The sequence below is a fragment of the Oreochromis niloticus genome, linkage group LG22 (genome assembly GCF_001858045.2).
Source record: "Oreochromis niloticus isolate F11D_XX linkage group LG22, O_niloticus_UMD_NMBU, whole genome shotgun sequence".
NCBI lineage: Eukaryota > Metazoa > Chordata > Actinopteri > Cichliformes > Cichlidae > Oreochromis > Oreochromis niloticus.
In genome coordinates, this window is record NC_031985.2 from 21529097 (window position 1) to 21673275 (window position 144179).

Below are 144179 nucleotides of genomic sequence, written 5' to 3' on the forward strand. Positions count from 1 at the left end.
AGAGGTCATGACTGGAGAATGTTACTGTTCAAAAGTCTCCATGAAAAAGGCCCTTTGGAGAGCCGGATTGAGGGGGTGGAGGAGATCAGTGGACGCTTACAGAAAAGAGAGTGACGCAAGGGCAAAGAGGCGACAAACAGTTTTGCAAGCATGGATTTTGTGTATCTTCCTGAACTATATCTGGCACTGGGAGATGCAGGCATTTAGATGTGTGTGTGTGTGTGTGTGTGTAGGTGTGTGTGTGTGGGCGCAGGTTCAAAGCATACTACTTCATGGATGTAAGTGAATGAAATTTTTCTGGACACGCCAGTTATCCTGCAGCATTGCTATGATGTAATTTATTAATAAATGATGAGTAATAAATGCATTCTAAGATATAGACCACAGAAGGTATGATTTTCTCATTCAGCAGCCTCGTCTCGCAGCTCTGCCAAACTGCCACCCACCACATTCACACATGCTTGCCTGTGCACGCGCACGCACACACACACACAAGCATGCAAAACAAACACACAACACTGCATACAAAGAGACACATCGAGAGTGAAATAGGGAGACAGACAGAGAGGGCGAAAATCTGGGAAGCTAAGCAGTCTGCCTCCACAAGTACAGAACCTCCTACTCTATCTGTGCCCACATTGATATCTGCACACATGGCCTGTGCGTGTATCAGCTGCTGCTGTCTTCACTCTGTGTCTTCACTGGCATGTACCACTACACTACACGTTTGAGAGCATTCAAATAAATCTGTATAGCTGAGATCGGTGTTAAGGACTGAGAGCAATTCGAGACTCGTGACAGGTGAATCTGATGCTGCAGTAGGACTTTAAATCCTCACCTTTTGTCATCAGCGAAGACAAACTTGCGTAATTTCAGGTCACCCAGCACAATGCCTGCCTGGTGGCAGTGGGCTACGGCCAGGGCCACCTGACGGAAGAGCCTGCAGGCATGTCCCTCGTCCAGTCGGCGACAGCTCTTTACCAAAGTGTGCATGTCCCCAAAGTCTTTATCCAGGAACACGTAGGCCTTGCGCTCACCGAGGATGATGTCCCTGATGCCGGCCACATTCTTGTGTGCTGGTAGAATACCATAGGCTCTGATCTTTTCCTGGTATACCCCCATATCAAAGACCTGGAAGAAAGATGGGAGGAAAAGGAGGGATGCATGATGGAAATTAGAAAGATGGTTAAGGAGAAGAGAGAGAGTGAGTGTGAGGAGGAGGAGGAGGAGGAAGAGGCAATAGGTCAGTATGTTCTTAATGATCATCTAAGTAAACAACCATGAAAATTTGGCAGCGACATAAAAAAGGCTTGGGATATGCTTTGATTCCAGCTCAATACATTGCTTTTGCAAGCGCATGACAAATGAATCATCAAAGCGTGAAGCGATTAACTTTATTAATCAACAAAGCCAAACGCCTGCAGGTCTATGATGCAAAATAAACAGGGATATGGAACAGTGGAGGACCCTGTCCTTATCGGGAAAGATCCTTATCACGAGAGCCTTTTTTGCCTCACATGTTTGCATTTTTGTGTGTCACAGCGTGGCGTACTGCGATGACGTGTATGCAAATGAGCCCAGTTGACAGACACAGTGCGAAGCACCGGTGCCAAGGATTGGTGGGCTTCAGTATGATAGGCTGAATTTCCACAATACAAAACAGGCAACATAGGGTTTGCCTGCTGTTCCACGTCGTGTAAAAATGAAAGGAGCCTTATCAGGTTCAGACATTTGAAAAAAATTAAAAATATGTATATAATGAAGTAAGACTTTTATTACGCAAATCGTGACACATTTCGCGTGAGAATGACATCTGGTGAAAAAGTCAGCCAAATACGGATGACATGTCAGACAGGGTATTGGGCAACGGGATGTCTTGAAACATCATTCATTCAAAGAAATTGCACAATGACTGGATTGCGCATACCTTACACAGTAGCTCATCACCAGTATCGGTGTTCATCGCGCTGTGCATGCACTCCCGGTCCGCCAGAGGTAGAAGTAGATACGATCCTATGCTGGATGGTCCCTGGTGAGTCGGTGGGACAGAGGTTAAGCCGGGGCTGACCGGGGATCCGGGAGAGGTGCCAAGGAGTCCCTGCGTGTCCCCCGCCTCGGCGCTCAGCCGGGCGCATTTGGCCGGCGGCTGATCGTCTGAGTCCAGCCGCTTGTGCGCGAGTCTCCCCGCGCGGATGCAAGGTGCCCGGCTGCTCCACTGCAAGTTCATCCTGATAGGCCGATTCACCATGAAAGCAAAAAAAAGAAGAAGCGAGGTCCGTCTGCTTTTAGATGCTCCCTTTGACGGTTAAAATAAGCTACAAACTGTGCTCTCCATTTCTCCGTAGAAGACTCAGGACTGGTGACACATAAAAGAAACTTCAGCGGATTTTGGTAATAATCCAAATCGACGTCCTTCTGTAGAGTGAGCGCTCGTGGCTTCTGAGGTCTGTGTACTTTTGGTGAGAGGAAAAAAATCCGATCCCTCAGAGCCCAGAGTCAGTGTTTGTTAGAGAGAGAGGGAGAAGAGAGAGAGAGGAAAAAAGAGAGAGGACACAGAGAGAAAGAGAGACCGCCTCACACTCAAAGAGTGGCTGAGAGTGAGCGAGCTCCAGTGATGTTGAGCTCTGAGCTCAAACACTCCGCCCGACCAGTCCAGCCTCCTGGTGACACAACCATTGAGCAATCCTGCTCAGCGCGGCTCTGATGACACTACCCACTGTATTAGCTTTCTCAGACGACTGCGTGAGCATATGCTTCAAACATTATTTATTTATTTTTCCTAACCAGTGTGTCATGAATCTTCAAATTCCCCCATAAGAGTTTTTTGCTGATATCAAGGAACTTGAGGAACTGATGAGAGGAGTGAAGAAATCATCTGTTACTTATCAGCTGCCTCATCAAGCATGCACATGTTTTAGGCAATAATTAACAATCCTTGAAGCACCTTGTCTGACTCAGTTGTTCCTTAGTGTTCGGCTCTTATTGCCCTTTATTGCCAGTTGTAACATTTTCTCCACAGACCTCTGCGTGGCACCGGAACTGTTTGCTCTCTAAACGCTGGGCTTCAGGTGTGAACCAGCCCATACAAAAAGCTTCAGTGTGCTAGCTTGAACTCTGGCTTTAACAACACCATGATATTTTCCCATGCTGGGCCTGTGGATATGACTCACCCCCATAAAGCTGTAGTTTTGTTGGGCTATAAGAACTCACAGAAAAATATGCCAGCTTGGCTCTGTAAACAACATCATAGCAGCCAGGCTAAGGTGAAACCACTTGTACATCAAGCACCCCTACCAAAGGAGCCAAATGCTGTGCAATTCTTTATGAGAATTATGCAATGATATTGAAAAAAAAATAATAATCAAGTGAACGATGGACCGTTAAGAATTCAAGGGTGAAGTGCAGGATATAGTCAGTTTGAAAAACATTCCTGTGATGAGCGCTGAGACGAGTCGTGTTGGGCAATTATAAATGTGCATGTTTGTGTGCGTTTGTTGGGGTGTGTACACACGCGTGACCATGCGCGTGTTGCGCAAGAGTTCTCTTTTTCCACTGCTTTATGTTGAACGAGCACAGTGGCTGCAGCAGAGGCTCACTGAGCATTCACTGAAAACACAGAGCACCAGCTGGCCTGTGTGCGCGTGTGCACCGTCAAAACTCTTTAGTGCGGCCAATCCTGCCAATCAGAAGCAGGCCGTTCCCAGTCGTTTCTTTTCACATCTCTAACACGGTTCCTTCCACAACATGTCACACACTTAACCGGGTCACAGCGGTTGGGCACAGCTTGACTCAAAAAGGTCATGCAAACCTGTTTCTGCAGGCTGTCCAAACATGGATGAGCTGCAGATTCCATAGGAATGATGGCTGTTATTTTTAGGCCTTGCATTCTTTCTTTGCGCGGTGGTCGTCCTACGAAAAAGGTGACTCACTCAACTGATTGATGCATGCGTGTCTCTATGAGCAAGTGTCTTTGTCATGCTGCTGAGCAGGCAAGGGAACAGGTTTCCTCTCTTTCTGCCTTCCCTCTTTCTCTTTTTAAGAAGTTGAACAAACAGGATGAGCAGTCACTGTGGGAATGGGAGGCAGAGGTACTGAAGGTTTATTGTTATGTGACATCAAAGTGATTATGTGTGTTTGGAGTCTGTTTGTGCGTGACACGGTGTTTAGGAGGATACTGGAAAAGCTGACTTATTTGTGTTGGCTGTGATTAAAAAAAGCTTGTGTGTGCATGTAATGTCACATTTTGTATCAGTGTAACTGAGAGTTCACGCTGGAATCACATCACGCAAAGTCACATCAAGATATGTGGGCTGTGGATTACACAATATAGATTTTATTGCCGAACAGCAGGTTGTAGCAGTATATATAGCCGGTCAGCCAGTGTGTGCCTCATGGTGTGTGTGGGTATGTGTATGTATACGGTGCCTGAGTAGGAGTGTTACTGAGTAGCCAGTGAGCTAGAAGTGAAAACAGTATTCAGGGCATGATCTTCCTTGTTATAATTAGCTGAGTCACTCACCACTGGCAGCAATAAAGAGAGACTGGGAATTGATCTGCTCTGAGAATAGTTCAAGTCTGATCTGGCTGACATCCAGCCATCACTGTGGGTTACTTTTCATTCATGCTCATTTTTACCAACGTACACAGACACATGCAATTAACGGAGCTGCAGATGTGAGACAGTAACTCAAGTTAGATGTATAGTCACCTGAATCACTCCTGACTGCCTGCTTTAAACTACCTCTTTCTGTTGATACTTTAGATGCTTCATAATAATTTAAAAAAACAGTTAAATCTTCCGTATGTTATCAGTGTTAAACATGACGAGTAAACAGTCAGCATGTTTCTTTCATGTGTGTTTTAAATTTATTTTACTAGCAAAACTGTTACTGGTTAGTTTACTGTTTTGTAATATGTTAAAAAAAAGATTTCTTTTTATTTAGAACGGTATTATTTTTCTTATTTTGACCCAAAAAAGCAACATCGATGAAATGACTGAGAGGATAAATAACTGTCAAACTGAGCCATACATACTGCACTTTACTCGCATCTATAGCCAAATTAGAATCACCAGTTGACCTAACATGTATTTCTCTGGACTGTGGGAGGAAGCCAGAATACCCGGAGGTAACCTATTCTAACACAAGGACAGCATGCAAACTCCACACAGAAAGGCCCCGCAGCCAGGATCTGAATGAAGAACCTCTGCGCTTGTGTTACCCACTGCACCAATGAATGCTAGCGTCTATTGACATAACCTGACTTCATGCAATTGAAGGAGAAACATCTGTTAGCTATCTTGATGGTGACACCACAGAAATGGTCCCGTTATCGCACGTTTGTTGAGTTCAGTTAAGTAATTTAGCATTAATCTTTTTCTATTAGTTGTTTTGGAGACAGACGCGAGCATGTTTGGTCATGTCTGACAAGCAAACACATACTTGGTTAGCCAGGTGCACCCGTAGAGTCCATTCATGCATTGCAGAGAAACAAACAAACTTTGACTGAACATTGACCGAAGCACTGTTACTAAACTTGACACAAAACTATTCATATCCTTTTCAGTTAATTGCATGAAAACTGCTCCAAAAGCATCCCGACAGTGAAAAAAACGGAGATCCAGATCAGTCACGCTAGCAGGCTAGCAAACAGCTAGTGACTGGATAAGCACCCACTTAAAAGGGGATACACCACTTTTTGCAAAGCTTTACGATTTAAAATATTTTGAATCTTCTATACATATTTACCTGATGTAAAGCCCCAAACCTTTTTTTCCCAGCATGTTTATTTCAACTGTAAAGTCTGACATTTTGAGACAGGAACTGACCCAAACGTGCCACTTTCACTTTCATTTTTAATTTTAATTTTTTCGTTTACATCTATTGTTTGTAGTATGCACGTATTTGCTAACATTGTTAAAATTATTATCATTGATTTTAGTGACTGCACCGCAAATCTTAAACCCCTCCCCCAGAAAACTCCTCTGCAGCAAAGAAAAGCTGATCTGTATTTCTCTGACAAAGTAACAGCTTCACAAAGTTCATGATATCAGGTAAGTATAATTACAGCTGAACTTGGATCCTATTCTTGTAAATCTGGAAGAAGCAGAAGGAAGTAGGGACATTATATGAGTCTTTTCACAAGCCAATCATTTCCACTGTTGGTATCATGCAGCTTGTTTTCTTTTATGACATTTGTAAAGTAGAATTTGTTTTCTCCAAATGTCTGGTTGTCTGCCATTACCATTGTTTCTCTGGCCGGCTGACAGTTTGCTATGAATGCTGAATTAGAGTGTGGGAGATAGAAGTGGGCCAGTGGATTTTAAACTGCATGCTTACAATAAAAAATTATTGCCTTTCTATTCTGTCAAGATAAAAATTCTGCCTCTAAAACAAAAAAAATGGTCTAAAAGCATTCAGTACTCCTCTTTTCTAGTGTCTATTCTCACATAAGCTCCCAGATTGTGAACTGCGTGAACTCAAGTGTTGAGGTCCCAACCAAAATTAGCCATCAATCCGCAACAATCATTTCTACTGAATATGCTCTATATTTTTACAACCTAGACTGACCTCAAGGACAATCAATCAAACCAGGAGCTGAGATGGAGATTGTTTCATGTGGAAGGACTCCAGACTGTAGTCTGGCCAAAAATTTCTGCCGTCCTTGTTAGTTATCCCAATCTGTCCATCACGTTTTCTTTCATCTTTTGGGTTGAGACACGGTTGGTTAGCTTAGACTCACCGGCTCCTTGGCAGCACAGATATTTGTGCTATTCAATCCCAGGTTAGGTTTCATGCATCCTTTTAATTTTTACAATATGCTCAGCTCAGGTTTTATAGCATTAATTGTTTTTACACTGGAACACACCCCGACACATTGTTCCCCTGTGATTGAAAACATTTGTTCTCACACAGGGGAGTTGTCATATTTGCACATACTCAGCACAAAGCCTTCCCCAAATGTCTTCTGAGAAGCTGTAAAGTTAAGCTGAAAAATTAAATTCTTCATCTGCTGTCCACAGAGTGTTCACATGAAGTGCTATGTAATGTTAATATGTCTTTTGTGGCTGACAGTTCTTGTAAATGAATGATTGGCAAAGCAAACCTACATGCTTTGTCATCTTTTTTGTGGTTCAGAAGGCAGGAAGTTCCTTTAAATGTTTTTTCTTTGTATATTTTGTCATATTAAGAGCCTGAGTTGAAGGCATCTGGGTTTTGTTTATAGGTTTTTGAAGACCTTGCAATGAAGGCGCTTCTTCAGTTTTACCAGCTGATAGGGAGTCCCAGGATTTAACCCTGTGTTCTGAGAGTCGCCAACCATGTCCTCATCTGAGTTGTTAGGGTTGCAAGAGCCAAGGTGTGACTTCTTTGTGAAACTTTGATAGTCTGATAAAAAGACCACCTCCAAGGTGACAGATCCATGAGAGATCCATGTAGGTATTCCCTATCAGTCTTCAGAACTAAAGAAGCCTCTCAGATGAGAAAGCAAACATCTTCAAGTCAAGCACTCAAGACTGCCATGATCTTCCTGACTGAGAACCTATAATATTTTTCTTCTTCAAATTTCCGACCAAATAGTACTGATATGTTGTCACAAAGCACTCATAACCTGCACAAACTAAGGGGATCAAGGCATTGTTTTAGTTTAACATTTATTTTACATTCACAGGAGTTAATTGCAGTAGGTGCAAGACCTGTTATCAAGATGGACGCGTAACCCTCCTGAACAAAAGCTATAAACATATTTAGAAGAATCAAGTAGGCGTTAGCTTTCGTCTAGAAGTGCAGTGCAAAAGGCATGTTTAGAGGTGGAGGCAATAACCTGTCAGCAGTTTCGTGGGGCGTGGAGTTATCTCCAACAGTGTAAATCCACAAATGACTTTTAGGGCAGTGTGTTGTCCAGAGCACAGGTGTAGTATTTGACCATAGTTGGGAACGGCTTCTTCAGACCTTTCAGTGTAGTAAACATAACCTGAGGTTATTGATATGAGTTCTGCTTTGAGCAAAGAAAGTTTTTTGGTTATTACATGATGGGTAGATACACTAGCTATAACATGGTTGGTCTACAGTTTTTTCTGGTTTAACCAGTTTGAGATCTGGTGATCATGTAGGCCATCACTACTCAACCTATGGCCTGTGGACCGAATCATGGCCCACTATAGGCTCTTGTCTTGGCTGCTGATCAATTTGTAATTGTAAAGATGTTTTTGACGTGACTGAGGATGTATGAAGTCTTTTGGACCAAAAAACCCCAACTTTGTAGCTTTTGAATGCAGTGAAATATATTATTCTATATATACACTGACCTGCCACTTAATTAGGTACACCTCGGCAGCTGCTCATTGATGCAAATATCTAATCAGCCAATCACATGGCAGTAATCTAAGTATAAGTATTCAGACACGGTCAAGACACCCTGCTGAAGTTCAAGCTGAGCACCAGAATGAGGAAGAAAGTGAGTATAAGTGAGTTTGCTGGTGCCTGAGTATTTCAAAAACTGCTAATCTACTGGGATTTTCCCACACAGCCAACTCTAGGGTTTACAGGGAATGGTACACCAAGCAGCTGTTCTCTGAATTAAAATTTCTTGTTAATATCAGAGGTCAGAAGAAAATGACCAGCCTATAATTCACACAGGCTCACCTAAAGTGGACAACAGAAGACTGGAAAAAGCATTACCTGGTCCAATGCAACATGCAGATGGTAGAGTCAGAACTAGGAGTGAACAACCTGAAACATTAATCCATTCTGCCTTGTATGGTTCAGGCACTGAGTGATTTTCTTTGATTATTTTTAATTAATTTTTGTTTATTAACCAGCTACTTGGCCTCTGAGCCTTTTCCATTAACTAGTTCACCTGGTTGAGAAGATAACTCATGCATTGGTGTTTAAAAATCCTTATGAGTAACTCTGTAACCCAGACTCTACTAACACAATAAACTCATGCTTGTAGTTGAAAGCAGGCTGGTGTAACTAGCTGATTATTTTTTTTGTGACTATATAAGCAGCACTAATAATCACACAAGACAAACACAAAATAGCTTAAAGATCCTACGATCTTACACATAAGAGGCTAAAATGACTTTGAAGATGAAAGAAGTGCACTGTGTGAGAAAATGGGAATTACGTTCACCCACTGTAACCCACCAAACTCAAAGCGAAACAGCGCAGTTATCCTTTCTTGGTGCAATAACGCAATTTAACTGGAAAACTCACATGTATCAGGCAACCCCCCTTAAGCCCTACATCAGCAGAATTTCATCTGAAAAGCTCAGCTCACTTCCCTTCAGGTCCCAAGAACAAAAATTTCACAACTCTGTGTTTATCAGTCACTCTTCGACACATGATTTCACTGAAATAGCTCGTCTTACTCTCAGAGTTCCACTCCAGGATGACTCAAGGGGTTTCCTGTTGTTAATGGGAAGTGAATGACAATTGTGTATGCATGTGTGTGTGTGTGCTGTAGCCACAAAACACACACGTCACCACCATACTGTCTCCGGCCTATCATTGAGGTTGCACAAGCAGCCTTTGCTCAGACAGGCCGAGTCCGTGATGTCACTGTCAGTGGAATGAGAAAACACAGCGAAAGGAAACAAGAAGTGCATCGCGTCATTTGTCCGCTCAGTTGAGGAAAAAGTGTCGAGGTAGGGAAGTAGAGGAGACCGATTACAGACCAGTCAAAATTATCAGTCCAGTTGATTTGACGGCCTCTGTGTTACCATAAAGTCACAGCGGCTTTACACTGATTGGCTGAGGTGAGAAAAGTTAAGGGGATCAGCAGAGCCATTAAGATTCTTTTTATGGTTGCATCAACGATAGAGGTGGCCTGCCCCACTGGTAGACCATAGAGACTGTAGCTAAAAATATGTAAATGCCTCTGATTTTCTTCACTTGTCCTTTCTCTTCTTAGTGTTGCCACTCGTACCCTTTCCCCCTGGTGTCACTCGCTTTGATTTATTTTATCGGCCGTGTTAAAAATATTCTTTTACAAACACCACCTCAGAAGATGGCACATGAAAGTGTCATCCATCATTAATCTCCTCTGTGCGGCGTGATGAAAGATAAGCCGTGGCTTTTGTTCAAAAATGGAGCTCGCTTTTAACATACCTGCACAAAATTATATTCATAAGCGAGCAAATCCTCAAGTCTCTTTTCATTTCAATAACCGAGGGTGCAAAGCCCATCCTCCAGCCAAAACATAAGAGGCTGGATCATCATTAATGACACTTCAAGTGAACGAGTGAGACAGATTTACAGAAAAAAAAAAAGATTCGTATTTGTTAGCAATCCCCTCTACAAGTCCCTTAACCCCCAACCTCTTTCCAGAGTGAGTCAACCAGTGGTGAATTTATCAAAGTGTGTGAACACGAGGGGGAGAGAGGAGCTTAGCGTTTGGAAAAAGCAATTAATTGCAGGATAATACCCCATGTAACAGGATTTCAATGACTGTTAGCACTTCTCTGCTCCAAAAGGAGATTTATTCTCATAATCCTATGATGAAAGGGATGGCCAATTATTTCCCATGCATTGGAACACACTGCTTGTACGAGGGCCAGGCCAACGGGAGAAAGAGGAAGCGAGGAGCAAGAGGGAGAGACAAAAGTGTTTGTGTGTATGCATTCGCACTTACCATTCAGGAGGAAAAGACAAAAGTGTCTGGGAGTATACATACGCACTTACCATTCAGCAGGCTACAACAACCTGTCACTCCACAAATTACCTAACGCAGAGCCTTTAATGATATGATTGCGCTACAACTCACGGGAGAGAGATGAAAGCCGAGCATTGCTCCATTAACTGCAGACTGTGTGGCTGCTGAAAATTAGGCCCCGCGTTTCTTGGCATTTCATCAGTTTTAAAGGATGTTGAAAATGTGGGTTAACATTCATGAAGTTTGTATTTGAGTTTCAATGGCAGAATGTCATCATAAAGGAGTACACATGATGTTAGTGAAACTGGCACTCGAATCTTTCAAAGGAATGGATCCATAGGCGTTCGTCCCCGGTGAATTGTGGCGGTACAGCTTGCTAATTAAGGGGAGATTGTAGAGTCAACTGGGGCAAATTAAATCTCAAGAAACATCCGGAACAAAGCCTGAAACAGTTATTTCAGAACTTGCACAAGACCTGATCTGTGAGATCTGCTCACTCAAATAACCAAATGTGGAAGCGCCAAAATGTTATTACTTAATATTGTTGTTACAATAAATTATAAAATGTCTTTTAAAGTCTTTTTTTTAACTTGCATGTGCATGCTGCAAATTAGGCCTTTATTACAGAGGTGGAAGAAGAGGTGTAGACATTATTCTTCGTATGTGTACAGCAAAATTCTGCTGATATATAACACACGTACACATATTCATATATATATGTACTCAAAAATTAAAAGTGACCACTGGACAGTAGTCTGCAACAGTTTACATTAGCATGTGTTTCCTTTTCTTGGCAGCACTACCGGTTACATATCAGATAAGGTAGACAGTATACTTAAGGAGTGCACCATGTAGTCAGCCAGGCTAAAATATTATCATGAGTATCTGAGGCTCCTCAGTGATTTCTGGATTTCACGGTCAGTCGTTCATCTATGCTACATTTATAAATAACACGATGAATGAAAGCATTCCCTTTTTATGTTTCTTCTCCATATTGAACGCATGATTCAAACAGTCATAAAGGAGCAGAAGGAGGAGGAAGAGGAGCAGGAAAAAAAGCCTGGCTACAGTCAGAGATTTTCATCTAGCCAGCGACACAGGATTGGAGGTATCGGTTATGTTTGATTCATAAAAAACACAGACAGAAAATGGACATTTGGAGTTTGCTATTCCTGATGTGAACCATGGCTCTCAAAAATAGACTCTGCTGACTTGCATAAAGTTGTAAATAGTCTGAAATAATCTCCGCTTTAGATATCCATCAGCCCGCACACTTTAGCAATGTGGATAACCTCCCTAGAAATTTGCACTCTAGTGAGATGACTCCAAACTTACAACACTTTGGATTTTGTTAAGTCCAGAATCAAGTTTGAAATCCTTGTCCTCACATAATGGTCTTAAATAAGGCCCCATCTTATCTTAAAGACCTCATAGTACCACATCATCCCAGTGGAGCACTTTGCTCACCCGCAGCTGGTTTGCCTGCCTGTAGGGCATTTAAAAGTAAAATGGGAGGCAGAGCCTTCAGCTTTCAGGCCTCTCTTCTGTGGAACCAGCTCCCTGTTTGGATTACATAGACAGGCACTCTTGCTATTTTTAGGATTAGGCTTAAAACTAACCAAAGCTTATAGTTAAGGCTGGGCCAGGTGACCCTGAATGCTCCCTTAGTTATACTGCACCTCTCTGCATTTATTCATTAGTTACTATTAATCTCTGGCTCTCTTCCAAAGTGTGCTTTGTCCTGTCTCCCTGCCCTCACCCCCAACCAGTCACAGCAGACGTCTGGTGTGACCGGTTGGAGATGCTGGCTCTGGGATTTCCCTCCCAGGACCTGGTTCTGCTTGTTTCTTCCTGGGAGTTTTTCCTTCCCACTGTCGCCAAGTGCTTGTTCATATGATGTTTTTTTTTTCTGTATTATTGTATGGTCTTTGCTTTACAATATAAAGCACCTTGAGGTGAATTTTTTTCTATCTATCTATCTATCTATCTATCTATCTATCTATCTATCTATCTATCTATCTATCTATCTATCTATCTATCTATCTATCTATCTATCTATCTATCTATCTATCTATCTATCTATCTATCTATGGCAAAAACACGAAAACAGGCAAAAGGCCTCAGTTACACATGGCGAGAGACCTGTTGGCGAACCCCTAGCAACATTTGGTTGCTAGGGAATAGTATATATGCCCTCACTGGTTGCCCAGTGGTTGCTGGCTGTTGTTAGCAGATGGCTGACAGTGTTCACAGTTTCACTACTGGTCCAACATTAGTTAGTGGGTCTTTGCAAACAAGTCAGCATACCAAAGATGGACCATGGGTTACAGGCACAATCTGACAGACACCACAGCTTTCTCTTTGCGAACAGTTTTTACCTAGCAACTGAAAGCAGCCTCCTGCCAACTAATGGAGAAATACTCAACCAGTGAGTAACTGGTCTCCAGGACAAAACCATGATTTGACGCTGAGGAAGTGAAGGCTACTAAATTGTTGAAGGATGACAGCACAATCCAGTCTGATATGATCGCCTCTCAGGCTGATGGCTCTTCATATTTTCATGATGTAAAACCAAGTCTAACAGCCTACAGTAAAACCCAGACGGCAAAAGATAGGTCATAATTATCTGGTGCAGGAACAATAAAGACTCAACCTTAGTACAGAGCTCCAGAAGCTGAGTCATCACTACAATTTTAAATGCAATTAATGCAGAATTAACAAAGTTTTCTTTCAACTCTCTAAACTGAAGCGTGTCAGCCTGGGTAAATGCCACCATTGTACACATCGCCATGACATGGCCTTTTTCTACAGATCTCAGCCTCTAGGTCAAGAGGCCCCATTGAGATTATAGTCATACAAATTCTGTTGAATGGTGATTCACTGCACCAAATTTAACCCAGTCAGTTAGACCTGCAGGAAACAGGTTTTGTCTTCATTGCACTGAGCACTGAGTCAGTGTGATGGGATCACTATGGATGCGTGACAGCCGAGTGAACAGCATGTCCTGCAGTGTGTGTCCAGGGACAGACAGCTGCAGATACTTCAGGCAGCTCATCCACTGTTCATCATGGGTGCTGCTGATGTGCTCCCTTCACAGGGAAAGAGCGTGCGCGTTAATGTTAACAGAGCTCGTGCTGACTGAAGGTTGGCCTGTGCGTGTGTGTGTGTGTGTGTGTGTGTGTGTATAGGGTGTGGGCGGAGGTAATTAAGGTGTCAGGAAACATGCATTATTAATCGTAACACGACGTAATAATGGAGAGGCAGCGTGATCTGTCATGCCTTGCCGCTTTAACAGCCCCGGGATTTGTGCGTGTCGTGCGAGCTGGTTTCTCTGAGTTAGAAAGAATACTACAGGAATACACCGTATGTTGTGAATGGGGTCTGCAACTACTTTGCACTGCAGTCTGAAAGCGTGCTTCAGTCTGTGCATCAGTGAGAGTGCAAAACCAATTTTGGGCTTTAGTGCTTCGAACAGCAAGTGTCCCATTTCTGATACTGGTTTTTGGTTCACGAGTTCATTTTTGCCTTTCAAGCTTGCAGCAAAAACAGGCTGCATGGGGCACTCGGTGAATGTAGTCGTGACAGGGCCATCGCGCAAATTAGGACAGAAATGTTCTATTCGTGGCTCAGCGAGCTGAAGAGGAGCTGTGCTTGTTTGCGCCGCAGTGTTGAGACAGGGCTTAGGTGTTAGGCAAGTTACCAGGCTGTGACTCAGTGTTTAGTGTTGATTTTCCCTCAGTGTTTAGTGTTATGTCATTTTCCCTCAGGGTGAATTCTGAAGGGGTTAGGTTGATCTGGTCCTTTTAAATCCTGGTTGAGCAGCGGTGTAACAAACTGAACAAGAGATTTGTGAGGGTTTAGCAAAAGTTATTTTAACAGATCACAAAGTAAGCCAACAGCTGCAAGAAAAGAAGGGGTACAAGAATCTTGTCTTAAAATTTAATTTAAAATAAAACCAAAAGCTCTTTTTAAGATCACTGTACCTACTTTATATAATTACTTCAGGTAAGTGAAGGTATTTACTGGCAATAAGCAGCTACCGCATTCCTGTGATGCATTTGCAAATTGACATGCACATAACTTCAAGACTAAATCCTGGTCCTGCAGCACCACTGTAATCCCTGTAGTACACCAAGCAATAGATTAAAGCCATATTAGTTCTGCTGGGATGGAAAATCCTGGGAATTGATTTTCTAATCAAGATCAGCACAAACAACTGTGTGATTTTCCATGTGTGCAAATCTTTCTTTTTACTGTCCATGTCCCAGGAGATTCATCAGGAACAAAAAAACCAACAAAAAAACCTACAAATGCAATTTAAGTTTTTACATCGGTGGTCTCAAGCAGCCATGGGATATATTTCGTAGTAGCTGAAATAACAAAACTGTACTGTTATCTTCTAGCAAGGTCAACATGAAAATAGTGTCTCAGTGCTGTTTTCTTTCTCTCCTCTTTTTGTCCTCTGATCCTGAGCAGTAGGCAGGGGGTTTGGGGCACTTATTAAATTCAAGAGAAGTGCGAGAAATCTTGAAGCGTTTATCCACCCTGAGGCGTGTTCCATTTTCTGTGGTCTGTGGTGGTGTGAGCGTCTTTGACATGTTATTATTCTTTACCGCGCCTGGCTGTATATCTAAGAGAACAGCTCAAACCTGCATGGAGGTTTGCCTGGAAATAAAGGGTGAAGTGTTCATGGCGTGGAGAGAAGGAGGAGGGAAAGAAAGCTGCTCTTCGGAAATCTCTTCACCTAACTGCTCAAATTCTGCTGAAAACTATCGCTCAAGCTAACCATTTAATCAAAGAAAATCAAAAAGCTCAAACAAGATTATGAAACAAATCATTTCACATCTGCGATGAATATTTATCAATGCTAATTACTCCTTACAAATCCAGAGGGTAGACAGTGTTAGCAGTCCTTCAGGGCTGACAAGCTGAAGCAGCAATGAACAGCAGATTTCTTTGGTGGGCTGACGTTCATCATGCTGTCTGAGCTTCTTCACAATGATAGTTTTTTAGAAGCAGTGGCTATGACAGGTTTCCGTGCCATCACTGAAAAAAGAACAAGAGATGATTACACACATGCACAAAAAAACAACAACAAAAAAAACCAAAGCGAAAAATGCTGGAATGAAATCAATATTTTTTTTCAGCTTGTAAATGAATGTTCACTTGAACTGTGTTCTAAGGAATCTTTCATGATGCTTAAAACAACATTGTGGCATCTCTGGAAACAGGTTTAGTCATCTATTCGCCCGGGAGTTATCTGTGTAAAATAACATACCATTGTCGTGTTTGTGCAGTAAATATGAAGGTGTCCCCAGCAGCTGGTCAACTTAAAGCACATAGCAGAGAAAAAAGATAAAAAAAACCCCTCCCTTATCCCCCCCCCCCTTTTTTTTAAATGAATTAACCTGCTAGCTCCTGTAATTTCTAGTATTGTAAAAGCTTGGGAGCCTAGTGGCTAAAGTGCTGTTTTAGTCTTTGTGGCAGGGGTCTATATTTTAGGGCTACTTCAGGAGATATTTGGTTGAGGACTTCCTGCTCCAGAGTAGGTACCTACTGGAACATCACCGATTGACTAGTAAAGCCCCACTGAGCTCAGCATTTTTACCATTACCATCTTGGTGTTTTGCAACAGCCAGATAGATGACAGGTGGATCTGACTGAAAAAAACCTGCATACTCACATATATGCAACTTGTTAATTAAAAAGCAGGCCCATCCTAAAAGTTTTCCCACTTTTTCCTGCTTTTGGACCTTAATTTAAAAAATGAACATCATCTTATCATGAATAAGACTTGACACCTTCAACTGGTAACATAAACTCCTCAGGGAAGTGTTTACCAAGGTCACAGATCAAGGAAATCAAAAGATCATTTTCTCATAGACTTCCATACAATCAAACTTTTTTTTGTGCCTGTGCTGTTGCCTCCTACTGGCCATTAAATAGAACGCAGGCTTCAAGCACTTAGGTTCATTTTTCTCCCATTTAGAGACGCAAACACATTTGAAAAAGCTAGTAGGCATCTAAAACTTCAACTTAGTTTGACTAGTACACATCCTGTCATGGACTGATTGCGTGTAGCCAATGCTTGCACAAAATAATTGTGTCAATACTACCAAACATACCACAAACAAAACCCAGAAAGCTCCTTTCATACAGATTCTGCGTATTCACATGCAACATTATGCCATTTTCAAGGTCTTATTATGACCTTAGAAATGTAACCTTGATTTGTTGCTTTTTTATAGTCAGACGTCAATGAAAATATCACTTGCTACAGAAGGCAGTTAAAAACACGTCATGTGAATCCTTAGAGAAGACGTTCAGGTCAGCAGCATCGCTGAACTTTCTGTTTGTTTGAATGATATCAACAAGAATACTTACTCACCCATAAATGTGATACTATGAGGTGACTCATAGTCAGTGCTTGGATTTAAAACACAAAAGGTTCACTGACCCGATGAGGGGAAGATCAGGGCCAACTTCCTGGTACAAGCAGGAGAAATATACACATTCACACAGACTGTAGTGGTATGCTGCATGCACATTTTCCACTGAATGCTCCATGTGTGTGTGGTTGTGCATATGAATTCATGAAAAAAGAGGAAGCACAACAAGAATCTCCTTCCTACACGTACAGTACACAGACTGGGGAGGTCCATTGTGTGTGTAAATGTGGTGTTTCTCTGCTATTTTGGTTGGGATAGTTTGTGGTTTGTATGCATGTGCAACTCACTGCAGCTGACTTCCCCTGTGGGAGAACGCAGACAGTGAAACAATACACTTCTCTTAGGATTATCATTCTCGACACACACACACACACATGCACACACACTGAAGCTCCTCTAACACAAGCCAGATGCTCCTGGAACATTGTCGGAGATGGAAAGTTATCCTCGTCTTTTTCAGGCGTAAATATTATTCACCGGTTGAAAGGTAACTGGAAACAGCCGGACTGAGGAGAAGGAACAAAACACTAAAAGACAAACTACATTCTTCTTGTAATTTCCAGGTGCTTCAGACATAAATATACGAGAAAAGATATGTAACGCCTTCTTGCCTGCTCAAAACTTGTGATAAAAGAATGACACCGATTGTAAAATGGACCACCATGATCGGCTGATCTTACCTCCACAGGCACAGCTCATGTAACGCTCACCTCATTCTCTCAAGTTTTACAAGCACTTTGACGTGTCCAGTCCTGTGCAAGTCAACTCAGACTCAAACAACAGTCATATAGCGAAGCTCCCTCGACAACGTTATGGATTTATGTAACGCACACAATAAATTCTTTTCACAATAAAAGAAATAAACAAAGAACTGCGATGGTGCCTGGAGGGTTTTAAACTATATATCCAGTTGTCTACGTTTTGTATCTTATTTGATTTCAACAACGTTGTTATGATGACATCCAGCTGTCATTGCAACAATGTTACTGTGTTTTGTGTTTCGCCATTCTAAAATTAGTCAACGTAAAGAGTTAGGATGTTTGCAACCTGTGCGATGTGAGTGTAAACAAGCCCTTGTTTTTTAAACCAGTTTTAGAGGTCAAAAGAGATCAGCACACCTGAATTTGAACTATGTGAATTACATTCTTTACTTGGTTGCCAGTATGGAATGCTAATCATAGACTGTATATAAAAAATGGACTTAACAACTTTGACATATCCATTAGTTTGTGAAGCCGCATTTTGAAGCTTCATTGTTGGCTACCTCAAGTCATTTATTTATATATATTTTTTTCTCTTGGGAATCACCTGTTCATTAGTGCTTAGCAACAGATGAATAAAACGCTAGCGCATCACTGAGCTGTATTACAAATTTAATTAAAATGCTACAAAAAGCAGGAAGAGCACTAACAAGATCAGGAGGCCGGGTCCAAGGTGAGGTCTGGCAGACAACGCCCGGCTACAGCTGCTGCGTTCACACACAGAATTGGCTTTAAGCCTCAATAAAATGAAAATGCCTGGAGTATAAAAACATTTACCCTCTGTACAGTTGTTATGAAGGATACAATTAACTAAAGAGACCAAAACCTTTGTTTTGTACCAGTCAGTGAATCTATTAATATGGCAGCTGAGGTTGGGTCTTGAAGTTACTGGGGACTCACTCGCCAGCATCAAGTTGAAAGGTAAATCCGCACCTACAAGTGGTCAAAAAATGCCTGTAACACAGGTCTGAATGTTGATAGCACAACGTCACAAATAATAATGAAATACAAGTAATTACATAAGTAATAGCTGTTATAGGGTAAAAGGATGTAGGGTTACATCCTGGACAGGTCATCAGTCTTTCAGTGGTCACATTATACAGTTATAAAAGCTCAATAAAGCTCAATATTAGACCATTAAACTTACAAAAATAACAATTTTGTGAATCAGTTCATTTTACTAGGCTACACTTGTAACACTTTCAATAATCACTTAATAAACAGAAAACCAAATGTAGGCCTCAAGCGTATCACTGTTATGGACAGTTTGGTGATATAGTCCTCACTATGACTATGTATAACCTGCATGATTGTTTTACTGCTGACACTGTGTTTGAGCAGATAAGAGTAATTAATTTACTGAGCTCAATTATATTACTAATGACTATTAGGATGCTCAAGTTTTTACACGCTTAGAAAATCACAAATCAGCTTATACATTTACAGGCACATACAGTGACTCATGATGAAGTTCGGAAATCAACTGTCCCTAAAGGAAATGACCCACAATCCCACACAACACGGGAAGTGAGATCTGAGCTGAATCTGTCCAGATGTACCCCCATGTATCCTGTCCAGCCCAAACAAATCCTCTCACGGGGAGAGCAGGATACTCGGCAAATCCCTGTATACTCCTCAGTCAGGATATTTAATTCTGACTCAGTGTCTCTCTCTTTTTCACTCTGTCTCTTGACCGTCCTCTGGTTATCATCTGTCTTCTCTCTTCCTCCTGCATTTATTCTCTCTTGTCTCTCCTCCTTCCGTTAGCTCGTTCTGTAAAGGGCATTTGGAAACGTGTTATGCTCAGGGGATGTTTACATCACTAAATGATTGATGGGATGTAATGTAACAATCTAACCTTGAGCAGACAGAACATATTCCATGCAGCCACAGATCAGACGCACACATCTGCCTTCAGAGTCAGCAGCGCAGCAGTGTTATGTTACAATAAATATGTACAGCAATTTTTCACTCAATTTATTAAAACTGGATGGTCAGTGATATGTTACTAATCTGACAGTTGTTTTAAAGTGCCAGAAAAAAGAGAAGATGCTGCGCAACTCATAAGTTCTGTAACTCCAGCCACAAAAAGCATAAACTAAATGTTAAATGTTAATTAAATTTGGTCCCTAAGCCCTCCAAGGTCATCTCTGGACACAAAGGTCACGGTCCGGTTCCATATAATCTGCTCTTTTAGGTCACTTCCTGGAAGTGCTGGCATTGCGTTTTTACCACAGACCTCAAACTTCCACACAGAGCAAACACTGACGTCTGTGTCAAACTTACCCAACGTTCATGCCACAAATCGTCACCGGTGTCAAGAAGTGAAGTGTTCAGCTACGACCGGGAGACCAAACAGCAGCTTCGAGTAGAAAAGTTGAAACTGTTCAATAATGACAGATTATGTCTGGAATGTGACCGGAGCACACAGGTTCATTATGCCACTGTGGGGTTCCACTACAGTTTCCTGTATAATAAGTCTGAGGGAATACATTTTCAGGGAATTTCAGGGAGCTACAAACAGCAGGAGCAGCGTAAGTGATGCAAAGATACAAAAAGAGATCAAATTTAAATGGTGTAAGGTTTTTTGGGGGTGAAGTTAGAGACCTTTGTATAGGAAATATATTATATACAGACATTAAAATCAACTACAGATGGTATATTTGATTATATTATTATATAAGCAAATATGTTGTCCTATACTTTACAATGGGAAAAACAACTGGTGATGATTATGATCATTGCAGCTGTTCCTCGTTTTAATTATTCATCTCTGGTGTTTCTTTATTTGTACATGAGGAATGCCAATTAGAGACCAAAGCAGATGGTTTCATTTTATTATTTTGACACATGTTGGTGCACTGGAAAGTCTTCTGACTTCAGAAGATTTTACCTATATGTACATGATAGCACCTAACAAAGGAGGGTGACTGTGACGTGTCATGATATAGAGCAGGTCGCCTACTCTTTGCCTGAAACCTGTTCATACAGAAAAGTACTGGGTCAACACACATTACACCCATGGGAGCTGCTCAACCACGGAAACCCATGTCGTGAAGCTCCAGTGAAAAGTTTTTGTCCTTGTGTCAATGCCAGAGGAGGTCCAGAAGTCCGCAGTTATTGGTTATTAAGCAATGGTGACTTTTACACACTCTGCGCCTCAGATCTGCAAATTAGCTGTGGCTAGAAGCCCCATGCATATTTCATCAGGTGTACTTTTTTTAAAATGTTACTGTGTATCATCCCTGCTGTATAAACAAATAAAATACAAAAAAAATGGAGCAGAGGTGACCCTGTTCTGTAACTTTGTGTAGTCTGCCACTTCGTGGGCGACTTGCTGTGGTTCCTAAACACTTCCACTTTGCAACACCACCACTTACAGCTGATTGCGGATTCTAAAGGAGGGAAGAAATTTCACAAACTGAATTGCTGAAATGGTGGCATCGTCTTACAGCACCACTCTCCATTTACATCATTTACAGCATTGTTTGTAAAGTCAGACTGCACGGCTAGATGATTGAATTTACTCACCTGTGGCAATATGACTGAAAACAGCTGAATTTAAAGATTAAGTATTAGTGTATGTTAAGACACAGGGGACCCAAATTTGTCTCTCACTCTATATATTCTTCCTCAGTTCCTGACTGGTGTTATCTAATGTAACATCAACACAGAACTCTACAAATAACCGAGAGAAACATTTTGACAAGAGTTATACTGCTACTCAAAAAGTGAAAAATACAGTTTATCAAAAAACAGCAGGGATTGCGGTGAGAATGAGACAAATATTACATCTAGGAAAGCTTTAACATGTGGATTCTGTACAAGTCCTGAAGCTCCTGCAGAGTTAACTCAGCAGTTCTGTGGGTCATCTGTGATAATCTGTTGTTTAATGTGGCGTACCAGGTATTTAAGATTGGTGTCTTTGTCTCATCTGCTGTATACAGGACAGCATTCAATGCCTAATATAGGCTTGAGCAGTCAGAAACACGTTTGTAAAGACATTTGTCAAGATAAGATATCTCAAAGTGAAAGTGGAATGTGTAATACGGAGCAGGAGCATACTTTCCAGTGCTTCCTTTATTGTCCAAGAGTCACGGCAGAAGCATTGCTGGAGAAAGATAAAAAACGTTCTCTGTATGGCGTGTCTCAGTCTCTGCGCACAGCAGATGCTTTTATTGTTGAAATGCATGAATTTATGACTAAACCTTGTTTTATTCATGGGGAAGTTTTAACTCAGCTACGCGGACAATGAAGTGTCTGTTCGTAACTCTGAAAAAGTTTCGAGCTACAGATTTGTTTGAACTGTGCATAAAAAACCCAAAAGGAATGATTTCACACTGCAGTGTAATGAAGAACTGGAAAACCGAAAGCTTGTTAGAGTCAGATAATGAATATAATTTTCAGTGATTTTCTGTTGGGAAGTAAATGACATTCACTTTGAAGTAACCATCCACACACATTTGCCTTGTGATGTGCTATGATGATTCAGACATGCCTGTTTTCACAGACACTGCAACATGAATATGTATGAAAGGAAAACAGCCTGTTTTGACCTGAAACGTGCTTATTAAGGAAAAAAAAAAATTCCACAGCTCCCCCACACAGTGTGTGGTCTGCGGCATTAATCAAACACAAAAAAAGGGAACATTTTTACATTTCAAATTTGCAGCATTTCAAAAGCTCTGCTGTCTGTTGGTTATGCCTTGTACAGGCTAGCAGACAAAGGATTGCACAGGGCGCGATGACTCAAGTGACAAGAGGGTGGTTACAAATTCGCTCAGCTCGGAAACCCATCATTACTGGGAATATGAGAGTATCAGAGCTACACTGCAGCCAATTAAAATGCGACCTTGGGTTTTGGTGTTGGAATGGGGTACATATGAAACATGTTGCATCATATGTTGATAAACTGAAAATGTGGTGGGCAACGCGGAGTTGAGATGAGCTACTTGCAATTAGCATACCATGAAAGTGGAGGCAGTTTATTAAAGTCAAGAAAAGGTCATATTGTAAACAATTAGAGGCATACAGATACGTGCCCAAATATGCACAACCCCCCGCCTCTTCGCTGCGTTGCTACAAAACATGACTGAATAATGGCATTGTTGAGCAGGCTTAACATTTTTTTTTTTTTTACATAATAATGATTTAGATGCTTGTAGATTCTTAAAATTACTGGGGAAAAGTTTTGAGTCACCCCTTATTTCTTTGTATTTTATATTTTGCTAATAGGAAAGATGCACAGTGCGATCTAGCAAAGAAGGCAAAAACAGTTTGTAGACTCCTGATGAGGTTGAAATAACCAACCTTTTCTTGCAACACAGCATGAACTCTATTAGACATGCTTTCTTGCAGTTTCTTCAGCACAGGATTTAGGAATAGTTCCCCAGGCTTCCTGAAGGACATCCAAAGCTCTTCTTTGGATGTTGGTTGTCTTTTGTTCTGTTTTCTATCAGCATGATCTCACACTTCTTCAGTGTTGAAATTGGAAGAAATTGGTGACATGTCCAGGTCTGTGAAAGTTAGGACAGCTAGGATAGGCTCCAGCCCCCTGGATGGAAATTTGGATTCATCACTCCTGAAAAGACGTGTTGTCCACGGAGTCCAATTCTTAACTAATTTGGCATACCTTAGTCTTTTCTCCATATTTCACTTCCATAAGAATGGATTCTTGACAGTAAGTGTCCCACTGAGACCAATTCTGATGAGGTTTCAGTATACAGTAGCTGGATCAGTCGAAGAGCCACATACATCTCTAAAATGTGGTGTCAGGTCTTTGCTGGAATTTTTTTTCTATTTCTTAAGGACATGACTTCCAGATAATGTTCATCTGCTATAGATAGTTTTTTAGGTTTACTGCTTCTTCTTTTATCCTCAGTTTCCTCCCTTTTTTGAAGAACTCACTACACATCAGGTTTTCAGCAAATATCACATGGGGAATCCCCTTATCTGTGCAAAAATAGAATCTAATGGCTGTCAGACTGTGTGATCATTTCCATTTTTCACAGATTCAACTAAAGAAATGGAAAGTTTTTGCAACATGCATCTAGTAGCAAAGTGCCTGAATACAGACAACAGCTATTCAGCCCTTTGAGTTAGGTGTTATTTTTTGTTATGAACAATTCATAGGTCAGTGTTAGGTGGCTTAATAAACCAAAACATAAGATTCTTCTGAAAATGGTCAGGAATAAGGACTGGGCTGAAAAGCAGCCAATGTCCAAAGATAAACTTTGAAAGACCTTCAAAATACCCGGAGAACTATTGCTCAATAACACTTAACTCAAAAACTACAGGAAAGTCTGACCTCTTGAAAACAAAAAATATAAAAAACCAAGGGGTGGCTCAAGACTTTTGCACAACAGTGTGTGATATCTGCAGCTGGGTAGATAAAAGAAACATAAAGGGACTTCCTCATAAAATACTGTTCACGAGTCTTATCTCGTGCAAGGCGCTCAGAACAAACAGCAGTCAGATTCTATAATTACACTGCCAAACCACCATTTCTCATTTCTGCACTCATTCCCCCTTGAAGCTGCCCATATTTGTTGCCACAGGACAGCAATTAAGAACATGTGACAGTAAAACAGGATGATTTTCCACCAGCATTAGACTGGGCTTAGGAGAACCACTGAACAGATGACTGACTTAACATCCTGATATTGGGAGGAGCAGACATCCGTATGCCACCACATGGGGAAGTGCACTGACTAATAGGCTGACATATGTATGCTTAGTGACTGTAAGCAATCTTGGTACCAGGCACTGAGTGCTGTTTGTGTGGTCAGTAAACACAGGATTCCCATTGGCGAAACGACTCAGTTACAGTGGCACAGGGCAAAAAAACGTCACTTCTCGAACTAAATAAACTTGCCTGCAGTATGGTGTTTTTTTACATCAGGAGTGGAAATCGAAAAAGTGATCTGAAATCAGAGCCTCAGTAGTTCCCCTACTGGTGATCCCATTTGTGCACCTCCTCCTGTGGCTTTAGACTTCTGGTAAAATCGCTCTGACTGCGGAGCTGTCAGTAAACACAGGTTTACCAGGAAGCCAGAGCGGATATTACCCCTCCACAAGGGCACACAAACACACATGTATACACAAATGGTATTGGTTAGTTCAGTGTTGACAGGGTTACCTCGTTGCTGAAACATCTGTTTCATCATCCTTCATATTTGTCTTTCAACACAGGTGTTCCGCTTTCCTGTTGTTTTGAGGTCCAGTTTTACTGACGGATAAAGCCAATCTCATTTAGATTCATACCTACATTTAGATGGACTGCTTGAAGATTCCTTTTTATAGAGTCAAGTTCATTTCATTTTCAGTGCAATACCTATTATTTTGTATACGTCAATATTTTGCACAATATTTTATCAAATGGCATTTGGATTAGTTTCCATTCAGTGAGTACACCACATTAAGCTTTCACCAGCAAACCGTGGTTATGCAGGAATGCAAGCAGACTTACAGGCTCTTACAAGTTGAGCCAACACCTATTTAGCAATGCATTTGTGCAAACCAGATGACCTCTTCAAAAATCTTGAGAACCGCCGTTAGACTGTCACTGTACACTATGATTAAAACACTATTAAAAAGGTACTACGCATGATTCAGATCCAGGCCCTTGCACATTTCAGGGAGGTGTTTTTGAAAGGAGTACCACAACTGTTTGTGATCTCTATCAATGTGTTGCTCAACATCAAGTGAAACAGAAAATTGTGCAAACCCTGCAGATTAAACGCAAATGACATTGGTGGAAAATGGAAAGGAAAAACATGCAAAAAAAAAAAAGAACCTTTGCAATGCACAACCCCCCTTTCCTCTTTCTTAGAATGTTGCTATTTGCTTTGGGCAAATGGGCCGCAGTTGCACAACTGTGCAGCAACCAGCGCTTTAAAACTTCACACACACTCTCGCACAGAGAAAAATGCAGTAAACAGTTTTTGGAAATCCATGCAAGGCAATTCACTGCATTTCAGAATTGCTTTTCCATTAAGTTCAATTTAACAGCCCTCAAATTAGAAACACCTCATTTTACTGCAGCGAGGCTGCTCGCACATATTCCAATGCTTTTAGCATATAAACTGCAGTTCATCCTGAAATGTGCATTGGTAAAAATCTGGTGAATTTTTTCATTTTAGTACCGTGGCTTTATGATGGGTGGTCTGCTGTTACATATTTTATTTCCAGGCTTCAGATTCACTGAGCCACTCCTACTTCTTGCTTCCACTGATATACCCTCAATGACCTAGGATTACTAAGCAAGAAATAAAAAGTTTATTTTCACCACAGCTTTGGGAAAGTCCAGACACAAATCATGGAGTCTAGCATGTCTACATCATCTAGGTTCCATGTAATGGCATTATTTGTGGTTATGATATAAACTCGGCTGTGGGGTTATTGCGCCATTCTGCAAACACTTTCAAAGACCAAGCCCAGGAAAAGGAGAAATTCATTTCACTGGAAATCCCCTGGAGACAATTACCCGATTAAGATCATAGTGTGTTATGTTCAGGAAAGAAAGACTCTTCTCACTTCATTCAGATAAAATTAGCAAAAAAACCCTAAACAAACAAGCAAACAAACATAAAAAAAACAACATAATGTGTAGTACTAAGACAGGTAAAGAATTTAATTTAGCTACTGCCTTTAATTTCACACATTTTTAAGGTCCAAAAAAAGAAAACAAAATCAGTGCTTTCTCTAGTAATTACAAGTGCATCCTCGTATCCATCCTTTCACCTCTCACACAGTCCTGTCCTTGGCCAGAGTAGGCAGTTTCCCACCCCACGGCTCGGCCATAGCGCGGTGAAGCTCAGTGAAGGTCGGCCCTGATGGGCCATGTGAGCACAAGATTGCCACCTCTGGGGTTGTGAGGCTGGGTAATTGACTGAAACCAGCCTGTGTGACAGACATTCATCATGACACAGTGACTGAACCACTGAGGGACAATAACCAAACAAAGGGATGTGGTCACCTTTTAGAGCTTCCTCAGCATGAAACTCTGGATATAGTGACTGCCTTTCAGAGGAATTTGAATCATATCTACAAGGGGACAAAACTATAACGACAAATCCTCAGTAATTCAACATCTGTATGTGCAGTTTAGTGTAAGGTTTTAATTGTGAATGTACAATAGCAGGTCTGTAGTTTGGTTGATGACAAGAAGGTCAAATTAGCAGCAAGCCAGCCACCCTTCCCAAAAACAAACAAACCAAAAAAACAAAAACAATTTTTTTTTTTAATAAAAGAATTTATTTTTATCTGCAAAATCAGATTAAAATTGAAGTCAATATGTGGTTCGTAACCACTTGCACCGTCACAAACAAAGTAATCATCAGAGTAATCAACAGTAATCACTTAACAAAGCTCAGAATCAAAATATGTCTTAAACAGTAAACCTCAGTTTTGCTAAATACTCAAATTATCCTTATTGCCCTACCTCCCCTCCACTTCCTGTGCTCCTTTCATCGCTGTTAGGCCATGTAAGGGCAAATCACTGCGGGTAGGTGACTGAATAAACGGTGGTTATTGTGGTGTTCAACAAGATGTCCGGGGCTGCCCGCTGACGGAGATGAGCCAGGGCAAAGCGTTGTGCAATCAATGGGCTCGGTTAATTACAAAAGATCAAACACAGGCTCCATGGCAACCTCTGCCACATTTTCCAAAACAAAGACCTGGAAGGCATTCAGGATGCATGGGGGCTGTGACATGGCATTACGCATGGCTGACACATGGACGATTAGCAGTGGCCCAGTGTTTATTTCAGGGGATGTGTACACATTAGTAAAATGCAGTCATTTCTAGGGTAGTGTCAGCACACGAACCATGCTATATAGCATTAATGAAACCTGTAATAATTAACAATAACCAGACCATTGCACTGAACAGACACACACTCATAATGCAACTCTACAGCTCAGTAATAAAGTTGGTCTCATTGGCCACAGCTTGAATTTTCACTAAGATTTCTCAATAGCTGTTGCATTTTAATTCCATTTAAAAAGGAAATTATGGCGACTACAGAATGAATCCATTAGTGACTTTGTTGAGATCCTTTTGGTGTAGTGAACATAATGTTTGCTTTTGAAAAAATATTTGAACAGTTATCAGAGAGCCTTTTCTCAAGAAATATAACTTCCACAGTAAAACATATCTGTTGGATGTATTGCCACTGTGGAGACAGCTCATGAGCCCATGATGAATCATAATGACTTTGGTCATTCCTTTGAAATATCCCCTAGAGGCACTGCAAGATTAACATTTGTGGTTGTAAGTGAAATTTGTGAAGTATTAAAAGGATTTTCATGACATTAAACATAGTCAAGTTTCTTTCATGGTGATTATAAACTCTTCCATCCCTAAACATTGTTATCAGGTCGAAATCTGGCAAAATACCCACAAAATTCAGGTCACTGCTATGCAGCAAGTACTTTATCTTTAGGATTAAATAGAAAACGTTGTCTGTCACAACATGTGGAACTAAGAAGATGTACATAATAAAAAATAGGAAACTATGTTTTCTGCATATTACTATTGCTATTTAATATTTTATCATCAGTGCTTGGGTCTTTACTCAATAAATGTAATGTTTCACACAATGTATTACAAAGTATGTATCAAAAAGAAACATCCACTTTCAAAAAGCTATATTTCTTTAAAGTAACAGACATACAAACTTGTGGTAAATTTTAAAACATGTGGCTCAATATATGTTTCCCCTTCTGGACGCACAACACATATCCCATACTTTGCGAGCATGTTCAGAGTCACTGCAGCCACTAGTGTAATTATGCTACCTACCAGGACCCTGTGAAACGAACAAATCCCCTCTTTCTAACAGTTTGGACTTTCACCGTTTTGCCTGAATGGCTGAGGAATAAAAGCACTTTGAAATTGGATGATTCTTTTTGTTGTGCCCTGTAAATTGCATCATACTCCTTAATTATTCCCTGGAGAAAGTAATTTGTTACCCTAGTCATTAGGCTACATTACTTGTGCATTACTCTGTAACATGGCCAGAAATGGATTGTTACATAATCACCAGTTAACAGCTTAAATTTACACACTAACACAAATCTTAATGAGGACACACATGACTGATCATCATTGCCTTTGTTACCTCTTGAAGATCCAGTTCTGGCTGTTGGACTGGGTTCTGCATACCTTCAGCTTTAACATCACTCTGGCTTCTTGGCTAATTTTGTTAGCCTGCTGACTGCGCAGATGCTTACAAAGATAATGTTGTGGTAGCAGTAAACTGCAGTTCTTTCTGTCCTGGACACAGCTTTCATATCTATCTTTTCTTTCTTCTTCAGTCGTGATTCTGTATTTAAGCCAGACGTCAAAGATGCAGTTCATTCATACTTAAGTGTTTTTTAATGTTTCAGGGGGAGGTGTTACATAAGCTGTAGCTTCAACCTACAACATTTTGATTTGTCATTTGATTTCTTCTTTTTTAATAATTTAATTTCTTGTGATATAAATGAGCTAAGTTAACTAATTAACTGCAGATCACAGTTCACTGATAACCAACCAATGACCATTCCACTCCTCAAATGTTGTTGACCGCTCCAGCATTTTTCTCCTCCCTGCTCAAGAACTGAAATCAGCCAATTGCAGCACACGTGCAGGAAGACAAATGTGTTTTCTTGCCTTTCTATCCACCCATAAAGCAGATAATCTAAGAATTTCGTAATGCAAGCAAGGACATAATTGTAAATCTAATGTGATTGTTGAATGTGGGACAGTAATGCGTTACATTACTCCATTACTGAAAAATGTGATCTGATTACAGTAACACATTACTGTAACTATATGATTTTGAAAGTCAGAAGTAAAGGATAGAATATATATAAAAAGGAAATACAAGTTGAAATGTATTCTCAAGATCTTTTACTATTGTTTAACAAGCTCACAAAAATATCCGCATTAATAGTTGAAGTGTAAACAATGAACAAATGAGCGATAAGTGTTGGGAGAACAAAACTTTCTCATCCCATTCGTCATCATCGCAACAAACATGGGCCAGGAAGGTGTGAAAAGACATATCTTATCATGTGAGAATAAACAAAGGCACAGGCTACATATTTGAACCTAAAAATAATGCCTGTGCTGATTATCACTAGTAGTTATCATGAAATGCTCAAATTATCATAAATTATGGGGAGCAGCTCATTGTTTATTGTAAGCAAATTATTTTATAGTGTGGTGCAAACATCTTAAATCCATTAAAGCCGATCTTAGCTTCTCAGATGAATGTTTTTATTTAATTTTTTTTATCAGAGCACCAGAGCTTCTTCAGCATAATATGAACACAGTAGAGATTGTGTGCTTTTATGCCACACGGTTCATATACTGTAACGCTTGTTCAAAACAAACTTAGTTTATAAAGTTATTTATCTCAAAGTTGTACTTCCACTAGTGGAGAACACATTGGTTTGTTATGTGAGAGAGTTCTGACGGAGATGGACACCCATGCTGTCTGTCTCTCAACTAGCAGCAGGCATCGTCAGCGGGCCACCAGTGATGGGGGTCTGTCTGCTTCAGACACCAGATCTGTTCTAGTAAACTCACTCATTTTGGCTCTCACATCCACATCGCGAGCCAGTCCTGAGAACAAATGTTAAGTGCAAATAAAACTCTGAGATTCATATCCTCATAACTCAGTGTCCCTCTCTCTGTGTCTCTCTGACCCGTCTGTGCCCTTGTTTATTTATTCTCTCTTCTCATTCTGTTTTCTTAGCCCGTTCCCCCCTTTTTTCCCTGCCCGCGCTGCTCTCGTCTCAAATTAGTGTCAAATTCCCCAGTGTGCTTGTTATGTTTGTTTCCAGTGCACTACCAACCAAATTATAAGTACCCTAGTCTTGGATACCTTCTACCACTTCTCATTCATGTGTAAGAGGGTAGCTCTCGGACAGTAAAGTTCCTCCGTCTGTGTGTGTGTGTGTGTGTGTGTGTGTGTGTGTGTGTGTGTGTGTGTGTGTGTGTGACAGGGCAGGTCAGTCATGAGAGCAAAGAGCCTGCATTCCTCTGTGCAGTACTAAATCCTCATGGGATAGACCTCATTAGTGGACTAGCTGTTCCCAGGCTGTTTCATAGCCACTTTTGTGTCTCTTTTTATGTGTGTGTGTAGGTGAAAGCATTTGTTTATATGTTCACACATTTTTTTTCTTCTATAAATGTCGTCTTGGGTCTGAGAGTCTGTGCATGACTTCTCCTCTCCTTCTTATTGTGTGATGCTGCTGCTGCAGGTTGCACTGCTGTAGCTGGCTTCCTGTCTCTGTTTTGACATGTTGTGTAATAATCAGTGAAGGATTGTGAGGAGGTCAGTAAAGTCTACACGAGGACGGACTAGCTTGCCTGATGGACTCTTCTCACCCTTGTAAAAATTGTAAATGTATGCGCAAACATGCAAACAGCTCATCCTCCCTTTTCACCATGATGTCATGTAACAAAGTGTCCCTGAGAGACGCTTAACACTTCTCTCAACGACTCTGTAGCTTTGACCCCCTGCTGTTGACCCGAGCTAGGCCTGACAGCTTCTCATGTCACATTCTGTCTTTAGTTTCACTTTATTTTTCTACTTAGGGAGAGTGAGAGGGCGGGGGCATGAGCAGCACGAGCATTAAGGGGAAACGCTGTGTTCAGATTTTTCAAAATGCAGAAGGAGAAAGCTGTCTTTGTTGAGCAAGAATGCAGACTAATATTTTTCCGCTCCTTATGACGCTCTGCGCACGTTTAGCCACTTCACACATTCTTGTAAATTATACCGTACGTGACGCTTGAAAAGTGTGCCAGCTTCAAACCCATATATGTATATATATATATATATATATATATATATATATACATATATATGTCGTTTGGAGTTTCTGTAGTGCTTTGTATTCTTTGTTTCTCTTTCAGAAGCTGGTCTGATATACAGAAACCAGCCATCTACAGAGAGTCTATTAATCCCACTATATTAAAATTGCAATTGGTCAATTAGAATTAACCTACAGGAAGCTTGCAAGATAGTTCCACCTGCTTCTAGACACAAATAGCAACACTTTATTTTAGTCGCGCAAATATAGTATTGATTATACTATATGGAAAAAAGTATTGGGCTAAGCCACATACATGTAACTAGGTAACATTTTGAGCTAAATCTAAAATAATCATTTGGGACTTTATCCAGGTGCGACTGAAATCAATGCGGAAGCTTTGAGGGAATTGTCTGACTTAGAAATTGTTTGACAGAAACATTTTGGCAAGTCAGCCTTGTGAACTGTTTGGGTATGGGCTTTCAAAAAAAAAAATCAGATTTTTTGAATAAACCATCTGTCTATCACCATCTACCATGGGCTAATTTCATGTAACCAGTGAACCATAGCACACTAAACAAGCATGAAAGATGGATAACTAATTTCAAAGCTGTAAGCAGCCAGTGTAGCTAGCTATACAGTTTATAAAAAATCTGATGCTGGATGGACCATGTGTCATATACACACCTGCAGTTCTTCACTTGGACAGTTTGGCTGCTTAAAGCCTGTAAAGATGGATTCTGTCATGATTTTCATCTTGACACTTTGGCATATTTGTATCAGGTTTGGTTCTTGATGTAAATGCAAAATACAACTATGACATAGAAACAGTAAAATGGTTAAATTATTTAGTAACTAAGATTCAGAAACTGTTTGTAGTGTGATGCACTGCAGAACTAATAAGGCTGATGTACTGCAGGTTAAATGTAGCACTGTAACAGGAAGTGGTTGGTTGACTATAGAGACATTTGCTGCTCACCTGACATGAAGCTGAGATTGGCCACCACCTAAAATGGCTTACAATGATCCACAGATATGAGGCTGCTGGCTGATGATAGGCACGGGACAGAACAACAAGGCACACACACGCCGAGGCTAAAGCTCTTATGCAGACCCATGTCAAGGTCTGCCTCGCTGCTGTGCCTGGAAAAGCACCTTGTGCAATGCATAAACTGTAGAAAAAGAAGTTGCTCACTTCTGTCATTGTAAGTCAAAGTAACATCCATCACTTCGGATAATTCACTCTTTACTAAATGTCTTATCTGTCCTACAAGATATATACCAATAATCCACATTTTTTATTTAATGTAACAAAGTTTATCCATAGGTGACAGTTTTTGCTACTAGGCAAAATAAGCCTGATAACTGTTCATATTTATGACCCATATGAGTCCCATGGCTTATATAAGGAGGGTGCAGGAAGTGTCATCGTGGTTTGTATCTTTCAAATTTTGATTGTTGACAAAATTCTTCATTATTCTGGGGAATTTTAGACCTTGGTGCAAAATGAGAAACAAATAACAATAATGACCATAAACAAAGACCACCATTGGCTACCACGGTGGTCTTTTAGTCTGACCTCTAAAAGACCCGTTGAAGTGCCATGTGGTATTTGGCACCAAGATGTTAGCAGCAGTTCCTGAGCTGGAGTCCCAATAACACACCAGCATAGAATGCAGTTTTTCTACATTGTGTACAGTGTGCTTATTAATTTCCCGTCTTTTCTCTTCCTTTAAAAGCGGACGATTTCGACATCTACACAGCTACAGGGTTAAATAGATTAGTAGGTAGAGTAAGAAGCCAAACCTGGATATCAGGTCCAGCAGATACATGCGAGTATCTGAAGCCGTTTAGCAAACATGACTTAACAACTGTGTTATGCACTCGTATCTAAGGCACTTCGTTTCACCACGTCTTTCTATTGTTGCACTGTATATCAAAGAATATTTATTATTAGACTTAAATAATTCCATGTCTAATATTTACTTGGAAAGTGACCTTAAACCTTCTAATCTCAGTTTAAATCAAACTCTTAACAGGTTAAGTAATCCTTTCCGCTAGCATGGTTGGCCTTTTTCATACATATTACTTTTTGTTTGGTCTGTAGAAAAAGCACACCCACATCGACATAAATACCAGGTTTCCCACTTCCCCCTTATTCTTTTGCAAACAATGCATAGCGGGAATAACCAAATGACGCTGCTATCAGGCATCTGAAAGCAAACGAGAAGTCACGCTGACTTTATTGCCGTCAAATAATATTCTGTTCCAGAGTTGACACACACCAACAGAAGCTTACATTACTATACCCCTCGTGTAGAGCACAGTGATTTAGAGTTTTACCTGCAATCCTGGAATACGCGGCAGATACTGTACAATAACTGTTATGAGTTACTGCCCTTGACAACAAGTTCACTGCCTTTCATGTTGGTGCATAAATCAGGGAAATAGGAGGATGAGCTCCTTCTGTATACATGTAAACAAGACATTTGGGAGCACCTTGAAGTCTGGTCTCACAGTGGAAACACGACATGACTGAAAGCACGCATACAGTGCTCCTGTTTCCCATGAAAACTTGCTTAGATACATAAAAAGGCACAACACATGTATATAGCTGCGGGGGGAGGGGGATTCAGTAAGCACAAAAAGTTCCCTTAAATTACATTTTTAAAAAGTTTTTCAAACACAAGCGGTGCATTACAGTCGAAAAATAACTGGAAGGACTTTTCAAGGTTTTCTGGTCTCAGCAGGAGCCTTTTTAGGGGGGTCGACTACACTTGTAAGCATATTCAGTCAGTGTGCACTAATAGCAACGAGTCTATTTCCTTATTTAAGAGAAATCCATGTGCTTTGCTTTTTTTATCTGATGAACAAAAATGCCTGTCACGTTTGAGTCAGTGGAACCCTAATTAACACAACTGAGAATAATACTCATTGCTGCTTGTGCAATTTTTCACTGCAAACAAGTCTTAAAACCTATCATGACAGCCTTTTCATAAACATGAGCTTCCTCCTGTATTAATGTAGATAAATTATTCATCTCTTGGCATTTATCCGCTTTTTTAGTTCTTCAGTAAGGGCATGATTTATCCCCTTTGTCCCCAGGTGTGTACCTGGATCTATTACACTGGGTTATCTAACTCATCTCTGATTGGGCCTAAATGAGAATAAACAAATTATAAATGTTGTGGATCATAAACACTTCATTGAGTTTACCTCTCTCTTCATGGCTGTTTTCAGTGAATTAACTCACAATGCCTGTGTGAAGGCTGAATTTACTGGTACTCAGTATAGTTTGTGGATCCTCTGACTTTTCTACATATATTCTCTTATAGAAAAACCAAAACAAATATAGACACACAGCATTGCATGCTGGTGTGAGATCCAGCAAATGTGGCAAGATTTAGACTTCTTCGAACACCAGCAACACACAGCAGGTCTGCCAGAGAAACCACATAGTGTGAGACGCACTCTTTCTCACACATACACACACATGCACTGAGACATACACACGCCATGGCAGTGCTGTCAGTGAGTCAGTGTGTGAGTCACACTCCGGCTATGCTGCCTCTTGATTTTATAGCAGCCGCCAGCACGGCACTGTATTTAATATTCTAAACAACTGTACTGTAGGGCTGTGCAGCACACATTCATGTACGTTTACATGCACTTCTATAGATGTTCGCACACACGCGGAGACGCAGGCACAGACATGTAAATTACCTGCTCTATTAAAATATTGCGACACAATTGAGATCTAGGAGCTATGTTGCCACATACACAAATAAAGCACTCACTTTTGTGGCTTTTCCACTTCAAATACACTCGAGCACTGACAGAGCGAGGCACACTCATCATTGGGGATGACTGCAGATGAGTCAGAAGGAGAGAGGAGGGAATCCTTAGCTCTTTGTGCGCTTGATCTATAGGAGGCGCAGCCCTAGACTTCTGCACCATAAATACTGACTCTATTAGATTTGACCCATGAATCTTTCCCCTATACACTGTGTACATTTGCACATTCCTGAACGTGCGAAGCTTCAGGAAAAGGAAAATTCAGAACGGGTTGCAGCTCAGCTGTCAAACTGCGTCAGCCTTCTGAGGTGAAAAAAGTGAATTCCCACCTGTTCTGCAGTTGTTTTTAATGTCGGTGCATGCCAGAAGGACTAAATCACTTTACGTATAAATGCACTGCTAGACTCCATCGAGGCCTTTTAGCCTTTTCAGCCTTTTATTATTTTTTGCAAAACCTGTTAATCCCAAACAAGGTGGAGGCCAGAATGATTGAGTCATTGACAGTGTTGGGACACGGTTAAGAAATACATGCTGTAAAATGTTGTATGAAGGCTAAAAGCTAGGTTTTGCAGGCTAAAAAATGCATATGTGATGCCTGAAGCTAAATCCATGCACCACAGCTACAGACAAGCTTAAAAAGAACACAGTGTCTCCATATCAGTTTTCTGAGGTGAACAGCGCAGGTAACAAAACTTAAACATCACCCTCTAGTGGTGTTTAGGAGCGGATCAGCTTTTCAAAAATTGGAAGAAGCAGGGTTTTTTAAATACAGTTTTTCTTTGATTGACCTTTTTTGTGTACACTGAAAGAATGAAATTAATGTTGAGTATGGCAAACATCTGCAGAATGTGTAACAATTTGATGCTGAAACAAGAAATACCTGTGGAACATGAGAAGGTTTCTGGGAACTTTGACATGAAGCTTAAATGAAAGACACAGAATGTGAAAGTAACTGCAATGAGCCGTGCAGCAATTGACATGTGATGTGGGTGTTAAATTTGATAGCTGTGGCTCGGTGCTGAGGGGCAATGAGTCAGAGTCAATAAGGACCAGGAGGTGTGACTGACCTCTTTCAACTGTCCTTCTTTCACCCCACAGCCCTCCTCCTTTCTCTTTGCATCTTGTTGTTTGAATTGCTCGCCGTGTTTGTTATTCAACCTTTGTTTTAAGATAGTGACTCATAAGCAACTCTTGCCTACTTGTGTACCTTTGACTCTAGACCGAAAAAAGGCCGGACCCTGTTTTTCTGCTTAAAGCGCATGACTCTTCATGTTCCTTTCAGGCTCTTTTCTCGCACAAATCCTTGTCCCTTCTTTTGCTGCGATCAGGGAGTGGAGCCTTTAGGTTTATCTGCGATTGGAAAAGCTTTCTGACTCACTCCCTCACACAAACACACATTTTATAGGCGATGACTCATTGCAACGCAGGCCATTCAGATCCACAGTACACCAAAGTTGAACTGGTACGTGAGTGCGTTGTTAGCGTGGCCATGTTTGCAATGCCACACACATTAACCTTTATATGCATTAGGGTGCTGTTACGCGGAGGGCTCATGACACGCCACCTACGCAGCTTTTATCTCCGTCGCCGAGAAAATAAGTGTTGCTGTAAGGCAGGTTTTGGTCGCCCTTGTACTTATAAAAAAAAGTGTCACATATCATGTGTGTTGAACAGATATTGGTACAGATGTGCGATACGTGTTTGTGTGCATAAGACCAAAGGCAGAAAAGAATTCATCATGACACTGGCAGATAAGGAATATAAAATGTGTTGAGTGACTCATGCAGGACGGCCATCAGCCGACACAGTGGCAGACAACACATAATGTAACCCACATGCACATAATTGGCTTCATGAAGTGCCATATACAGAGAGGCACATCTCAAATTACACATAATGCACACATACACGGAGGGTTTTTTTTTTTTCAGATGAACACAGACAGTGCAGTGCAAAATGTTCCCGAACTCATTTGTACCATTTTTGCATGTCTGTGGAAGAGATGAGTCACTTTTAACTGCAGTCGTCACGTAACTACTGTCACTTAGACTGATTCACTCGCCAAACAATTTCTAAAATAACAATCAACCTCTCTGTCGACGTTTTTATGCAAAGGGAGAGAGGGTACGCCGCGCTCTTATTATAGAAAAACTGATTCACTGAAACAATGCAAAGCATAAAAATATATTTTTATTCTTAAATGCAAGCGACCAATAATGCACATTTTATTGTGTGTTATATAAAAGTCTAGCTAAGACAATAGGAGCCTGGATTACAAATTGTAGATCTTTTACAAAGCATCACGGGGCTACAACACTACCACTGCAATACTGCTCAGAGCAGATGTGTGATGTGGTTTTGGCAATGAGTCTGCTTTTGTTTTATAAATTGCCTTTTAATCTTTCTGTTATCATAAAATCAAAACCAAACAATTTGAGTGTTTAATTTTCATCATCTGTGTCGTCTTCATCCTCGTCAACATCCTCTTCAGATTCATCTTCATCCTCCTCCTCTTCCTCCTCCTCCTCTTTTCTCGTCTGACGACTACCAGCTCTTTGTTGCTGTGACAACAAATAAACAGTCAATGCAACTAAAACACTTGGCAGGTAATCATTAAGCTCAACTTCCAAGGAATCTGTTTTTTTGTTTTGTTTTTTTCAGTTGCGGTTATTAGTAGAAACAATGAAGGGTAGGTGTAAACACACCGCAAAGTGAGCTGAGACCACATTCCTCACATTAACTTCTCATGAGAATTGACTTATGTATTTATACAGTACTGTGTAAGTTTTGGGTTACCAAGTATTTCTTTGTAATTTGCTTACATAGATGAAACATAAGCAAACATAGATATATGAATGTTTGAACACACACATTTCCATATATGTGCAAATATACGTGGAAATGATTGTTTTTAAACGTGCAAACATATCCCTGTGTTTTTACCTTTTACATAAATCAAAAACAGAATTTGTACAGTTTTAACAAGCTTGAAAGTCAATATCTGGCATCTTTATTCTTCAGCACAGTGTGAACTCTCCAAGGTAACTTTCTTGTAATGCCTTTAAGTAGTTTTCAGGAATAGTTCTTCAGGCTTCTTGAAGGACATTCAAATCTCTTTTCTTAATGTTGGATGCCTTTAAAAAAAATCCACATTGCACTGCAAATGAGTGAAAAAGTAGCCAATGTCCAAATAAAAAACATTGAGAAACCATAAAGCCTGGAGAACTACTGCAAAACCACTGTAAAAATTATAAGAAAGTCTGGCTCCAGGAAACAAAAGTACCTTTCGTATTGTGTGAACGGTATTCCTGTAAGAATGAGGACACTTTCTCCATGTGCACTAACATGCTCTACTTTCAACTTTTCATTTTGGCTTCATCCTTAATTCAAACAGGGTCATAAATCCTCTCTTTTTCCTGACTGCAAATGTCTTTTCTGTTTAGCAGTGATTGCAATTTCTCTCAGATAAAAATCAAACCTAATCAGCGAAGCCAAAGTATGATCTCAAGATGTGACGCACCACATATCTGAGGCATATTCTAGTGACAGCTGTGTACAGCAATCTGTATCTGCAAGTTCCAATATGGGCATCTGTAGATACTGTAGACACTACATTTCAACAGACTCCATGAGACCCACGGAAAACAGTTAATTAAAAATATCAAATTCTCATTTGCCAATTAGTGAGAAATTGTATTCTAGAATGCAACTATATAAAAAAAATAATCACAAAACAGTGCGGTGTCACTGTTAAGATCCAGCAGTAAAACTGAATGCAGGCGGAAATGCGTGATGTTCCTTGGATGCAATGTCATGGGTAACAAAAAAACAACACCGATTGATGGCCAGGGTGATTCCACGCATAATCATTGCAACTACTGATAAGACTCACTGTTATCAAGCACCAGCCTCTACTGGTATGAGGAAGACTTCTGAGCTCACAAAAGGAAGAAGGGAATTTTAAATTTTATCATCGCAATGAAACTTGTGCAACACTCAAAGCCAAAGGTGAAAAGGAATGCCATTACAGATACTTGTCGGGGAATTCTTGTCTCTGTATTGGAGCTTTTAATCACTGACTGTATCTTACCTGTAATGTCCCTGATGAGTTCAGGAAGGACCCGGTCCGATCAAGGGAAGTTTTGGAATTAGCTCGCACTATGTCTAAGCGTGACTGGTAGTCAGGGGGGTGCAGAGAACTCCTGAACACCTGCCAGAGACAGTAAGAGGTGCTGTACTTTTCTATAGAGACAAAAGTGAATGGAAGCAGCACCTGTACACAAGCCCACAGGGCATAGCAAACAGTACAATAAGGTCATATAGGTTAAATTCAGGGTATTTTATTTAGAGATGCATTAAAAGCAGGGATAAAAACACACAAACATATAGAGAAAGTAAAAATACTCTCCAACAAAAGTCACCGACAGCGATGACAGTCTGTTAATGTCACACATACCCTTAAACCAGCTCCAAAAGTATTATTTTCATAGCAAGCATAACAAACTACTGCTGAAACCACACCAGTGGCTTTCACTGTGTAGAAAACAAATTCAGCCATGGTTCTCGATCAGGATTATCTACATGCCTGTCATTGTGCCCGTTTCAGATGATTCAATCTCCCATGCTTTGTACTATGAGTCACTGAAAAACAGCCTTGTCTCGATGAGGAGTTTTGCTTCCATATGAATGGAAGGCAAATGATTCAGTGCAAAAACACAAAGATGAGATAGCGAGGGGTGGAGGAAAATAACACAAGGGCAACTGCAGGAGGAACCTTGCTCGACGAACATCATTGATCCTTTGTTTTTTCAGGACGTGCTTTCTCTCTTAAAAATAGTACACCAAACCTCTCATTAAATTGTAAACACAAGCAACCCAGTTAGCATGACTGAATGAATTGTGTAGTATTCAATGCAGGTTACTTCAAACGTTGACGTAAATTAAAGGGTGTGTGCATGTACGAGCAATGACTCAAAGAAAGATGGGTGCATAAGACCGTGTTATTTTGGATGTATTAAAATAACCTGAGGATGTACATAAATTTATGTACATTTTTAACCTCAGTAAGTCCATTTGGCTAAGGCCAAGGTCACTCTTGAGCAGAGCATCAACTTACCTCCAAGTCCTCCTCCTCATCCACACTTTGAATGCTTTGGTAGGCCAGGGTGTACACCTCCAAAGCCTTGGCGTGGAACGACATTTCCACTGTCACAAACTCACAAAAGATCTTCTACAGTGAGAGAAGACAGGGATATCAAATACTAAATATTTCAATATGGAACAGACTCTGAGCCAATTCAGCTGAACCACAAGTGCACTGTGACAGCAGACGGAGCACAGGATCAGTCTAGACAGTCCACAAAATCAGCTGATATCTTTCTACATATCACAGTAAATCCTACTTAGGGCTGTTTGGTTATCCACAGTTGCCGCACATGTGCAAGACATATTGCAAAAGGCCCTGCATTACTGTTACTTCTGCTTTTCCCCACCTTTGACATTGTTCATGTGCATGTTGGGATGTATGCACATGTTAGGTCATATAGGCGTGGTTACCAAGTCAAAGCAAATCTATCAAATATAAATTACTGCAGACAGCAATAATTATACTAATCTTCCTTTCACCAGAGTTATCCAAACCGAACTGTTATCATCATCATCATCATATCATAATGATACAAGACTAGTTCAATATTAATTAAACCAAGATTTGTACTATATATATGGTCATTGATTAAAATATTTACTTTAAATAAAATGTGCACTTTTTCTGTGCACTCAAATATAAAAATACACAAAAATATATTAAAAAATGATATATAAAAACGTAATGATCGAGATCGGTTCATGAACGTACGTCAGTTTTTAATGCTCGTAAATCAAATGCAATGATTGCTTGTTCATATGTATGTTACACGTACACATAAATACACACCAGTGGGTTATGGTTTTAACAACTGGCAAATTTTGATTTCCTGTCTGGCACGCCTTTACAATTCTACACCATTAACTGAGGGTGAAAGACGGTCACAACAGGGAAATATTTCCAGATATTTCCATGCTACGTCCAAAGAACCACGATCGACATAAAAGTCTGCAAGTAGTTGCTGTGAACAGCAGATGTGGCCATTTGTTACTCTGTAGTCAAGTACTGCTTGCCTGTTCAATCATTCCCGTCTTAATTTCCATGTTTACAATTAAAAGCTATCATAATTGAATTTAATATGAGGATTTAAGTATCTGACCTGTAACAAAATGTTGAATGTAGCGTCCTTTCCTCTTTTAGTGACCGTGTTAAACACTGCTCAAAATCACATTTTTTGGTAATTCAGTTTAAACTGTATAATTATGTATTTAGGCTTATTATTTATAGGCAGATCAATGTTTAAAATAACATTAGCTGTACCACATACAGATCGGGTCCGTTGCCATTCGGTCTTTCTTGTAAGTTACTCATTCCTATTGCATTTTACTGGTTTCAAATTTTTACTAATTAAATATGTTTTCTTTAAAATTCTCAACTATAAATGCTTTAATGCAAGTTTGAAGCCAGTACTTATTAATCTGAGGTGCATAGAAAGTAAACCTTGATGTCTTGGATCTTCTGCCTCTCAAACTCATCTATGGTCTCCTCCAGCTGCTTCGTGGTCCGTGTGGCATCCATGGTGGCTCTCTGGAGTTCACTCTCAGCCTAACAGCAAAAATAATATATATACATATAAAACTCAACACAAAACATACTGGACTAAAATAAGTCAGGTGCTGTGTCCAACTGGTTTGAGCTCTTGTAAAGAATTTACACTGTGCTTGCGAGTTTGTTTCTAAGTTTAATTCTGGAATGTTTTTTATATTTCTACTCATACATTACCACTGATGAAAACACATATTACACGGGACGCACCTGAGACTGAAAGCTCAGTCAAGGAAACTTAAGAAATATAAGCTTGTCTGTTCATTCTAATTCTGCAGGTGGCTCCTGTACAGCACTTGTTACCACATCACAGGAATTTGCCATTTGCAGGTAAAACTCTCCAAAGTTGACACGACAAACATTTCAAACAGCTCCAAGCTGATGTCTATAACTAACGAAGAATTGAATTGATATTAGCAGGCATCCATTTGATTATACATACAGATGGCTGTTGTAACACTGAAGCCTTTTTGTCAATCTGGTATCAGAGAGAGATTTAAAGAACTGAAGAGAAACAAGTCAAGGATACAATGATCTGCCTGTCTGAGGGGTTTCTCTGCCTGGTCCTCTCGAGCTGAGCCATCTGTTTGGCTTCTCTGTCTCTGGCACTCTGAGTAGTCTTCAGATCCTCCTGCACAGATACACAAATACGCAGAAGTTATCAAAATAATTAATAATGGTAGCGTGTAATGCACAATTTGCTAAACATGACTTAACATATAGGAATTTGGTGTGAATCAGTGAGGATCAGGATCTCCAGTAGATCCTGTTGTGCAAGTTTTTGGTTTATCTTCAACTGTACTGTCAACCATAGCTTTTTAATTGCTCTGTGACTTTAGTCGTTGAATATATTGAAGGAAAGGGCACATTTTTAAAAAAATTAAAATGAATGAATGCATGCAAGAGCAGAATACAAGTAAACACACACACACACACACACACACACACACACACACACAAAGACTAAAAGCCAAACAAGGCAAACATTTACTTAAGTCAATTTGGACAGTAGTGTCCAAATTGTCTGTGAAGTACCACAGGATGTCCTCTTGATATACTTTAAAAAAATAGTGGTTAGCAGAGTGCTGGCAATGGGTCAAAGTGGCTTGAAGAGGTAGCGATATGTTATCATTAAGACAATACTGCCCTCATGTGCCTTTGCCATAGTAATGACACCAACAGCAAATTGATCTGCGTCCCTCACTGCCCCCTAGGCTCCTTTATCCAGGCTTACTTGTTGTTCCTAGAGTATTTAAAAGTAGAATGGGAGGGAGAGCCTTCAGTTTTCAGGCCCCTCTTCTGTAGAACCAGCTTCCCATTTGGATTCGGGAGACAGACACTATCTCTCTTTTAAGATTAGGCTTAAAACTTTCCTTTTTGCTAAAGCATATAGTTAGGGCTGGACCAGGTGACCCTGAATCCTCCCTTAGTAATGCTGCAATAGACGTAGGTTGCCGGGGGATTCCCATGATGCATTGAGTTTTTCCTTTCCAGTCACCTTTCTCACTCACTATGTGTTAATAGATCTCTCTGCATTGAATCATACCTGTTATTAATCTCTGTCTCTCTTCCACAGCATGTCTTTATCCTGCCTCCTTCTCTCACCCCAACCGGTCGCAGCAGATGGCCCCGCCCCTCCCTGAGCCTGGTTCTGCTGGAGGTTTCTTCTTGTTAAAAGGGAGTTTTTCCTTCCCACTGTCGCCAAAGTGCTTGCTCATAGGGGGTCATATGATTGTTGGGTTTTTCTCTGTATCTATTATTGTAGGATCTACTGTACAATATAAAGCACCTTGAGGCAACTGTTGTTGTGATTTGGCGCTATATAAAATTGAATCGAATTATTCATTTAGCGACACTATTGCTAAATTTGACAAATTTACTTATGAATTTGTGTGTAAAACTTTGGATTTTAACATGCAAATATGTGACAGAAAAAGTCACAAAAAGGCACTGAAAAAATTCACTAAAATCCCCGTTGGCCCTGTGACAACCTGGTTACCTGTCCAGCTTGTACCCCAAATCCTGCTTTATGACAGCTGGGATAGGCTCCAGCCCACCTGACTGGATGGATGTGTGGTTCAAATCAGTGTCAACATGACAGCAGGCTGCAGTAAAACTTACCCTTTTCCGTTTCACTACAGCTCCATAGCTTTTTAATGGCTCTATGATTTTAGATTCAAGTCGTTCCACCTGCAAGACCAGCTCTGCATTAGTTTCTCTTCTACCCATTATTTAAATTATGGATATGAACATGAAATAATGATTGAAGGTAAGGATTCAAGGAGGTCCACCTGAGCTTGACGATAATCTTGAATCTTGGCCAGATGGTCGGCATACTGCTTCATCCCCCTCTTAAGGCTTGGTGTTTCGGTGTCTGCATACAAGCCAATTTCCTGGACCAGAAGGTCTGCCTTGTCTCGTACCTTGGCTGTCTTACGGACATAGGCAGCAAAGAGTTGGCACATCTGTCCAAAATGTTTCTCCACATTGGTGATGTTCTCTTGGATCCTCCTTGTCTGGTTATCCCTGGAAAGGATAAAGGAGAACATCAACAGCAGTAATCAAACATAATTTTATAAAGGGTTTCATATATTTGAGTAGGGAAAACGATAAACGTCTATTTTGCACAAGGCCTGTGAAAATTACTTTTTGCTGTTTCATCTAAATGCAAGTAGCAATCCATAAAAACATCCTGTAAATGCGATGCATCCTTGCTTGTTATCCTTCGCTCCATTACTCTTGGTTATACGGTCACTCAACCAGCTACATGCAATAAAACAGCTAAACTAGTAAATGCGCTGTTTTAGTATTATAAACACATCCCCGTTTAGTGAATAGTGACTCTATAGCTATATAGCATCACTAACTATGACTTAACCGACGAACAAATAACTCGTTATGAGTGCAGTTTATCAATGAGAAGCGTGACGACACAGGTTAACTAGTTAACTGCTAGCCTACCTTTATGCATACACAGTATGTCCGTTTATTTTTTTGCTAACGTTAACTCTCCCCACCAAATAACACGGGATGTGTTTTGGCGGGTGGGATCTTTCTTACCTCGCTCTCGCGTCAGGCGTACGGCTCATCATTGCAAGCACACAGTGTGAAATATGTTCGAATAGATCCGCGTTGACAGAATCTCTGATTTTACGTTAGCTAGCTATCTATGAACGCTCTTTTCTATCAGGCAAGCACGCCAGCTGGCCGTTTCCATGGAGTCCCTGGAGCGTTTCCGCTTTAGGAGTGCAAAAAGGAATCCTGGGAGATGGAGTCGTTATAGCTGTAAGCTCTCCATCTTTGTCTCTCTTTTTTATTTCTGTCCTTTTCTTTGAAGTCACTGAAAAAGTTGCTTTTTCTTTACAGCTACAGCTTCTTAAGATGACGGAAGATGGACAGGTATGCAATAATGTCTAATGTAATTATCTACTCTATCTATCACAGGGATGACCTATAGATAGATAGACAGACAAACAGACAAACAGAGGCAACACTGTTAAAAGTACCGCAGACCCACACGATTATAATGTGAGATGGCGCAAAATTTTATATACAAAACTGATAAAATGATGAAAAAAAGTTAATGAAAAATAATATTGTACAAATTTTTTTTTTTAGTAAACAGTAGTGCAAATAACATTAACAAATTACACTATTACACTAGGTTAAGAAACAACAGCACAAAGGAATAACACGGAAATGTGTGCTGCATCCTGACATGTGTGTTCGCCTGTCATAAAAAAGGGAGTTGATGTAGGGTTTTATAAAGAACAGTAGGAAAGGATTTCCTTAAGTGTTCTCAGTGTCAGTCTTTTTTGAACCAGATATCAAAGGGTATTTATTTATTTATTTATTTATTATAATGCACCTTTCTTACACAGCCTAAATTCTGCTGTCTCTGAATCATAAGGTTTGAATGCTTCAAGACTGTATAATGCATATCTGTATAATGCAGTGTCTAACTGAGACAAATGCCTCTTATTAAAACAACAATGATGCATTTTTGTATGAATACCTTGTCATCATAACCATGAAATTTTTAAATATCCATCTGTTTCACTTTAGGATTTCTAACATAGTTTTGATGAACTTGAAAACCTAATGTTTGTGCATGCTTGGTAATTTGTTCCCCGCTTTCTCCTACAGCAACATGGGCTGGTACTAACAAAAAGCAGCTTTTTAATCTCATTAATATATGTAATATTGTGCTGTACTATTACAAATATTAATAGTATTGCAATAATAGTATTTCTTTTCTTTGTGTTAACAGTGCCAAATTCCTTCCTCTAAAATCCAAATATTTGGCTGCTCTCCATCGGTTTCCCAAATAGATTAAGGTACATTGCAACAAAAAGGGCCACAAATAGTCATTTTCAACAACAGCTTGACTATTTTTGAACTGGTGCCAAGAGCAGACTTTGTGATCACTGAAATGAATGGAGGCCTCATTGTAATTCCCTCCTCTGTGTTTGGGAATGCATGAATGTCACCAGCTGCCACGTCTGCTCCTCTGTGGAAAATGTCCAAAAACCTTAATTATCACGCTTAATCATCCATGGGATTGAAGCAGGGGAGATCCCACTGTAACAGATTGGAGATGTAAAACACGGTCATTGCATTGAGCTGTGTGCCTGGAATCCCAAGAGAACCCAGTTTATCCTCTCCAATACAGCTGATGTTGGTATAGATTAATTTTTTTTGTTAAATGCATCTCATAGAACCTTCTCATTCTAAGATTGATGGTTTCTAGCATCTGGATTTTTTTTTTTTATCGGTCTAATGAACATTTAAACCCATTTCTTTTCTGCAGTAAAAAGAAAAGCATTAGTATTGCTTTTATTCCCACATATAAGGATTATTTTTGATTGAACAGCATCAATCAATCATTTTCTATCCATTCCTGTAATTCCAACTGTTGTGTGTGAGAGTGATTAGTGTGAATCAGTGTGATTGTTACTGGGTGTGTGGATGTGGACATTAAGGGGAGCTGGGGAGTTTTTTGGCTTGTTCAGCAATAATCTTTTTAATTCCATTGGAAGAAAAATTGTGACTCACTAGGATTTATTTCTCATATAATGTGGTCTGAATGTCATGTAAGGTCACAGTCATCAATAAACACAACCAGGTTAAACCACACATAGACAACTGTACCTTTTCTGTACACTGTTTTGGGTATGAAGATGAGATTGGAAAAGCTGCACTCAATCAACTCAGCAAAATTCCTAGGATGTCAGATGAAGTAGAAATTCTGGACTGCTGTTATTCTCCCACATCATGCATGTCGTCAAGATTGCGTCATGTAAAAAGAACCAGAGATTAAAAGGAAACACCTTCAGAAATACCAGTAACGTGCTAAAATCTCTATTTAAATATTTAGCCAAAATTGCAAAGCAGCATTAAAATCTGAGTGATAGTGGAAGGAGCACTATGATTTGGATCAGGGTCTGAACAAAAAATTCAAAACTGTGTCAAGAAGTCCTTGAAAGGGCAGCTGATGCACTGCTGTGACCTAAAGAAGACTGTTCAGTTCAGACTTGATTGTAGGATTAATTCCTGTACAAGTCTATAAACTGCTAATTGCTGCTGCAAAAGGAGGATCTGGACTTCTTAATTTGAAGAGGTATTTATTTTCACCATGAGCACTGTGTGAAACAAAGGCATAAAAAGTATAGGTGATTATTTCATCAGCTTAAGCTTGATTTAGACTTCTGGGGGAAAACATGTCTGAACTTACGTCGTAACCAGAAACTCCTTTTACGCCCACACTACAACCTTCCACTTCATTCAAGTCACTCCGGCGTCGAGATGTGTAGTTACAGTTCTCAAAAGGTGCACATCAGGTTATGTAGAAGGTTATGGTGTAGGGTTAAAAGAAGTTTCAGTTAACGTCATACGTTAAGATGTAGATTTCTTGCTGAAGCATAATTCAAGCATTAGCCCATCACTATATTCAGATGAAAGTCACATCTCATTTTATGAATATTAATTCTGAAATGTTGGTAGTCTACATCTACGGCCACATTTTCTCTCTCTTTATTATTTGATAATTAAGTGGTACACGTAAAGCAGCATTTCTTCTCCTTCTTTTAAGTGTGATTGCATTATTCATCCACATGATGGCACCCCACTTCCATTTGTGCCTTTTCCTAGGATGTAAATGGCAATCGGCATGGTTACAGGTGGACTCTGAATTATTCCTTCTCCTTTCCTACTTCATACATAAAAAATATTCTGCAGACCTCTTCTCGATCCATCTCCACCATCATATATTTACATTATTCAGCACTCCCTGGCAGGAACCCAGGACTAGATTTAACATCCCTAAACATTATAACAAATATAACAGATGCCTGTCTAGCTGGTGTCCTACAGGATCCTTGTGTTGAAAGAAGCCTGGGGCTGTTGAGTTATTTGCCTTGGCTGCTTGTAAATGTATTCAGGAGTGGTGGCATATTTTTATATTGTGCATCTGACTTTCTTAAAGAACAGATGGTGTTGTTTCCAGACTACCAATTAGCACGGAAAGGGTGGCAACCACTAGCAGCAGCTCTCTCTGCCTCTTTCATGCTCTCTTCTCACTCTCTTGCTGTCTCCGTCCCCCTGTGCCCTCTTGTTCAGTCTTCAGCTCTTTCTGTTTTTCCCTCTGCCCAGCCTTTTCCCTCTGCAGCCCTCTGTGCCGCTGTGCCAGTACCCCACTAGAGAGATGTGTGGCCTGCTGAACAGATTGGGAGTGACATATGTCAGACGTGGGGGGACTTCGTAGGGCAACTAAGTATATATCCCCCAGTGTTTTTGTGCATGTGTGTGTGCATGTTCGCGCTTTCCCTTCAGGTGTGAGTCCTGGTGTGAAGACTGCAGACTCGAGGCTCTCCTCCCACACTGGAGGAAGACATACGGCTTTAGATTCCCCTTTAATAACAAGAAGGAGTCAGTGGGAGGCACGCGTGTGTGTTCAGGGACGCTGAGGATTATGAACAGTGTGATATCTTGTATGCCACTTGGTGCATAAAATGAAATTACAAGCCAAGAGTCAATAACTCATCATGCTGATTTTGGCTAACCTCTCTCTCCTTCCTCTAACTGCCACGTTCCTCCGATTTGGCAAAGGGACACCGCGCTGCTCTCTTGCAGAAATTAACTCTGAAATATCCAGTGGGAAATATAGTCATCCTTTCTCCATATACCTTGGTGTCAGTTATTTATTGTTTAACTTTGAGATAGTCCTTAAATTAAGAATTGATTTATTCTCCGATGCAATTAAAAGCTCCCTTTGAGTGAGTCTAAATTTTAAAAAAACAGACGTTCTATATTTATCAATATATGATTGCCTTGTTTGATTGAGATTTTGCATCTAACTAAACTTTATTACAGCAGAACCATAGCTTTGAATTAAAATCTAGTGACATAGTGACTGTAACACATCCCCTGTGCGCTTTGGTTTCCCTCAAACAAGATGTCGCAGATCTTTCTGCACACAATAGACTATGATCAACACTCTCTGCAATTTTCAGATATGAAATTCAGTGATACTCCCTTTAACTCCAGCAACCTTGAACAAAAGTCTCCCTCAGTAGTTAAGCGGGTGCTTGAAGGGCAAGCCAACGCAGACACGGTCCAGTGCTTTTATTGACCCAATGAAAAACCTCTCTGTGTCTCCAGGGGCTTGGAGCTCAGGTTAGGGTCTTTGTTGTCTGTGTTCATTAGTGTCTCCTTCGCCATCACTCTCTCGCTCTCTCCCCCTCTTTATCTCTCTCTTACTCTCTCTCCAAGCACCTCCTTTTCTAACTCCCTCACTCTGTCTCTGCTGCTCTTTTCCCCCTGAGGAGCTGGAGAAGAAAATGTCACCAGATCAAATTAGTGGGAGCCTCCAACACTGCCTGTCTGCCTCTGCCTATTCCACAGAGTGATAGCATCACTCATGGAAGTTTCAGTTATTTGTCAGCCCAAAACTTTATCTTCCTCAGGTATAATAGTCCACGACTCTGTTAATAAAGTGTTTTTATTTCTTTTCTTGAAGTAGATTGAAAATAAATATCCACTATTTTTTATTACTGGATGTAATTTAGTCACATCTCCTGAGCACTTATGTTCAGAGTTCCCACAGTACAGGACTATGTTGACTGGCTGCTAAAGGAAGGTCATCATGAACTTTCGTTTGTGGGTTGGCTGACCAATTTTAAACCTGATTTATAGTTAAAACGCTGGCTCTCTTCCACAGCATGTCTCACGTCCAGTCTCCCTCCATTCACCTCCAACAGGTCGCGGGTGATGGCTAGCTCTTCCTGAGCCTGGCTATGCTGGAGGTTTCTTCCTGTTAAAAGGCAGTTTTTCCTTCCCACTGTTGCCAAGTGCTTCCTTAAAGGGATAGTTTGATTGTTGTGGTTTTCTCTACCCTTAAGGGGAATGTTGAAATGGAACTGAACTGGTTATTAGTTTGAACTGTAATATAAACATATTATATTATAAATATAAAGTATAATATAAACTGTAACATGAACATAACTATTTATACTTGCACTTGACTCACTGCACTGTTCTCCTGTGTCATAGCTGTAAAGCTGAAAGAGCATCAAAGCCCACTCTAAGCCAGCAATCAAGATGTTGTTTTTGGAAGATGACAACAGTAAGCTTAAACTGCCTCTAATGCAACGCAAAAAGCATTTTAAAAGATGTGCTTTTTTGCTTTCTTGCTCAATGTTAGATGGAAAAATATTACATGAAGCTTTAGTGGGGAAAATGTTCACTTAGTTTGTATGATGTGAATTAACACAACATGTACTCCTTTATTTAAACCATGTAAAAACTAAAGAGTTGCAATGACAAGTTGTGAGGGTTGTACTTTGATACTAGTTTTTAAATTAGGACTTTTTTTAATGAGAAATTTATTGTGTACATCAGCCACATTTTGAAGCTTTTCAGGAGCTATAGGAAAAAAACATCCATACTAGGCTGTTTAACAAACACATGAGAATGGTACGGCGCTTGTCATCTCCAATTCTTGGCTAAAAATGAATAAGAGAATTTGGCAATTGCAAACTATTCCTTTAAACGTGTCAGTTAATTAACAGCTCACTTTCGTTATCTCAGTGAATAAGGAAGCCAACACTTCTGCATATTGAAAAAGCCTTAATTTCACAACCAGTCCTTTTTTGCTGGGTCAGCGCAACCGCATGACTTATTCATAACACATTTCATATTCATTGCCTTCTTTACTCGACTGAGACGCATCAGACATAGTGATTTCGCTCATGGTCCGGCGTTATTTACCTTAATGCATTTTAGTGGAGTGAGAGAGAGTATAGCCAGATGTCTATCTTTGCAAACAGATGACTTAATGCATGTTAAACTACTGTATACAGTGTCTATCAGGGTCCACTGGGGCGAAACTGGAGCACTTCCAGGACTCATCAGTGACTGACCACAAAATGGCCCTAATTGAAAATGACTTCAGACTACTGAAAAAGAGGAGAGAGGCTTGGTTGAGAGCACAGTTGTGTATTTTGTGTATTTCCGTGTTGTGGGAGAAACGATTGTGTAGTCCTAAACCATTTTTATTAAAGAGAGCAAACGGTCAGAGAAAAGAGAACCAAGGAAGAGTAAAGGGAACACACGCAGAAGTCCATTTCAGCAGTCCTTCATCAGAGCCGGATGAAAGTGGCCACTGTCCTTCTGCCATCAATATGCAAATGGGAAAAAATGGCCCTTGAGTGCGGGAGCAGTTCCCTCAAGTGCATTCATTAGCCACCATTAGCATAATTGATTCCCAGTCCTGCCATAAAACTGGTCACTCCCTGTGCCTCTCGCTCTGGGGGATCCTCTGGGGAGTTGACGGGCTAAGTTCAATCATAAATCATTAAAGGACACTACTAGCCAATGGACTGTGCCAAGGCCCCAGAGACGTGCAGGCTACAGTAATACTGTCACTGATGTCTAAATCATCAATGTGAAGTATAAAGGTGCCTACAGGCTGATATATTCTACACTCTACCTCCCTATCCTTATTTCTTAACTGGGTGTGCTAAAAATGTACGTGCCCAATTAGTACCAAAAACAGTGTTGGGTTAGCATTTAAAAATGCAAGGTACTGCATTGGTATGTCAGTTATCGCTGCTCCTAGTAATCACAGTACACTTGTAACCACTATATTATTTACATTTTTACAGATTAAGAAACAATAATAAAACATGCTTCTTTATAGGCACTTGTGTCTATAAAGAATACCCATCTGTAGGATAAGACAAACACAGCAAAGACCTCCTTAAACACTCAAAGAAAGATGTTGGGTAGTTCTCGTAGTTAGGACAGTGGTTTGTGGTGATATGTTTACATTGACAGCCATTGTCAGTACTATGGAGAAAAAGGCTAAAGTAATGTTAAGGGCAGTTTAACAAATCGGTTATTATAAGGAGTTACAAGAGTAATAAGCCAGAAAGGGACCTAAAATAGCCTATGTCCCAGAAGTATTCAGTAATTTCAATATTTTACTGCCATCAAACCCACAGCCTTCAAAATCTGAGAAAGTTTTGAAAGAAACTTTGCTTGTGTGCACAACCAAACAGAAATCCTAATAAAGACAATGAGTATTCAGTGAGGTGTATCTCAGTCATAACTTACTTTGGTAATTAAATGAACATCAGGAGTGCAGACTAGTTATTGCAGAAGTCATGATAGCTATTACCTTCAACCGTATTTCTCTCTCCAGCATCACCATTCAGAGCAGGTGTGTGGCTTATTAAGGCTCCGATTAGAGAAAGAGAGAGAGAGAGGGAGTCTGTGCAGTAAAAGATATTTTTTTTCGCTCCCTCCATCCAGCCTTTCCTCCATCTGTCCAGCAATCCATCCATCCATCCCTCCTCTTTACAGTCTAATTAAACTCATCAAGTTGAGCAGTGAAGGTTCCCAGCACCTCAGAGAGGCAGAGAATGAGCAAGAGGGACAGAGAGAGAGCAGGCAAAGATAACGGCATGCTCATGATGTATCGCCACCTCGCAAAATAAAACATATTCATAAAGAATATTCATTACCTCCACCAGCCATCCCACAGATGGCCAGAAAATTGGCTTTGTGTTGAGATGTGGATTCAGGCATGCATATTAATGGAAGACAGATGTAAACGCATATTCATATTCTTTGGCTCCTCTTTTTTTTTTTTTTGCGACAGACAAAATGATAATGCATCCACTTAGGAGAGGGGAAAAGGGGCTGCATACGGGAAGCAATTCGCCTCTAATGTGCTGGTGCGTTATTGGCTTTTTGTGAGACTGGCAGTGTGTGTCCCTATTTGCCTGGTGTGTATTTGTGTAGCGTTGTCCCATCTCTAGTTTAAGTGCTCTCTCACTCTCTCTGGCTCTTAAACACTATCGTACACACACACACACACACACACACACACACACACAGCTCAGTGTGTAATTTTGTGTCTTTTACTGGATCATCCAAGAAGGACATTATTCCATCATTTTTGCTTGGGTTGAACGAAATAATCAGAACACATGTTAACAGCACCAAACACAGCATTCTCCAAAATACCCCATACCAGCTGAATGACTTACTTTGATGAAACAGTTTCAAGTTAAATTAAGCAGTTCAGCCTTCAGGATTTAGAGTAGCGCTGTTATATTGGGGAGCATTATTTTTAGGATCGGTGTATGTAATAAACTAGCTTGTGCTCATTTGAACACTCACACACAGGCTACAACAATCTCAGATGGAATGTGTGGATGGCATTCCAGTGTTGTTCTGCCTCAAACTCGAGTGCTGCCTCCGCAAACTAATCAGATGTTAGCAGGATTCCCATCATCGCCACCATGACAGTTTTTGACCAACACTACTCCCAAGTATCATTTTCCACACTTTTTTTAAAACCCTACCTGCCTGTAGATGCTGACAATTTGACATCAGCTTTACAAAGTTCACATTGTTGCCACAAGGGGACAGTAGCGCTCTCTCTGCTTCCTCCATTAAAAGCCAACCAAATCCAACCAAATTCTTCATCTATCTATCTATCTATCTATCTATCTATCTATCTATCTATCTATCTATCTGAATTTGAGCTTAGGCTTTGACCTTTGTCATACATTTAAAGTGATAATTGGGTGGATAAGGTAGTACTAAACTAAAACCTTTTCTTTCTGGCACAAACAAATTATCAAAAAGGCACATTTTCCAGTATTTTACATAATGATTGGCTATGTTATTTAAAGTATAATATCAAATCAACTCAGCAAATGTTTTCACCAAACCCCTGTGGATTTGGGTCCCTTGATACCATTCATTAGAGAAAAAAAAGCTAATATTGTATATATATGAGTGCTAGTATTAGCTGGTGTTTTTTTTTTAACTGCACAATGAAACTGATAATTTATGGCTTATGAATAATAATTTTATTATGCACCATAATCCTGCCGTTGTTTATGTAAAACACTTTGTCACAATATAATAATTGAACTGTTCCACTGAAATCTGTGAGCTTTACAGCTACTGTCCCACTTCCTATACATATAAGATCTCATCTCCATGTTACAGCTTATATATGTCACAGTAAGAATAGGGGAGGTTTTTTAATAGAAATGGCCCCATAAAGCTTCGCTCCTGTAACAGTGCACCGCTCAACTGGAATAAAACCTTCTTTGTGTGAGTGTGTGCCAATATGGAAAATTAAAGCCAGTTAATAAAAAGCAGCGTTAAATCAATGGAAGCCATAAAAGTTACAGGATGATATTAAAATGTGGAGGGTGAGGAGGGGGGTCAATAGTGGCATTAACACGTTGGGCCTGAATTATCATGTTAATTTAATATCCAGTCTTCAAATGAAGCAGAAATCCCAATAAAGGTCAATTAAGCAACTAGCCTCCCATCTCCATTTAGAATTTTTATGGGCTCATCTAAATCACAGAGCTGGTGCCAGACCCACAGTGCCCCCCACTCGCTGCTGAGACCTTTGGGACATAGTGAGGGTAGAGGCTTTTAAGTTCACAATAGTTTGGAATGGGACAGTGCTGCGATTTAAACCCTACCATGCCCCCAATAACTATTTTAAATTATAGATGTTATTCTTGCCGCTGTACTCAACAGCAAGGTTAACATATCTAGGTCCCATTTTAACCAACCTAAATCCAGCTGTTAGTCAAGTTAAATCAAGCACAAGCTTTGCTTCTATCATTGAACTTTGTGAAAACTGGTGCTTCCAAGTTATCAGGTTCCTCCTGATAGAATAAGAATTTCTTCCTTTTCCAGTATTAAAAGACCAAAGGAACAATAAAAAGCATTTCAAAGAAGATGTTGTAAATAAGTACTCTCCCAGATCGTAATCCCTGCACCCATGTTTTGTAATACGTTTTTAATATTAGACACCTGATTGATCAGGCTTCCATTCGCGTAAATGATGAACTATAATTTGCGAATCCCTGAGGTGTGTTACATTAAATGACATCTCGACTGATATTTGAACTTAAATATGAATGTGATTTCCTTTGTACAGACCCCTCTATGTTCCCATAGGACAGAGTTATTGATTTACCCAACCTTGTGACCAGAAAAACCTGCTAATGTATCAAATAACTACCAAAATAATGACAACTCACATATCGTCTTCACTGCAATAAGAATGGTAACTTAAGTCTAGTATTGATGTCCACTGACATAATGGTGGATGAACAGTCAAAAGAATGATGAATAATCCCCCTATAAGCACAATACTCATCGACCACTTATCGACCTCTTCAAGCTCGACTGCTACACAGACATGACTTTATGCAGATCCATAGGCTTATGAATAAATCATACAGAGCTGTAGATAGAACGACTGTTAAGGTTTGCAGTTAATAAACAGAAGAAGGATTTGGCAGTTGTGTGACCTGAAAAACAACACTGTTTTAATTGCCTCGGAAGTCTGTGATAAGGTGTAGATAAAGACTCCTCTGAACAAATAAACTTCTAATGAACAACTGTGACTTCAGCAGTATCTGAGCTTGTGCAATGATACTTCATTGCTGTACTGTTTTTATTCGGTTAATAATTACACTACAACAGCCAACGTCCTTAAAATAATGTCCAGTAGTCATGACGCAAGAGTAGAAAAAATTCAAGCTATTTTTAAAAATGGCAAGGAAAAAAACTAAAAAAAACCCCAAAATAAACAACAACAACAATGTCCCCCCCCCCAAAAAGAAAATAAAAAATTATTATTTTAAAAAAATATATGTGCATGAAATTATGAGTAAAAAAGAAAGTGTTATCAATTTGAGCTGGTTCCCGTTAACAAGCAATCTAAAACTGAAATCTGGGGTTCCTCAAGGATCTGTGTTAGGACCATTGTTGTTCACTTTGTATATTATTGACATGTGTGTAATTTTGAGAACACTACAAACAATATTATTTGCAGATGACATCAGCCTACTGTGCTGCAGTAATGACTTGGGACAACTTTGGAATGTACTGCAAAATTAATTACGCAAGTTAAATATCTGGTTTGATTATAATAAATTAATATTAACTACAGCAAACTAACTAATTAACTACATGATATTTGGAAATCAATCAACCCACACAAACAAACAAAAAAAATTATGATAACAGGTAGGACTGTATATAGAGTGGTTCGTTTAAAGGGTGTCTTCCTGTCTTGTCAGTTAGAAAGCAGAGCAGCCCACCAAAATGCATTCTGAGAATTTATTCATGCTCCAGAATAGTACAGCACCATAACAACAGTAGGAATGAGACTGTGAGAGTATCGTCTGGAAGTGAATGAACGAGGAAGTAAAACTTACATTAACAAAAATAATATACAGATAAATATGACTATATCAGATCCTAAGTTACTTAAACAGCTGTCAACAGTTCTTAAATCAGTACTTTTCTACAGGATTATCTTTAAACCAAACTGCCCGGCCCTATAATAATTAGGGCATTTGTATTCAAATATAATCCAACAGTCTAGTGGCTACACAGGCCAATAGCAGGATTGACATGCCACTACATGCTCCCTCCAAAACGGGTCATCGAGCTAGCTACTAGTTTTACACACAATATAGAACTGATAAGTGGCATGCACCCTTGACATCTGACCTCACTACTAAGCTGTTGTGGCATGCCTGGAGCATGCTCAGAAGGTCGGTCTTTCCAACACAGCTGTGCCCAAATACGGTTCCAAATTTGCTCATTAGAAAGGCCGACTCACGAGATCTCCTGCTCATCATGATCTGTCATCTCTGGGAGCACTATTAAGCGGGTGATCGGTCGTGTATACATGCGGTTGTTTATCTGTACCTCAGTTGTTCTGACCTGTCCATCAGGCCCTGGAAATATCTCGGTCACTTTCCCAATCTGCCATAAAGACCGAGGTAACTGAGGGTCAACCAGTATCACTGCCTTTGATGTCTGGTAAGGAATTCTTCCACTTTCCTCTGGTTTGCAGTCCAAGCAAGTAGATTTTTATAAAGGCTGCCCAGAATCTGTCAGCAAGCACCTGTAATTGTCTCCATCTTCTTTTGCTCAGGAGATTTGGGATGCACAACTTGGGGTAGTGAGCCATCTGGCTGCCCTATCAACAAGCAATTGGGTGTCACAGGATCAAGGTCTGCAAAGTCTGCTGAGACACATCCTAGTGGTTTGGAATTCAGGATGGCCTCAGTTTCAATGAGGACAGTCCTTAGGACTTTTTCTGTGACTGTCCCTGAGTCAAGGGTGGTATAAAGCACCGTCTTAACTGAACGGCTCTCACACTCCGATACTCTGCCAAAATGTAGTGCTGCAGGGGGGCCATAATGGAAGCTGATCTGTTGCTGGGCTAGGCACTATTGGTCCAGAGTGATAAAGCCAGAAGTCATAGTCCTTTATGAGGAGTCTAGTGTTCTGGTGGTTGGGATCCAGTACAATAGCGTGCAATGTATCAAGGTCAGGATCTTCACTGTGTCTTAACCTCCAACGTGGACAAGCATACTGGACTTGTCAAACTCAGGTACAGTAATTGGCTTGCACACTGAACTGGTTGGCCAGTCTTAAGATGCTAATAAACCTCTTGAAAACTATCCATCTGGACCCTCTTCATTGCCTCAAATCTGCCTTTTTATAGGTACCAGCTCGAGGCTGACCAGTCAGACCTTCCGCCTCATGAAGTTCCTTAGCTATTGCCTCTTCTAACTCCTGCCAACTGTTGTACTTGCTTATGTTTGTGCCAGGAGCTACTGATGTTATCCTTCCACAAAAGGTGGATTTCTTTAGCTCTACCTCATAATTGCAGACTGGCTCAGATGGGTTAGATGGCTATTCATGCTGTAGGAGAAAATGTGGACCCTGTGTCCAGTGGCTGGCTCCAAGTAAATCTTTCAGAGTCTTTCCTTGTGTGAGCTCATCAGCAGGGTTTCTGGTGGAATCAACATATCACCATGCGTTCAGGTTTGTCAGTTTCTGAATCTCTGCCACTTTGGTACCCACAAATACATCGAAGTGGCAGAGTTCAAGGCATGTTGTTTCCATGGGGCAACTCAGGATCTTGCTAGGAACATGGCCTGGGTGCAGGTACGCTACAGACCCTTAAGCTTTCTCTGAGGCATCCGAGAAGACGTGGAACTCAAGGATTACCTCAGGATGATCCATTGTAGGTGGTGTCTGATTATACTGGTGGAATCTCAGATTATACAGGTGGAGATGATGACTCATTTTTAGGAACTTTATTTTCAGCAGAACCGAAAGCTTTGAAACACAACAACAGAGTAAAGTGTCATCATTAATTATCACGTCGAACCGTGAAGTCTGTATCAAACTACAAACACCATAGAATGCTTAAATATTCATAAGAAAGGCCCTTGACTAGGAACAATATAGGCAAATGAATAACTTAAATCTGCAGCAATGATCCAAACTACATAAACAATATCTCCCTGCAGTCCACTTCAGCTTCCTCTTCGGTATGTGCCCTCGGTCTCCGACCTCACTACTAAGGTCTTGCTGCGTGCCTCGAGCATGCTCAGAAGGTCAGCCTTTCCAAAAGGTCTCGGGGTGATAATAAATAATAAAATAAAATAAAATGTCTAAATCAGTTGCGATAGTATAGAAAGCGAAAGATTTCATAAGCCAAAAATAATTATAAATGCTATTCATGCTTCCATATATGGCGTGTTATGTGGAAGTATGGTGAAATGCATAGAAAATATTTAACCAACATATATATTAAAAAAGAGGAGAAGAAGAATTAATAACATTAGCTTCAATGAGCTCACTCATCAAATTAAAAACACTTTAATTTAATGACCTGATTAAGTTCTAATACCATTTGTATATTGTGCATCTTTTGCAATGTAAATGTAGGCAATCTGTATAAAGTTTAATTTGTAGTTGTGTGAGGGGGTTGCCTTGATAAGTGTGAATCTTCTTTCTTTTCCCTCTTGGACTTAAAACATTTATTTACACCATCATTAGTTTATGTATGTCTGATATAAATCTCATTGGTTTATGTTGTTTTTGTAGTTTATTTTTATTTATTTGTTTAAAAAACTATCTATTTTAGTTACTTACATCTGTAAGACAAAGCAAGAAATTTTGAATTGCAACTTTTAGTGTTAGCATCAGCAACAAAATCATTTAAGATGATTGACAGATTAATCACCCAATTAAAACCATAACAAATTTGTCATAACAAATTGCAAATAAATGTGGCTAATTACTTAGCAAATTACATAAACAAGGGTATTCTATTATTTATTGTGATTGAAAAATGTTAAAAAATAAATATAGATAACTGTTATTAATTCCCACTTGGTTAGAAACAATAATGACACATATTTTAATCATTATAATTATTAAAAAAAAACTAAACAAATTCATATTTTGCAAATCTTATGTCTTGACTCAGATATCCAATTTTGACAGTGAAGATCAGAATTTGAGAATTTGCCAGAGCTGCCAGTGTTTTGAGGAAAGGTTAAGTCCAAAGAACGAAGTCCACCGTAACACTGACACTGCACATGAAACAGCAGTAAAGATGCATCTGTCTCTGCCTCCCCATACAAAATGCATAATATGCAACAATTCAGCTAAACATTATAGGAGAAAGTAAGCATCCCTGTTTCCTTCCACATGCTACGCATCTGGATAGTGTCTGGGCGCATTACATGAGTGAATGGGTTAGTGACCCAGATTCTCTAATGGGATTTTAGGTGTCTAAAAAAACAGAATTCCTTTTTTTCCCAACTCTGACAGATGTTCGCTGTTGATAATTCAGTAAACATTTTAGATACTAATAGGAATGACATGCAAAGAAATACCTGCACATGTGCATTATTATAGAAATTTGTGGAGGATGCTTACATTTGATGATATTTTCTTCAACTTCCGTGGCATATTAAACATTAATCTATTATGGAGCCATAGCTCCTCCCTGGATGGTTAAAGTTTCTGTGCTAAGCAAATGGACTTAAGCCTTTGTTTATCAGACAAAATAAGATATTCCAGTGCATCAAGTGTACATACATAAGTGTGCGCGCACACACAGACACACACACAGTCTGTGCTGCCTAAACCTGCCTGTGAAGCCACGCTGTGCTGAAGGCAATCTGTCTTCCCCACCCATAACGACCATCTGTCATTATTGTAGATCAATGGAGATGATAGATGGGGAGTACTTGCTGTGCTGACAGAGGCATAGAGACAGGAGTCCAGGAACGACCACAGATTTTGTGCGTGGTCTTGACCCAGCAGGCAAAAGCCCCAGTGTTAATTCTGCATCCGTGCTAAGCTGTGTTGATATTAGTTTGGACTGATGAAAAAAAAAGCTACAAACTGGCTTTTTAAAAAATGCAAATCCATTCTCGTCAGTTTTCTGTTGCATATGTTTCGAGCACTCCCACATGTCTTTACTCCCGTGCCAGAAGTGTTATAAATTCTGTCTGAATAATCCATTTTTCTAAGCACTTGGTGGGTTATTCAAAGCATGTCATATGGAGTTGATGTAAAACAAGGCAATAAAACAGGGAGAGAATGGACTGTGCCACGTCTGCCTTTACACATCTCAAAGCATGACATCCCAATAACCAGCCCAAACAAGTTTGGATCCACTGGGTGAAATCAAGAGGACTGGACATGATTTGATGTAGGCCATTTCACACTTGCTGAGAGATGGATGGTCCAAGGCCGGTTAAAATCCCCGGGGCTTGGCACAAGAGCATTAGAGGATTTTCAGCACAAGTCATTCTTAACACAGAGGAGTAGACAAAATGAAGGGCTTTTCTCCAATTTTACCCGCCAAAATTGAATTCTGAGGTAACGCAGGCTCCCTTGTGGGATTTATCCCCTCCTTTGTATTCTCTCACCGCTCTCTCACATAAATTCAGTTTCTTTTGTCATCTTTTACCTTTTTGTGCATTTGGAGCTCTGTCTTTTCATTCAGTCTGTTTTTGATATTCTGAAGTGTGAAACGTGTGATGTCAGATATAAAAGTAGGGGCAACCTCAGTGCAGACGAAATAGATAAATGGAACAATGCACATATTGTACCAATTGTGATCGCTCTCTCTCTCCTATTACTCTAATAAAAAAAATAGTCATAATGACACAAAACCCCACACAATTACCTGGATACAGTCTTTCTGGTGCACATGTACCGACACGCTCGAACACACAACCAAGACCGCACACGCTCTCCTCTCTTATACACGCGGGCAGTGGGGATTGCTTCGGAAAAACAGCACCTGCTCCTCCATTTGAAAACTATTTAGGGAGGCATCAAACTCTATCAGGGCAGGTCTGATTGCGGTCGCCTCTTCACAGTCCCCCAATCACTCAGTGAGTCAATTAGCCCCCCGCCCCTTTGTACACACTGAGATACACACTCACATACACACACACACACACACATGCGGTTTGCACAACAGACTCCCATTCCCTTCCGTCCGCTGGTGGTTCCACCAGGGAATGAGAGTCCATCGGCAGCCTCCCAGCAACACCTGAGGCTCCCCACCACCCAGCAGCCCTAGCCCCCCCCCCCCTCCACCCATAGTCAGCTAATAGCGGTGCTCCAAGGGCACCCGAACCACAATGGCATTCAATTCACCCCCATTGTACCCCTTTTACCAAGCCTCATACCAGCGACTCAACAGCTATTTAGCGGAATAAGAAAGGGAGCGGGGAGGAGAGCGAGCGAAGTAGGAAATGAGCGATGCAACAACAGGGGTGACGCGTCCCCCTCACCTCTGTGATCATTTACTTTGTTCAGCGGAGGCAAATTTGATTGTGCTGTTTGCTGTGCATGTGCTGGTGTCGGCCGTTTGCATTTGCACGTGTGTTTGCGTGCTCGCAGGCATATTTCTCGTTGCATCCGCTTGCACCTACGTGTGTGTGGAGACTACGTTCGGTCGACTCTTTGGGTTAGCAGGCGGCGCTCTCTCACAATCGCTTATTTATTCAGGGCCTTTTGAAATAATCGAGTTGACACATCTGTCAGATGGTGAGAGGAGGAATGCTAAAAGGTCACCGGGCGAGGTACCAGCTGCTCCCACACCAAACCTTTCCTGCCTCCAAATAGCACAGTCATTACACCACAACAGATGGGACTCCTGCCTTTCATTTCTGCCTCACATTCACACACATACACGCACAGGCACGGAGGACCGTACACACAAACGCGGCAAGTACCCATCACACATATACACAGAGGTACAGTCATACCAGACGCTTGTCACAGACAAGACAGGCAAACAGGCACCTACTGTACACATCTGCAGACACACAAACAAACGCAAACACACACACACACACACATATTTATTCCCTTCTTCTGTCACTGTCTCTCTTTCGTTCACCTGCGCTCTCTGTGCTCTCTCTCTCCAGGTCTGATTTCCTTGTACAAGGTCAGTATCAGTTGTCTACAGGGAACATCACTCCCTCATACCCACAGGATGACAAAAGAACAAATGCAGTCACACTGAGGACAAATGGTGTGGGAGACATTCTTTCTGCAGCCCTCCTCTTTATTTCCCGTTCATCTTCTTTTATTTCAGAGCTTTTTTGTTTGATGATATCAGACTCAAAGACGGAACTGAACCTTTTGGCCATCAAGAAAATCATGTATAATTCAAACCCAGTGAGATGTGATATAACACAATATTTAACGGACTTTATCTCAGAGCAGCTTCTGTTGAATGGAAAAGTGCTGGGTGTTGTGAAACTGACAGAATAGCCTTAAGCCTTGCTCCAAGTGCTATCTTTGATGGAGCTCTTAGATTCAAGTTTGGTTGAATAGAAAAAGTTGGTCTTTTTTTTCTGATGAGTGTGTAAAATGATGTGCTTGCTGCAGGAAGAAGTTTAAAAATATGGCAAGCTCATTCACCTTGTAGGAAAACCAGACTGAAGATCATTGATTGATTTCCCCGCATAGATCATCAGATCTTAGTGAGGGCTATGATACTGTGTTCATGTTCAAGTTCAACTTAGACACAAGATGTGAGTCTTTGCTTTACAAGGGGTATGTTGCTTCAGAATATTTAATTGTTTCACAGTAAATCCTGCAGTCATTTGTTGTATTCGCCAGCATGGCTATTGTTCCAGTTAATGAGCTTGAAGGCACACGCGACTACGCTCGACAAAGCACGGCTAGGAAACAGTGTGCCTGCAATGCATGGCTTGCTGTATGCAAATGTGCTGTAGCAAGGAGTTAGTGTAGCTGTGCACAGTTCATTAGTTATTAATGGAAAAGCTGAGTTTAGTGTGCAAAAACAGCACCAAAAGATATATCAAGGATACGTTTGTGCAGCTTTATTAGGTAGCACGTGAGACTGAAACGGGTTTTACGTTAATTGAATTCTGTTTTTAGACGAGATTGCAACATACTATTACAACATATGCACTGTAGGCAGTTTTTCTTCTCAGCAACAAAGCAATGCAGCAATTGAGAACGTGCAGCCATCTATAGAGTATAAACTAATAATGCACAAATCGTGTGAGCACGCTTTTAAGATATAGCCACTGGGTTTTATAGCTCACGGTACGGGGAACATTATTCAGATGTGCTACAGCACTGAAACACTGCACTTCCAACTCTACTTTCTTTGTTCACACCTTAGTGTTGTAAAATACTTAAACCTCCCAGGCTGGACATTACATCAACCACGCAGTCAACTGGATCAATTGTGTATTTTATCCGTGACATTTATGAGCTCATGCTTATGAGCTTATGAGAGCTGAAGTACCAGATGAACAAGAAATGCTTCTTTTTTATATACCGAGTGGCAAAACGTATAGAAAAGAATGGACTTTTATTGCTGTACACAAACCATTTGCTTTTATATTGAAAGACCATTTTTTTGAAATGTTTAATGTTAATATTTCAGTCTAGAAATTAGTTGGAGCCAGCTGCTTCCTTGTTAGAGATAATGTACAACAGTGACGCAAACACATACAATGACAGATATGCTATCAGTTATGATGACGGTCTACACCTCCACCATCATCCGTGTTATCATTTGTTTGTGTCACTTCAAAGTTCATTTGTCACACGCATATGTGACCCATTAACATACCTATCAGAAACAGTTGGGGTGGAAGACTTCACAGTACACTCCGTGATGCCTTTGAGCTCCTCTCTGTCGGTGCACACCAAGTTGCAGATGTCAACAACGTGAAAGTGTGTATGTGTGTGTGTGACACGATAATCAAATGTGATTTGACAGATGACAGGGTGCTACATGTATGTATTTGTACGTACTAGTGTTTGTGTTGCATGTGTGTACACGAGTTGCTTTACTGTCCTAATGGGCAGCTGCCATTATTAATAATCATTACTTCTCCGGCTTGAAGCTTCCCATTTTCCTCCCTCCAGGCTGTGTGTATATGTGTACAGTCACATGTGTGTATGCTGATGTGATTGATGCTCCGGCTTCATTTTGTTCCAGCACCATGCCAGATTTAGTGCCCCTAAAATCCCTTTGGGCTTGGCCCTCCTGAGCACAGTGAGCATAGCTGATTAACTTCAAGAAGCTAGACCTTTAGTAGATTTACTTTTTATGTATTAGCTGCTCCTGGAATGTGATGGCGATAATGACGTACGGGCAGCTGGTCATGAAGGAAGAGAAGTGCTTTGCTGGCAACTTTAAGACAATCATCAGAACAGTAAACGGGATTCAATTAAAACTTGTTCTTCTTAGGGTTTCACCGCAATCGATCGAACTATATGGCTACATTAAAGACTATTTCAAGGATGATAGATTTTTCAAATTAGGTCGTGTAATTGGCTCCACTTGCGCAGTTTTGCATCGTTGATGAAATTGAAGGAAAGATTCACGTAACCTATCTAATATATGTAAATCGTTAAGCACTCCTTAACATGCAGCGCTCCCCTTTTATTTCTCCTCAAGGAGCTTCAAGGTTGAAAAAATAATATCTTAGTTCACACTGATGTAACAGCAGTGCATGCAGGCCTGTGTTTTGCATCAATAATCCTTACATTCATAGGTACCAATTTAACATCATTTAAAAACTACAGCCTACATGAGCACTGCTGCTGACCATGTCCTTCCCTTTATGACCAGAGTGTAACCATCTTCTGATATTGGAATAGATAGGAGGATAATGTGTCATGTCACAGATTATCTCAAACTGGTTTCTTGAACATGACATTGAGTTGTCTGTACCCATATGACCTCTACGGCACCTTGGGGATGTCGCAGAACAGGAGATTAACATCCTGGATGTGCATTAGGGTTGGGCGATATGAATTACATCACAATATTTCAAGGACATTTGCATTAATAATATCTATGTTATACTATTATGATATTATGATGAGATTTATATTAAAAAAATACTAAACAGAGTTGTAGGTGGTAGAATTTATTTTTGCAAATGAAATGGAGGCAGATTCCTATCCTTCTTTTCCAATGAACTACTATTGATGACAGACTGCTTAATTCAAAGTGTCAATCTATTGCTACATGGCGCCAGCAGCAGCACTGTAGTGCAATAGTGGTGACACAACAATATTACACAGCATAAATCAAATCTAAGCACAAAAGTAGCATAGGTAGTGGTTTCCCTGGAAATTTTAAGTAAAGGTATAACCAATTGAAAATGATATATTCTATCTTTGAAGGAGCATCGGGGCACATTAAGAAAAGAAATATTCATTGATCATTTTGAGAATAAAATCGAAATTTCAAGAAAAAAGTTGAAATGTGGAGCTTAAAGTTGTTGTACCCTCACTAAGATGCCTTGTGTTGATGATTTAATTGATCAAATTGATCGGCCGTCTTGTGATACAACATAAATTCTCTTTATTGCACGAGACTGGAACCACTGATAACCTTGTCCATCTGTCCAGTAACAGCCATTTCATTTTGTAAAATTAAACTCGTGTGACTGAGGTACGATTTCACAAACTCAGAGGGTAAAGCAACCGTGGCAGTTTGTCTTGAAAAAACAATTGTAACCTCCACATTTCAAATTTTTTCTCAAATTAGATTTTCAACTTCATTGAGGGCTGAGACTAGTTGGAGGCCATTAGGACTTAAGGATCTTGTTACCAGCAATCACTCAGTCTCGGTCTGATAGACTATGACAGTTATTAAGAGCGCAGTGCCTTCAGCCATGAGTGCTGATCACTGCAGTTTAAAGTTTATGTGCTGCAGTCTTCAGCCTGTCACCACTTGGGTTGCATGAAACTTCCTCATTGTTTAGACATTTTGAATGTCTGAAGGACATCTAGACATCAAAAATGTCTTTTGCTCTCCACTCTTTGACTATTTTGCTGTCAGGAGGACCTTTTGTGTGCTCTCCATCATGCTCTCCCATCATTTCTTTGCTATCCTTTCCTTTCACCGGGTCCTTCTTGGAGTCAAGACGGTGGCAATAATCCACTCTAATAGCAGATGACAGCTCAACATAATGTTTGACATTAGCTTTTAGCAATCACATTTTTACAGCCCCTAGTCTTGATGGCAGATCTGTTGGCCAGCAGTACTGACACTGGCAGTCCTTGTTGCTCTTCGTCTGTCTCTTTCTCTGTCCTATAACCATGTGAGAGATCAGAAAGACCCTGTCACAGTGTTTATTATGGTGTGGGCTATGGGATTCCATCACAGTTTGATTTTCCATCTCACACAGAGACATTCACACACAGCTCCCTGTGAAAACGAGTCCCAAAGAGGCCCAACAAGTCCTAAAGAGGGTGATACTAGCACCAGACAACAGAGGATATTCTTCGGTCAATGTTCCTGGTAGCTTTAGTTAATCTAGTATCGTTCAGCTCTTATTCAGTATTTGTCATTATCTACAAAACAGTGACCGAAATCTTGATTTAATATATGTTTAGCAGCAGAATATTAAAGAAGAAAACCTCTGGATCATCTGTAAACGTGAACAAACTGAATGCTTTCAGCGGTTATAGTGTTGTTCCTGCTTTGTAAGTCCAATGATCTTGAGGGTGAGTGGTGCATTTAGAGCTGTCAGTGAAGATCCAACAGGGGGATGAGGCATGGGGAAGGAGTCTAGGGGATCACACAGAGGGGCGAGGGGGGTAGCCATATGGCCGCTGACAAGGAGAGGGGCAAAGCTGACAGGGCAGAGGGAACAGAGATGGCAGGCGGGAGGGAAAAGGAGGAAATCACACTGGAAGGACAACATGCTCCCCTTCTGCCAAGGCGGAAAGCAGCCGCTGCCTGAGTGTGTATGTTAGCGTGCGTGTGTCTTTGTGTCTGTGTGTGCGTGTGTGCACAAGTGCCATTGACTGACAATGCTGCTGATTGAATCCAACGTGGAGGCCTGTGTCCTGACAGCACTGATGCCACAAGTCTGGACAGGGCCTGGAGTGTATGAGTGACTGAGAGCCAGAGAGAGATAGACAGAAGAAAGAAGTATGTGCATTTCTGTCTGTGCTGTGTGTATTATCTGTCTATATGTGTGTATGTGTTTGTGTGTGTGGCTCAGCGTGGGTGTCAGCCAGCCAGCCAGCCAGCGGGCCAGCCAGCCAGGGTCTTCTGTATGCCTAAAGAGCCTCTCTACCAGCTGGGTGAGCCAGGTGCTCGGTCGCCCCCTCACACCCTCTGGCCCTCCCATTACTGCTCGCCCCCCAGGCCTGCTCAGTCAACTGCCACTTGCTACCAGATCAATATTATCTCACACCAAGGACAACATGTCATTCCACCACTGAGGGGTCAGACAACCCACGTTGTTAGGCGACATCAGGTCCAAACTGTAGGAAGACAAAGCTGCATCAGCTTTTGCTCGCTGCATGTGAGACTTTTGCACATATACTAAACAAACAAGCACTTTTAATGAATAACCTAATCATACATAAAAGGTAACAAAATTATAAATGGAAAGCATGTCTTATGTATCAGACTAAGTAGATTAAACACAAGTACAGCTTCACTGTTTTTGTAGCCTTTGAGGGAGACAGAGCTTCAAACATGCCTCACCTATTTGTGTGTAATATCCTTTAATAGCAGGCACAGGATGGCAGTTTGTCAATATTTCACACATGTGAAGATACTGACAAGAATGTTCATTTTTAACCAGCAGCGTTTGCATTAATTGATTAGCAACGCACGCAGCCAAATATGCATTTTCCGTAATAATAACTATAGGATCTTGCTGAGAACGTCTTGGCTGCAGGAACGCTTCTGCTGACAAAGCTCCAAGGACGCAGATGAGCTCGGTGCTGAATGTGCACGACGCCAGTTTTGCACATGAACGCCAATTTCCAGCTCCAAGATTGTTTTCATTCCTGCTTAAGTAGTGGCACAAAAGTGATAAGTAGGTAATGACTTCTAATTAGCAATGTCCCAAAAACATATCAACAATAATCAACGACATTCCATAATGTTTCTGAACATCTGCGTGAAGCTGAGCATTTCATCAGTGCACATTGAATGATGGCCTGTTTTAATGCGGCATCAAACTCTTAATAGCTGCTTTGTACCTTTTCACGTGCGGGTTCACTTTAGAGCCATCTAATTCAAAACAGGGATTCTCAATTATGCAACGTCCCATTTACATATGCTAATTAGGATCATATTAATTATCTTGAAATTGGGTAATTAGCCAATCTCAATTAAGGCATTGTTCATTACACTAAATGCACAGGAAAGGTGTTTGAAGTTTTTCCCTCTGCCTTTATTCATTTCTGTGTGTTTGTGTGAGTGTGTGTGTAGGAGAGAACTGGGCTGCCTGCCACATCTGAATCAAGCCTCGGCGGTGTATTTAATAATTTAAGCATCCCAGCTCATACAAGGGATGCACCCACAGCTTTCATCGTTACCAAGCATATGGTTCTGTAATGAGCCTACTTGCTTGTAAAATAGTAATGCCAGTGCAGAGCAGAATAGAAGAGACAACAGCCAGCTTTTTCTCTTTTTAGCTGCTCAAGCTAGCCACGGTGCCAGCGGTGGCCAATGCATTATACAAGCTTGTTTGGGTTCCCGTGTTGCTAAACTGACACTGTGAAGGCCAATTTGCACTAACAATAAAAGGAAAAGGAAAAAAAAAAAAACACTTGAAGGAGTAATGGCAGCAAGAGGATGTGTCAAATGCTGCTTTCTACACCCAAAACAAAGATTTTTACCTGGGTGGAAAAAGGCTTTAATACCTGCTTTTAAAGTGACCCATAGGTTTTAGTGGCACGCACTGACAAGATAAACATATTTTCACACTGAATGACTGCTTGGCATCTTTTAGATAGGATTTAAATACACTTACCTTAAATTTACGATGCTCTTTGATTCTAGTTGATTTTATTCCAAATGAACTGAGCAAAGGGGAAGAAATTAGTCACTTGTGTGTAATTCAGTTGCCACAGTTCATTTGTTTGTGTTTGCAACAGCCTTGTTTTGGGTACCGAGTGCCCAGAAGCACAGCAGGATCCAGCCAGAGGTCTGGAAATGCTCACTTCTTGGTACAGAGCCTGAGGCATTTTGGGACATGAGGTATCTTTTCGGCTTTTCTGGGACACATTGTTTCTCTCGTCCTCTGTGGGAGACCGGTGGTAGTTTGTAGATGTGTATACATGTATGCATGCTTACACGCGTTTGTGCGTGCATGCATATACACGTATGTATGAGTCTTAGTCTCAGGCACTGTCGGGGATATCATTTTCTGGGTATTGTGGAAAGATGATGAATGGCGTTTTGCCCTTCAACTGTTCTTGAATCTTAAACTTCCTTTCTAACAGCTTATGATGGAAGGAGAAGTCTGTATCCTTTAGACCTTTAGTGACTCTGAAAACATGTGCTACACAAGGTCAAAGGTTTAAAAATACAACGACCTTAAATTCTTGCATATATATATATATATATATATATATATGTGTGTGTGTGTGTGTGTGTGTGTATGAAAGCACAATAAGTCATACACTGCAGTCAAGATGCCATCACACAAACATTTCCCCATAACAGTAGACACACACACAGAAAATATATATATATATATATATATATATATACTTATGCTGTGTGTGTAACAGTAATGTGTGTAGTAGACTCTATGTGTCACTTTTGGCACAAATCATCAGAGTGTCTATATCTATTTTCAAAATGTTTATTAAAACTAAAAATGACTGTGCCCTGCTGCTACTCTTTGATATAATAATTGCCCCCATGTCACAGTGGAAGGGCTGGCTGAGTGTCACAGGGAGACTCCTCTCTCTCTGGTTATCCATCCCTCTTGCCCCTGTTTATCCAAGTGTCCCTCTGATCAGTTGAAGTGCCCTTCTGCTTGTCCCAAAAGTCCCCGTGTTTAGCTCAAGCACCACTTTGGTGTCACCCCTCAGGGCAAAACTGAACCATGTGCAAAGAAGAGGTGCCCTTTTTGGATTTTCCACTCTGGCCCTTGAAAAGCTTGTGTACACCACTTTGTAAGTGAAGGGTACTGCTGTTAACACTGTCACAGTCAAAGCTGAGAAGCGTGGATAGCACTCATGAGCATGCTCGTAAAAGTCAACTGTTTTGTAATCACAAACCCTCATGATCCATGTTGTTTGCAGCTAAGTTTTACAACTTTTTGAAACATATAATATTGAAATTATTATTGAATTAAAACAAAAGGAAAACAAAAAGAAAATCAATTATACAATTACAGGACTGCTGATTCACACAAAAAATAAAGGTGATCAACATTATTACAGTCAGTTGTTGGGTAACTCAGGAAAAGAGCCAGTCTTCTTCATGGATGACTGGATCTGTCCCTTCCACTAGGGGGAGCTGTGGTATACTATTAGAGGGTTCACATGATAAATTGGCAGAGTGATAAAGAATGCCAAAAAATGCATAACATAACATAACATAACATAACATAACATAACATGCAAGCAGGTGAGGTGCATATTAAAAGAATTTAAAGACAAAATATTTTACATTAATTTCAAAATGTAAAGATGCTCTGGAGGACACGATTAAAGCAGGTCAAACCTTAGTGCTCTGTGGAAATGGACTTTATTTTCTTTCTGTAATTGCCATTTCTGCTCATCTATCCAGTTGAGATAGCTGGATAGCAGTGTTCGCGTCTTGATCTGTGGGTTTAACAATGGCAGAGGGGAAAAGACAGAGAAACAGAACTCTGAGGCAACATTTGTCAGTGGCAGTCTGTCGTTCGCCTGATTGACTTCATGGAGAAAAATGGCGAGACTCCACCAGGGTGATGCTTGAGTGCCTCTGATCTTCATTTTCCACCGCCCCTGTTATTTTTTCCTTTTCTCCCTCTCTCCCTCTCTCTCCCCTCAGTCTGTCTCTCTGTCTGTATTGTCCCTCTCATTTCATTGGACTCAGATCTCTGTGCAGCTCTAACCTTTCATTATGACAAGACAAAGCTTTAATCTCTCACAAGCCATTTCCCCCCACGGTGACAGGCAGAGTGAGCGGTGACAGCCGTGACGCACGCACAAACACGCAGGAAGTGTGTACATCTGATGCAGGTATGCCCACAAATGATTCAAGGCAAAGTGACACACAGTGACAAAAGAAGAAATGGAGAGGAGGAGGAAGTGATAAAGAGAAGGTCGAAGAAAGAAAGACGCTGCAGCTCCTTTTTTCTTATATAGTAAAGAAAAGGGTGTATTCGAGCATGTTCATGCATATGAATGGAATTTAAGAAGGTGCTTCATTCAAGGTAAACAATAACGCATTTAAATGATGCATGCTTTTCAAGAGACTTTAAAGCAAAGACAAATCTTCAAATTGGTTAAGTTCAAAGCATGTACATAGGTTGCATCAGTCATCATACAAAGATTACACATGCACGCTCATCTCTGATGTGAACCCCCAAACAATGAGCGGTCATCCAAACAGTGTGTAAGCCTGTCTCTGGCTCGCCCCTGTCCTTTATTTTGCATAGCAGCCCAAGAGCCACACTTCATAGGGACTTCATAATCACACCCCCTGCTGAGATGACAGCCTGATTGGATATCTGAGGGAGGCACCCGCATGAATTTGCATACTAATTGACAAATATGTCCCCCCACCACCCACCCACTTTAGACACACATCCTTATCCTTTTGTCTCGTTCTCTACCACTCAGTAAGTTAATGTCATGGCTGTGAGGCGCGCAGTGATTCGGCTCTTTGGTATTGGCAAATTGAACATCCTTCAGCGAGTCAATTTCCACTTCAGAGTATTTATTTGACTTTAATAAAAAAAAACAAACCTGTACTGTATGAAGAAGAAATAATTAGTTCAGCTGGACCTCTAAGCAAAACATGGAAATAATGAAGATCATTGTGATGCAGAGAATAGATGCATCAGGCTATAATGAGGCCAGGTGAAATGGGAATGAAAGAAAAGGACAAACAGAGACATGCAAATGAAAAGTGTTAGAGAAAAAGTGTATTTCAATACTTTCTTGTGCCGTTATAAGAGATGGAAGAAGATACTGATATAAAATCCGTCCATAAAAGCCATCCTGAGACTTGACACCGGACAGATCTGCTGCAGCCTGAGCAAACATCTCTACCGCAATCTTTCTGCACCAGTGAGATCCAGTAATGTACTGGAACTCACATTAAATCTTCACACACATACATATTCATAGACATACGCTATTCTCTCCCCATCCAGAACCACCGCTGCAGAGTCACAGGTTTGACAAGTCACGTAGAAGTCAGCAGATGATGCACGCATTCGCCACAGAACACACATGCAAGGACTCAACAAACATCCAAAGCACATGCAAACCCGGCGCACGATTAAATGAATCCTCTCCACCACCTCTCCCAGAGCTGGCCTGTGCAGTTTGCACTTTTTAATGACACATCGTGAGTGGCCTGCAAGAGCGTCTCCCTGAGCTGAGTAAAGACCACTCAGCATCAAACCGCGTGACTGTTTATACGAGTGCCAGCATGGCACGCAAATCGCCCGCAGTATGAGGTGAGCAGCATGCAGCAGTGTGTTTTTGGGCTCGTTGCCAATGTCTTTTTAGTTGTATTACGAAACAAAGCTGCAGAAAGGTGTGGAGGGGAAAGAAGCAAAGAGAGAGAGCATCAGAGCGCAACTTAGGGGAGATTTAATTATTTTTAACCAGAGGCAGTTGGATAAAAAAGGCCACAGACTTAATGACTTAATTTAGATGTTTAATTAGTTGAGCACGTATCTCTTTGGCTTCTGCCCCGCGTAACGTGCGATGAAGTTTCTTTTGAATGGTGTCAGACCTGTCTGTCTGCTTCTTTCTCTCTTTCTCCCCCTTTTCCTTTATCTCCCTCTCTTCTTGGACCACATAAATAATTCCCATTGCCTCTCTGAGCATGCACAGAGCAATAGAGATGAAATATGTATGGATACACGCTATGGTGCTTTTGAAAAGAACTATTTCAAAGGTACAGAGGTCTGCTGAAATCTTCATGAGTGCCTCCTCTCCCTCCTTTTTTCCTGCCAGACAGAATGAATTCTTTGCAATGCTGCATCTGCTCGGCACCCTCGATAAATAGCTGCGCAGAGATATGAATGTGTGTTTACTAAGAATCAAACACATTTCCAGTTATGGGCAGAAATAAATATACTAAAGAGAGTGAAATCTACACCTGCACATACACGTGTATGTAAAGAAACTGTCAAGAAGAACAAGGTGTCAAGGTGTCAGTGGGTGCATGGATTGGGCCAGAGGTTGTCGTGAATACTGAGATGGATTGAGCAGACATCCAAATAAAGTTAAAAAAAGAAAAATAATCTAAATATGGAGCAAAATTTACCATTTTTTTCTAGAAATAAACACACACACAGGAAAGCTGTGAGAAACCCATCTTCTCTGATACATTGAGCTACATCTGTGTCCCTTATGTAAGGATATTTTACAGGTATTTCCTGTTAGCAGAAAAAACACAAGGCAAATAAACTGTAGTGATTTATTCGTGTAACATTTTTTTTCCATCACCAAGGTCATTGATTTCTCACATAATAGCCCTTCAAATGTTCTATTTCTTTGCTGGTAAATGGACATTAAGTTCCTTAATTGTTTGCAGCAGGGAGTTATCTCGGTGTGTTCTCTCCTCCACTATGGATTTTCCTTTGTTACCTACGCACTTATTCCTCTTACTTCCTTCTCAATTCTGCCCTACCACAGATGTGTTTTAATAATTTTTACATGCCGGAAATAATTACAGTACCTTAACATGATTAAAATGCACAACTTCTTTTTGTGATTTGTGACTTTCAAGAATTTTATGACCACTTTACAGATTTTTAGTTTCATTATTCCATCTGCGGTAATTTTATATTTGGCTGCATGACTGTCCTGGGACCCACCCATCGTTCCACACAAAGGCAAAACACAAGAGGAGCAGCCACACGTTGGGGAAGTGACCCTCGAAGGTCAGAGCAAGCTTTGTTGTCAAAAAACATGAAACTTTGAGTCAGAAATGCAACAAAACAGATGAGACTGGGTTGCAAAGCAGTTTGCATATTTGCAGGAACTGTATGCAGTTTGAAGCAGCTTCAATAAAATGTCCCAAAAGATGTTTGCTAACAGGATGACCAGAGGAAAATCAGCTGAGTAAACACAAAGCTCAATTTTTGGTTGTTTTATAACAGTGAGCTGTAAAATTGTTACCTAAAGTCTGTCTTTTAAACACCTGAGTTAACATTGGCCTTGTGTAATGGTAACCACAGTTTCTTCAATGTCCAGGAGGTTAAAATTCAGAGTCAGGAAGCTAATCTGGCCAAGCTGTCTAATCACATAAACAGTTAGCACCTGGCTTAGCTGGGCTGGGATTACTACATAAAATCAAAGTTATCCATTGAGTATTTTTTTTTTTTTTAAATCAGTTTTTCCTAAACCCTGTTTCCTAAACAACAAAACAGCCTTTACATTTTTGTGGTTTATTCATATTTTTTCTGTATTAACATCATTTAAATTTAAATCAAACGCATTCACATAATCAGCTCAAGCCCCCTTGCACTCTGTACGCCGCCTGGTTTGGCTAACCCGTCTCTCCTCAGCTCTGTCCTGCTCGTTCTCTAGCTCCAGTGTTTTCTTCTTCTTCCTTCAGTCTCTGGGGAATCACAACAATTGCTGTAAACCTTTGTGTCACTTCCCCCCACATGCTTTTCCTGCCTTGTTATTTATTTCCCTCACTTCATTGCAGAAGGTAGAGAAATGTTTTATGAAATAGGACACTTAATAATAGGAGAAAAAAAATGTTGAGGCATGGCGTGGTAGTTTTTCCTCTGTGCTGTCACGGAGTGCAACGTCCTTGAACCTTAGAAAGAAAAGATGAGAAAGAGACAGATGTAAACAGAAAGATTTTTTTTCCTTCGCACAATACAAATTCCTTTAGCTAACAGCAGAATATCTCTTTTTATATTAAACAAATGCACTTAGACTGGAATTCACAATATTTTTCTGTTCAGAGAGCAAGCTTGAAGATGTGGAGGGTTTGTGTGAGCTCTAGCTGTTGGTGTTTGGTGTGTGAGCAGAATGCTAAACATTTCCTGGGTCATGGGGGGCTCGCGAAAGCATGTTGAATTTTAATGGTGCCCTCTGACTTGGCTGCAGGTAATGCTACAGGGGGCCAACTTCCTATCCATACTACTGAGAGGGAACATGAAGTGTGTGTCTGTAAGTATGTGTGTTTGTTTGTTTTCACATCCTGCTTGAGAGTGAGTCTGTGTGTTCCTGTCTTTGGGTGTGTTGTTGGCACTCCGATTTCAGTATTTTCGGTTCTGGGATTGCTGCAACCCTCTAAAAATGTGCACGTAGACGCAAACATGTACACTTGTTTTGGTTGGATGAGGGATATAAACAAGAGTACAGCTTGATGTCTCATAAGAAAACTAACTTGGCTGCACCTCAACGCAGGTGAAAAATTGAGCAGTATATACTTTTTGAGGTAGGTGAAATGCTTTTGTTCACACAACACCACATGTATAATTAACTACCAAGAATCTCTGTGAAGTTTTACTTTATATCTGTGATACCAGAGGCTTTTCGGTTTACATATGCAATCTATTTGTAGTCTGAGTTCTACTGACCAAACACATCTGACCAGGTTTGGTTGCATATTGACAGGAGACAAAAAGAGGGGCTGTATTTGTTGAAATACAGTCTTTAAGCGATTGTAATTTTATTTTTGTATGCTTTGAAAAAAAATAACTAATGAGTTTCCTTTAGGTACTCCTACTACATACTAGTATGTCAGTTAATGACTGTATGTAGCTGTTTGTTACCAAATAACCCATCGGCTGACCAATCTACCCTCACATACTATTCAATTTTCTTATGTCTACACTATGTTATTGGGTCAGTTTTGACCTGGGCCAGGGATTCCCTCATAATAAGTATTTATATGAAATTTTGAATTGCAGATCTATTTAGAATGCATAAGTAGTCTTTATTCTGTCCACTTCAAACACTCTGTCTACCTCACATACATCTCTGTCAAGGGGGCCAGAGGTCTGTACCAGAACCGGACTCAAGTGTGGGATAGAAGTGAGGAGGCAGAACAGTTGAACTAAAGAAGCTTTTATTTACAACGACACAGGACTGACAAGGAGAAACAAAACCTAGAACCTTGGCGTATCTTGATACACAATATAATACTAGGTAGAGAATTGTAGCGCGGTAGCCCGAGGTACATGACATAAGCGGCGACTGGTGCACTAGAGAAAGAGAGAGAGGTGGTGTTAGTTGGTGCATGGATTGGGCCAGAGGTTGTCGTGGATACTGAGATGGAGTGGCTTACTTGGGCAGGAGGCTGCTGAGGCTTGGAGGGGGAGGCAGAGGTCCGGATGACTGGCAGAGGAGTGTTAAGAAGGTCTGACCTGAGTATTCCAGGACTCGCGTGGGTGGTGATGGAAGGAGGGCAGGCAGGTCAGTGCGGTTGGTGATACTCCCTGGAGTGTGGCTGAAAATCCTGTGAGGGTTTGTGACCAGAATCCAAAACGTGAATCTTAGTGGTGGTGTCGTGGCATAGTGGGCCAGTGGATCTGTGGAGGAAAGAAGACAAGGTAAGCATACAAGAACTTGGATGTCGAGCCAGAGTGTGAGCCTGTTACCAACTTAGGTGGGTTGACGAACTGGCGTTAAGGCGACGGTGAAGCTGGCCATATATACCCTCTGTTGATTGCTATGAATTAACTCCAGGTGCGCTGCCCGGGTGAGAGGATGGTAGGCTCGGCCCGAGGCAGGTACAGGAGGCAGGGATCCATACAGGCCACACCCAGCTGCTCACACAGACCATGACACATCTCATGTCTTTGTAAAGTCATCTATTAAGCTCTGTATAACATTTGTTCCTCATGTGCACCAAAGAAGATCATGCTTATGCTATTTTACTATTTCGGTATTTCGAGATTGCCCCACGACCCTTCAAAGACCAGCAGGTGCATGTCTCTGCACTTAGGAACCTGAACAAGTGCTGTAGGAACACAGAAGGTCCTCCTGAACTTTTTCACTAGTATCTCATAAAAAATACACACAGACGTGTCACGTACAGTTTCACAGTTTCAAGAATCTGAGCGAGTCCAAGTGAGACTGACACTTGATGGATCTAAAAACCATCCGAATACATACAAGTTAAATAAAACCGAGAACAACCACAGTGACATTTAGCACATGTACAAGAGTATAATACATAAAAAAAGAATCAATCATTTTTTTGTGTATTTTAGGTCATTTTAACAAGAGTCCTCATATTTCAGACTAATAAAATAAAATTTAAGGCTTTTTATTTTTACTGTTGTCAAATAGCAAAATGGTGAAATTTGATCTGAACAGCATGTGAGGGCAAGTGCTAGCAATTTTGATTTAATAACATCCACTTCTGTTACTGATTTCTGCAAACGCAATCAAATGAAGTGTTTCAACACACTAAGCAGTTAGTGAGAATCCTTTAGGTCTTTGCCTCACTTGACCTTTTTCGTTGTGTGAAAGTAAAATAATCAAAACTGATGGACTCAAAAAAGACAGAGCGATACAAAAAACAGATGTTCCAGTGGTCGAGTTAGTGGTTCTGAGGTTTTGTCCATTAACAGTTTCAACAGTCCCTACAATCACCATTTGATCTGACTGAGACTTGGTGGATCTAAAAGCCATCTGAATAGATAAGAACCAAATCTGATCTAGAACAGCCACAGTTAACACAAACTGGAACCTTTACCCAGTTACAGTTTAGCTGGGGTGTAGGCAAAGGAGATTAGGCCTTCCTTGCCTGTTAAGCATCTATATATGAAAGCATCCAGGGCTCAGTGTTTCTGTTTACAACCCAAAGTCTTAAGCCGAGCCCGAGGCAGCATAACAATGCTAATCATAACACAAGGGCTATTTTGCCATATTTAAGAAAGCTTCCTTCAAAGAAAAAGAAAGAAGCATTAGTGTGATTCCTTAAAAAGATTTGAAAGAATGATTCCATATCACACCAATATAATATTAGCATCATTGTGTCATATTGTTCTGTAATATTGAGGATTTTCACCACATTTTCCCATTGGATCTATCAGATCATCAGCTCTGGCTGGGCGGGCCAGTGCGTTTCCCTTATACTGTGCAAGCACAGCAAACAATCACAAAGTCTAATACAGTTTTCATTAGCCACCTTGGTTTTGAATGCAACCCAGAGACTGCAATAGTAGAAAGAATTCGAAGAAGACACTTGAACTTTTATTGCCTGGAGCCCCACACGACGACAATCTGAAGAAAATAAAAAAATAATACAATCAGAAATAACAGCAATGATTCTTTGAAAATCAGGGTCCTCACCCAGAAGAGGGATTTTTGTTTTAATGGTTACCCATTTAACAGGTCTGCTGGTGTTTCATGAGATAAACTGTTCTCCTTGGTCTTTGTTATAGATCAAATCTTTCTAACTAAAGCTTCTGAGTTTTATGAACTCGGGATATTTAGGACATTTCCTGCCTTAAATGACTTTTACTGCAGCACAGTTCTACAAGGCGCACTACAGACAGATAATAAAAAGTTTCCCCTCTCTGAAGCCATGTGTTCAATCGATATGAGTTACCCAACTTTTCAAACTGTATTTCTGACTCTCCTATCGTTCCTCCCTATGGACAAAATCTTTCTCAACTCTCTTTCAATCCACTCTTTACCTGCCTCCCTGCACACAAACCTGAATTAATCTCCAAGTCTTCTCCTCATCTCTTTCCGTGTGTTTCTGTGTGTGCGTGTGTCTTTTAGGTAGGTGTGTGTACTTTAATGCTTGTGTTCTGGTGTTCGCGAGGGTGTGTGTACGTGCACATGTCTCCTCCTTTCTGCATTAGAAATTCACCGGCTCGACGTGATATTGTTCCCCTGCCTGGAGCTCCGGGGCTTTGGGAGGGGGATGGGGGGGGGGGTGCTGTGTTTGCATAGCAGAGGCTGTACTCTCACTCATGTAGGCCCCACGGGGATTTTCTTTGACTCTGCCAGCCCTTTGAACTCCCAGTGACATCAAGCATCAGGTCACTTGTGTACAACCTCTACACAAAGAGAACTCACACTAATTGGCCCGTGTGCACCTGAGAGACAGTTGGGACATCAAAGTGCCTCCCAGCTCGGCTGATAACAGCTTTGATAGGGTGACTTTGAGACTGAAGATTTGTGGTTTGTACACTAAAGAACTGCTGCACATTAGGGGTTAGCTACGCGTTGCGGTGCGTGTGATCCTGGGAAGGAATTAGTTATGTATGCTGCTGTGAGCTTTTAATCAGCCTCAATGAAAGTTTACAGCTCTCGACATAGCTGCATCCTGTCACTGCTCTCGTTCGGCTCTGTGTCATTTCTGTCATGCAAAAAACAAAGAAAGAAAGAAATAAAACAAAACAAAACAATGCAAATCATAATTTACATACAGACCATAAAAAACAGCTGATCTCTAGCTTGTAAAGAAGGAAAAAATGGTGTGAAAAATCAATTTAGCTCGGCGCTCAGAGCAGCCTCTTAGGGTCTTATTTTCCCTTCCAGACTTATGGATGTCTGCTGTGTCTTTGTCTGACCTTTCATCTTCTGGAAGCTGGACAGGTGGCGACTACTGGTGAGCCTGGAGGGTCCTGTCAACCCCATACAGTCCAGCAGCTGACCGCAGAGAAAGAGAAGGCAGGGGGAGAAGTCAGGAAACAAAAGAGCTTTGAAATTAGAAAGGAAATAGAGGAGAGGTGAAGGACGCAGAGTGAACTAAACCAATGTCCGAGAGAGAGCGAGAGAGAGAGAAAGCTCTGCCCAGTGCCATAGTTTCAACAGGAGGCGACGTTCCCTCTTGACTCCAACAGGCGTGGTAAAGCGATTGGATTCGCTTGAGTATAATGGCCGGCTATGAATACTGAGTGTGGCTGTGGGGGACCATTAGGGCCACAATGCTTGACAAGACACTAAGCACTCCCTGGAGGACTGAGGGGCCCTTTCATGCTTGTCCTGGGGCTGGGAGGGCCACTGGGAGCTGGTGGCCAGCTGGTCATGGCCCCAGTAGTCTAATGTCATCAGCGCTCTCTGCCGTCTTTGAGCTAGCGGTGGTAGAAAGGCACAAGGGCACAAAGCCAGCGGGACATATGTCCGCATCACCTGTTTTTAGCATTAACCAGAGCTGTGCTGGATTGCCTGGATGCTGAAGCAGAGGTTAAAATGAGAGATTCTGCACCAGTGAGGCAACAATATCAGAGCGTCAGAGTGTTATAAACTCCACAACACTGCTAGTGAATAAGTAAACTAGCACTAAATTAAAGCATTTGAATCGAAACACAAGTTTAACATTTCGGTGGCACAGCAATGGCAAGTGATGTAATCATCTGGTTGATTAGAAAGAAAACTTATCAGTGTGACTTCTGCAGATGGAAGTAGGTTCATGGGTTATCTTCAGAGCACCATATGGGAAAAAGACGCATTGATGCAAATGCTGCCACGCTTAATTCAAGCTGTTTCAGAAAGATGCTGCAACTGCTGTGTCTTCCTCCCTCTCAGGTCCCAAATAGCTCACTACTGCAGGCAGAAAACTTGTTTTGTCGACAGCCTGTTTGAAAGGCAAGCGTAATAAAAGGCTTTTCTTTTTGTGCCGGGTGGTGGCAATTTCATAGCCTTTTCAGAGCTGAAAGAGGGCAAGAGAAAGAAAAGTTTTACTAATTGATGTGGTAGCAGAAATTTAGCCGTCATTTCAGTCAGCCCCGTCGAAAAGCCTATTAAGAACCGTTTTGTCAATTGCTTCTGCTCACTTCTATACGCCGTGGCTCTTTTTAGAGGAACTCATTTGTGTCTTATTTATTTCCTTGGCTGGCATGTTTTGCTGGCACTGCACACAATGACAAATTAAAGCTTTAGTTTCATGGCAATGACATGGAAGGTCTCGGGCTTTATTGTGGGCTGTGAAAGAATGCCAGGCGAGTCAGTAGTTGATAGCGTGTCCTCGCTCTGCTGGCTCGTTTTTGTTTCAATTCATTAAAACATTTAGTGAGTTCCAGCTCCAGTCAAAGTTTTCGCATGAGCTCACGCTTAAGTTACATCTTTAATGAATTATAGGCAAAAAGAAAATGATTCAACTCAAGGTGACAGTCAGTGCAATTAATCTTGTTTACCATTGTGTCTAAATGAAACTAGTAATCTGGGTTAATAAATAAATAAATTTGACTTTTAAGGCAAATAAAAGCATTCGTGCATCAACAAAAATAGAGTGACAGAAATACACAAGAAAAAAAATGTAATAAAATCTTTCATACATACTGTACAACTGTAGCTGAGGTGCTTTAGCTTCACTTAGTTAATACTTTTGGTAGGAAGTGTCAAAAATGTGCCCCGACTAAGCACTGCAGAGATCAGAAATCAGCACTTTATCTGAAATAGTATCTCATTCCATCGTGTTCAGCGTCGTCAGCATCGATTCGATGATATATCTTCGTTTTCTACTCTTGCTCAATACTGACAAGTATTATTTAACCCCGCCATTCTTTTGGAAATGCTTTTCAAAGCTTTTATAGTGTCTCCGTTTTCTTTTTTTTGACTGCCTCTTTGCCTCCATCTACATTGTGAAATCCATCCACTTTGAAAACACCTCCATACAGATTTTCCTGCTATGAAATTGATGCCTTACTCCCCTTAAACATATGATCAGTTACCTCTGAAAAATTCTTGAATGCACAAAATGGGTTCTCATTGCGGCGCATTCTGGGGAGACTTTAATTGAACTGCATTAGCGATGATGTTAGATCCCCCCCCCCCCCAAAAAAAATCAGTTGAGCTGGAGGAAACTCGCTGCATGTATCAGAGAAAGCATCAGCAGACAGAACAATCTGACAAAGGTCAGCTGATGTTGAGGTACATCAATTTTATGAACCTTCACCCCCTCGCGAGCTCGCTGCCACTCATGTGTTAAATGGGTCTTGTAGACAGAAGAAAATGTCTTTGTGCTGAAATAAATGGCGGGGAGAGAATGGGGTTAAGACGAGTCCTTTGAGGTGCATCAACCTACATCTGCTCATCCAGTCTTTTTCCTTCACTTCTATCTCTGGCTTCTCTCGCACAACATGGGAAAGGTGTTTGGTTTTCTCCTGATAAGAAACCCAAATCTAAAAGGAGATATGGAAGTTTTTCACTTTCTTTGAAAAGCACCTATTTATTAAAAAACAAACAAACTGAGGAATGTTCATGTCACGCTGACTCGATTGCAAAAACGGAAGAAATTCATGTCCTCGAACCTTTAAACAAGTGTACGCTGCATATGTAAAATATCATTTTACAGCAGATTTGCTGAAAAGGAGAATATTTCTATTTTCCTTTCAGAAGAGCAGGATTGGCTTGAGACCAGACTGTTGTGACAGCTGTTCAGCTCAGCTAAACAGAGGCTGTAATAATAACACACACTTACAAACACATATACTGTATAGGTGCATATGTATTTCAGTGTGTCTTTCAAAACATGCACAGATATTGCACAAAAGAACACAACCCCATGAGAACACAAACGCAAACACAACAGTCTGAGCAAACCCCCTAATTTACTCTCTCTTCTCACCCTACACATACACAGCAGCCTCGAACACACACACACACACACACACACACACACACTGAGAAGAAATTACTTTGAACTTGGTGTCAGGCGGCGTGAATGCAGCTGGGAGCAACAGGGTCACAAAGCTCTTTGAGAGGTGAGATGAGGTCCAGCATTTCCACTGTCCACTGTCTGCCTCTGCTCTGATGTGCTGATGGCCGACAGGGGTCAGCTTGGAGGGTGGGGGGTGCTGTATGTTAGATCAGGGCTAGCCATAAGGCTCTCTTTGTTACGGGTGGCACTTTGCCACCGCAGAAGGCTTTGATGCAGTTCATATGCACTGTCAGTTTCCAGACTTGGACTTCCAGCAGACAGCAGTAGTTTTGGCAACGTCATGATTCGAGATTTATTTCTTTTTAATTTCCTTTTCTAAAATTGATTGGTATGATTCAGATTTGAAGAGGTGTATATTTGTAATTAAGCTCTTTAAATGATTTTGAAAATATCGCCTTATCCTAATATTTATTTTGAATGACTTCTTGTGCAGCATTTTTTTCTTACCATTTAACAATGAAAGACGCTACTGCCATGTGCAGTGACAACTACAATACGAGACTTGGCTATTTTGGGGCTTTCTATAAATTAACAAAGACTTTTAATTAAAGATCTGTAACAAACAAGAAAAACCACAATCAAACTGATGACTTAATTGATTCAAACTGTATGAAGTTTCATTCCAGGGTTGGTTAGCAGAGCTGGAACTGCTGCCAAGATGTGTAATCATGTTTAATAAATTGCAGCAGACAAGACTGTATCTAATCTATTAATAGGCCCACATCATTACATTGTGATTTGCATCTGGTGAGGGTCCAACTGCGGACACGCTGCGACTGAACTGAGCTGAAAATTTGATGTGAACACAAACAGACTTATCTCGTACAGTAGTGGTATGTTACTCCACCAGGGTCGGGAGGGGGATGGAAATGCGATTAAAAATAGCAGACTTTCCCTAATGCATTATCTATTGTAAGAATGGCATTTAAAATAAACCCACACTGCCTCTTTTTATGTGTATGCAAAACTGTGAGCATGTACATTTTACAGAACAATGTTGTCAAATAAAAACACGGGGCTGAAGATTAGCAGGGCCAAACCAAAGGGAGCATCAGTAATATGTTCATCGGCAACCCCCTAAACACACACACACACACACACACACACACTGATTAATTGTATTCTTCATTCATTGTGAGGGAGCCTGCTGCTAATTAGCTTAGGCATGGTTTTGCATATTGTATTTATTTAATTTCTTTATGGGCTGCACCCAAAGAAGGTGTAATTTGGGATGAGAAAGGGGCGATTTCTTGCCTTGGTTTATACACACAAAGGGCTGGAAGTGCTGGGGCTGATTGCTGTTAGTGTGAGGACTCTTTATGTCTGTGCCAAATGTATAACAAAACCTAACAACATCCCACTGGTGTTTCTCTCCCGATTCTTGGCGTTAAAAACAACACTGCAAATCTAATGAACAAATTATGTTTTTAGCTCTCGGTCATAGCATTTTAAGTTAATTTAAGCAATACCGCAGTGCTCATCTTTAAAATTCAAGTTTCCTTTCAATGATATGTTAGAAAAAAATGTTGGAGCCTTTTTTTGGACGTGTGTGAGCACAAAATATCTGAAAGCAGGGCAATCGGCAGACGCAAGAGGCTCTTGTGGGTGTGGAAGATCGGTGCTCAAAAGTTACTTCTCCGGCTGAAGTTCACAGTTTTGCACAAGCAAAAACTGAAGAGAAGACACTTTCAGGTGATTGGGCACCCAGCCGAGTTTGGAAAAAAACACATTCCATATGTATCGAGTCATATCACAGAAAGCAAATCTAAGCTGCTCCGTTTTTCTACCAGATTGCAGACTTTAAATCACGCCGAGGCTTTGCTCTGCATGTGTATGCTTGTCTGCTTGTGTGTGCGTTTGGTATGTGCATACATTTTGGCAGGCATGTTTATGAGCTTTGTATGCTTGTGGTTGTTTGCTGACATACAAACGCGTATACATGCATCAGACGAGGGCCGATAATCTCGTCTGTGGAACGTCTAATTGGGAGCCATTTTTCCAGCCATGCTTACATCCTGATACAAGAAAGCAACAGATGGCTGGACTGGGCTTTGTGGCCGATTTAGCCGAGTCGTGTTTGCTAGGAAGTAATTGCGTTTTAACCTGGAGAGAAACCGAATATTACAGTCGTGCAGGCAAACAAATTATAGTCACCTCACTGGCCGGCAGATGACTCTATTTGTCTCACGTCCAGATGGAGTTTGAAGAAAATAAATTGGCCAGTGCTGCTGAATGAGCTGGATGTGTGTGTGTGTGTGTGAATCTCTTTGTTAGGGTGTCTTTCTTCCTGTCTCTCTACCTGTTTATCCCCTCAGCAGCTGCCTGTCAGTTTACTCATACATCAGTTCTGTACCGTGGCAGATGATTCAATACTGCTGGTTTTTATATCAGAAAAGAAAAATAAACTTTGAGTGGATTAGAGCATTGATACACTCACTTAGCATTGAGCTACAGATTGCCTTTTGATGTCAAATATCGCCCCGCAGGGACGTAAATACTTACTAGAGCTTGGTATGGTTTCATTGTAAGCATTCATTAGCATGAGCATCAACAAAAGATCTGCCATGCTGATCTCTCCCCAAATTAAGTCGCTTTGTCTATTTCACATCTCCCCGATTTTCAACACTTGCTGTTTATATAAAACATTCTTGAATGAAGTGTTCATTCACTGTCAGTTCCTGCTCCATGTGCCAACTGTGTGCATCAGAAAATCCCCTGCAATCTTTGTTTTGGCTAGTGCGAGGCAGAAAGTGATTACCCAGAGTGCTTTGGGAAGTTAATGTTCATGGTCTGCACAGTGGGATTCTTGGAGTGATGACAGAGGAAGTGCCTCGGGGTGAGCGTCTTTTCCCTGTCATCTCACTTTCGCTGTTTCTGACAACACGTTTACCCCAACAGATGGCTCCAATGCTCACACAGAGACACTGCGAGGCTTCGAGGAGCCGCGTGGGCTGATACAACACATAGAGAAGCGAGAAAACAGCTAGCGTGTGTTGATGTAAAATTGACAAATGAGCCCTCAATAATGACTGATGTGTTGAAATAGCTTGGTCAAAGGGCTCCATCACACTTACTTTTTAATGAAAGCAACTATCCATCATCTCCGGCTTTTCACGTTATCACTTTATTTCCTCTAACTTTTGCTCATTTGCATTTTAGCATCCGCAGGAGGTGAAACCAAGAGGAATTTCAAGGAATGAATTTCAGCTCATATGTACATCGATGGCCCAAAGCAGCACGCTTGAAGGAGATCTGAAGGTATAACAAGAATATGTCTGTGTGAGGAATAAGACTGAACAACACCTTGGTCTCAAACTGCAGCTCTTTCTGCCAAAAGTATTTTCTTTGCATATCGAATCAGAAGAGTTCAGCCGTCGCCTCTAGGCTGCTAAAATGACACACAGCACAGCATCAGAATATGACTTACTGAGAAGTTCAGCAAGGTGGGATTCTGTGTGTGTGTGTGTGTGTGTGTGTGTGTGGGCACACGTCATGTGCTGTACAGTGTGAGTGCCTGTAAGTGTGAGTTAGTTTTTGAAAATTGTACATAAGGCACACATCACATTCAACCCACTTCCCTAAAATTTTCTGGTAGACAACAAAGTTTAACATTTTGACTTTGATGTCTCATATAGCTACCAGTGTCTAAGTATGTATAGTACTGGAACTTTACTACATTTAATAAACTACATTTGCTGTATTTATCACATCATGTTGCTTATCATTGCTCTTGTTAACACTACAAACTTGCATTTATAGTTCACTAGTTTGGAAATTTATCCCTAAATACTGACTGATGCTCTGAGGATCAGTCAGTATTTACGAGCTCTCTGTGGAGACAGCTGACGTTTAAGCCCAGACTTCCAGTCCCGTCCTTTCATCAATCAGTTAAGTTAAAAACTGAATATAAATTTAAACTGTTATTTGATGATAGCCAGTGTTTTTAGTTTTTTTCATCTTTAGAAAAGGATTTAGGAAAATGTGGTGCTTCTTTTGCTCTTACCTGCGTGCAGTAAAAGCCTGCTCCAATCTGACGGGCATTGCAACTAGGAGCACTGAACGCAGAACGCTTCAGTACCAAAAATCAGGTTTCTCGCCAGCAGGTTCTGCATATTCATGTCCAGATATCTTTTCTTTTTCACAGACTCTTTGGATTGAAGGTGGAAGTCCTGGCGTCAGTGTTCCCCCTCTGCTGCCACCAGTTTAAAATGCATAATACATAACCCTAACCCTAATTCTGCAAATTCAGTCCTCAAGTCTCAGTAAAGAAAATTAAAAAAACCCACATGCATGTGTATTTGTCTGCAAAAGTATCTAAATGTTTGTGAGAGAAGCACAAACCAAGAGTTTTCCTCTTACGCTTGATTGAACATGTGGCTGTTTGAGAGCGAATGGCCACAGCAGCGTGCAAGGTGAATGTCACACCCATCAGAGTGCACAAGTAAGCTGGCATTGCTACAAGCCAATAAAGTGGCTGTCCACTTACCTGCCCACACACTCACATACCCACACACATGTGCACTGGGACCCTCAGGCAGCCTTTCACACTAACTGGGCATCCTTTCACAGGACCCAGTGGAGCGTGCTGGTGTGACTCTACTCTCAGGCTCTAGTGGCGGAGGAAATTGCTGCAGAGAGAGGAAGAGAGAGTTGGTGCGTAGTGGTGGCGTTAAAGGTTAGGACTTGCACAGGCACTAGAAGGATAATAATTGCCCATTGGCATTTATATTAAGTTTGCTTACTTTCATTGTGGCTTCAGTTTTAACTTGTGCAGTTTCTGCATTGAGGAATATGAAGTGGATTTCCTGGAAAGCCTGGATCCCACCTGTTCTAAAGACAAGCACCAAACCATGTTAAAACAAAGGATTTAAAATGTTCTATTTATTAGCTAAATTGCACTTATTAGCTATTAAAGTATAAAGTTATGCTTCATTTTTTCCATGTGATCGCAAAAAGTCTTTTTATGTGACAGGAAATCCAAGAAATTCTGGCAGATTGGAATATCTGCACTATGTTCCGCTGTTTACTTTAATATAGAAACGTGAATATTAAATTTATATTTTTAGCTTTTCAAAGAATTTTAAAAATCATTTAATCAGCATCGTTAAGCAACGTCTAGATGAACAGAATCAGCTTTCTGGGATTTCACTGAATGAAGCATAATTTGATAGATGATTTGATACACAGCTCACAAATTTGATCTGTGTGAATGATGTTCATCTATAAAAGACTGGCAAACATAATTATCTCTGTATGCTGCTTTTTTATAAACCATGTTCTTATAGCATCACATGGAAAAATGACTGGCAGCTATCCTTGACCAGAGTTGGTGTTAGAGCCTGTGAAAAAAGGCAAAAATCAATCATCTACTTTTCCCCCTTTTTTCTGTAAAAGTATGAGAAAAAAAGAGAGAAATTAGACTGATGTATCACAGGGAGTGGACATTCTCTGCAAACTGGCTGGGATACAGCTGGCTGCAATTATTCTCCTGTGCTCTCTTACTCTGTGTGGTTATCACAGGAGGGTCAGTGACAGCTGTAATTGTTATGCCTCAGCTCTTTGTTCTCAAAAGACATTTATTGTTACTTTCTGTGGAGAAATTGTTCATACCTCAATGGTTATCTGTGCAGTAGGGTCACATTGTGCCACGTATACTGCACGTGAGACGTGACAGAAGAGATTTAATGAGCTGCGAAGACAGCGACGTTACAGACTGTTATTGATCTTTTTTGCTCATTGCTTAGAATGGATGATTTCTACTTTACGTCTTCACAGTTGGAAAACATATCCAACATAGGTAAATGAAAATTCAAACATTGTAGGGCTGTTTAGACGTCTGCTTAGAGCTTGACTCTTTAATTTTAAAAAAAACAAGTTGCTTTCTTTATTGTGGTCAAACGTGCTCTATTACTCTTCTCACTCCTGCATTCAGCATGACTAAATGAGCCTCTGAATTGGTTAACCGGGCTGAAAACATCACCCATTAATGTAAACAAGATTGTACTTTCTTCTATCTCCCACATGACTCTACGCCCTAACCAAATTAAGACAGTCATTTGCATAAGCGAGATGGATGAGATAGGACGAGAATACTCTCTCTCTGGAAAGTAAGTGCACTGTTAGACGGAGTGGGAATCTCAGATGAGATGTCGCAGCTTATTAGACCGGCCATGCTTCATCATTTCTCCCCCCCACAATGCATTTCTGTAATCACTTTTTAAAGTTGTCATAGTTTTTGGTAAAAGGCTGTGGTCTGATTAAAAGGCAGAGAGTTTGATTGTAGCAAAGGAGTGAATTTTGATTCGTTTTTTATGAAGAAACTGAAGCTGCACACGGCTCTGTCTTTCTCCTCAAATTTCTCACATATCTGAATATTGCAGTACGGACCAATTATGTTCTCTTAGTTTAGATTTCAAACCACACCCACAGTACCGACAACCTCATTCAAATCTCAAAGTATTTTAGCAACAATAGCACGCATTACCGGTGGTATTTACTAACTCAGAAATGCACTAGAAACTTAATATGTGTAGCATTTTGCACATTGAGCTTTTAACGTGCACCATTAGGCTCCTCTGCCCCTCCTTCGTTCTCCACAAACGCACACACAGAGCAAGTTTTGTTTGTGTACTAAAAACAGCACCACAATTTACTGCAATCAGACACTGTGTATAGGCCAGGGCACCTGGGGCACCCTGTGTGTGCTCCTACCCTGTGGTGAAATTGCTGTCAACACTTTCGCCCCCCCCTCCTTTCAGCAATGGTAGACCCAAGTAAGCAGCCTGGTGCTGTCCACTATCCACCTCTCACCCACTGAGAGGAACACCACGCTACATTCACAACTCTGCATTTACAACATTCGGCTCTCCAGTGCTCACTGAGAAAACCGTTGCGGTTTTCGTTTTATATTGTATCTTTCTTTCTATACCGTGCCTCCTTTCATTTCTGTGTTTATCACTCACACTTGGTTGGATGTGGCTGTGCAAAACCAGGAGTCTGAGAGCAAATTGGTTTTGCAGCTTGCTTCAGTTTGCAAGTAAATTAGGGAGAAGTGTCCTATGAATTTGAAATATGATTTCTTTGTTACTCTGCCTGAATGGAGGGTGCTACGTTACCGCTGGCATCCGTAACCACCGCGAGTACAATAAAAGAAAAACAAATGTTGAGAGATGCCTAGCATTTAAATCAAATCAAACGCGTGTTTTGACCACAATAATGCTCGGCTTGTTTGAATTTCACATTACATAGAGACCATTAATTTGCTGCTAACTTTGTGTCAAAGACCTGTACGGTTCTGTGGCTTTGACATGTGCGAGTGTAAGAGCAACTCATTGATTCAGACCATTAGCGAGATAATGTAGACAGCTGTCAAGGAGAGAGAGCGGCACGGAAAACGAACGAGAGGAAGAGAGAGAGAGAGAGAAGAGAGATCCCCACTTTGCACAACACCCCAGCCTCCTCCCTCAGGAGAGTGGAGAAGTGGTGCTATGAATAATGCATTACTGCTTAATTTATGGCCAAACTTTAAATAGAGCTGAAACACAGGAGGCGCCACGATATGAAAATCCATCTTGTTACAGTATTTGCTAAGCTGGTATGCTTTGACACCCATCTAAGACACTGTATTTAAACAAAATCCTGTCACTGATAAACAAAATGGCTTCGAATGTTGTGTGTGTCTTGTTTTGATAACTCATAATTAAAATAGGGATGTTTTTTTGACGCCTGCATTATTCTTATGCTACCTCCTGTTAACTAATGTTATCCCGAGTGGCCTGCCTGGTTAAATACAATTATAACCAGTACAGACTGTAGAAAAAATTTTTCTCTTCATGAACAGCTTACATAACATATCACAGCGAATGTCAATGATCTTGTTATACTGTAACAGATATTTAGTGGTGAGTGTAATAACACATTAATAAGAGATCAACAGCATCTCCATTGCTTGCCTATTCAAACTTTGTGATTCACAACACTCATGTCAAGCTAAACGTTTTTGGTTTTTTTTGTTTTACTTGTCAGCTTATGGTAACTTTTATTACTGGAGGCTATGGAGCTTGCAGAATCTCAAATGTGATATGCAGTGCGTGAAAAACAGCAACAGGGAGCTGATTGCAGTCTGTGCAGCCTACCTTCACCCATCCTCTACTCCTCTCCTCCATGGTAATGAGGCGATGAATGGCAGCATGTCTACAGGCAGGGGAAGCAGACGTGGCATGCAGCTGTGGACTCCTACGCGTGAGACGCGCAGACACGTTTCTTTTCCATCCCTCAGGCTCCCACCTGAGGGCCTGGTACTTAAATGGCACAGGGGTGGTTGTAGGGAGGCTTGATTGGTAGAGAATAAAAAACTTCTTACTGTGGCGGCAGAAAGGAATGAGACAGGACAAGGACACGTGACCTGGGCGAGCGGGGGTTGTGTCTTGTCTTGTGTGCGTTTGTCTTTTATGCAAGTGAAACAGTTTTCATTCTGAATTTTGTGTTTCCATAATGCCTTCCTGCACCATTTTTTAACATATGCCCATCTTAAAGAATTTTGAAGACACCAATATTGCTTAATAGGACAGTGTGATCTTATTTACCTTGCACTTTATCCAATTACAATGATAGATGCCGAAAGAATGCCAATTAAATGCACACCTCCACTGAGAGGAGGAAAGCTACAATTCTTTGCTATTATTTACAAATGATTAAGTCCATAGTGGTGTCTAAACCACTTAGAAACACCCACTGCATCATTGGAAGCCCCCAGCAGCCTAGGCCTATTGGAGCATAACTAAAGGATGGCTTGGGGTTACAGCACTAACTACACGCTTTATCAAAAAGGAAAGTTTTAAGCCTAATCTTAAAAGTAGAGATAGTGTCTGTCTCCTGAATCCAAACTGGGAGCTGGCTCCACTGAAGAGGGGGCCTGATAGCTGAAGGCTGTCCCATTCTACTTTTAAATATCCATAGGAACCACATGTAAACCACCACTCTGAGAGCAGAGTGCTCTATTGGGGAGATACGGTACTATGAGGTCTTTGAAATGACAAGTGATGGGAAAAAAGTATGCTGTGGTTTATCATACAGGAGATTTACCCACCCAGTGAGCACCCTGGATGTCCTGTACTGACCAGCTGCCAGCTACAAAGAAATTGGCAATGAGCAAATTGCTTTATGAGTGGAATAGATTTTTTTGTGACCGAACTTATGATGTGAAATATTCAACTTTTCATTCCAGAGGCCTGAGGAATGCTACGATCAAAGTCTCTTCAGCATACATTCAGACTAATTGGAGATCTTATTAGGAACTCCACTTCTTTCAGTTACTTTTTAAATTCATTAAGCCAAGTTAAAAACAGCATATTTTTCAACATTTTCAACCAGAGCGTATGTCCATGTCAATATATGCTGATGAAAATAAATTCCATTAGCACAGAAAGAGCTGCAGGGGTTTGTCTGCACATCCACATATGGATTTAAACTAAACTCAAAGGTTAACTATTGCTCTTATCCTAAACTCACTGTTTATTCTGCTAGAGTAGCTTTGCATGAGTCACAATTTACTCTATCAAAGTTTACCATAAACTCAGCCTAACCCTAATCCCGGAGTTAATCCACTGTGTAAAAAAAAGGGCAACTTTTTTGCCTCTCCCTTTATGGGTATCTCTCTGTAAGCCTTTCTTATGATTGTTTGTCCGTTGTGGGTGGGATGCTGTGCCAGAACTGTGTGACTGAAATAACCATAATAAGGATAACCACACTCTCGGCAGAGCCAAGAGTAGCAAAAAATGGTTGAAGTGGAACTTTTAGAGAAGTCTGAAGCATGAGGTTTGTTCCTTTTACTTGTACATGCATTAACTTCATTACCAGAAACTTTGGCCGTATTTAATGAGGGTCCACCATTGTACAAATATATACATATATGATGTATACATATAAGGAAATGGAAGTGTTTTTTTTGACGGACTCTCTCTCTCGTGTTCCCAAAGCACTACCTTGCCATCAAATTGCAGAAGTAAAAAAATATGAAAACAGATGCTCTGAGTGGAGAAAGTACTGACGCATCACTAATAACAGGTTGAATAAAACATCTAAAGTACATGGCAGTCAGCCGCAGAGTGTAGGGCTAAGTTTTTTTTATTTCACTTTAACATTTTTGAGGCAATCTTCAGCAACACAGCCTGTTTATTGATAAGGTATTTGCTCAGCAGTGAGTTTTTTTTTTTTTACAACAATACCACTGTCTTTTGTTTCTTTTATATATTATGTGTATTTTCAAGAGCTAGTTGCAAATCAGCAGGGGAGAAAAAATGCATTACTGGAAATTTAAAGTTTAACCAAATGGCTGTGAAGAAATTTGCCCAAACTGATGCCACAAACAGCACGAACCTGAAAATAGGAACTTGGACAGATGCTACATTTAAAAATCTTTGGTATTTATTTTTCAGGGAGCATTGACATAAAAGCATGAGATGAACTGCACCATCTTAAGACATATACACACGCACACACTGCATAATAACTGCAATGGCAAGTGATAGGATGACAAAGCAAATCCAGGACACAGATGGAAACTTTACCGATTCAACAATGAGACCATTGATAACCTCGCTAGCTGTCCATCAGGAAAAAAGGTCCCCTTCTTACAAGCACTCTTTTAGGTAAATATTGCATCAAAAAGCTGCACCCATCATAAATCAAACATCCCAGGAGTCATCATATTTTATACACAACTGCTCCCCCCCACCCCCTGTCTCCCAGTGATGCATTAAAGACACGGGCCTCTCTGAGGGGAAACCTGTGATCTCAAAGAAATATTTATTTTCTCATGCTGCGAAGCAGTTCATCTGAGATGCTTCAGAAAATTGCTTCTATTCCCCCTCAGTGAAAAAGTCTAAAAGACTGCATACTCTTTGCTGCACTTGAAAATTTATCCCCACTGGACTCTTTGGCCACTCCTAAATCCCTTAGTTACTTACATTGTTTGTGTTGTCGTTAATATTTTATAAAGATGTTTCAATATTTATTCATCTTTTTCTCCGCACAGATAACCGTCTCACTAGCTCCCTTGTATCATACATTTTAATGCACTGAGTGATCACGTCCCACAAGCGGAGTGCGCGAGTTTTTCTACCCCTCCTTCTTTAGTACATGCATCTATTAATAAAACATAATAGATGCCTCTGCCAAGAATCATTCTCTTTCAATAAATGTAGTGTAAAACGGGCTGGCAAAAATGCTCTTATCTTTTTAAATGAAAATGACATGCATCTTCTGATATTGTGATCAAGCCACCAAAAGCACTGAAATTTCATATGTTTAAAAAGAAAAATCATAAAGTACTTTTTTTGTTGTTGTTTTGAATAACTGATGAGTGCCTGATGGAAATAAGTGTTTTGGGGGGAAAGCCCATTGCATTTGAATTTGAAAGTCACAATTTTGTGGAAAAAAATGATAATGATTTTACATAATGGCCATCTTTAAACATGAATAAAAAATGTGCTTGGACTAAGAATGCATCAAGAAGTGTTTTTGGCAAGACATATCTAAAGCATCAAAATTAGATATGATGAATTAAGAAAAGGCCCCTCTAGTCTTTATAGGTTTATTACATATTGCATATTATTAACTTTTACGTTGCAAACTGAGAAATAGTTGGAAACGTTCTTCACAGATTTTGGTCCACAGTGACATGATAGCATCACACAGTTGCTGCAGATTTGTTGGAGGCACATCCAGGAGTCAAAGCTCCCATTCCACCACACCCAAAGGTTGGGTGCTCTATTGGACTGAGAACTCGGGACCTTAGCGGCCATTTGAGTACAGTGAACTCACTGTCACGTTCAAGAAACCAGCTTGAGATGATTTGGCTTTTGTGTGCTATCCTGCCTGAAGCAGCCATCGGAAGATGTTAGGCTATGTCCATAAAGGCATGGACACAGTCAGCAACAATTCTCAGGTATGCCCTCATGTTTAAATAAAATGTGCCAAGAACCTATCCCCCTCACGATTACACCACCAGCAGCTTGAACTGTTGAAACAAGAGAGGATGGATCCCTGCTTTCATGCTGTTCGCACTAAATTCTGACCTTACCATCCGAATGTTGCACCAGAAGACTCGAGACTCATCAGACCAAGTAATGCTTTTCCAGTCTTCTATTATCCAGTATTGGTGAGTATATTTAACGTTCAGTGTGTTTTGTATTTAAAGATACTGTTCTGCATCCTTTGGTTGTAACCAGTGATTATACCTGTTACTTCCCATCAGCTAGAAGCAGTCTGGCCATTCTCCTCTGGCCAGACTGTCACTTATGGGATATTTTCTCTTTTTGGGGCCATTCTCCTTAAACCCTAGAGATGGTTGTGTTTGAAAGTAAATGAGTAGTTTGTGAAACTACTGTCTGGTTCCAACAACCAAAACACATTCAAAGGCACTTAAGTGATGCTTCATCTCCATTGTGATGCTCGTCTTGACCGTATCTACTTTAAGTTCCCACCATGTGACTGATATATTTGCAAGCAGTGAAACACATGTACCTAAAAAAAGTACACATTGCAACATTTTATCTGTACAATTGTTTTTTTTTTTTGCAAATGATGCTGATGAGATTGCTGAAAAAAGACACTAAAGTAATGAATGGAAATGCTATCAGGAAATAATCTTATTCAATTCAATCCAGGACTTTAAAACATGATAAAAGTTCCTCTTTGTTTTCTAAATTTGATTTGAGTTGTTTGTGGTTGGAGGTTAGCCAGGTGATGTAGGTACCCTGGGTGAGGAAGCTTGTCCAGATGCCAACCAGAGGAGACAAACAGGGAAAACAATTACTCGCACATTTTCACAACATGGAATCGTCTCAGTCTCTGTCTGTTTGCCACCATTGCTCTCTCTCTCCTTTTCCTATTTGCCTATCCTAACATCAAAGTATTAAAGATGATAGATTTCTGTAAAACACACCTGGCGTTTCCCTATTACTACAATGCAACACAAGATAAAACAACACAAAACACCTGCACCGGAGCTTTGCTGTCTCTTCAATATTTAACATCTTGCCTTCTTACATGGCTTGTTGGAGTGAAATCTTTTATACATGCTCAAAAACTCATGCCACAACGCTTCACACAGGTTTACATCCATATATAATGAATCTGCAAGTCATGGGATGAATTAGTAAACCTCTTTACTCTGGAAAACTGAGGATACATCTTCGAGGTTCCCAAAGAAACAGTCTCAAATGCATTTGTTCTTGGCCTACTAAAGTGAACAGTGTAAGTTTAAATAATGGAATTCGGACAAATTTTAAATGAGATCTTAATAGGTAAGGAGGTCCGTACTAAATGAATGGTTGTCACCCTTCCCTAAGAACCCTTTTGATCGCCATGCTTATTAAATCTTTTTAAAAAATCCGGATCATAATGACAGGCTTATTGTTAAGAATTAATCCTTTTAATGCCTAAGCACTAATCATGCAGGAAACTTTTGACACAAATGGTCACTCTCTTGACACAATTGTTACCGGAGGAGTGAAAAGGAGCTGATTGTAAATTATCTGCAGCTACTTAAATCCAAATCGCCACGTCTATTTGCGCAGCGCCACCGACTTCTATTTCCACGGCTGTTAGACCATGAAATCTACCCTGACCTCCTCCACTCAGGAAGAAAAAAAACTTCAGGAAACTGAAGTGCGAACATTCAAGGTAAGGCCAGTTAGACAGTCTCAAGGAAGGACAGACCCTCAGGGGCTCCAGTTTCACTGTGCTGCTTCCTCCAAATAATCAGCTGGAGAGAGATTTTTTTGTGCTTGAGATGGGTTTTTGAACTGGTTGGGCAACTTCATATTCTTTTCAGATAAGTGAGCTTGGTATTTATTTATTTGTGTATTGCTATTTTTTATGTTATTAACCTTTCTTAACAAAAGATTTCCCCTTGATATTCAAAGCGTGCTGACAAATCTGGCACTGCATGTAACACACAAGAGCAGAAAGAGACACAGAAAGGACCAGAAAAGAAAAACAGAAGAGTCACAGTCAGGATGTGTGTACCCCTTTATCACACAAACAAACAAATGATACACACAACTAAATGACAATCCATAAAACTCAAAATAATATTTTTGCATTGTCATTGACTGTTTTGTGTTTTCTGGTGTCATTTTTAATTAAAAGACGATTAGCGCATGGGCCTATTTGGATGTTGAATTTTGAGGGTATGTTAATTTGCAGCAATAAAACAAACTTTAATAAGAAATAGTCCACAATGTTTTTACTCTACGTGAGTCCATAATTAACCAAAGTTCAAACCAATCAAACTGAGACCCAGAGGAAAAAGAGGACATTAATATTTCAATTTTTCTCTTATTAATTTAATCACATTTCATATGCTGATTTGAATTGGCCACGCTCCACCACTCAGAGTTGACTCTAATCCCAATCTAATTACTAATTATACGGTTGGAGGTTGATTGGACCAATCCTCCCAGCCAAGGCCAATTTGACTCCCTCTGATGTCGAGCACCTTTCATGTGCGATGTCTCTCAGGTTTTGAGGACACAGTGGCGGTGCATTTATGTGTGTGCGCACATGTCTCTGTTTTAATCAAATCATTATTCAGCACCCTCAGTCATTAATGTTTTCCCATTGTTTCTGGCTGAGAAAAAATGCAAACAACAAAGTAAAAGATGTGACTCCTGGTTGCTCTTATTAAATAATCTGAAAACTGGTTTGTTCTGGTTTTACGGTGAGCCGTGCACAATCCACTAATAAATAAAATAATTTCCCCGCAAAACGAACTGTTGGTATATTTTTGATCCTCCTAGATAAAGACAGTAATCTTATCGGCACAGCGGTTATACACGTAATTGCGGGCATTTTGCTAGGGGAAAACTTGATAGCGAAGGACAACGACACTCCTATTAAGAACGATCAAGAAGACAAAAGCTTGAAGGAGGATGCTACAAGTCAGTCTGCTGCAGCTCTGGAAACCTTATTTTACAAAGTAAATGACTGTGGTTGTGAACTGTGTGTGTTAGTTAGCAGCTAAATTAATTGATGATAAGCCTAATTTAAAGTTAATTGACAGTATATGATAATGTGTGATAATATTTTCTCCTGAGGACAAAATTATATCTCGGCCAGTGTTCCAGGGCATGGACTGCCATAACACTGTGATCACCAGTGTACCAGTGAAGAAAGACTGAGGACTTTTCCAGATCCAGAGTTTAGACTTTCCTGCAACATGTAAAAGCATCAGGCTGCAGCACAGATGGAAGTCTACTGGGTCTTCACATCACTGATGAATCCAACAACGTATGCGATTCAGGGTGTATATATTAATAATTCACCATCTGCGTGTGTGTGTGTGTGTGTGTGTGTGTGTGTGTGTGTTCGAGTGTTCAGGTATGCGCACAATATTTCATCCAAGATGTTTGGTACTGCTTGTGATTTTGTTGCTAATATTCGTTTAAACGTGATTTGAACTTGATGTTGTCTTGCTGCTAATTCGAGCTGCGTGTTCACCAGTGAAACTTTCTCTAGTGGCTAATCGCACTTTTTTCCAAACTGTTGAACCTGCATATTAATATGGACAGTGTGATTCACTGTGGAACGCTTAAACACTGCTCTACAATGTCAGCTGGAGCTATGCTGGAAAATTAACTTCTATCGAAAGCTAAATACTAAGAAATGTTGACTCGGACATCTGAGGGCTGCGCTACAAAGCAGGTTTAACACAGCCTTGCTTTTTTCATGTTAGCTGGCTTTACAAAACCTAAAACCCCAGTCAGTTAACAGATACCCAGATTTTATGCTTCACACTCTGAGCATGTTCATATTAAAAATTGTGTTCTGACATGTTATTTGATGCTTCTGTGAAAAGTGGACCAACTGAGCACTCTCTAGTCCAGTCAGACATGCTAAGAAGGGGAAAGGTCATAAAAATCTCTAAAGATAATTTAAAAAGTAACAACAGCGAAATGCAACACTGGTTCTGAAAATAATGCTGCAGAAAAACGTCACCATCACAAGTGCACAGAATGGTAAAATGAATATATGAGCTTCAGTTAATTTGAGTTAAAATAATTGTATTGATTGGTATTCTTAGTCCAGTGATGCTGAATTGGATGGCTGGATATTCTTGGTCATAAAAAGCATAAATAGATAGATACGTTTTCTAATCATGTATTTTCTTCACAAAATAAGTGAATCCAAATTTCACCGACAATAGAAAGCAGAGATTCTGCTGTTGCTAATGACATTCTGCATCAACAGATCAAGGTCTAAAAAAGGAAAGAAAAATGTTCATCTAAAATGTAAAGCCACATTATCCTGATGTAATTTTATTCATTCTTCAGGACTGACGTAATATGTTTTGGGTTTTTCTTTTTTACTTTTAATTTAAAAATATTACAATTAAAACCAGGCATGTTTTGTGTCCTGTTGTCTTTTCTCTTTCTGACCACACAAGCTAAGAACACTGCAGCGTGAACACAGAGTGTTTTGTGTCAGCTTGCAACTGTTACACTGTGGAGCAGGCGTACGGATACACTACTCAGTAGATACACTACTGTAAGCAGTGCTCACGGCAAAATAGGGAGGTGGACCTTGTGTATATATCCTGCTAGAAAAGAAATGTGAATTGTAAATGTTAGCAGCAGAGCAGGGAACATGAAATGTTTTACCAACAAAATTCTGTCCAAAACATTTCTGTTAAAAAATATTGATTTATAAGAAAAACACTAAAACTTTACTTTTTGGTCAGTAATTTTTTCCAGTATAAATGAGTATTTAATTTGCTATTGATATAATTAGGATAAAATTAGACATCTAAGAAAGCATAAAATAAATACACACAACAGGAATATATGCTAACTATCAACAGATATTAGAATTCAAATGAGAAATTAAAGACATATGTAAAGGTTATTAGCAGGCAGACAACTAATAAAATGCAATAGTCTGAATAAATCCAGATTTCTACAAGTACAAAATCCATTGTTAAATTTTAATTTCTGGTGTATTATTCACAGTCTCACAGAGTAAATAATAAAACCAAAATAAATGATACAAATTCCTTGTTTTAAACTTTGAAGGTGTAGCTCGAGCTGTTGCATCACTAAAGAAAACACAGTTCTGACACAGTCCAGGGATTTCTCACGAAAACTCGTAATAATGGTGCAATTATTAGGGAAAAACAAATTAATCTTCTCCGTGTTTCACTCCTATTTCCTCATTTTCTACTTTTTAACCTTCATTTCAAATAAGGTCTGATTTTTTCTCAGCGCAGGATCAAAAGGGCACCTAAAATGAAGAGCCCTCAACCCCCACCAACACCACCCAAATTCCAAAAATAATGAAGAGAAAATAGTGGAAAATAATGTTGCTTCTGCACCAGGAGGTGACTTTTGTTGACATAACCTCTAATAAAGGTTTTATATCACCGTTGGAGTATATAGGGCTCCGTGTGTGGCTGTTACTGCTGGTGGCTCATAGCACTGAGTGTATTTGAAAATGTCATCTCAATTAGTTGTTGAGCCTCGAGTCGTGAGAGCTCTGACAGGGCAGTAATGAATGGCATCACACTGGGACTAAAACAACACCACAGCGACTGAGAGGAGCGACTAGAATATTCTATTGCCCCTTAACAACTTTTTACTACATTGATTGTGCGCAGGACAGAAAGATAACTGTGTGGGCGGATGCTGTGTATGCCATAGATAAATAAAGGAGAGCAGCTGTTGCTGTAGTAAAAATGTATGTTGCATCATCTTCATCAATTTTTTTGCCCCGTCCTTCTGCCCAACACCAGTCGTCAAGCTTCGGCACGTTTGCTATTTTAAATTTCTACCAATGTTGTCACTGTTAGCGGCCTCACAGGCAACATTTGCCATCGCATTTCTAAGAAGCTCTGATATCTGCAATCAGACAAAGACTTCAAATTATGCTCATTCCCACTCAATGATGGTATAGATTCAAGGCTGCTGTAATAGAGGCTTTGCATGCACACAATTAGGGTCTAGTATAATTAAACTGTCTTTTATCTATCACAGTCATTACATATACCACATCTGAAGACAGAATGTGGACATTAGGCAAGTCACATTAAAATGTAATTGACTGGTAAATAAAGTAAACAAATAAACTATCTGCACAGCTGTGCAGCTCTAGTCATAGAAAAGCAAGAAAAAGGCTGTTGCCATGGTCTTGACTCCAGACGCAGCAGCATTCAGTTTCGATGCTTGTTTTGAAGTCGGTGGTTTACCATTAAAGCATGTTTCTTCTGAGATTTCTAGTTCTTAAAGCAATGATTGCTACTTCGCCTGACTTAAATTTTTTCAGTCTGCCAGTAAGATGAGTGTTTGAGCCCATCGGTTAATTTAACGCTGCGCATCGCCTTGACCTGACTTCATCCCCTGCTGCTGTAACTCGCGGTGACGTCGATGTGTGAAGTATAGAAGCTGCCAGAGGAAACTGTCAGCAGTGACTTTTGACAGCCTGCGTGATGGAGGCTTCCAACAGAGCTGTGGTCTTGTTAATGACTACACCACACAATGGGCCTGATTTAAATGCACCAATCAACCCTTATCTAAATATCAAACCTGATTATTAAGTAGCTCGATATCAGTAACACTGATTGAAGACATTTTATTATTAATTTTTTTCCAGTAGCTTTAGTTTAAGGAGACACTGTGTTTCAAAGTGTCAACTTTTTTCATTGCCTTCTTGGTTGGAATTTTGGTTGTTGGATATTAAATGTAAACGGTTTATTTTTGTGGTTGCGAATGAGCTCAAGTGGAGACGGCTGTTTTATATTTGTTAAAATATTTACTTTGACAAATTAGGAGACATGTGAGAACTTGAAATTAAAAATAAACAATTTAGATGTACTGAAAAAAGTTACCGACAAAGGTGGAATATGGTCACATTTTCAGCTAGAATATTTTATGCTTCTCCAGTACTGTGCAAAGTTTTTGAGCCACCTCTTAAGTGTATATATTTTTACCTATACTGTGACCTATGAGTTACTTGAGTTTATAAAAAGGTTAAAAGGACCAGTGAAACTAAGAAAAAAAACATGTTTTAATTGCATCTTTAGGCACTTTGTGGCTAGCAGAATGTCACAAAACATGTTATTTGTTTGCGTTAGTTTAGCTGAATCTAAGAAAGCGTCAAAGATAACACATTTAACTTTGACAGTGGGTTATGACTAGGATTAGGTTTTATCCGATACCGGTGCCAAACCGGTACTTTTGAAAAGGTGCCGGTGCTTAAATGGTGCTCGAACCGGTGCTTAAAGAATGGAGAACACAAACTTTGTCCAAAAACCTCTTATGTTTTTATTTTTAGCAGTCTCTTTTCTTCTGCAAAATGATAACCAAGTTAGCCTTTTCTGTTGATAGAACATGCCTCCTTTGGTTGGAACCGGTGCTTAAACAATGGAAAACACAAACTTTGTCCTAAAACCTCTCATGTTTAGCTGTTTTTTTTGTAAAAAGATAACAATGTTAGCCTTTTCTGCTCTATCAAACAAGAAGACAGCCGCATGTAACTACGACGGTGTTTGCTAGTTCACCTTACATGCATTAATTTAATAACGTGGTTAGCCTACTCAATGTAAATGACACACGAACAACAATAAGCTACTCGCCCAGAGAAGAGCGGCTGCTGCTGCCATCATCATCCGTCATCATTTCTGCTACACTGTCAGGGCTAGGGGCCAGGACTCTCCTCTTCGGGTTCTTGGGGGATGTTGCTAACTCCGGGTCCGATAACAGGCACCACACCCGCAGTAGATGTGCTGCTCGGTGTGAGGTCTTGCAGGAAGCTATGAAATACGGCTTTTAAAAAAAACGCTATGCGTCGCCAGGTGTTTCATCAGATTCGAGGTGTTACCTCCTTTGCACAGTATCACCTTAAAGCACTTGTTGCAGGCTGCTGAGTTTGCATCTTTTGCTGTGAAGTACAGCCAGACTTTTGACCGCTTTGCCTTGGGCATTTTTAATCTGTACCTCTGCTCTAAAAGAACATAGGTACCTGGGCCCGCCTACTATCCTTGGAAAGGTAAAATGATTGGCTAGAATCCAAAGTGTATGACATCTCAAGAAAAAAAAAGCACCGAAATAAAGCACCGAAATGTGAGCTGCTTTTCGGTCTGGTTACTACCGTTTATGTCAGAACCAATGCCGATACCGGTACCCATCCCTAGTTATGACACAAAAAATAAAAATATGTATTTTGATCCATCATGCAAAACCATCTGCAAGTGCTTGATTTGCAACATGTTTGATTAGCAACAATTTTTCAGCATGACCATGAACTCAAACACACTGCCGGTGCAGTAAAAGTATCAGGCAAGTATCAGTCATCAGTCATGGACTGGCCTCCCCAGAGCCTGGACCTCAACATTATTGAAGAAGTGTGGGATCATATTGACAGAGAACAGAACAAAAGGCGACCTCTAAAGAAGAGCTTTGAATGCCCTTCATGAAGCCTGGAGAGCTCCTGAAGATTACTCTTTCCTAAGAGAGTTCAGGGTGTTTTGAAGAATAAAGGTGGTCATACCAAATATTGACTTTCAAGCTCATTTGAATTATGAAATTTATGTATGGTTGCACATTTTACTACGTTGCAGCACCTATTTCCCATTTTCCTAGAAAACTATAAAGACATGAAGGGCAGCTCAAGACTTATGAACAGAAATGTATATATTGAAAAATGAATGACGTTAAACCTAACCCCAACCTGTTGTTCTCCAGGACGCTATCACTATTTTGACCAAACACACCACGTGTCAATGAATTCTTTGAAACAACATCAACTAGAGAACATTTACATTAAAATGATTGACTTGCAACTGGATGCCTTTCTCAGATACCATATTTATTTACCCTTCACCGTGAGATATTGCAGGCTTTGTGCAGCCCATATAAAAGCATTGCTGTCTGTATATTACCCATTCCTCCTGTGGTTGTGCTTTGCTCCATCATACAACACTGGCCCCAGCAAAACTGATCTGACATCTCCAAATTGCATGGCGATGAAACCATATCACAGTGTTCAGATTTCAATTCTACTCCTTGGGGAAATATTGTTTCAAGCCATTACTCTTCATCAAGGGGACGTCATACCCACTCTATGGAGCTATTGTCCTCCATGGCCCGTGTTTTCAGCTGTGCCCCTGAGAGAATGGCATACGTGATGTACAAGCCGCTGAACTCCTGTCATGTAGTCACAAAGGACCACAGTGCAATGATCAAAATCCTTAAATGGCGCTTGCATAGAAATTTCATCATTATTTTTGAGAGTGAGATGCATCAAACCCAAATCGCTTGATGAGACGATCATATGCTGAAATGGTGCAGCTTACAAAGTATTTATTAAATAGCAGAGTGTTATGAATCACTCGGATACTGTGATCTTCCCCACTGTCTTTGTTAAATATGCTCAGTTGCAGTGCGACTGGCACAGCACCAATGATCCATGCCTGTTCCACATTCATCTTTGCTGCTCACTCTGTGTACAGAACGCTGCAAATTACAGCCCTGGTGGATTCACGCTGCTCTAATCCTCAGCAAAACTGCGAGGGGTTATGAGGGGAACCCTGCCAGTTACCTTGGGGGGCGAATGATCTCTCTGACCTACCCCTACTAACCCCAGTGGCCGTACCGCAATGGGAAAAGATCTATCTCTCCTTATTATTACTCGCACCTCCCACCAGTGGCACAGAAGATGAATCATACCTGTCAATCCTTATCCCTGGTGCAGGGGGGCCATGTTTGTTTATATTGATCGGCAGCATATGTGGCACAGCTGTTGCTGGAGGAGGCTGATGCTGGCAGAGGTTTGTTCACGCTTTCCCTTGGCAACAGTACAGTTGGCAGGCAAGAGAGCAAACAGTGCGCACTCGACTAATCAATACAAACAATGAAGCAGCAAATCAAGAATAATGTTGGAGCAGACAGAACTGAGGGAGCGAATATAGCTTTTAATTATTTGGTGCTCAGAAATTATTTTGTGTTGGGATCCGTTAAGATTTATTTTCCTAATGCGTAATGCCTTTGTGTTATTCTCCCTCTAGCATCGCCATTAAAGATAGGCCCTGGGGGCCAGTTCAAAAAGTTCACTGTGCCGTTCTCAGCTGAATCCTACTGATACACAACTACTACTAAAATTAAGTCATGCAGTTTGTTGATAATACAAGCTCAACACCGACACACCGGTAAATTACCGCAGGTCAAGCTGCGATCCTGGCAACTATGATATAAGTGAGGGCGGACGGCACTAATTTTTGAAGCACACAGGCTCCACCCCCGCAATTCTTTAGCCCAATCTAACTTGAAAACTGCAAAACGAAAAGAAATGAAAAGATATTTTGAGCTCCAAGATGTATCCTGTCTTCTTTTTCATGAAATAGCAAAATCCACTATTTTGCTAAAAGTGTCGCCGAGTTCACATGCTCTGGCATCAACCTTGTCCCTCTCTGCATGTAGGATTTTAACAATGCATGCATTTCAACATTACGTGTATTTGTATAGATGTTGCACATTGCAAGTTGGACCTGGCTTATGTTTATGTGCTTCCATTCTGAACAAACACTCCAGAATATATATAATATGACGATTGTGATGTTACTGAAAACATTTAAGCTTTATCATAATGGGATTTTATCCCTGTGTAGATTTGTATATATATAATAGTAAGCATGCAAGAAATAGTGGCGCACAAATCGTGGTTAATTGTCAGTGCAGGGGACATTCAGAATCATATGAATGTGTGAAATTGTAAGTGCAAGTGTAGGCAAATTACTCAAGGTGCAGCATCTGGCAATGATTAGTGACCATTAATTGGTGTTAACTGGTGCTACTAGTGTTTATAGAGTTGAAGGATAATTAGCTGGAGGTCAACTCACGGATGAAATTAACATGTCAGAACTCTGCAGCTGTCTTATGACAACTAGGCAAGGTAGTATTAGAGTCTACCACATTTTATTGAGAGGGCAGTGTAGGATTGTGAGGATGGCTGAGTTAGTGTTTTTCTTTTCCTTTTTTTGCAGTTATTTTCTTAAGCGAATCATTTACTCTGTGTTTCTGGATGTGTGTGTTTTTGGATCGAATTGTTAAAAAAAAAAAAAAAACACGAAAGAAAAAAACCAGCAAAGTATTTATGCATCTTTGCTGGTGGTGGAGCCAAAGTGACAAAAATTATGTACCTCAAGAATAGCTCTCAGCAGGACCTTGACTTGACTTGCCAGAGTAAACAGTGAAAAGAAACAAGCCGAGTCAGCCAGTCTGCAGTGTGACCACTGGGAGACCTCGCAGAGATCCAACTGCAGCACCTGTACAAACACCAGAGCTAAAACTCAGTGCAGGCAGTTACCACACACGCACAAGCATTGTATATTACACAAACGCTCTCCAATCTGCATTTGTTGTGAATATTTGATGCCTCATCTGTACCCTAAAGAGCATTTGTTTACCATAACATTCACTACATCACATGCGTCGCCCTTGACAACCACTTGATTTGAAAATAAAAAATTGAATTTAAATTGTTGAATTCATGAATAAAGCTAATTGTCAATGTCAAAGTGATTTACTGAAATCCAGATATTACACTGGTACATAGAAATCATGGAGAAACCACCAAAGAGCACCTGCCAGACCAACCATCAGATCCATGCAGAACTACCCTCCCTCTTTCTAAGCTGAAGAAGAAACTCCTTTCATGAAAAAAGGAGGTCACATTTTTGCTTTGTATAATGAAAAGCTAATCTCCCTTATACTAATGACCAATCTAAATTTCATAACTATCTCGCGTAATATAGTACATAGTGGATTTAGCCTGCTGTTTGATTCATTTATTTGTTAAGAAATGTTTAAACAATGGCCTATGATGAACTTGCGACCCCTCCATGTTTCATTCAGCCTCTGGCCCAGTGACAGGACAGGGTCAGGTTCTGGGAGAAAATGAACTGATAATTGGATTAACATTGACTTTAGACTGTACTAAAATAACTGGAAGGAGAGTGTTCTTAGCATATATAGTTAGCGTAATTTCTTCTGTACCTCATCCAGTTCCTTATGGAAATCTTACTGATGATCCATGAGTTTAATTTGGCAAAGATATTTTGCTGAATGCCCTTCCTGGTTGCAAAAGGAAAACAATGGCTCGTAGAGCAACGTGGCTGGGTTATCTAGTTAGCATAATAAACGCTACCTAAAGGAGCTAGCTATGAGCTATGTGTCATAAATGTTAATTTTATATTGATTGTCGCTGACACAGTTTAAAATGAGAATTCATTTGCGTGCATGTGTTCCCAGTCGTGACATACCCAGACCCTCCCCACACAAGTGGATAACTCCCAGTCATCAGACTCCGATACCGGATAATGACTGGAGCAAAACGGAGCTAAATCCACCGCACGATAACTTATCTTTCTAGGTCTGTTAGGTTTTTTTTTCTTATACCAGGCCTTGCATTTCATAAACCCAAAATTCATTTTGCTCTGTATCTGTGCTGATACAGTTTTCCCGTCAATGAGAGGGAACTCTGTGGCTGAGAGATAGAGAGGGGAGAGAATTCACCGCACACTGCAGACATTGCGGGAAACCTGAGATAAGAATATTAAACAGGGGAAAGAATTGTGTCTTCTCCAAACCAATAACATGACTGAAGATGGAAATGAAAGGCGAACACTAAACTTCAATCTATAAGAATTCATGCGACATATTTTAGAGGGCACCGTGTGTTTCTGAATATTTCTGGATTGAATTATTAAAACACTGTTTTGTGGAAATGCTGTTTCAGTTCAATTTTGCATCCTCTTTAGTTAATCTGATAAAACAAAACCCTGAGCACTACATTGGTCTCATGTTGCAGTGAAAATATGACCAAATTCTGACAGCACGACTGTAGCTGCTGCCACCACCCACATCTATAAACTAGGAAAGCTCATTACAGCATTAAATGTTGCCAAATGCATTTTTTAAACATCTGAGAGACACTGATAAATAACAGGAATTGTTGGTGTGTCTGCAGATTCACAAGGAATTAATTTCTTAATCTCACATGCCTCAGAAATTATAGTGTACAGTCTGAAAGAGATTGTGGCTAATATTCAAAGAATCTGTCTCACACGGTGTGACATTTTTATTATTATACAGTGTGTAGGGGCCCTAAGCCCTTTTTGATAAGAGGTCTAATATCTCCAATTAACAGCATTTTACAGGTGGATTATTGTCCATGCCAATACGAATGCCTTTTTGTTGATGGTTAACCATTAAATTTGCTTTAAAACATTTAAAGTAAGACCTGAAAATACAGACAGACCACTCTACTGTTTACGACTGACAGTCAGAAATTAATCAGTCCCCCTGATGATGACTGCAAATTGCCTAAGATTATGTTGACACGTCTTCATTGCTGCATGTAAAGGAGGCGATGGCAGCAGATCTGCCATTTAGCCTGCCAGTAGCCCCAGGGGATTCTTCTTCTCTTGCATTCTTTTTAATGTCTGGCAATTAAAGGCCGTATAACTGCCGGAGAGGAGGAGAGATGAAGAGGGAGGAATCGAGGGAGGGGTGTAAAAGAGTGAGGTTCAAAGAGAGACAGGCAGCGAGAGGCAGAAAAGAGAAAAGAGAAACAGAGGCAGGCACGCACATAAATAGATCTAAGTGCAAACAAACAAACTACAAAGCAGATGATCATATTAGGAAAACGGCCCAGGCTTAACTCTATTTCATGCCGCCTCTGCAGCGCGGTCACTTTGCAGCCATTTGTACAGCTGAAACTCAATTTCACTTAACAAGTCTTCAATCACTGGTGAAATATTTCACCTCTCTGTAACAGATCCTGAGGGAAATCCTCTCATCTCCTTTCAAGAGTTATCCATACATTTCCGTGTACAGGCCACACACTGAAGCTGTTCATCAGGCAAATCCATCCTGCCTAGTTTTCATTCTCAGTAGCAGTAGATGCTAATGCTTTCCATATCTATCAGTGTGACAGGCACAGCACGTTGGTTTGTTTCACTCAACGGGAGAAATTAATCACACACATTTAGAATAACAAGAGAACATTTGAGCTCTGCATTAACTGCACTCATGCTGCTTTTGATGGCCATATTAAGACAATAGTTTCAGGCTTCTTATTGAGGCTATTTGTTAACAGGTCTAACATAGCCGATTTTTGGCAAATATGCATGACTTTATGTATTTACAGCATATGGTCTGAAATCAAAGTACTCGCCTTAGATAGTTCACATAACTTCAGTTTTATTTTTAGAAAAGCATTTTCCATGAACATACATGGAAATATCCTGTTTCCTCCACAATATTTCTCCTCATAAAAAAAATACCAGCACTGACAAATGCCATTCAAACGGTTGTTTCTCCATCAAGGGGCAGTGTTTAAGTGCTCCCTATGAATGGCAGCTTCATGTGAAGTAAAGCGTAATACAGACACATTATAGACAGATTACATCTATTAGTTACTGCTGTGCTGCATGCAAATGGCATGCCCATGGGAGAGCAGAAAATCATTTTAAACTTCAATAAGTTACAAGCGGTGGCAAGTCTACCCATAATCTGCACTAAGCCGCAGGCAGCAATGAGGCTGAATGCAATTAGGGGAAAATAAAATTCTACACAGTAAACAAGGAAAAAACTGTTAAAAACAAAGACTGATGAAAGAGAAATGAACATGGTGGAGTAAGATTGCCTCATCTTTGATGAGGTTGGCTGTTGCTTCCTTTAATTGTGACGGCACAGAGCTATTGTTTTCCACAATGATCACAATGGCATTAGTAATATTCTGCCAAGGCAAGAATAACTTAAGGCCAACAAATTAAATTAACATGACTATTTAATTAACACAGCACAAGTCTTTGTTACTTTAAATAACATTTAACTGTTTGGGAGAATCAAGGGTGAACGCATCCTTGCATGTGATGTGCAGACAGGTCTGTGTGATCATCTTATTTTGCAGTGATGGAAGATTCTGAACCCTGGCTCTCATTTCTCACTGTACGGCCTATCAAAACTGATCGGAGCACTATCAATGACCTTTTTGGCATCAAAGTCAAAGAAACAATATTGTGAAGTCATCCGGATTCCTTGTATATAATAATCTGAGTACTTTACACTTAGTGGTTCCATAGTGTAGTGGTTTACACACTTGTCTAACAAACCAAAGCTCCCCAGCTCTGCCCCAGAAGGAGACATAAATCTCTTTGGAAGTATCATAAAAATCGTTTGCGGTCATATTTGTACATTTTTACTCATGTTTTACTTAGCAAATAGTAGTTTTTGCTATCTGATATTATTGACAGTTTAGTCCGTAATATGTAGCACTGTTATAAAGTCATATGCTTGGTATGTAAACCACTGGCAAATGCCTGATGGACTATTTTTGTGTTTTATGCATAGCACTAACATCTAAAACTGCTTTTCTCTGAAACACTGAAGAAATAAATACCATTTTGTTGACCCTGGTTAAAAAGTTTTGAGGAAAAAAGGATCTGCTTAGGAGTGTCCGACTATCAACCCGTCACATGCCACTCCAGTGTTTTTGTCTTAGCGTCCCACCCGGCGCCCCGCTATTGGTCAAAACGAATGATACTCTTGTTTCATTGGATGAAAAGGCTGCCTATCACCGACGTTGCCGAGCAAAACAGGAACTGTCCGCGGAAGAAGTGATGTGTTGGCATTTCGGGGAAATTTAGATCCAAGTCCAATAAATAAAAGGGGTGAAATCGGTCGTCCTGCGGGTTCACGTAAAGCAGCCGTGCATATCATAAACTTCTTCTCGACGACGCGCTCACACAGTGTAAGTATCGCCGTCAGTGCAATGAATGAACACTGCTTCTTGCACATCTCTACTTACTGCGGTGTTTTGGAGTCTTTACACACACATTAAAAAGCTTTAAGAAACATTAAATGGGTGTTCTGTTAATAGTCAAGACTTACTGGTGATTTTGACAATGCTGAATAGATTAATAGAAGGATCTAATAAATGTCAACAAGCATCAAGCATTGTTGCGCAAACTGCATATCATAAATATGCCTTTTTACTTTTGACCTTATTTTTGTTTACGCTGTTGATGTCAGTGAGGGGAGAATAAACTGAAGAAACAAAGTTGGCCTATCAGTTCCAGCAAACATAAAAACATTACATTAAGTATTAATTATGGCTCATATCAGCGTGCAGAATAAATAACCATGGTTTTGCTTTGTCTGAATGGATACTGGTGGTAAATACTTTCAGTGATTTCTTTCCAAACACATACAGCTTAGAAAATAGCTGCTAATCTGTTAAAATATTTAACTTTGAAGTGCTGAATTTTTATCAACATTTATTTATATGTTTTTGTGAGGCACTGGGGCCCTATTAACATGACCCTTTGCTAACACTACATGTGCATTCACGTGCATTTAGGATGGTCACATTTTCCAGATTGGGAAGTTGTTCTTCTGACTTTGCTGTGTTCATGTGCTTGGGAGTCAGACTGTGGCACCAGCATGAATGGTACAAAGAAAAGATGTTATTTTCAGGTTTACTGAGAATACATAATTTTTCAGACTAATCTGGGTCACTTGGAGCAATGTGAGGTTGATATGCAGTGCTATACTCAGGTATGCCTTGATAGTATGAGGTTTTTCTTTTGCCTTCAGACCTGCCTAAATCATCTGAAGCATACATTCAACAAGGTACTGAAAACATTCCTCAGAGGTTTTGTTATATTCCTGTTCCACCACATTGCAAAGGCACTTTTTTGAATTGAGATAATTTGAGCACAGTGAACTCATTATCATATTCAAGGAACCAGTTTGAGATGATGTGAGCTTTGTGACATGGTGTGTTATTCTGCTGGAAGCAGCCATCAGAAGACTGGTGCACTGTAGTCATAAAGGGATGGAGAGCAGCAACAACGTAGGAAAGTTTGTGGTGTTTAATTGAGGCTCAGTTGGTATTAAGGTGCCCAAAGTGTGGCAAGAAAATATCCTCCACAGCATTTCACCACCACTATCAAAGCCTGAGCAAATTGTAGCCTCACTTTCTTAGCTGACAGGAGGGGCACCTGGTGTGGTTTTCTGCTGCTGTTGCCCTTCTGCTTTCACTACAAGTTGTGTGTCTGGAGACGCTCTTCTGCATCTATTGCTTGCAATAAGTGGCTATTTGAATTACGTTGCCTTCCTGTCAGTTTGCTGGAGCCTAGCCATTCTCCTGTCACCAGAGAGCTGGATATTTCCTTTTTCAGACCTTTATCTGTAAACCCTACAGAAACCCTTTTTCTTCACATTGGCTGTACGTTTGCACGTGGAAACAATTTCTCCAGATTGACATCACCATATAATTACTCAATAAATCCTACAGCACATTGACATTAATGATTTTCTGGCTCTTTCAAAAATTCCTTCACCTGCTAAAGCCTACGGTTGTGAATCATCTTTGCATCTATTCTTAAATGCTAAATTTACAGACAGGCTGGTATACTTATTTAAACATTATGAGGGCAATATGAGCAAGATAAAAGTACAAATCTTTTGTACAGATACTTAATACAACCGTTTGTTTCTTTTGGTTCAGCTCATATGTACTCATTTGTAAGTACTTTCATGGCAAGTAAAACCTTGACTTGTAGGTTTTACTCTACTGGGGTTGAAGACTGTCTTTCAGGGAGACGGCTGTTGCAAAATGCTTTCGTTTTAAAAAATAAATAAATTTTTAAAAATCCAGATTTACTTCAGGTTTCTAGTAAAGTGAGATTACTGTTAACACTGTTAATGACAGGAATGTATTATTTGCCTTGTCATCTATGACTATAAGGTGAAAAAATGGACAGGGATGTATTATAGTATCAACTCCAACAATGCACCTGTCACTAGCTGCAGCATGCTGCTTTGCTATGTTCCACTGATGCGGATGCAAAATATACTCAAATGTATCTGTTCAAACATTGACGACTCCAATTTAGCTATATTATTGTGATGCTAATGAATAATACTGCATAGCAGTAGCTCTGAGAGCCTCCAACTGTTAACATTTTATTTTCATTTGGACAGGTTCCTCTCTTCCTTTTGTCTTTCTCTGACTTGCTTTTATTTGCTGACTCTGGTTTCCAGCTGGAGAACAATAGCTGTGCATACATCCTTGTTCTATGTTGCCACTAAGAGTGTTTGAAATGTAGCTGAAAACAGTGTTTTTAATGTAAGGTAAAATTCTGGTTTCCCAAGGCAGCTGCAGTCTCCCCTGAGAAGGTATCAGTCAGCACAGGCAGCCAGCCACGCTCCTTGAACATGCTAATTCAGTCTCTCTCCTCTATTCCCCAGCTGCAGCTCTAGATTCTCCACCACTCTTGTTCCTCTTGGATACACATAGATACTTTTTCCTATTCACCTAACTCCTTCCCCTTATGTGCACACCTGCATACAAATTTTTCTTTTTACCACACTTGAACATTTTCTTTCTTTTTTTTTTTTTAATTATAATCATTTATTGTTAGACTAGCAGGATTTGGTAGCTGGTATTATGTGTCTAATGTGGGTAGTTGTAAATCTTTTCACCTCAAATCTTTTGCCCAGAGAACAGGACGGACATTTCTGTATCATCAGCAACCACACGTACGTGTCCCTAGACTCACTCTTACTTTTCCCACTATTTTAAACAAAGGGCTACAATATTGATTGATGCAGTGTGTTGTGAGAGAGTCTGTCTGGAATTTAGAGCAGGAGAAACAAGCGTTTTGGATTGATGCAACAAACAGGCAGTCTTAAGTTTTGTAAAGAAAAGCATTATGTTGGTTTAGATACTGGTGATGCATAGTTTGTATTCTGTGTATAAGGAAAAAGGTGTCACACATGCTTCATATTCATTTCTCTTATTTAGATGATCTCTTGGCCATAACGCATTTTTTTAAATCAACAGTCACGGCAGGATAAAACCCCAGTAACACATCTAATGGCATCTGCAATCTTCCACCTTTATATAGGCAGTCAAATTTGTATTCATTTGATAATTTATTTATTATTTATTTGTGTTACACATAATAAAATCCTTCAAGTATTGTTTTGTTTTTATAATAGGTACACAGAAAAACAACCTTGCTGTCTCCAAATACCATATAATACTTCATATACTTAAACTAACTTCTATAATCACCTAAATTGGATTTAAAATTAATTAATCAAAATCAAGACTTTCAGGTTTAAACATTATGGGACAACCAAACATAATTATAAAGAGAATCCTTTGCAGTAAGTGTGGTACCCATGAGGGTCACCTGTCTTGAGAAGCTTTGCGAGGCAAGCCTTTACCCCAGCTGCTATTAGTTTCTGCTTCTTTGTGGGTCTTTCTGCCTTTAGTTTTGTCTTTATTAAGTACCTTAATCTGCTTCACAGACTAAGCCTACTCAATTCAAGACAGGTAACTTACTCTGCCGTTTAAAGCTCTGTTTCTTTTGTGATGCGTTTGAAGTCATTCTCCAGCTGGACTGTAAAATGCTATCCCACCAGGTCTGGAGTATTGAGGAAGGCAAGAAATCTCATATCATCCACTTTGAGTGTTTTCCTTTGGCCTCTGTGGATCTCAGATATCATGACTTCCATCAACGTTTCCTCATCCACGCCATTTTTCTTTCTGTTTTCAAGCTTATCTGGACTTTCTTCCTCCTGAGTTGTACCAATGGTCTTACGTTCATTTACATTCATGAATGAGTCCCTTGATTGCAGACGCTGACAATGATACACTCACCTTCATGAGAGTGCTCTTGACTTGGTTAGATGTTGTGAAGTGGTTCTTTTTCCACCAAAGAAAGAATCTCATATCATCATATCATCATGTCTGGCCCTTTAGTGTTGCTGTGTTGTTGTGTTGATTTGCCTTGTCCTAAAGTTTCTAGTACCGCTGACACATTTGGTTTTCTGATCAATATTTTTGGACGTCATATTGAGACCTACAGCTACAGAATGCCTATTCAACACTTTCATTTGTCATGAAATAACATAACACACCTGACCATGAAACTGCTTATTGATTTGATTTTTTAATTTCACTGAAAAATAAAAGGGCTATGTTAAAAATGGCTGATTATACCTAAATGGTTAATGGGAATTTTTTTTGATTGGCAGCTATGCTTCACTCACATCTTGTTTGCTTTATTTTAGTCCATTGAGGTGACGTACAGAACCGAAAGAGTCGCACGATAGTTCGGGAATTCTCTAGTGATGGCAGTGATATTTAGCCTTTTGTTCAGCACGCCACTTCCTGTATGAACGCCTCTTTACACAGGTGAAACGGAAAACGACTTACTTATTATGACTTGATATGTTTATAGGGATGTCTTTTACTGTGTAATCTGCAAGTGCAATTATACTGACTACAACAGCCAACTGTCTAATCATTATCTGACATGTTACTGTTACCAGTGCCCTTGTTCTATTATATTTCTTAAACTTGAAGAAGGTTCATTTATTGAAACAATAGCCAAATAGAAGAGAGAACCATATCAAATCAAACTGTGCAGCACTTTTTTTTCTTATTCCTAAGTCTTCATCCTTTGACCAGTACTTCTATGCTACCACTGCTGTGCAGTGCTTTTATGTTCATATTTATTTCATACCCCAAGTGTAGTCACTCACTTGTACACTTACATCCTAAGGATACTATTTATATTATTCATAGCTCTTTGTCTTTATATCTTACCTCTGAGCTGTCAGTGTAATCAAAGAGAACTCATGTTGTGAAGGAAAATGGTGCTAGGCTAAATGAGATGGGTAGGAAGTGCACATACTGAGAGCGTAACACACATGGTAGGTGGTGAGAATTAATTTAATTACGTGTAGCAGATGTATGTGAAAGATAAACCATCTGCCTGATCAAAACTGACTACTTTGTGCGCTATATGTGATTGTGTATTAACTTGAATCCTTCCTGCAGATTTCATAAATTATCCCCAGCTACAGAAGAAGGAGCGGAGCTGCAGTATAGTTGCATTTAATTAAACTAAACAATCGTGAGTAATGTGGAGACTTAACTGTGAAATTGTCTCAATGTTTTTATTCTCATTTTCTGTCAGGTTGAGGAAAGAGGATGGGGAAGAAAGATGCCAGTGCAACCAAATTACCGGTTGATCAATACAGAAAGCAGATTGGTGAGTCCTCTGTCCTGCTGCTCGGCAACAGCAAATCAATCAAATGTAATTAAATGAAATAACACACAAGGTGTATTTGGGAAAATAAAATCAGAAAAACTGGTCCATAAAAATCAAAAGGTTTATGTTCGAAGTTCGTCTCATCTCTTATTTCAAGGTAGTGTTCTTAGGCATTCGTTTTTTGTTTTTTGTTTTTTTCAACATTCATCAGATTGCGTGCTGTGAATTGGTCCCCTAGTGAGATAGTCAAAGAGGGCTTATATAGTAACAAAGAAATTTTAGAGGAACCAATCTTAAACAGCTTAAAGTCCATAAGTTTTAGGCTTGAACCCACGGGCATCAACACAACCTGCAACTTTGTCTGCTTCCTGAAAATTAAAATCTAGCCCGTTTGAGAAATGCATTCAACATTCCACTGATCACTGAAAACTATCCATAGTTGTACAAGAAGAGGAACTTGAGTGGTTTTTGAATTTTGTGGACCTGTTCTGAGAACTTTTAGTTATTGCTAGTTGACCTGACATGTTTGAACTGTGTGGAAATCATACACAGTGCAAAACATAGATCTAGCATCTAGGTCTAAAAAGAGAAGCCAATGCAACACTGCTTTATACACGTGCACTTTCTAATGGGGGCCAAAAATACTTCTAATCCAATAGAAATCTATTGGAAAACTGCTCTCAGACCTGATCTCATAAACATTTTACAGGTGATTTTATGCAGTTGTGATTGACAAGTTGTTAACGAGTACGAGAGTGCTTTGTAGCCCAATCCACCCTTTGGTCATCACATTTGTTTTTAAAATGCCAAGACTATGGCAGCTAAAAAGCTCAGTGATGTTATGGTCGCTGTATCTATCTTCATACTGTCTATGGTGAAAACTCATCCAACGAACTGTTTTTCTCCATTTCATGTCATAAATTCTCAGGGTATTTACTGTAACAGCGTATATAACATATGGCTGATAGTTTCAGCAAAATTCTACCAATATAATAACTAATAATTAAAACAACAAGGTTACTGGTAATTATTTTGTGATCCTTTTTTGGTAGTTTGTATTTATGTACTTGTGGTCGAATTCCATTTGAGACATAATCCTCACTGATTGGTTGATTGTGCCAGTGTAGGAATGCACAGTAATTAATGCCGCATTATAAAAAATCAAGCTGACATTCCACATTTAAGAAATCACATATGATGATAATAATAATAATAATAATGATAATAATAATATGTTACTGGGAAGTATTTGGTGGCCGTTCTCACATTTGTCAGTGCAGGATTATGCATCATCTCTTTGCACAGCGTTGGAAGTGTTTCTGGTTTGCACTAGAGTAAAAAGAAAATTCAACTAAATTCACAGCCATTATGCAAACTGTGCAAATAATTACACTTGGTCATGAAAAAGCAGCATCTCAGGTGACAGTGAATACGTTGCTTAAAAACCTCCCTCTGTACCATCTTGTCAGAAGCTGTTTTGTCAGGTTTATTGGCTCTATAATCATGTAGTATTTACTTCCCCCTTCATTCCCCTTCCTTCACAAAGGGCCAACTAAAGCAATATGATTGGAATCAATCAAAGGCTCAGCCAACTTTAGCGTGCCAGCTGTGGTTTCTTAAAGATCAGTGCACCTATCATATCTTTTTGTTTTTGTTTTTCTCGTGTAGAGCAAAGCCAAAAGGTCGCCAGTGGCAGAGCTGGATAATTGTGGGCAGCTGACAGACTCGGATACAAAGGGAAGCTCTGTTGGTTTTGCAGGCTTAAAGGTTTTACTTTAAATCCCGGGACTCCCATTTTGTTAACATGAAATGTGACACAGTAGTCTTATAAGACACAAAAGTCATGCAATTCCTTAGGGAAAGAAATTTTATCAGCAAATTAACTTTTCATGAAAGATCTGGTTTTGGCCTTGATTAATTGACAACTAATGACTGATGATTCGTCCTTTTACAAGGTAGTAGAGTGATGGCACAGTGCAGTTACTAAACTAACATGATGTCTGAGATTTATTTGGATCTCCATGAATGTGGGAATCTAAAAATCTTATGCTACAGCACATTCAAGGAAAGAATTTAACTTGGGGGACTTGAATCCCAGTCCAAGAGATGTGGCAACAACATCTGGCTACACAAATGTGCATGTCCTTTTCTTGCGTTCTTTTGTTTAGTTAGTAGTTAAATACGACTACTTCATTAGATACACATTGATAGTACCAGGTTGGACCCCTTTTGTCTTCAGATTTTGGCATGATTGTATCACACAATTACTGCGGATCTGTTACACAGTTGCTGTAGAGCTGCACATCCAAGATGGAAATCTGGGGTTCCCCCAGAACTCAAAGGTGCTCTGTTGGCTTGAGATCTGGTGACTACGGAGGCTGTTTGAGTACCATTTTGTTATCTCCTGAGCTTTGTCACATTGAGTGTTATACTGCTGGATGTAGCCATCAGAAGATAGGGGCCCTGTGGTCACAAAGGGATAAATGTGGTAAGCAACAGTCGGTAGGCTGTGGTGTTTAAATTCTCCTCAATTGGTGCTAAAGTGACCAGAAAGCCTAAACCAGGGGTCGGCTGCGGCTCCGGAGCCGCATGCGGCTCTTTAGTCCTTTTAGTGCGGCTCCGCGTAGTTTGGGAAAATAAATTAGTTTTTTTTTAAGTAATTAGCTGAAGTGTATTTTATTTATGTTAGTTCTTTTTTAACTTGTAGTTCTAAATTGGAAGATTATTGTGATATTGAAATATAAATATAAAATTATATTCTATTATTTTTTTGATCGCTCAAAATAAGCGTCACACTTGCAGAAGCCGGTATACCCGCCGAAACGCCGTGCATTTATCGAGACTTTCAACCCCAGGTAAGCCAATTATGGATCTTCGGATCCACATTATGTCAGCAGCTGTTCTCCACCGTGAACTATGTTAAAAACAAACACCGCTCACGCCTCACAGACAACAGCTTACAGTCCTGCGTAAAGATGAAAGTGACTTCGTACAACCCCGAGTTCCAGACGCTGTGCGCAGAGGTTCAGGAGCAGAAGTCCCATTGTAAACATACCACGGCAGACCTGACGATGTTTCCATGAACATGCTTTTCAGCATCTCTTTATTGACCACTTTTCACACACGGTTGCTGTACGCATACAGCCGGCTGTAGCTTTTCAGCTCAAAGCCCGACACATACCATCACAACAGCATAGACAGCACAGACGTTTAGGCGGCGAGGCGTAATTGCGGGTGCCGGTCAGGTGCGTCCGCCTCCCCACACATTAACCAGGTAAAATACATATTTAGGCAGAATTTTGCAAATATCTATTTTTCATTTTTCAGCAGCATAGTGCTTTTATTCCATTTATTTTTTTAAAAGTCAGGTCAAGGCTCCAACAGCCCAAAGGCGATATAAGGGTGGCGGCTCACAACAGTTTTTGTTTGCTACATGGATCATTTTAGTTCAGCTGGGTGTCTTTCCTTTTGTTACATTTCTTTAAGAGTTCAAAATGTGTTAATTACATAAATAAAATATAATTTTCTCTGTAGCACTTCATGGATTTCATAAGCAACACACCTTAGTTGTTCACACAAAGCATAAAGGTAAAGAACAATATATACAGTGTTATCTTCATTATAGATGTCAAAAAGTATTTGCGGCTCCCAGTGTTTTCTTTTGCGTGGAAATCGCATCCAAGTGGCTCTTTGGGTGTTAAAGGTTGCTGACCCCTGGCCTAAACCATTGATAGAAGCCAGGATAAATCTCATTTCATGTTGTTTATACCAAATTTTGATCCTACCATTCAAAGTGGCAGCAGAAGTTGAGACTCTCAGACCAGGCAATGTTTTTCCAGTTTTTGTTGTTGTCCAATGTTCGTGAGCCTGTGTGAATAGTACTTTCCTGTTCTAAGCTGGGAGGATGCTGGAGCCCATCCCAGCCGTCTTAGGGCGAGACGCAGGTTACACCCTGGACAGGTCGTCAGTCTGTCGCAGGGCTAACGCATAGACACAGACAACCATTCGCACCCGCATTCACACTTATGGGCAATTTAGAGTTTCCAGTGAACCTATCCCCACTAACTGCATGCCTTTGGACTGTGGGAGGAAGTCGGAGTCGGCGATGCTATATATTTATTTAAAAAGCTGTAAACTATAGTGACTTTACTGTGACAATAATGGCATTGTTCTAAACCCCTTCATTCCAGCTTTAAGTACATGTTATTTTTTTCGCCTGTGGTGATTCACATCCTCACATTTTTCCACGTTTTGTATTTTCTGGTGTTAATTTTGTGTTAACAGGACTCGTGGTGCTCTCATGAGTTTTAAAGCAAAATGTTTGGTTGGTTCATATTTCCATTTCTAAAGTTATGTCACGTTCATCCTTCTTTCTTTTTGTTATTATTGTTAAAGAAAAAAGGATGGCACTGTAAGTCCAATTGTGTTTTTTTTATTTTATTTTATTTTCCTCAGGCATGTGAAAGCTTTTTACACCACCAGCTTATAAAGGAGAGGGATTGCTGTTGTATATGTTTTCATACTGGGACAGAAGAATAGATTTATTTAGCCTGAAGATATCCCTTAACTGTCTGCCATTATGCAAAACCTGATAGGTTCAACAAATGAGAGACAGACATAACATAACAAGCTCATCTCCCACCGTCACATCCTCTCCCACGAGTCCAGTTTTTTTTTCTCCTTTCCCCCATTTAGTGTTTTCTTTCTGAGCACATCTTATCACTTCAGAAATATGTAACACACTTTGGTCCCATCTCTCCCGCCGCCTTCCTCCAACCCCTCAATTTCTACCATTTTCCTTCTGTTTGAAAAGGACGGCCATCAGGCAATTTCACTGAACCACTGTTTAACAGCAAAGGTGAAGAACAGAGAGTGGGGGGAAAAGATGGAGAAAAATGAAGTCTTCAAATGTAGCATGGGGCTTGTTCTTCTCAGAGCTGAAATGGGCCACACATGGTAATTTGAAATCGTAATAGGTGGCTTATTCATGGCACATCGGCGGTAGTCCAGGCTGGTTGTTGAGCTGTACCATCATCTCTGCTGGAGTGCTTTTGTCATGGCAGATGGCCATCAAATGGCTACTGTTGACACTCTCTTTTTTAATAACATTATTAAACCTGTTGTAATTGAATGCCCTTAGGATAGATAAAGCTGTAGCATTCTTACATTTAAGTACAAGTGTTCAGTCACAATGATCCCTACTGCTTGTTGAAAACTAGGGGAAAATTGGCCACATAGATAAAGACACCCACAATTTTAAATACAAAATGTCAAGCTGGAAGCCAATAGCTTTACAAGTTACCATTTTACATGCAAATAAAAGATAACACCCATGATATATTGCTTCTTACAGGTGAAATACTTCACTCCTATCTGTAGATAGGACAGCGCAGTAGATCGGCAAGGTGTACCAGTTATCTCTTGGCGTTATATCATGGATAATCTCCCTTTATTATTTATTATTTCGCTTCCTTTCTCTTCCAGTAACCGAAAAAGGGCTCAGTATATCCCAAGAGTCTGGCATCAGTTCTCAGGTTCTACCACTCATCCTGGCAGATGTCAGCGATCCGCACCATGTGGTCACTGACTATATGGCTGCAATGCCAGATAGACGTGGAAGCAAAGCAAAGCATGAAAACTGTCAAACACGCTGTCGGTGTGTTTCCCGAATTGTCCCAGGGCACTCAGAAACTACTAGACAGGGCTGTCTGTCCAAATTACTCTGCCTGTGTTGGATGCAGTATGTAGGACGGTTAGTCCCCATAAACACAAACAGGCACCCACAGAAATCTTCAGGTATTTTAGTTTATTTATTTTTTCCTCTGAACATACTTATGTCCCTGTTTGTGATCATTTTGGCTTAGCGACAGCTGTGTGCTGTAGGCAGTAAATGATTTTACATGTATTGGCTTTAAAGCAACCTGGTTATATCATCTATCAGTTTAAATAATGAATTGGTGGTTATTCAGAGCTACCCTTGTTTTGGGTCATATAGCTATAATCCATTAAATTCATGCTCACATTCACACCAATGGCCAGTTTCAGAATTGAAAGTTGGACTGTGAGATGAAGCAGGATATGCTGAGACCTGAACACCCACACAAGCACAGGGAGAAGACGCAAAATCCTCAGAAAAAGAACCCAGCCAGTGCATTCAAACTCAGGACCTTTTTGTTGTGAAGCAGCAACGTTAACCACTGTACCACTGTGCTCAGTTTCCTGTTCTCAGCTGACAAGAGTGACGTTTGCAGTCTGCTGCTATAGCCCATCTGCTTCGAGGTTTGGCATGTTGTCCGGTCAGAGATTCCCTCCTGCAAATCATTGTTTTAGTGAGTGGTAATTTAAATTAATGTTGCCCTCCTATCAGCTTAAAGCACTCTTTCCATTCTCCTCTCACCTCTGGCATCTACAGGGCATTTTCACCCAGAGAGCTGCTGCTCACTGGATATTTTCTCTTTTTCGGACCATTCTTTGTAATCCTTAGGGATGGTTGACTAGGAAAATCCCAGTAGATCAGCAGTTTCTGAAACACTCTGACCCGCCCATCTGGCACTAATGACCATGCCAAAGTCACTTACATCACCTTTCTTCCCCATTCTGATGCCCAGTTTGAACTTCAGCCGGTTATCTTGACCATGTCTACATGTCTAAACTTGTTGCCATGTTATTGACTGATGAGTAATTTGTGTTAACAAGTGGTTGAACAGGTGTACCTAGTCGTGCTTGCAATTAAACTGAATATTACTGCAGGTTCAGGTTTTTCAGTAGTCATCCTGATGCCTGTTTACTAAATGAGTACAGTGGTCCTATAAGTCCATATGTGTGCTCTGAACCATATTTTTATACTTTAAGTCTATTTTTTCCTTCATGTTGGCTTTCTTGCTGTGCTCTGTCTGACACAGGCAGAAGTTTGGAGCTGCTGCCGCTTTGCTAATGTGCTTCTCGCTCATGGTTTATATGAAGACATGGCATTAGATGAACTGTGGGGTTTTTGCAGAGTGGGGTATGCTGGGTTGATAATGCAGATCGTTGCAATGGTATTGTACTTGATTTTTAATACTTTCTGACACTGGAATAAATTTACCAAGATATGATGGAGAATAATATATAATTTGTTTTTGTGTTTTGTTTTTATATATAGGAGGATGCATGACTCGAATAAAAGCAGCCAAACTATACTAATTCATGATAGGCTTTCATTTCTCAGTTGCGCAAAAGTAGGAAATAATTTATTCACAAAATGATCCCCATGTTTTTCATTCTATTCCATTTTTAAATAACAAAGAAGGAGGAAAGGGGAAGTTGAACAGAGCAAGAGACTTTTTTTTATAAAGGTTACATAGATAGTTGGGGATAGGTAGTTAAATAGGCTTAGAATGTTCCCCATCACCCCAACACCCATATACAATACTTAACTAAGTACATACTCCATTTATTTAACTATATGAAAGATTAAGGTGGTCTCACCAGTTGTGAACAATTCACTCATGAACTTGCAACCAGAAATCTAAAAGTAGAAATGGTTGTCTAAGGGTTTGTTGCATATAAAAGGAGATGAATTTAATCTACTCATTAGAGGCTTGACGTAAATGAACATCCTGCCGTTGCTCACCTGTTACAAATGTGGCTGTGCAGTTTCGATTTGGTTACTACTTTCATTGTGATAGTGGGGAAAAATGATCTCCTTGCTAAGAGAAAGTGTCAGCAATCAAATTGCTATTCTAAGCAAAGAGGGGTATTATTAGCATCACATCATGACTGGAGTGAAGGTTTCAAATGGCTCTCAAATGCTTTGCGAAAACTCAGTCAACCCTATTCCGAACATTACCGCGGAGACTGAAAGAAAAACCATATGAGCACAAGGATCAGGGCATCAAGCTTTGTTAGAAACAGCTGCATTTTCTAAATAAAGAACACGTTATTTCAGTCTGTAGCAGGAAGACTGTCTCGTCAGAGGATAGGTAGTGTCTCCAAACCGCTTCACAGAAAATGAGAGCAAACACTTGGCATGGCTTAAGACATCAAAATGTTTGTGTGGACAACTGAAGAATTTAATGATGACTTAAACTTTAAGATTCACAGCAGTAACAGAAAGGTTAATCAGCCTAGAGAATGCCACTGCAGTGTGTCAACACAGTGTAATGGCGGATAGCTTGAACTAAACACCTGCACCAAAACAAGTAGCAACCCACTGTTCAGAGACGCGTAACATCCTTTGAGCTACATCCTTGTGATGATACTCGAAGACCAAGGAGTGCTGAATATCGCAGTAAACTATTTGGGACATTGTGTCTCCATTTTTGATAACATGTCTCATCTTTATGCAAACTTCTGGAGTCCAGCTTGAGTGCTGTTGTCATTAATGCAAACAGGAGATTACTGAATAAGATATTCATGAAATTAATTTACATTTTTATCACAACTAAAAATTTCACCAAAATTGTTACGATCATTTTGCCAACTGCAACACAGGATGTTAGAACTGGATCTGTATTTGTTTTCTAAAATGAATGCAAAATAGAAGCATTTAGGAGGCTCAGGCTGTTGGATTCCATTGTATGCATTCGAAACTTAAAAAAAATAGTAAAGTTTCTCATCGTCACTCACCACTCTTCTATCTTCATTTTAATGGCCAATTTGTATGACACAAATCACATACCTCCCCTCTCTTTCCCTTGAGTGCACAATCACATGTGACTAATTTTAGCTAATACCCCCTACCTGTCTCATTATGCTAAACAGAATAATGGCTCAAGATAAAAACTAATTTCACAGCCGTCTTCATCAGACTCCATTTATAGGTAACCCGATGACAAACAAGCAAGAAGAATCTGAACTTTCCATTAAGCGGTGGGGGGAGAAGGCCACTTTCACTTTTCCTCTCTGTCTCTTCAGCGATGACTTCAGTGAAAGGCACGATCAGGGAAGCCATCCCAGCAGGTGCCCTAGGCCGTTTTACAGGGGTTAATGTTCCTCTGAGACGTGTCATTGTTGTTGCTGTACAGGAGAACAGTGATGGCTTTTCAGGGTGGCAGGCTGAGGCAGGGAAGGATGGGAGGATTGCTTGTAGCTCAATGCAGGTAGATAATTGGTGACAGAAAATGTCTCCGGCGCTGGTGAAGCAGTGGAAACGGTGATGACAAATAGGAGTACTCATAAGCCCAGTGCAATATCATCAGGCACGCGCGTGTAGATTGTGCAGGCTCCAAACCCACACAAACAAACCACAAGAGAAAGCTACCGTGTAGCTACAGGAGGTACAGCAGGGTAACACAGTAGCATTAGAATACCATATACACACACTGAGGTAATTCTCTAGCATATACACTACTCTGATTATTACCCTGCTTGGTGTAAGTATTCTGATTTGGCCTCAGTTAAGTACTAATTCTTACCAGATGGTTATGTCTTCAACCAATGTATACATCTACCATTGAAATTTAAACCCCATCCTTGCTCACATCACGCCATTTACAGTGTGAAAATCTTTGCAACGGTTATGTGAATAGTGAGCAACCTGAGGTGCCCTCCAATCAAATTTTCCCCTCTCCACTTTCTGACAAGTGGAGGAGACATTCAGTGCCCCCCGTAATGAATTCCCACTAGCTCGCTGTTTGCTCCTGGCAACACGCTCCCCATTTCTATTAGCCTTCCACAGAGTCAGTGGGAGGTGAACGAAGAGTTCAGGACCAGGAGGAATGGAGGGGGGGATAAAAGAGAGAGCGGAGATATGGGAAGTGAATATCAGATCTTGGAAAAAAGATGCAGGGGGAGCAAGATTATTGAAAAGCAGGTGAAATGCTTAACATGAGGCTAATGGTCATTTCCTCTTTTCCTCTGTGCCTGGGCCGTGAGAGTGAAACCTTATTGAGTGGAATTCAGCTCTACACACACACGCACACCTACACCTGTTTTCCCACTAGCTCATTTCTGCTTTTCCCTCTCAAACCCTCTCCAAAATACATCTTCCAGTCTCTTTCCCTATTCCCCTCTTCCACTGTAAACAAGGATTAATTGGAAGAGGAAAAACCACCAGGCTGAGTTGGTCTCAGTCTATACTATGTAACATCCCTGTTTTTCCTAATGACGTACAATCAAGTTTAAATCATGAAAACTTCATAGTTAACTTCAAGCACCACACTCATCTTACCATTAATCAAATCTAGATTTAACCATAAGTTTGAAGAAAGAATAGTTCTCAAAAAAAAGGAAATTACACATCTTGAGCACACACACACACACACTATTGTTAGCAAAGTTCCTTTTCCTGCAGTGGGTTGTTTCTAATTAGACCAAGACAACCAGCTGTCATATGCACACACACACGCGCACACACACACACTTTTTGCCGGGTGGCCAGTTTGCCCACAGGACTCACCCTGAGAATTTAGCCTACGGGAAGTCAAGTAAGCACAGGTGAACCGTGCGGAGCTCAGGTCAAGAAAAGATTTATTGTGTTTTGTAGACTGTGTGAGGCGTGTGTATAGGTTTATTTGAGAAATTTCAGTGGTGCACAATTTATTTCTCACTTTCTCACCACCCATTTTTGAGCACATGACTACATAAACAGAAACTCACATTTAACTGTTATATTTCCATTCAGCAACCTCCCTATTTTGTAGAATAAAGACCAGAGTACAACCAGCATTTATAAATTATATAAAAACCTGAAGCTCTGGGCAACCATTTGTTCACTACAAATACATAATGGGGAGTTCAGTCATCTTAAGCCCGATTCCTCACAATATTCCCAGAGTACTATATTTCTACACAAAAACCTTCTGGTCTCTTTGGTTGTTTGGCAACGGTAAATGAAACCTATCAGTCAATCTTGGTTGTTTATTTGTGTACTTCATTTAATTTCTTTTGATCTATTTCATGTGTTTTAGGTAAGCAAGACTACAAAAAGACAAAGTCTGTTTTGAAAGCAACACGGCTGAAAGCTGAAGCGAAGAAGAATTCCTCTGGATTCAGGGTGAGACTTGGTTTCTGTTTAGGACTACTGCAGCCTTTATCTATATGTAATCTATGATTTGTATATGTATATCTACACTTAAATGTCTGTCCTGGTGAAATTGTGGTTCTGCTTATCTATGTAGAAGATCTGCTAGCCAACTTTTCCCATCCTCCTTTTTGTCTTAAGTTTTCATATTTATATTTTATATTCCAGACTCTTCACACTTTCTTATTGAAAGACGTTACTCTAGGTCTTCAGGGAATGTAATAATCCATAGTAGATCTTCACATAATTATGTGCTGTGGGCCACAGTCTATTCTTTTAAGATCCCTACACATGGTAAAGAAGATATGCTAGTGTCCTTCATAGATTGTGTGTAAAATAGTGCTTTTCTTTACCAAAAAGAGGACATAACTGCAGCTTTTCAACCCTTGGAGATGTAAAATTCAAAGGTGGTCTTATCCTTTCAATGGAAAAGGAGGGGCAATGGGAAGGTGGGTGAAAAGTGGAAAATACAATATGCAGATTAGACAATGAAATGGATAGAGCAGGTAATGCTAAAGTAAAAGGAGGTCGAGAGATTTGGAGCCGATGACGGGCAAGGCTGAGACATATAGAGAGGAGGGAACAGGAAGAAAAGAGGAAGACCTGAAAGAAGATTTTTGGATATGAGTGACCCTGCAGAGGGTTGGTGTGACAGAAGAGGACGCTAGCATCAGGGCAAGATGGAGGCAGATGATCTGCTGTGGTGCCCCCTAAAGGGAGCAGCCAAAACAAGAAGACGATTGAAATCACAGATTCCATGAGAGGAACTTTTATAACTTTATTTTTTAGTGAAACTCACTTGAAAGACATCATTACAGTAACATTCAGTATTAGTTCTTGAATACTTATTGTCCTTTGTTGACACTGACAAGTTCTGCTTACAGGACATTAAAAGCCAAAATGTTTCACTTCCTGATTAAGCTTCAGTTGCTACGAAGTGAGCAGAGATGAACAAATCACAATGAGGATTAAACACTGGGTGAAATGGTCAGGTTTTAAAATATGCATCTCTTAGACATGCAGGGCCTCATTAAACACGTCCTTAATCCAATTAGATTAGTCCATATCTTGAAATATTGATATTGGTCATGAATAATTCATGTTTTTCATGCCCAAGATGAGTGGAATTTTCAGAGGTTGGATTAAAAATACCTCTGGGACGAGGATATTAAACTGTCTTAGACCTCTTGGCCCCGAGTTCGATTGAAATTCAGCCCAAATGTAATGGATATTTGGTCACGCTTGCTTTCCCATCAAGTCCTTTTAGCGTGATATGAAGTTGAAGAAGTGATTTTTACACAGCTCTCTGATGACAGTAGAAAGCCTCCCTCACTCCCTCTCTCTTTGAACCTTTGGTTGACAGCAAAGATTTGGCTGGAATTTTTAGGGCTGGTTTGGATGTTGGGGCATGTTGTCCTCTTCTCTTCTCTTCTCTTCTCTTCTCTTCTCTTCTCTTCTCTTCTCTTCTCTTCTCCATATTCCTGGTTGAGATGCTGCTCTCAGATGCAGCTGGCACCTCAGAAGGGCCAACAGACATGCGGGCACAGAGAATCTGACAGCTGCCAGGGCAGGCTGTCTCGGGGCTGTCCTGGTAACGGGGCAGTCTGGATGAGTTGGCAGAGAGAAAGGATGGAGACACTGTGGAGGAGAAAGTGAGAGAAGGAGAACTTCTGTTCCCACCGTAGTGCTCAGTTGTCTGGGTTACTTTAAAAAAAAGAAAGAAAAGCAACCCAAAAACCAGCCACCTGCTGTATCCATGCAGGTCCTTATACACAGGTTGAGTCACAGTGTGTTTACGGAAGTAACGACTTGTTGCCAGAACACAAGTCTTTGGCTCTTCCAAAGAGTGGATGGTATGTGGTAATGACAGCAGAGAGGGAGAAACTGGCAGGAAGTGCGGTCTGCAGCCTCTCCTCAGGTTGCCTAGAGAAGAAGCAGCGCCTTCAAAGTAGCTCCAGCACATTATCTTGCAGCAGAGGAAACGAGCCTGCTGCCTTGTCTAATTGGCACACTAGCCTTCTGTTCAGTTCTGCACTGTTTTTCCTCAGTCTTATTTAGCCGCTGAGCCTAGGAAGTTGGGGTAGAGTGGGTGGGGTGGGGTTTCTTATGGAATTGGCAGAGGATGGAGACGACAGATAATGATGGGTATCTTCCATCTGTCATTTGTGAATGTGTGCTGTGTGGCGAGCGAGATCCTATAGATCCACAAGTATTAGTTTTTTGGAAATTCTTGCCTCTTTGTGACAGGAGCAGGTGGGTAAGGACGCAGGTGAGGATTTGAACCATGGATACAGCTTCATATCTAGAGTTGTTTTAGAGTGTTTTTGAAATCACATCCTATTTTTCTATACAGTATTTGGCAGCAAATTTCTTATGTTCATACAGCTATAACTCACATCAAGAAGCTCCAACTTTTGTTTTAAAGGGGCAGATTCGAGTAACTGAAGCAGTAATTACTGAAATGCCCGAAGTCAGTGCTGTTAGAGAAAAGCTCAAGGTTGTGTTGGGAGCTCTGTGGCCTTTTGTTCTATTTAATGGTGCTGCTGTTTATTTCTAACATGACAGTGACACATTCAAGCTTTTAAACTTTAAACTTCTTCCCATTTCAGCATGAGGATGTAATAGCAGAGATGTTGTAATTAATTTACTCTTTGGCCAAATTAAAGTGAAATTTAATCATAGTTGCCATATCTGCCTTTTTTTTTTTTTTAAAGCAAATAAGCACCAAGTATAAAAACTCATTATTTTTCTGCATCGCTGAATTGAATGCATGTGATGTAGTCTGCTGCAACGACACTGCACGGCTTTGTTCAGTCATGTTAGCAACTTGTGGCTCAACATTTTACATAAATAAAACATATTCCCTCTGTTGAACATCTGCATCACACTCGGAGCACAGCGTCAGAAGAAGGATGGGTGAAAGTGTGCCGCTTGCAGCCCTTTTTTAAACCACAGCTCTGAACTAGATCCAGATCAGCTTACGTGTGCAACACTGTGAGTTACCATGGCAATCTGGAAGAGAGAGCTACCTTTGTGACCTTTAAAACTGGCTTTAGGCTCAGCATCCTTCACTAACCTTAACTCTGTAGCTTTCCAACCCTCTGGACCCTTGGACGCTGTGGTAAGCAGTTTTTTTTAAAATTTTGTTGTGTTTTTCCTCCAATAGATGACGTGATTAAATTCAGCAAAATTATCAATAGATTTGAAGCTTTGCAAAAGAGTGAATGTGGTCTGAAGGCAGAAGAATCTATTCTGTCGGTGATGGAGAATCTATTGCTCAACAAAGGAAACGAATATACCTACAAAAATTAACTAGAAATTTCAATTTAATCGGTCAGAAAATGTAATACTTTAATGGCTGATTGTTTGTTGCTGTGACTGGTATGGATGAGACCTGCTTACTAACTGTGCTCCAAATGCACCGACGGTTGTGTGGCTCTCACAAGCTGCCACCCACATACAGCCACAGACACACCGACTCTAACCTGCTTAGCACATGGGAACATACAAACAGACATACACACACGTATATGCGCACAAACAAACCCAGGAGGAGAATAAAAGTCGGACCAGATGAGAGGATGTCTGCTGAGCTATGGCTTGTCGCCAGGGTGACGGGGACTAGGCTCCCAGCATGCCGAGTGTGCTGCAGCTGCCGCCAGTGCTGAGAGAACCACACGATGAAGATGATGATGTGTTTGGGCCCCATCCAGAGGTCTCCATCAAAATGTGGGCAGAGAGGCTGTGTGTTAGTGTCTGAGTGTGTGTGTGTGTGTGTGTGTATATGTGGAGGGGAGCACATAAATGTATTTGTGAGACAAGGCAAGAGTCAACGCAGTGGGCTACTCTTCTCGAAAACAATGATCTCAATCAAGTGCAGGTGCTTTCTACAACTCGAGTGTTTTCACCGAAACCCCTCCAGCTTGTTTTCATAGACAAGTCACTGTAACCAGCTGTTCTCTTTATCTCTGAAACCTGATGCAAAGAAGGGGGAGAAACCTGAATTGTAATTTTTTCAGCAATTCAATAAAATGCTTACCTATGTCAGAAACACAATGTTTTCTTTGTGATATTCTCGACAGAATTACAAACGCTTCTCTTTGTTGTGTTTCTTTTCCTTTTTTTCAAAGCTGCCACAGAACACACGAAAAAGCAGAAAACAATCAAGCCTCGGTGATTTGATAACAGTTCTCTTTTCTCCGAGGCCTAAGCAAAATAGAAAAGTAAATCAAGCGGTGGAAGCCTGGCGGTTAATATATGAAACTAAAGTGCATGAAATTTAAAAGTTTTCCAATTAAGCTAGGACTTTAAGCTGTTTGGAGGCTGCTGGGATGTAGATAAATGTGGGCTGAGGCTAATGAAGACCAATGCTGCTGATGACTAGGCACTACAACATGTACACAGATAGCTGTGGATGCTGTGACGCCTTTTAATTGTCACCCCCATCGCCTTCGTCAGAGAGGAATTATTATTAGCCCCCCACCACCCCTCATTTGTGCCGAGCTTTATCTCTCACTTGTTTTCTATTTCATTTTCACTCCCTTTTTTTATTATTTATTTATTTTTCTATCATTTTCTCTCTGCAGTTTGGCTCAATGGCTGATTTCGTAGTCTGCCATGTGTGTACGTGCGGTATAAGGGAATCACTGAACTGATGTTTTATCAGATTGTCATATAGTTTTGTTGTTTCATTTTTCAAGTATCTTTTAGGGTGACTAGGCTTATCTTATTTTCTTTTTTAGTGCTTTTTGCCAGTCTCTAACCTTGTGTCAGCCTCTTTCATGAACAGGTGGATTTTGTTCAATTTAGTTTTTCCCTGAAGTCTTTTTATAAATCTATAAATGGAAAACTGAATTTATTAACATTTGCAAAGATTTAAGATTTTTTTTTTTGTAACACTTGCCACGTCATCTTTGTTTTTGTGGCCCAGTTTGCAATTTAAAACTCATTTCCACGCTCAAATCAAATATTTCTTTTTGAATAACCTCCAATCAGACTGTACTCTGTGCTCTTTTAAAGCTCTCCAAGCTCTCCAGTGTTGATTAGAAAGTTTGCTGCTAATGAGTTCTCTTGATAAAGAATAACTGGCATTGTTCAATACTCTGAGTGCCCCTAATGAAACTCCAGCTGATGAAGATTGTAATCGTGTGAGCACCACATAATGAACAAGCGCTCCTAATTCCCATTTTCAAGTTGAATACCACTCCTTTGGAAAGCCTCAATTTGTTTGACAATTAACCAATAGAAAATCTAAAAAAAATAATAAAAAAAAATAGGCCATTTTGTAGAAGAAAGTTTAACTTATCAGTAAAAATGGAGGGAGGGAAAAAAGTGAAAGTGGAAGCTGACTGCAAATAGATTTATTTATTAATTTATTTTTTTAATACTGCAGCCGCTCAGGTCCTGGCTTCTGAAATGTGATGCTGCAATGTGGGTGTTTTTTTTCATAGATGTTGCTTCAGTTTTACCTACCAGCACCTAATTATTACATATTGTGCCTGGTGCTGTTTGCACCTCCGTGTGTGTGTGTGTGTGTGTGTGTGTGTGTGTGTGTGTGAGAGAGAGAGAGAGAGAGAGAGAGAGAGAGCGCATGGCAAAATGTGATCCTGGTGATCCTTGGTGGAAGTAGGACAGTAAGTAATTTCGTTTGAGTTTATTTAACAGAAAAAAATGTTGTGCTTATGAGTATATCCCATTAGTATGTTATTGGGTCTTTCATCAATTGATGCAATCTTGTAAATTTACAGTTAGTCAAAATTCATGGGAGTGGGTGGCACCATGTTGCCCAGTTATCTTGAATACAGTGGCTGAGATGGATGGACACTGCAGTTCTGCCTAATCATGTTTTATGTATGTGGCTAGAAACTGGCCACAAGCATAGTACACTTTATATGTTACTTTCAAAATCACATATAGGCTTTTTTTTTTCTTTTTAAACTGTATATGACCATTCAACTCTTTCTCATTATCTCGTTCTCTCCTCCCTCATTTCCAACTCCTCTCCTGAATTGAAGTCAGGTCTTTAACCCATGCAAAAGTGAATAAACGTGTATTTAGTCCTGATATTGACAGTTACTTACTGTCAGCAGATTAGACATGAGGCCCTCCCATCACAGGACAGCTGACGAGCTGTCAACGACAACAACGACTGATTACAAGCTAATAGTTTGATTAGTTGAGGTAAACGGTGGCCTGACAGTCTGCGCTCACTACAGATGAACGGCAGACAGAGTTTGTCCTAAATTTTTTTTTTTTTCCCATATTGTCCAGCCCTAATCACCAGTCCCATCAGTCCCCTAAACCAAATTTTGGTTTAAGTTGTGATCATATATAAAATAGTTACATATTATTTTACAAATTATTATTTATTCTTAAGTTTTTCTTGCTTGATTACTTAAGTACTGGAGTAGACTGTACATTGTAATAAAAATACATAGTGGATTGGATTTTTTTTTTTTTAATATAAAGTAAGTAGTGTTTCACATTAGTGGTATTACCTAATTAAGAGAAGTGATTTCTATTGGTACAGTTCTTTTACGATTTCAAATGTTTTTATAGAAATATTTTGTTAGCATATTTTCTGAAGGGCTAGAGTGTACACGCCGTGTATAACAACATAAAATTCAAATTAAAAAATAAAAGAAAAAACTGTTTGACACTGTAAATGTGAAGCTGTGGAGGATTTTCAACTGCTTCCAGTTTACGTTTCTGGTTTAAATATGAAAACAAATTCATATATTATTATGACATCCACAGATGACGATAATAGCTTTGTTTGCTCCTCCGTAGCGATTTTTTCCCCCCAGTTTAATATCTGAAATTAAAGTGTAATTGCTATAGTTAGATTTGCCCTTTTATGCACACCAGTAGAACTGCGAGTGAGAGTTTAAATATTTATTTTGTGGTTTTCAAAACAAGCAAAGAAAACAACAAATCTTTATTCACATGCGGTGAATTTAGATGAAAAGAAAGGCATTAGAGACTTGGCAAATACAGACGTAACACAAATAAATAAGCACAACAATTATGAAACACTGCAATGACATTCAAACAAAGCAGACACTCATGAGTGTAAAGACAGACTCGGGATTTGGGCAGAAAAATTAAAAACAGCTCACAAGAACATTTTGAATATATTTTTAAACTTTTGCTTTCTCCTCAGGATGCGTTCCTGGTCATCGCAGCAATCCTGTTCTTCGTGCTCTGCGTGTACGCCTTCTTCTACCTTAACCTGAGCACCGAGATTAACCTGGACGTGGACGTGGATTAATAGGTGGACATTGGATCAAATACTTGGTTTCTCTGCTTTATGCACATGGGCCATTTAGTTAACGCAAACTATTGTTTAGTTTTGTAGTTTTTTGGGGCTTTTGTTCGGGTTTTTGCCCCCACATTTTGTTGGTGACGTGCAGACTGTGAACACACTATGAAAAGACAAATTCCTGTATATCACACAATCAAGTTTCAGGGTTTTTTTTTAAGATAAAGGTTTTGGAATTGATCAAACACAGAAATATTTTTCTTGATCTTTCTTTGTGCAATGAATTTTTTCCATTAATTTTTTCAACCTTTTTTTTTTTATGTGGTGAATTTAAGCCAACTAAAGAAAAGTATTTGAACGACAGTGACCTCCTGCTTGACATCTACCTTCTGTAAAGGAAGTTAGCATCCTTTTACGCAGCTGATCCGAGCCACAGTGGAGACTAAGCTTCGTTAGTCATATTCAGCAGAGTCACGTCCCACTGTTTTCACCGCTAATAGAAAAATGTAAATCTCCCGCTGAAGCTCTCGTCACATCGAGACAAACACTCGCCTCACATTCCAGTGCACAAACCTCTCCTCCTGGATATCTGGAGATCACAAAGTGTGAGATTAGAATCCACAAAGCCCTTGTCCTGATTGAACATGTGTGCAGAATACAGAATAACAGGTTGCCCGACTTACATGCGGCGTGGAGGCAGACATCCTCAGGGTAAGCACGCAAATATGATTGGGTTCATCAGATTGAATGAAATTGTGGAGATAATTGATGGCTGACATGATACGAGTCTTTCTTTTTTCCTTATAAAAAACAACAACACTATTTTCATTCCGTCTCGTGTGCATTGTATTCTGTAAAATGTGATATGTCTGTATAGAAAGGAATATGAAGGACTGTCAATGCTTCTTTTTTTCTACTGCTTCACTCTTTGTGCCTGAGGCCTGCACGTTGCAATCATTTCAGTTCAAGTGCTTCCACTGTTTGAGAGATCATTTGTTAGCAGAAGCGCAGAGTCAGTAGTTTTTTATTATCTTCATAGAAGTTTTATGGAATTTTTTTTGGTTTAAAATTGTATTTTTCTGATTTTACTTTTTTTTTTTTTTTTTTTTTTTTTTTGCACAGAAAGAGCAATACTGTCATCTATAAGGTTTTTATAGAAAATGAAGTTTTGCGTAATGCATAAAAGACCAATACCAAATACATATCAGTGCTTTAAGTTTATTCCAGCATGTTTTTATTTCAGAAACCCTCTGGGGAGGGACGAGTCATGTCTGCTGCTGATATGATTCCTGAAATGTGAGATAGATTTTGAGCTTTCAGTTTTTGCCTTTTCTCCCATGACCTTCTGACCTCTAGTAAAAGACCACATGTCAAAGAAACCATTATGATGAGCATGCACCCGCGCCCTCACTCGGAGGCTTTTATCTCGCCTTGATACGTCCGAGCTCCCTCCCCCAACACCACGAGCCGCTCACATGTGTAACAATAGATAGCCTGGTCTAATAGACCTTCATACATGACACCTGTTATCTGAAAGGTCACCATTACCAACTACAAGAGCCTTGACATCAGCACAATAGAAAGGATCTCGCTGCCCAACCTGTGTATTCAGACCTGTGTTTGGAAAGATCTTTTTTCATAACAGTGTGGTGGTTTGTTCTGTTGTCGAGTACGTCTGTTAAATAAACATCTTACAGTGTGCTTTTTTTAAATGAATCAATCGTGTGATTCTGTGTGACATGAATTATCTTTCTGTTTTTGAGTTTCTCATGTGTAATTTTAGGGTGTAATATATGTCTATCGACGATATCTGTGATATATTAACCACAATCTTTAAAAAACAAATGATGATATCATGTGGAAATACAAGAGAAGAATAATAACATAGCATGAATGATCACTATCCTTTGTTATCTTATTGTATGCATTTGTACATTTACGGTTACAGACTATTTCATAAATAAAATTTCACATTTCTACCTACCATCAATATCACCTCCTGCCTACGCAACAAAAAGCGGTGGTATATAAGGTTAAGTACAGACCACCCCAGAGGCTTTTATTGCTGTAAGACGATGACTGTAATTGCATTTATTAATTTAAATAAGAGAAAGGTTTCCATTTAAACACAATCAAAATAACAGCTGATCATATGCATTAGAACCAGTGATGTTTTATACTTCTTATCTCCAGAGGTTTATATTCAGCTGTTAAATGTATGTGTAGTCATTACTTTGAGTCTTAAAAGTTAATGAATAAAAAAATCCTAGTGTCGATTTACTTTTATGGGGTAAAAGCTGCCATTATTTCTTTTTAGATTGGTTTAATTCCCAGCTATAAACAACAGTGTTCTCTCCGTAATGGGTTATTAAATTGTATTGACTATGTGTGGAGTGCTCGTCTTGTCATGTCAAGGCTATTTGCATGCCACTGGATTGAACCGCGGAGGCAGTGAGAGATGCTACAGTATAATGGCGAGAGAACAGCGGCAAAAGGACATGACTGTGACATCCGTGTCATGTGACGTGCCACTCCTAATCGACGGTGTTCACTGAGTTGTGCTTGCACAGGAAATTAATCAGGCATTAGCGCTTTATGAGCATTTAACATGACCTTTCCAGCTTTCTACGGGAGTTGAAACCACTGAAATTTTTACCTACCATCCTGTGACAAATGAGCTAGACGCTTCGTGCCCAAACTCTGCTCATTAGTCATGTACGGTATGTCACCAAGAGTAATTATACTTAGCCTGAAACTCACATTTGCACCAACACACGGTCACACATGCGTACTTGCACATGTAATTTGCTGCGCTTTCCCACACTTGAGGCAATACAAACCTTATCATACATGCATGGCTGTTTACTGAGACATGAATCATAATTATGACTGCTGGTGAACCAGACACCCCGCATTCGCAGCACGCTAGATTTGGCATGCACGGTATTTGCTTTTGACATAAACAAACACTCGCATTTTGTCACATTTTCTGACGTCATGTGAACATAAATGCACCTTGACCTCCATGTATTTTCTGTTTAGTCTCTAAGATACCTCTGTTTTAATGCGTTTTGTGTGTGTGTGTGTGTGTGGATATGGTCATACAGAGAGCTTCTGCAGCTGCCTTTCCCCACAGTTTGTGTATGTGTGTGTAACATTTTCAGTATTCAGCACCCTGCCTGTGGCCATGCTCCAGTGGAGCGCTCAGTTTCTCTGACGGACCAGTGAGAAGTGAGAAGGGTCAGTCCCACCAGAAGCTCATTTAGTCCCTATCTCTTTCACACACAGACACACGGTCTCTCTACAAGTCACTCTGACAGAGAGGCTCATCACTCTCACTCTCTCTCACACACATGCGTTTGTGCACAAACACACACACTGCTGCGCTCCCATTAGGGAGATGTAGTGAGAAGACAGGACTGATGATGCATGTCACAAAGTACTACTGCTAATCTTTCCCTTCTTTCTCTCTTCCCACTTTTCCCCTTTCCCTCCCCCATCATTGTTTTGCTTTAATACTTCACATGTCCCTCTGCTTCTGCACTTTTGCTAAAAAGACAAATATTTGTAGGTCATGCAATGACAGAAACTTTACTGTGTGCATCCAAGGTCACTGTGACAGAATATATAAAAGTGTATACAGTGAATCTTTTCATTTTTGACTCATTTAGTAGCTTTCCTGCATTAGTCCTTGAGGAATGGTGTGATGCAATACATATTATATGTAAGTTTGTTATTCAGAGATATACATTGTTCTTCATGCAAGTATTTGTCATCATCCTACATCGCTAACACCCAGCCGAAATGCAGGTGTCTGCCTCAGCTCAGACTTTAATGTAAAAACAAACATGCCCATGCTGAACTTGACAGTAATACTTTTGGTGTTTAATTCTCAGTCGACCTCAATTGTCTGCGTGTCTGATATGAATGCATTAGCAGGATTGTGCTGTGCGGTGGATTAGAACCTCCCCCGTGCTTTGTGAGGTGTGTGGTAATGCCAGACTTAGTGGATTCTGCTGCAAATCACATCCTCCCATCGTCCTCTTAATCCCTGATTCGCTGCCTAATGACACAGAGACTGAAGAACTCAGCGGGAGATCAGAGAAAGGCAGGGAGGGCAGGGAGAAAGTGAAAAGTTGCAAAGACTCAAAAGTAGTTTGATGTCTGAGTGAGGCTGTGCACAGAGCACTGTGGTTGATTCTCACTGACTGATATGTGCGTGTACAAGTTTTGGCTTTTGGAGCGCATGTGTTTACAACTGCTCCATCTATAATCAGTGTGTCATAAGCAGATAGGACAGGTGCTCAACAGGTGTGCTCTCTGATACCAATCCCTCTCCATTTGCTTGTCGGTCCCTCCATGTTTGCACGCACTCATTGTGTTGTTCGTAGAGGAACACCTGGGCTCTGCTGCACCTGGGCTCGTTGCCCAGTCCTCTGTCTGACAGCACACACACACACACACACACACTGGAACACAGCCAGTTCCTGTTACTGGCTTAAGCAGGAAGCAGCAGCTGACATCCTATCCTTCAGTTCCTAAGAGACTCAACACCCTGAGTAAACCATCCAACTCGGACCCACTTGAGACTGATTTACCTGAGAATCAGGCCTCTTGTACACACCAGTTAAAATGGGAAAGGAGCACACTGAGGACTCTGTTAGCACATTAAGCTAATAACTAGTGGGTACTTCTACTGAATTCTCTACAGCTGATTGCTTTGGGCATCTATTTGTTTTGCATTTCAAGTGTCGTTTATCTTTCCAACAAAAGCTGCAGTATGCATCACAGCTGCCTGAGCTTTCAGTGAATAAAAATTCACAGCCAAGTGCCACTTTTTGCTGTGGTTTGTCTGTTCAGATCACATGCATATATATATTTTTAATGAGCAAAGAACATGAGCTACCTGTTACTTAAAATCTGTTGTTTTCATTTTTTTTTTTTTTATCTTTTAGCCAGAGCAAAGTTACTATGTTTCGCACATTTGCGCAGTTGGCTATGCACTAGTGAGCGTTGAATTACCCGAGGGAATAATATCTACATGTTGTCTTTTGGATCGCTGTGTTGTTTACTGGAATAAGTAAGGCGATCTCAGCTCCCTCCTTCGCTCTCTGTGAATCACTGTTCCAGAAAGTAGACAGCAGTGATGGGAGTAAAGTGGCTAACTTGATTGTTTCTGCACTACGAGGCTCTCCAGTCACTTCCTAGTTTACAAAACATTCAGCAATTTATTTGTTTTACTGATAGACTGATAGACAAAGAAAATGAAGTCTAGATCACCTAAATGCACTAGAAAAATTCACAGAACTAAGACGAGCACACATTAGCAGCATAACCAGCATGATTACTGTTAGCATTTTAATAGGCAGAAGCATCATCACCATGTTTTGGCAGTTGAAACAAGTGAACATGATCGATGCTCCAATAAAAAAGTGGCTATCAATCTTTCTGTTAGCTTCCCAAGCAAATCTAAACAGATATCATATTACACAAGGGTAAAAGGTCAGATCACAGGATCAGGGACCATATGCCCATTAGCCGTGTGTACCTTGCTGTCTTTATCTAATGGTGTTTTCTGTTTTCTGAGTGCTTGGGAAAGTCCACCTGCTCAAAACTTGCTTTTCATGGTACGTCTGTAGTCTCGTGAGTTACTTAGGGAATATTCACGTTTTTAAGCAACAAGCACTGAAAAGAGCGGTTTCAAGGTAGTGAAAGGATCCCCATTCTCTTTCAAAGGTTATGGCTGTGCCTTGTCTTTGATTTAGAAGGCACAGAGTCACAGGTCTCCTAACCCTGGGGCAAAAGGCAAGAAGGCACTCACACTCGTATTCCTTCTTTCCCGGTTTTCCCCTCTTTTCTCACTTTGTCCCACAAATGCATACACTGCTTTCTCTATTTGCCCACCACTGACCAGGCTCTCTATTTCTTGTCCCCTTGAGCCAGGGGGTCGTAGGAGGTTAGGGGAGATATCATTCAGTCATAGAAAACTTAGAGGAACAAAGACCACCATTCAGCAACAACTTTTATGTTGTTTCATTTTTTTTTTTAATCCCTGCATGTCAGCTCAGCTAGATGTTTTATACTAGAAAATTCTTTCCCTAAGAGTAGCTGCACAAAGGCCAGGGTTAAGTATGTTGTCATGAAAACCAAATGCTGTGTATAAAACAGTGTATAAAAAAACTGGGGTCTTTGTTCTGCCTCCATGAATTGAATATTTACTCACTTCTATTTTCTTTTAAATAAGTTAGATTGATTATGTAGATGTTGGAGTTACATCATGTTTTTACCATAGTAGATCTTGGCTTTGGGGATTAAAGCAGTGAGTTAATCCTAATTAAAATATATGCACTACTGGAGGATCACAAGATTTCCAAAGAAATTTCCTTTCCTTTTGGAATATCTTCTAGTGACCTTAGTGGTCTTCACCTTCCCCCACTGACCTGAACATTTGTGGATTTAACTAAAATGACGAATTGATGGCTTCCCTGGCAATTTAATAGAAACATTAGAAATAATTTCTTTACTTTACTTCTTTAAGCCATCATCAGGTAAAACTTTGTGCTTTATTGTCATGTAATTCATGTGTAACGCTGATTAGATAATGTTAGCACGCCATCACACTAAGCAGGTATAGACATGATAGAAATGACAGTGGATGTTACCAATGCAGAACTGCACAATGGGCCAGCAGGGCCCGAGTTATAATGATCGATGAGAAAATGCCTAGAACTCTTGATTTATGAAATCAGTAAACATTGGACTAATTCATGGTCTCAATTACTAGTTTCATGTCTTATTCAATAAAGTATGATGTTCAGATTGTAAAATATGTTCCCCAAGATACAGCTTGCTAACCAGCGAGTGTTTGCTGATCATCTTCACCCTCTTCAAAGATTTCCAAAACTTACATGGGGTCAGACAAAACATGCAAAAGGATTCAATCTACAATGAAAACAAAAAAGGTTCCATGGACATGTTTTAAATTGACTTTTTAAGAAATGGCATGCCCTGCAGAGGAAAGGCCTGTTGATATGACACGATAAACTCGGGCCCATAGTTTGGTTACATCATACAAAACTGCTTTTATCATGAAGATTTGTCTTGAAGTCCTTGTGTATAAAAAGCTTAAAGTTATCACAGAATCAGCATCACCTGACAGGTAGCTGTCTGGGCTGTCTGCACACTTAGTGGCAGGTTGAGTGACATGGCAGTTTACACAGGCGTCCATGCTCCAAAGTGGGAAAAACTTTATCTGATATTTGCATTTGACTTCTAAATATCCTGTTGTAAAACACACACACTGTGGGTGAATGAGAGAGAAGGAGAGGCTGCAAACTAACAGGCCTTGGGGCTAAAGTGGCATTTACACAGACACTCCTCATATCAATACTTTACTGAAGGACAATTTTTACACTACAGAGGCATTCTGTCATAAGTTTAATACACATCAGAGGGACCTTTGAGGGTCTATGTGGATGACACCTATCTGTACCGGACCTGTTTTTAATGATGAGATTAGAGAGTGCACACCTGTGGCCCTCTCATTTTTAACACAACACTATGGCAGGCTGTTGAGCTGATTCTGTGTTTGTCTCCACTCTGTCAGTCTTCTTGTTTCAAGCCTGCACCCTGTGCAGTACTGGCCAAAGCCTTGAGCAACCCCCCTTTCTTTTTATTTTACTAGCAAAACGGGAAATAGGTACAGCATTTTATAGAAATATGTGCAAACATACATGAAAGTAGAGTATATGATGCAAAAATACAAAAGGAAATTGAAAGATTGTTTTTCGGATGTTGTTGGCTGCCCATCTCTCTCGAGATCATCCCTCAATGCTTCACTGTATCTGAGGAGGCCAATCCAGGACTGAGAGGGTGTGGTTTTCTATCCAGGTATCCTCTCATTGCATTGGCAGTGTGTTTGTCATAATGAAAAGTGAAGCTGTTGGCATTCTAATGCTTTCTAGAAAATATTGCATGGTGTGAAATCTGATGACACTTTTCTGTGTTCATAATTTCATGAAATTTGACAAGATCCCCAACACCACTGGCTGCTGTGCATCTCTGGCCCTTTAGTTAATCTTACAGGATCTCTAAGGGCCTGTCAGGTCCTTGCTGGATTTTTTTCCTACTCCTTAAGGACACAGCTTTCAGATTAGGTTCATCTGCTGTTGATTTGGTATTTTAGGCCTCACACTTGTCCACCACTTTTCCAGTTTCCGTAATGTTTTTAGGGAAACACTGTGCATCATGCTGAGATATGCCAGAATTTCAGCTAACAGTTGTTTGGGAATCACCAATCTTGTTCCTGTCAAACTGTGTTATCTTTAGCATTTTTAGTACATTAAACTAAATAAAAGGGGGAAATGATGTGTTTTGTAGCAGGTTGTTATTAATAAGGCACCTCAAGATCCAAATCAAAAATGGTTCTTCTATAAGTTCTCTGTTATGTGTCGACACAATGCAGGTTCATCCCTTTAATTAGGCCCCTTTTTGATTAAATTATTTAATGAAACAAATAATGAATCTGAAAATGGTCAGGTACAAGGACTGGACTGAGTGAAAGGTGAGTTGAGTCTTTTGCACAGCAGTGTATTGCTTCAGTTTTTCTCTCTCCATAGATTTGTTGATCAAAATTGCACATATAATATCATATACTCCATGTTTAGTTGTTTCCCTTTCATCAAGTACAATTTCACAAACTGCATGCCTTCTTACTCAGTTTAGTTTGCTTCCAGAAACTTTGTGTCATATTTGTATCAAGAACAAGGCAACTGGATTCCGTAACAAGCTGACAAAAGAACAATGTTGCCAGTAAGAGGCAAAAAACATAATGTGCTGTAAATATTGGTTCTTTCCAATAATTACTTGTTTCTTAAAGCCTCAGAGGAAAGTCTATACAGTTCACTGCAAATTATATTTGGCAGACATAACCCATAGTTTTGTGACAGCCAGTGATTTCTCGTATATGAAAATCCTCTGGGAGAAGACACTAAACTACCTTGAACAAAATAATAAATATAAAAAGTCTTTTTTTGTTCATGCCAAATCCCTAAACAAGAAAATCAATTCCAGATGGCAAACAATAAACAGCGAATTTCAATAAGAGAAAAATGTGGTTTTGACAGCTCCCTAATAGAAAAAGAGATTTCT

General features: G+C 40.2%; 3 protein-coding genes and 2 long non-coding RNA genes across 6 annotated transcripts in view; 2 read left to right on the plus strand and 3 right to left on the minus strand.

Annotated features, from left to right (window-relative positions):
* The window catches only part of trib1 (tribbles pseudokinase 1), a 7329-nt gene extending 4640 nt beyond the window's left edge, over positions 1 to 2689 (minus strand). Inside the window, exons 1-2 of the mRNA XM_003444147.5 lie at positions 1928 to 2689; positions 839 to 1131 (exon numbers count right to left, since the gene is read on the minus strand). Coding sequence (XP_003444195.2) covers positions 839 to 1131; positions 1928 to 2248 — 614 coding nt within the window. The 5' untranslated portion in view covers positions 2249 to 2689. The remainder of the gene's footprint in view (positions 1 to 838; positions 1132 to 1927) is intronic.
* A 34944-nt stretch (positions 2690 to 37633) lies between these two features.
* Positions 37634 to 45400, minus strand: cibar1 (CBY1 interacting BAR domain containing 1). The gene is made up of 9 exons (XM_003444063.4): positions 45215 to 45400; positions 44446 to 44680; positions 44276 to 44344; positions 42684 to 42785; positions 42365 to 42370; positions 42050 to 42154; positions 40580 to 40693; positions 39554 to 39673; positions 37634 to 38024 (listed from the first exon to the last, which is right to left on the minus strand). Exons 1-9 carry the CDS (start codon positions 45244 to 45246, stop codon positions 37905 to 37907), a joined length of 903 nt encoding a protein of 300 aa, XP_003444111.1. The 5' UTR covers positions 45247 to 45400; the 3' UTR covers positions 37634 to 37904.
* Positions 45401 to 45505: 105 nt separating this feature from the next.
* On the plus strand, positions 45506 to 87890 carry LOC112843576 (uncharacterized). The gene is made up of 3 exons (XR_003216021.1): positions 45506 to 45553; positions 86796 to 86894; positions 87781 to 87890. It is a non-coding gene; the product is annotated as an uncharacterized LOC112843576 (long non-coding RNA).
* On the minus strand, positions 77053 to 77708 carry LOC102080500 (uncharacterized). 2 transcript variants are annotated; one of them, XR_001224267.3, is made up of 3 exons: positions 77611 to 77629; positions 77298 to 77541; positions 77053 to 77214 (listed from the first exon to the last, which is right to left on the minus strand). It is a non-coding gene; the product is annotated as an uncharacterized LOC102080500 (long non-coding RNA). The 2 variants fall into 2 exon arrangements; XR_270312.4 differs by having other exon boundaries at positions 77054 to 77214; positions 77615 to 77708.
* Positions 87891 to 111270: 23380 nt separating the features above from the next.
* On the plus strand, positions 111271 to 136745 carry triqk (triple QxxK/R motif containing). The gene is made up of 4 exons (XM_005478548.4): positions 111271 to 111443; positions 116692 to 116766; positions 127656 to 127741; positions 134931 to 136745. The coding sequence occupies exons 2-4, from the start codon at positions 116706 to 116708 to the stop codon at positions 135036 to 135038; spliced, it is 255 nt and encodes an 84-aa protein (XP_005478605.1). The 5' UTR covers positions 111271 to 111443; positions 116692 to 116705; the 3' UTR covers positions 135039 to 136745.
* Positions 136746 to 144179: the final 7434 nt, after the last annotated feature.

What these genes read in the sequence shown, in the direction of transcription:
- cibar1 (XM_003444063.4), bottom strand. Translation starts at nt 45,246, where the DNA reads ATGATGAGCCGTACGCCTGACGCGAGAGCGAG. An exon ending in CTGTAGTGAAACGGAAAAGG is followed by an intron (nt 42,786 to 44,275) that starts GTAAGTTTTACT and finishes GTATCTGTGCAG; the next exon opens with GAGGATCTGAAGACTACTCA. An exon ending in ATGAGGAGGAGGACTTGGAG is followed by an intron (nt 39,674 to 40,579) that starts GTAAGTTGATGC and finishes TGTCTCTGGCAG; the next exon opens with GTGTTCAGGAGTTCTCTGCA.
- triqk (XM_005478548.4), top strand. Translation starts at nt 116,706, where the DNA reads ATGGGGAAGAAAGATGCCAGTGCAACCAAATTACCGGTTGATCAATAC. An exon ending in TCAATACAGAAAGCAGATTG is followed by an intron (nt 116,767 to 127,655) that starts GTGAGTCCTCTG and finishes CATGTGTTTTAG; the next exon opens with GTAAGCAAGACTACAAAAAG. An exon ending in AGAATTCCTCTGGATTCAGG is followed by an intron (nt 127,742 to 134,930) that starts GTGAGACTTGGT and finishes CTTTCTCCTCAG; the next exon opens with GATGCGTTCCTGGTCATCGC.